At 42.9% G+C, this 143661-nt stretch overlaps 6 protein-coding genes and 1 pseudogene across 19 annotated transcripts in view; 4 read left to right on the top strand and 3 right to left on the bottom strand.

Annotated features, from left to right (window-relative positions):
- The first annotated feature begins 17833 nt into the window (after nucleotides 1-17833).
- On the top strand, nucleotides 17834-22011 carry Rfxap (regulatory factor X associated protein). Its single transcript, XM_057757387.1, has 3 exons — nucleotides 17834-18421; nucleotides 20288-20395; nucleotides 21136-22011. The coding sequence occupies exons 1-3, from the start codon at nucleotides 18023-18025 to the stop codon at nucleotides 21244-21246; spliced, it is 618 nt and encodes a 205-aa protein (XP_057613370.1). The 5' UTR covers nucleotides 17834-18022; the 3' UTR covers nucleotides 21247-22011.
- Nucleotides 22012-24564: 2553 nt separating this feature from the next.
- Smad9 (SMAD family member 9) lies at nucleotides 24565-64782 on the bottom strand. The gene is made up of 6 exons (XM_057757127.1): nucleotides 64653-64782; nucleotides 40129-40746; nucleotides 36827-37084; nucleotides 34516-34737; nucleotides 31447-31703; nucleotides 24565-28336 (listed from the first exon to the last, which is right to left on the bottom strand). The coding sequence occupies exons 2-6, from the start codon at nucleotides 40538-40540 to the stop codon at nucleotides 28193-28195; spliced, it is 1293 nt and encodes a 430-aa protein (XP_057613110.1). The 5' UTR covers nucleotides 40541-40746; nucleotides 64653-64782; the 3' UTR covers nucleotides 24565-28192.
- Nucleotides 64783-68073: 3291 nt separating this feature from the next.
- Alg5 (ALG5 dolichyl-phosphate beta-glucosyltransferase) lies at nucleotides 68074-86391 on the bottom strand. 3 transcript variants are annotated; one of them, XM_057757143.1, is made up of 10 exons: nucleotides 86167-86391; nucleotides 83368-83539; nucleotides 83014-83060; nucleotides 81909-81977; nucleotides 81240-81332; nucleotides 78979-79092; nucleotides 78534-78593; nucleotides 73855-74006; nucleotides 71969-72054; nucleotides 68074-70229 (listed from the first exon to the last, which is right to left on the bottom strand). In XM_057757143.1, exons 1-10 carry the CDS (start codon nucleotides 86230-86232, stop codon nucleotides 70114-70116), a joined length of 975 nt encoding a protein of 324 aa, XP_057613126.1. In that variant the 5' UTR covers nucleotides 86233-86391; the 3' UTR covers nucleotides 68074-70113. The 3 variants fall into 3 exon arrangements, with proteins under 3 accessions (XP_057613126.1, XP_057613123.1, XP_057613124.1); XM_057757140.1 differs by lacking the exon at nucleotides 86167-86391 and adding an exon at nucleotides 85130-86156; XM_057757141.1 differs by lacking the exon at nucleotides 86167-86391 and adding an exon at nucleotides 84652-84668.
- Nucleotides 86392-93712: 7321 nt separating this feature from the next.
- On the top strand, nucleotides 93713-103896 carry LOC130865761 (rho GTPase-activating protein 20-like). The gene is made up of 3 exons (XM_057756729.1): nucleotides 93713-93855; nucleotides 96242-96391; nucleotides 103800-103896. Exons 1-3 carry the CDS (start codon nucleotides 93713-93715, stop codon nucleotides 103804-103806), a joined length of 300 nt encoding a protein of 99 aa, XP_057612712.1. The 3' UTR covers nucleotides 103807-103896.
- A 645-nt stretch (nucleotides 103897-104541) lies between these two features.
- Nucleotides 104542-111392, top strand: LOC130865762 (rho GTPase-activating protein 20-like; annotated as a pseudogene).
- Nucleotides 111393-123651: 12259 nt separating this feature from the next.
- Nucleotides 123652-130837, top strand: Exosc8 (exosome component 8). The gene is made up of 11 exons (XM_057756790.1): nucleotides 123652-123669; nucleotides 124332-124368; nucleotides 124505-124568; nucleotides 125122-125195; nucleotides 126199-126244; nucleotides 127262-127367; nucleotides 127455-127500; nucleotides 128313-128409; nucleotides 129590-129710; nucleotides 130281-130387; nucleotides 130673-130837. Exons 1-11 carry the CDS (start codon nucleotides 123653-123655, stop codon nucleotides 130786-130788), a joined length of 831 nt encoding a protein of 276 aa, XP_057612773.1. The 5' UTR covers nucleotide 123652; the 3' UTR covers nucleotides 130789-130837.
- Nucleotides 130838-131079: 242 nt separating this feature from the next.
- The window catches only part of Supt20h (SPT20 homolog, SAGA complex component), a 34601-nt gene continuing 22019 nt past the window's right edge, over nucleotides 131080-143661 (bottom strand). For 4 of the 12 annotated variants that reach the window (XM_057756781.1, XM_057756778.1, XM_057756779.1 and 1 more), the window contains exons 20-26: nucleotides 142718-143024; nucleotides 141833-141990; nucleotides 138852-138907; nucleotides 136629-136772; nucleotides 133795-133900; nucleotides 131882-132000; nucleotides 131080-131245 (exon numbers count right to left, since the gene is read on the bottom strand). In XM_057756781.1, coding sequence (XP_057612764.1) covers nucleotides 131108-131245; nucleotides 131882-132000; nucleotides 133795-133900; nucleotides 136629-136772; nucleotides 138852-138907; nucleotides 141833-141990; nucleotides 142718-143024 — 1028 coding nt within the window. In that variant the 3' untranslated portion in view covers nucleotides 131080-131107. Of the gene's footprint in view, nucleotides 131246-131881; nucleotides 132001-133794; nucleotides 133901-136628; nucleotides 136773-138851; nucleotides 138908-141832; nucleotides 141991-142717 lie in introns of those variants that run through there. The other 8 variants (XM_057756786.1, XM_057756785.1, XM_057756784.1 and 5 more) reach the window with 4 other exon arrangements.

Here is a 143661-nt window from a genome sequence, read left to right on the forward strand (position 1 = left end):
ACGCTATTTTACATCATTCACAGTCAACATGTTCCAGGAAGGTGCTAAGTGCCAGAAATGGTTTTGAAAAATGTTGCTACTTTCCACAAAAACAAGAATTCTGAAATATAATGGGCTCTTTTACAACTCTGCAATAGCATGGGAATAGCTCTAGATTTTGAATGACACAGAGGACTATTTTGACAAAATACCTAGAAAACTTACTTAAAAGACATTATACCTCTTTATTATACAAAACATTTCCAAATTTGCTGTCTGTCTGTGATGACAAGAAGCTGTCAGGATATAAAGATGACTCAAAAAAGCAAATACTTTAATTATTTCCTTCAGAATAAAGCTGCTGTATTAATAATGAATGAGAGACTGTCACTTCTTTATTTTTATTTCATCATTTATTTATTTATTTATTTTTGGTTTTGTGAGACAGGGTTTCTCTGTGTTGCTTTAGAACCTGTCCTGGAACTAGCTCTTATAGACCAGGCTGTCCTCAAACTCACAGAGATATGCTTGCCTCTGCCTCTAGAGTGTTGGGAGTAAAGGTGTATGCCACCACTGCCTGGCTGAGATTGTCACCTCTTAAAGGAATTGTGCCAAGGGGAGAATATTTCATAAAATGTATATTTGGTATTAATTCCAGCATTATACAAACATGAAGTTGAAAATGATGTATGGCACCTGTGGTGACCCTTCTGTTCACAATTTTAGAATTGAAAAATAAAAATTTCAAATCTATTTTTAAGATTTTACTGGTGGAACTTCAGTAAGTTTGGGCCAATCTGTAAAAATCTATAAAATGTAGAGCATTTTGATGACTTAGCACAAAATAACTGATTGACTGACAGACATAAGAGACAATGGACATCTGCAAGTAATTCACTAAAAACATTTGCATAATGCATTTAAAGTGGAAATTAAAGATCAGAGTAACTTGTAATAGGCACAACCTAAAATTCACACAGACCAGGAAATAGCACATCCTTGACATGGAAATTAGAACCTTTGCACTGTATATAAGCATCTTTTCATTGGACACAGGCAACTTCATGTTGGGAAGATGTATCCTTGCACTGGGTACCATTTTCTTTTTATTAGGCATATGCATGCTTGAACTAAACATAGACATCTTCACTCCAGGCATATCCACCCATTCTTGCTTTAGACTTGAGCTTCCTTGGATTGGATGTAATTATTGTTGAAAGATGACCACCATGGGCAAAATAAAACTATGCAAAGAAACAAAATTTAGAACCAGAACTTAAAAACTAGAAATTTTAAACCAACATGGTTTTGATGGATTTGATTTGCTCAATCAAATAAGTAAAATATCATAATATTTCCTTATTCTTTTAAAATTTGAATTTATTTAGCATATAATTCAAGTTTATAATTTGGAATATATATGTCAATCATCATACAGAGCTATTTGACAGCAACTTACCAAATATTACACAAACAACTAAAGAAAATACAGATAAATTGGACTTCATTAAAAATACGAACATTAACATGCACTGTTAACAGCATGAAAAAGCAGCACAGAGAATGGTAGAGGACTCTGGCAAGTCAGACACAGTAAGGGGTTAATACAATTTAAAACTCCCTAGGATTTACAATACAACAGAAAACAGAGCTTCAGCTGAAATATATACAGAGTATTGAGATGAATGCAGCTCTAAAGATGTCAATAACTCATGAAATGATGTTTGATGTTACTACAAGTTGTGGAAACACCAAGCAAAAGTACACAGAGATGCTACTTCATGCAAACAAGGATGACGTAAGTTAAAAGATATGCACTGATAATGAAAGGTGCGCGTGAAGATGGAGGGAGCCAGAGCCCTCGTGCATTGCTGGTAGAAACAGAAAACTGTGAGGTCACAATGGACAAGAAAACGTGTGATCTTGAGCACCAGCCCTTGTTCCCTAAAACATTTCCCGTAACACTGAAGATGAAACAGCTTCGTATTAACGGAGCTCAGAGGGGGTTAAGTAGTAGTGAAAGGACGAATTTGTAAGGAACGAGTCACCAGCTGCAGGAAGGGTGATGTGTGTAGGTTTTCAGAGTGAAGGGTGTTTATACGTCTAATAGAGCTAAAAATAAATATGCAGATTTCTCCTTGCCACAAATGGGTGCAGTTTTGGTCTGTTCCTCGGAGACTCAAATGGGTTGCTAACTGATCTCACGGGTCTCTGCCCTAGCCCCATTGCATTTATTTGGTGAAAATTCATTCATTCATTCATTCATTCATTCATTCATTTCTTCCATTTGTACAGTACCCACAGTGCAGGAAATGCATGAGGGATGGAAGTGTGCAGGCAGGAGGACAGCTGTGGTGGAATACAGGCAGCAAGAACGGAAACGAATCAGAGGATCGAGAGGATCGAGAGGAGGCTAACCTGGCCCTTCTAACTGACCAGAGTCTCCTGCAAAAAGACCAGGAAAGCCTTCTCAGGGGCATGCAGGCATGTTCTACAGGTTTTAAGTGGAAAGAAGTAAGACTGGCACCAAGTCTCCTTGCACAGGTTCGTCCATGGACCTTGTTCAACAGTGGACTGCAAGTCTCCTGTGCAGCTGGAGCAGGAAGGAGCATGGTGGAAAAGCATCTAAGCTTTAACCTCTTATGCCATCCATGCTTTGTAACTGCAGGTTTTGTTATTAGCATCTATTAACATTTTTATAATTCCCTTTGAATCTATTTGTGATTAACACATTAACTAGGCGCGGAAATACACTTCAGGGTGATACCCCAGGATGCTCATCAAGCACTTCCAGCCTCCCTTCATCCAGGTTCCCCCCACTGTACTTCTTCAACCTCTAGTAATTGTTACTCCATGGTTTGGGTTACTTTTTATTTTTAAAACACACACACACACACATGCACAATCAGTGCTTTTCTTTCTATATCTGACATATTTAATCTAATGTCCTCTAGTTAGGTCCATTCATATGACAAGATTTTATTCTTCTTGTGGCTGAATAATATTCAACTGCACATATGCCCCACATTTTATCATTCACCATAACTGGGCACCTACATGGGTTCCAGATCTTAACTATTATAAACAACAAAATGGACACTCAAGTATCTCTTTGATATACCAATTTCATATCTTTAGCATAAGCCCAGAAATGGTATCTGCAGTGTATATACCATATATGATGTGGTACATCTAATCTTAGTTTGTGGAAGAGCCTCCATATGTTTTTTCTATAATAACTACTAATTTATATTCCTAGCAGCAGTGTATAGGAATTCCTTCTTCCTCACCATCACTTAACATTCACTCTAATTCCTGAGGGGTAGAATCTGATAACAATTGGCTAGCATATCTGCCTCTCCTGTAGAAAGAGTACAAGCCATCTGTCACAGTCAAGGAAAGTGCCAGCATTTGTAGATGTGGGGATGGTGCTTCATTTTCGTCTGAGCAATGATCCAGTATTTCCCTGGGAATAGCTCAATTTTCACATGAAACCCACCCACCACTAATAAAAATGGCAAACTGCAGCCTAAATAGCCTGTGGGAGTGCTCCGGACCCTCCCTGGGGAGGGCTTAGCGCTTGGCAGGCTTCTGGGGAGGTGGAGTCCAGATCAAGGCAACTCACAGGGGGACGGGCTTGAGATGAGCTTTCTGCTCCATTGGTGCTCCATTGGCACCCCAAGGATGAATGCCAGGTCCTGGGGTGCCGCCTCCAATCAAGCAGTACGTGTTCTCAACCACTGAGCCATCTCCCCAGCCCCATAATGACTTTCTACCGCGTGTACTACTCAGTGCTGAGGGGATGATCTCTTTTTTAAAAAACAATTGCTTGAACACTAATAAGATGTTCCCATTTTCTTTAGGATATAAACACTGTGTTTTCTTATTTGACCTGTTGTCTCTTTTTTCCATGCGTCTGAATGAAAGAGAAATTTCTATTTTTTTTTCCCAGCAAACAAAAATTGTTTTGTCTTTTTGAGGTGAAATGTAACTACATTTTCTTTCGAGAAAGTAAAAATTATATTAAAAAACTTAATTATCATTGTCCCTCTGTATCCATCCAAGGATCCCTAAGAAAATTAAAATCAGTAGTAGATAAAGACTGCTGCCAAAGTGGAACAATATTCCTACATAATTCCTATAGTTCAGTTATTTCTTCTTATGATATAGTGTAAGGGCTATCTCTATGATAGTTACTATTAAGTTCAGAAATAATGAGAAGAAAAAAAAAGAATGAAAGAAAAAAAGAAAAGAGAAAAGAAAAAAGGAAAAAAAAGAAAAAAAGAAATAATGAGAAGGTAAATGTCTGTATACATACAGACATGATATTTTTCAAAATTTCTATATGAGATTGGCCGGATCTGCAGATATGGAGCCCAGTAACACAGATGACTCTATGTGGAATATTCTTTGGAGGTTGGTATTTAGCATTGCATCTACTTTGAGCTCAATATTATGACACATGTTTGATATAAAAAGTAGTTCTAGGGTTTTGTTCAGCTTCTGACTTAGTACTAAAGAGAATTTGGAGCTGGTACTAAAAACGAGCACAGAAAACAAATTCTGAGGCAATGGAGCAAGTTGTGAAAGCATGGTAATAGCTTAGGAGACATAGCTGGGTCTCCCCCATGCCTCCCTTCCTTCCTCCTCCAGAAAAATCTGAGTCACCTTTTTAAGACTCAGTGAGTTAAAAATTTTGACACATTCAACTCCAGTTAATTCCACCTGTTTTGGAGAAACTTTTAAGTATTGAGAAAATATAACAGGGTGTTTTCCATAGAACACAAGACTGCCTCCAAGTCCTTCTAGTTTTCTCTCAGTCTGCATGTATATAAAAAGGCCAGAGACAAGACACACGAATGCACAGTTATAATCCCAAATCTTGTGGAGAACAGGAAGGGGCACAATCTGGGCTAAGTAGTTATGACATTATCTCTAAACCCAATCAAAACAGGACTAAGCAGCCCTGACAAATAGAAATACAACCAGGTCATTGTGGGACATCTCCAGGGTAGGAGAAGGCCTGGGAAGAAGAAACAGCAGGTTTCTGAACACTTGGAGACAGCACTCTCTGCATAAAGTAGGAAGTAATATGTTTTAGAATTTTTTTCTCTCAAAGGTCACTGATGTTGTCGCAACAAAACATAATAAGCAACAGTTAAAACTCCTGAATTAAGTATTCAGATATTCCTGGCTTAGGTAGTTATGACCTTAGTGAAACTATGATTCTAGAAACAGGAAGTCAGTTTCCTGTCATCAGACTGGAGAGATGGCTGAGTGGGTAAAGTACTTGCTTTGCAAGCATGAAAATCTAAGATTGGAACTCTAGAACCCACATATAAACCAAGAGTACTCAAAAGAATCTTTAAAGAAACTGAAGATCCCATCACAACATCAGAAGAAAGCTGGAATGGTCAGTGTGGATTGCTCGGCCATAAGAAAAAGCTGTCATCTCAGAAATGAATGGGTATTTTCCCTGTATGTATGAACATGGGTGCAAGTGCAGGGCTCTGGATTCCCTGGAACTGAAGGGCTCCCCCAGTGACACCCTTCCTCCAACAAGGCCACACTTGCTCCAATAAGGCCACACCTCCTAACAGTGCCACTCCCTATGGGCCAAGCACTCAAACACATGAGTTTATGGGGAACCTTCCTATTCAAGACACCATAGTAGGCTTTACTATATAAAAATTGCAAGTCATTTTACAAGTGCCTGTGCCATCTTGAAGGCCCACTGTTGATTAGTGGACATTTGAGTTGCTTCAGGTCCTCATCAGCACTACCGTCGACCTCCTTAAAACTGAAACCATCGTGATGGGCAATATCCCTCAGGTTTTTAATTTGCATTTTCTGGTGACAGGTGGTGTTAAGCACATGGGCCCAAGTCAATGCATATGTTGTACAAGGTGTCTGGTCGAATATTTTGATTACTTTTAATTGCATTGTTAAATCTTATTGCTCAGCTAACATTTCTTCATAAATTCTTTACAAATGTCCTCGGTTAAGTTCTGTGATAATATGTCTGTTGCTCACTGTTATACCCTTAATGCCTACGACAGAGCTGGGCATACTACATATACCAATATCTGTTCATAAATGAGTTCATGAATGAATTCCTAAGGACACCCAGTATCCTACAGATGAACATCAAAGTTAGACACAAGAATAGCAAGAACACACTTGGGGTTATCTCTGCTCTAGAATAAGGTGCTTTTCTTGACCAGAAGAATGTGCAACCAGCATTCACAGAACACCCGAGCAGACTTTCAGCCCCAAATTCATCTCTTTCATTTGCCTGTGTCCAAGCTGAGTATCAAGGGACTAACTTGCCTAGAGAAAGTTGTCTCAGGACTCTGTCCTGAGTTGGGCTGCCTCAGGAAAAGTGGTGCAGATTACTGGCTCTCAAACCTGGGTATTTATAGCAATTCCCTAGGGAACTCATTAAAACCTACATTGCACAGTCCCACTCCTGATGCCATTCATTAATTCTACAGCGACTTTGCAGCCTTGGCAGGTCCCCAGGTGATGTAGCTGCTGTTCCCAGGAATCACACTTCAGAAACCATTGCTGAACGTGAATGGATATCACGTAAAACAGAGAACAGCGGCTCTCAGCCTTCCTGATGCTGCCACCCTTTGATATACAGTTCATCATGTATGGTGACCCCAACCAAAGAGTATTTTCATTGCTACTTCATAGATATAATTTTGGTACTGTTTTGAATGGTAGTGTAAATACCTGAGATCAAGATCTTTGATGTGCAACCCTTGCAGGGTCCTGATCCACAGGTTGAGAACCACTGTTCTAGAATGTTCTCCATATGGCGTTCTGGTACAAAGCAGGTGTCATGGGAAAATAATTCATTTCAGTTTTTGACATAGACACAGATGAATAACTGCTAGGTACCAACCATAGACATAAACCTGAACATCATGCATAGATCTCTGAGCACCTAGGAACATTTAAGGCCTAAAAACAGCCTGCATCTAATTTTATCTGAAAAAATGGGACTAAATAAACACATCAACAGGCAAGCTATAAAATTATTCTAGGAATGTCACTCTGGTGGCACATGCCTGAAATCCATGCTGCTCGGAAGGTTGAAACAGAAAAATCACAAGCTGGCCTAGGCTGAGGACTGTCTCATTTTTTCTTTAAGGAGCTGGGGCTTTAGCTGTGTGTTGGAAGAAGCACGTACAAGCTATGGGTTAGATTCATACCTAAAATAATTAAGTGCAAGGCAAGATAATATTTCAAGAAGCAGCTATCTATAAGAAATAATACAAGCTTAGATCAAGATTTACTCGATGTTCTCAACAATCAGGAGCCCATCCTCCCTGAATACTGGAGCAGAGAACTCTGGGAAGGCCAGAAGCCTGTAGTCAGTCTGCAACAGAGTGAATTAAGAGGAAAAAAAAACAAAGAAAACTAAATGAAATTTATGAAAATCAAACTCAAGAAGGCTTCCCCAAATCTAAATGACCACTGGAAAGATAACACAAAGACCTGGCAAAGGCATACATTTCTAAAAGCGTCCATTCCAAAACGCTAAAACAACAGACACAATAGCTAAAACCTAAAAGCTATTCATTTAAATCCACAGTTTACCCTATGGGAAAGTAAGAGAATAAAAAATCTTCCAAATGAAAGAGAAGCTAAGGGTTCCCAAGGCAAAGCCCTGAACTACTGTAAGGTTCCAGGCCCTTGAGCAATGGGTGAGTTCCATCTGAGACTTCACAGCAATATCAGAGACACTAAACTCTTAAATTCACGAAAAGTATGAAAAAGGCCATGCCTAGAATTTGATTGGAAGTGTGTTAAGTTATCCAGAAACAGAAAGACAAATGAATGGAAAGAAAAAATGTATCAATGAAAAATTAAATTACATATCATTGAAAGAATAGAGGAGACAAATTCTTTCATCCTTTATTAAATTAGAAGAAGGTGGGAAAAGAGCATATGCCACAAAATGTATGTGGAGGTCTGACAATTTGTGGGAGTCCATGCTCTCCTTCCACAGGTTGGGTCCAGGCATCAGTTGGTAGCAGGTACCTTTACCAATTGATCCATCTTAGAGGCCTTCACACCTAACTTAATATTAATAACAATACAGGAAATGACGTTAAATACAAGTTATTGGGTGAAAAGTATTTCATTAACATTTATGAAAAAAATATGATGTATACTCCCCAAACCAAGATGCCAAATCAGTAAATTATATTATCTTGACACAATTAATTGAATTAACTGATCATTGGAAACATCAGTATTCTTATATCAATTAAGTATATGAACTAAATTTTACTTTAAAGTAAAAAATAAGAGTTCATTTAAAACACAAAGGATATTGACAATTTTTGCTAAAGGAACACTTAATCTAAAAGTTGGTGATGGTGATTAACCCAAACTAACATTAGACCTAACATTAACGTAACCCTAACCTAACACTAAATTAACCCTAATCTAACTGGAGCCCTAACCTAACCCTATCCTAACAAACCCCAAATCTAACCAAACCCTAGCCTAACACTAACCTATCCCTAACCTAAACCTAGCTGTAAACTTACCTAATCCTAAATAAACACTATCCCTAATCCCAACTTAAACCTTAACCTAACCCTATCCCTAACCATACTTTGGGTGGTATAGTATACTTTTATCACATTGCTCACTATTTAGAGAGTTTTCCTTTGTTCTTCACTTAGAGTGTCACAGAAAAGCAGCTTTAGGGGGACATTAAGAGTAAAAATAATAGCACCTCAAATCATAGAGCTATTGCACATGTAACAACAAAGTCACGTTTAAGTCAGTTCTATTCCATGCTACAGTTTTGCATTTACAGTTGTTTATATGACTTTCTTTGATTGAGTTAAAGAACAAATTTGTTTGGGCTAAAGCAGAAATATAAAATATGGTGTCTTACATCTATTTAGTGTACTATTGGATGAAATAAACATGATAAAAGAGAAAAAAGAAACAAAATGGTAAAATTCCTGAAGAATTGTTAAGAGATGAGTTGTAAATGGCATTATAAGAGGTAGGTGTGTGTTTAAAGGGTGGTGACGTCACTATCCCCTTACATTTGACAGACTACTCTGACTAAAAGCAACTTGTGGAGGAAAAGTTTTATTTAGCTTGCACCAAGTCACACTCCATGGCTGAGGGAAATCAGGTGCAGAAACCATGGAGTAATTGCTTACTGGCTCTCTCTCTAGCTGCCTCACAGGCTCACGCTGAGCTAGCTTTCTTAAACAACCCGAGCACCTCCTCAGGGGACCGTACTGCCCCCCGGTGAGCCAGTCACTCCTAAATCAATCAGTAATCGAGACAGTCCCTACAGGCCAATCTGATCCAGACAATTCTTCAGTGGAGGTTTTCCTCTCAGAGGACTCTACGGCTGTGTCAAGTTGACAGTGTTAACTAGGACAATGCCGAGACTTCTGCAGGGTTGACAGGAGATTAAAACAACAATAACCCTTAAGTTTAGAAAGCACAATAGTTCTTGGTCAGGAAAATCTGAGACAATTTATATCCATACATTTCATGGGGAAGCCACAGCTCTCCAAAGACAACTTTGGACAAAGTGAGAAAAAAAGATGTTTACTCACTAAAGAATAAGCAGATTGACAACGGGGTTCCCAATACCAAGAACAGAATCCAAATAAAGAGTGAAATCATACCTTCAGTGTTCTGAAAGACACTAACTGGTGATCTAAGATAGACACCTTTGTTCCCAACAAAGTACCAACATCTGTGGATAACATTTGTTAGGCACAAAATGAAACAAAGATGCTTCTTAGAGAATTAACAAAGGAAAAAGGCAATTCTCAAGGGAATCCTTCAAAAAGAGATGTGAACAGAGCTAACAGGGTGATAAACATGTGAAGCTTTAATTCACTTTCTATCTCTTCCAGCATGCTCGTGGGTATTTGAACTAAGACAAGATTTGTCACCCTTGGGAAGCCAGCTAGCTGTACACAACACATTCACATCTTCCACTTGTTTACTGACTCTTGTTTCCCTCACATTCTAGCCTGGCAGAATGTTCCCGGCAGCGTGAAAAGCTAATGTCACCAGCACTGCTCGAGTCTACAATTGTGCCACATCTGTGCTACTAGACAGAGTCGCACGCCCAGTGCCAAAGCCCACACCAGAGGAGACTGTAGGAGTGAGATTAAAGGAGACAGGAACAAATGGAGGGTCATTGCCATAACACTCAAATCATTCATGCAACTCAAATCCTACAGTGTTGTCTCAGTTACACAGGGTTCTGGGAAGTTTAGAGCAAGTCCGTTCTCATAGATGTCTCTTCTCTCTGTCTCCTTCTAAAGGGAGAGCCATTTCAGCAATAAGGAAAGCATTGCGATCTCCCAACATCAATGCCACCATTCTCATCTCAGATTTACCAAGTGGGTGGACTGTGTTGAGCTCTTTAAGTCCTTGGAGCAATACAGACTGGGCCACACCTTTCAGTAGCAATTCACAATTACAGTAGGGATGATGGCCTAGGGTATGGTGCCTTTGAAGACAGGAGAGTGGTAAGTGGCTAGAGAAGTGACTCAGAAGTTAAGAGCACTTACTTCTTGCAGAGGATCTGGATTTGGTTCCCAGGATGCCCTCCTCAACACACACTGAACAAATGTAATTTAAAAAATACTTAAAGGTGATAATTTTAAAATACCATTTCTAGGGAACATGCCTTTTCAAAATACCACGGAAACCCTGGAGTGTTTTTGAAAAATGTATCAATGTTAATGTCAGAACACAAGCAGAAGCATACTGATAATAAAGAGGCAGAATTAAACTAGATAACTTGATTTTCATAGGACTGAGGTTAAATCTTGGGAAACATACTCAAATGAAATTAAGAATACAAAGCCCTTAGACATAATAGGCACAAGAGAATGTTTTTAAAATCTAACTCATTAATAGGGGGTTTGGATGTTTTGCGTTTAGATGTTACAAGACCAGAAGTGGAGAATCAAGAAATTTCATAATTCTAGATTTGGACAGGAAAAAGAGCAGTACATTAAAACAGTGCTCTAGAAGGGCTCAAGTCCAGGAAACCATTAAATAGTGAGTTATTCAGGGCATTGTCTAGCCTCCCATCCTGAGCCCCTATAATCCATTCCTTTTTCCAAAACTGCTGCTCGTGCTAGGTGAAGAGTCCAAGAATAAAAATATAGAAATGTAGATTCCAGAAATAAGAATATATAAAGAAATACAAAATTATAAGCCTAGAAGAATGAGACCAGGCTGTCGGCAGCTTTCTTAGAAGCTTAAGGATTAACAATTAACAGTGGGTTACTTCGCTTTACAGTCCATCTGTCTACAAGACCGAAGCAGCCCTCTGCAAACTGAGGGTCAGCTCTGCAAACTGAGAATTAGCCCTAAGATGCTACCCAGCCCCATGATCAACAATGGACAAGAGCTGAGTTAACCTTTAAAGGGTGGGATGTACCTGACTTTTTTGTTATGCATTGCCCCTGCTGCGTGACACTAACAGCAACAAGGGAGGGCAGAGCTTCAGTAAACACCATCAGGGAGTTCCAGGGAAAAACAAAGACCTAAAATACAAACATTGGCCTAATTAAAAACTCTGTTAATGAAAATTGCAAAAAAGGGCAATTTGTATCTGAGTTTTACCTTGAGATTGTAAAAATTCTTTAATATGAGCTAATGCTTGTTTCTTTTTGCTATAAAAAGGAGTTCAGAAACTGGCCTTTGCCACAGCCTTACAAGCCCATCTCTGGCTGTGGTCTCAGCTAGCTGATAAGCTTTTTGTGTCCCATGGAAATTTATTTTTTACATTTTTAAAAATTTTTTCCTGGAATAAAGTTTGCTTCTGGTTTACTAGACTTTGGGGGTCTGTCCCCATCTTTGTGCGACCCCCACAGAACCAATATTAGGCATTTAAGCTACATCTCCAGTCCTTAATTCAATCATTTCTACAACTCAAATCTTGATGTGGTGGTTCCTTATTCAGAAACACACACATACATCATATATGTATACATACAGAAACACATGTGTATACATACACGTGTATATATACATGTATACACACTCACACACCCCAAACCCAATTCTCCTGTGTAGAGTTTTTTAATCTGAGAGGTATCCTGAAGGCAACACCACCTATCAGAGGCTCCATCTTGTGAAGATCCAAACTCATTTGAAGGACAAAAGCCTCAGCAGAGGGTTCCCCAGCTCTTCAGAGGCAACTGCCTAGGAGAATGTGTTCTCAAGCTCAACACACAGAAATGGACACCGCTGTGAGCCATATCTCAAGTGGTGACAGCTGAGCTTCCCAGTACCGTCCAAAAGGGACTGGTTTTATATGCATGAAAGCTGCAAAACTGATGGAATAAAGAAAGCAGCTAAGGCCATGGAGTGTGTGTGTGTCGGCACTGAAGCTCCTGCAAGGAGATGTAAAAGTGAACCTCAAGCTGCGGTGGAGACCTCAGCCTATTAGAGATGATAGGCTTATGGGTCAGCTACAGAGGGAAGTTGCAGGCCGGAGTCAAACTGAAATAAAGGGAGGCTACATAGACTTCAGGTGGCAGAACCGGGGAAGCAAGGGATGCTCTGCCTTGGAGGCCAATCACTTCATCACTAGCTTCAGATGCTGGACTCGGAACTGCGGGATTTGGTGTTCCACTGGCCGGATTTAGTCTGAGGTCCACAAATTTCTTGCTGCACCCCAGTCCTTCCATTTTGAAACAGAAGGTGTTTATTCTCTAACTATTTCATGTTGAAAGTATATAACTTGATTTTTATTTTACAGGTATCCACAGGTAAGATCCTGCCTTGTATCTCATATTAATCACAAGGACTTTGAAACTGTTGGAATTGCTAAAGACTATGAGGACTTTTGAAACTGGATTGTGTTCTACATTGTAAGAATGTGACACCTTGGGGAGAAGAGACAGAACATTGTGGTTTAAATGGATGTATTTGGATGTCAGGTTGACAATGGACAGAGTTGTGATGGTTAATCTGAAGTGTCAACTCAGTGATATCTCGAGTCAGCTGGGAGATGGCCTCTGGATGTGCCTATCAGAGATCACCTTGATTATGTTATATGTTAACTGGGGCGGGAAGTCCCCCCCCAATCACTGTGAGTGGCACCATTCCCTAGGCCAGTATCCTGGACTGTATGAAAAGGGAAAAGTAGCCTGATCACAAACATTTATTTCTTTTAAAATTTATTTTAAATTTTATTATTCAAAAATGTTACAGGGGCTAGAGAGATGGCTCAGCAGTTAAGAGCACTGATTACCCTTCCAGAGGACCCAAGTCTGATTCCCCACATCCATATAGTGGTTCACAATCATGTTACTCCAGTCTCGGGGACTCTGGCGCCCTCTTCTGACCTCTATGAACACCGGGCATGTGCAAGGTAACACTCATGCACATAAAATTAAAAAGCAAATCTTTAAAGTTAAATAAATAAAAAAGAATTTGGCTTACACTATGAACTTGTATGTTTTTTAAAAATGTAATAAATGAAAAAGAATCAAATTTTTAAAATTTAAAGACAATAAAAATATATCTTTCAAGAATAATTGACTAAGTCCTCCCTCTTTACATAGCTGTAATTATTTTAATATTTGCCTTTATTAATATACATATTTTCAAATGCATAAAAATGTTTTTAAAAACATGGCAATGAGTACCCATATGCCTTGATTCAACATTTGTAAATTCTGTATCATAACTGCTTGCATATGTGTGTGCATTCTTGTGTGTTCATGTGTGTGTGTGTGCATGTGTGTGCGTGTGCATGTGTGTGTGCTCATGTGTGTGTGCGTGTGAGCTGAAGCATCTCAGTCAAATGTAGTTATTACATAAACACATCCTCAAGTTGTCAATTATGAGTTTTATAAATTTAAGAACAATTTCTTCCATAACCAAATATGATTAATACACCTTTGAAAATTCAGGATAATTATCTAATACCATCTGTCATTTATTATTTCCACATATGGGATTTCTTTCTAATTGCTCCCACATCCTGTGGTTTTAATACTTTACTCCCGGTGTCTCTGTAAACAGGAAATGGGTTCTATAGAATTAATCGAATTCATGCTACCGTTTTTGGCACACATCATCATGTATAATGCCCCACTTTGTAAAATTTCACATTTCTCAGTTGGAGTCTGCATTCTCTCCTCCTGTTAAGGCTATATCGAGTGAGGAGGTGACAGCCCTCTCTCTCCATTGGAAAGGCACGCTTACTCTGTTTGCATTTAAGGAGACGGGGGTCAATCATACTACAGTAAAAGAAAATTTCATAGCTTTACAAGTGTAATGTTTTAAAAGTAACTTTGTTACCCTATTTAGGCTGCCATAAGAGAATACCACCTTATAGAGATGGTTTATAAGTAGGTAATAACCACGCGTTCCTCACAGTTCTAGAGGCTGGCAAGTCTCAGATTAAGCTCCCAGTAGATTATCTACTGGAAGCCTCTTCCCTTGCACATAAAGGGTTGCCTTCCTATTAGATCCACGAGAAAGAAGGAGCAAGGAATGTTTCTAGAATCTGTGTATGTGCATGTTATATGTGTGGGTGGCATATGTGTGTATGGTGTATGTGCATGCATGTGGCCCGAGGTCTCTCACTGAACCTGGAATTCATCAATTCAGCAAGGCTAGCTGACTAATTAAACTCCAGGAATCCATCTATCTCCGTAGCCCAAGCACTGAGGTGACAGACACACGTCAAACACAGCTTTTAACAGGAGTGCTGAGGATAGGAGCTCAGTCACACATGCAAGTATTGCAAGCCCTTCACCAACTGAGCCATTTCCTCGGGCCCTGGAATATCTTTTCTTAGGGCATTAGCCATGGCCATGAAAACTCCGCCCTTATTTCCTGATCATCACCTATAGGTCTAACTCATAACACTGTCACCTTGAAGAGGAGCACATTAAGAATGCTATGAACTGTAGGAGAAAATGTTTGTTCCCCAAGTACCTTCAGATTTTTCAGTTTCGCAGCATAATCTAATAGAAGGCTAGACTGAGCAAAACTGCCGCAGAAATATACTGCCCCCGTTTGGATGCTACAGTGAACAGTTGACACTAACTGGTTTTGAGCAAACGTGAGATATACTTGCCAGCATTCTCAACAGAAGCTAATTAAATCTAAAAAGTTAATTAATCTTGGAAAGAATACTGAGGGGAAATAAAAATTAATCAGTTTAATTAAATAGATCTGAGACCCAGCTAAGCTTGTCCCACGCACTTCTTTGAAAAAGAGTTCCATGCCACCAGCATCTCTTGACACACACACACAGACAAGAACGGTCTCCGTGTGTTACTGCCAATGTCATGGAGCACTCCAATGACAAACATGACTTTTAAACTAACTTTAAAAGTCTTGGTAGCTGAATATTAAATCACCAACACAAGAAGCAGACATCTTACTGAACTTCAAGTAGCTTGTATTTCAATTTATGTGTTATAGAGAACATGCGTTATAAAATTTCTGTTTTACAACTGTGTGTTTGTTTTTGGTGACTTATTCTTGTCATATTTAATTAAGCTATTCACAGTTTGCAGAGGTCTAACTAAATCTCCCCATAGCCTCTTACCTATATATCTCCCCACACTATTCCTTCACTGCTACTGATCCAGAAGTAGTCTTCGTGTGCTTTTAAGTTATAGAAATATGTATGAATCAATAAATTGTGGGATTTTTAGTAGGATATGTAACTTGAGATATTCTTTTTTGTTGCTCTTTGGGGGTTTATTTTCCTATTATTTGTTTTGAGGCAGGGGCACAGGATGGCCTTGAACTTACTCCTTTCTTGTCCCACTCCCACCAACCCAGCTCCAAGGTCCTCTTACCAGAACGGTGTCATAATTACCCCAAAATGTTACCATTCTTTACATTGTTTTTTCTCTACTGCAAAGTTCATGACTAGCACCTCTATAACAAAGCAAAGATTAACAAATTTAAAGAACGTAAGCTGTGCTTGACATATGGAACTGCAGAAATGAAGTTTCAAAGATCCAGGGAATAACATTTTCTTGAACAGTTTTTTTCACTTTTGTATCATCACAAATTTAAAAACCCTTAAGGCAAACCATTGTGAGTTTGGGACAGTCTATTTATATTTAAACCTTAGCTTAGAGGCAATTTAAGCCAACTTTATCAACATATTTTTTTCTCTATAATGCAAATTTACAATGAATGAACTTTATGGCCGTGGAAATGAAACTTTAAAAACAACAGGTTGAAACAAAATTGACAACTAAGATTGAGTTGGAAAAAATAAGATTTAAAATCGGAGATGAGAGAAGAAGCATTAGAAATGGCATCTCAGAACTACACGGGATTATTATAGAATATTATGAACAACTGCCAATAAACTGATAAGCTAGGAGATAACAAATGGACCAATTTCTAGACATATACATCTTCTGAAGATTGAATCATGAAAAACTGGAATATCTATAGAGCAATAAAAAGTGATGAGATTGGCCAGCAACAACAAAATAATTGAGTAATAGTTAATACCATGCAACAACAAAATAATTGAATAATAGTGAATACCATAGCCGGGCAGTGGTGGCGCACGCCTTTAATCCCAGCACTTGGGAGGCAGAGGCGGGTAGATCTCTGTGAGTTCGAGGCCAACCTGGTCTACAAGAGCTAGTTCCAGGACAGACTCCAAAGCTACAGAGAAACCCCGTCTTGAAAAACCAAAACAAAACAAAACAAAAAAATAGTGAAAACTGATTATTCTTAAAAATTGAACTTAAGCCGGGCGGTGGTGGCGCACGCCTTTAATCCCAGCACTCGGGAGGCAGAGGCAGGCGGATCTCTGTGAGTTCGAGACCAGCCTGGTCTACAAGAGCTAGTTCCAGGACAGGCTCCAAAGCCACAGAGAAACCCTGTCTCGAAAAACCAAAAAAAAAAAAAAAAAAAATTGAACTTAAGACTAGAATTACTCAGATATCAAATCCAGATGAAAATGTTGTGATGTATTCACCAGAGAAGACTGTTCAGACATGGGCTTAAGCCAATTAAAAAGTCTTTATTAGCCAGCTGGCAAATATGCTAGGTGTTTGGAATCCCGGTGCAGCACTGAGCCTTTCAGCAACAAAAGTGAGGATGTGGAGAGAAGGGACCCCTAGCACACGGCCGGTGTGCACCCCAATCTGGGCACCCATCATGGAAGTCAGCGTGGAGCTTGTTGGGGGGAAAGAAAACTAGAACTGTCACGTGATCCAGCGAGCCCACCACTGGAAATGTGTCAGCAAAGATAGGGGGGTCAGGACTGGATAGGAAAGCTGGCTGAACGTGAGCCTGGGAGCAAACTTTCCTCCACGTTCCGAATTTGTTTTCAGGACGGGGTTTGACTGGGATGCGTGAACCAAACCGCTTTCTCCTCCAGTTGTCCCCCAACTCCTCCTGGGGTGCCTCGGGAACCTTCTTGATTTACCCGAGGGCGTCCCACGAGAGAAGTTCTTTGAGCCCCTTAGCGATGGTGGCTTGGCAGAGAGTCTCCGGCGGCGCCCAGGTACCTGGAGTAGCCGCCTCAATCTCCAGCCCCAGAAGTGGAGGGTAGCCCCGGAGGCCAGCTGTCGGCAGCTGTGCAGGCGCCGTCGGTGCTTCTGGCGTGCGCTCAGCTCCGTCTGGAAGCCTAGCGCCCTCTAGCGGACGACCACGCGCAGGCGCAGTCGGTGCCCACCGGGCCACTTAACCCAGCCACCCGAGTACTACGGGTCTCGAGAGGACGCCCTGCGCAGGCGCGATCGGTGCTGTCTGGCAGCTGCTCAGCCCCGCCCACGGAGCCCAGAAGCGCCCGCTTGCTGACTCTCCCTGCGCAGGCGCAGTGGGTTGCCGGACGCTCCCGGTTCCGGACGTCTCGCCGGTGGCTGGGGAGACACGGTTGTGTTCTTCAAGTGCTGACGGGCCGCGGCGGCGGACCCGGGGCTCTGGCGGCATCACGGAGGCACAGGCTGTGTCCGAGGGTTCGGGGCCGGGCGCCGCCGGTCCCGGGACGGCCCCTCCGGTGACGGTACTAGTGATGCGGCAGGACGAGGCCGCGGCCGATGGCGCGCTAAGGCCGGGCCCGGCGGGGAGCGAGGCGGCGGTGGATGCCGAGGACGAGGCGGGGGACGACGACGCCGACCTGCTGGACACTTCGGATCCGACAGGCGGTGGCGAGAGTGCGGCCAGCCCCGAGGAGCTGGAGGACGAGGGTGCCGAGGGCGGCGGCGGCGGGGCGCGCAGGCGGGGCGCCAAGACCTGCACCTACGAGGGCTGCCGCGAGACCACCAGCCAGGTAGCCAAGCAGCGCAAGCCCTGGATGTGCAAGAAGCACCGCAACAAGATGTACAAGGACAAGTACAAGAAGAAGAAGAGCGATCAGGCCCAGGGCTCCGGCGGCGCCTCGGCGGCCAGCGCAGGCAATGTCAAGCTAGAGGTATGCGCCTCGGGTCCCGGGCCAGGGCAGGTGGGTGCAACTCCACTCTCTTCACAAATGCAGGGGCTCCCCCACCTGCTCCCAAGGGGGCTAGGCTCATCTTCCACTCCCGGGAGGTAAGGGAGCAGACAGCGAGAATCCCAGCTGATGATGGCACTTTGGAGGTGATCTGCCCCTCTTGTCATTAACCCATTCCTGTTCTCTACCGTGTGGCATCCTGCCTGCTTACTTACCTGTCCTTGGGTTGTCAGTAACTTCAGTGCCCCTATCCTTTTCTTAACCCCGCCCCCCCCCAAAATTTGGATTGTTAGTGGGGTGGTAGGTCACGAAACACTTTGGGGTTGCTTGATCTGACTCACATGGGAGAGTAAAAGCAAGTGTACACCTCAGTTGGGGTTCTGCTGCTAGCGCTACGGACTTGGGCCCATTATTCACCTCACTCAAGTTTTGGCTATTTTGTTTGTTGGCCTTAAAACAATGCCCAATTAGTGTTTCTTCAGATTTTATTTGGGGTAGGTGATTGGTGTGCATTTCAGCTCATACTCAGCAAAAGCCACCTAAATGTTTGAGCTGTTTAAAACAAACAAAAAGACAAAAGAATCCCTAAAAAGTAGGAACACCCCTTATCACAAACATTTCTTTTGAAAGGGGAATTCTACCACTTGTGGAAGCTGGGCCTAGATGAATCAAAAGTATTTCTACTACAAGTGTCTTTGATTTTGTGGTATTGACATCCTAAACCTACCGACAGCATGCACTTGACTGGGGTCAAGTCAGTCACTTCATTCTAGCATGCCGTGTATTGTGCACATAAACCAAACAGCCCTGTAAATAAGGGTGACTGGAGAGAGTTAGAGGAAGAAGTTGTCTTTGCTTTCTGTGATATTAGAATCCTCTTTTCTAGTTTTGAGATGTAAAGCATGTATGGAAGATTTTTATAACCGAAGTTTACTAAATATCTCATAATGAAGGGGGAAAGGGATATTTTAATAAGGAGCCAGCAGATAAAAGGGCAAGACCAAAACAAAAACAAAAAAAATCCCAAATAAAGATAACACTGCTAAATCCATGTTATGCCTGGTCTCATGGAAAGCATTTTGTTTAAGTACAGTGAGTTCTTTGCATGTGCAAGGCCCTAGATCCAACTCCTAGCCCATGTTCCCCACTCTTCATTGTCATAGTGTGGTTTTATCAGGGGCAGAGCGGTTCATGTAACTTCAGCAGCATTCTCTTATGTAAGGAAAAGCTAAGTATTTAGATTCTTTCATATTGGGCGTAAACACTGCTTGTTTTTTGTGGGATTTGAGGGCTCAGGTAAGGTTGCCGTTGCAGCTTGCCTGTTTACTCCGCACTGGTGACTTCACACCTGTGATTTCCAGCTCCTTTTAGCTTTACTCAGAAAGCTGTATTGTCTGCTTCTGTAAGCAGTATTCTACTGTCTCCTTCACACCTGAGGGGTGTGAATCAGGTGTGACTCCAGCATCTCTTTAGCAGTAGATTGCCTAATTCATTTATTTTATCCAAAAGCAGGCAGACTGTTTTGACTTAGATAGTTTTGTAGAGAGAATTTGGTTTCGCTTGGCATTCATTCTTCTGTTATATTGAAAACAACTGACAGGTAAGACCCTCTGCCCAAAATCTTCAATTTGAGACTTTACAGGAGACTACAGAACCCTGTCTGGAAAGCCTTCAGGGAGGGGTTTTTTTCTGAATTAATGGCCAGCACCCTGCCTGTGACTTACCAAGAGGCTTTCCTAAAGTTTCACAGAAACTGAACAAAAGGAAATCAAAGATGTGTTCATTATCACTGCAAGGCCTGCTGTTGTAGATTATAAAACCATGTTAAATGTTCTTCATTGACCCCAGGAAAGTGCAGACAACATACTCTCCATTGTCAAGCAAAGAACGGGATCTTTCGGGGACCGCCCTGCAAGGCCTACTCTGTTAGAACAAGTGTTAAATCAGAAAAGACTGGTAAGTGTTTTCTTGTAAAGTAGATGCTTGATCTCAGTGGAGCTGTTTTCCCTTTCTAAGACTGAAGTGGTTCACTGCCATCAGAAGGCATAGTGCTGTGCCTCTGGACACGCTGGCCATGCCCCCTTCCCCAGGACTGCAGTGGAAGGAACACCCTGAGCCCTGTTTGAGCAAGATGAAATTCTAAAACACTCTAAATATATGGAATAGTACTGTAATGAAATTGAGATATAATTACTAGAGTTTAATAAGGGTCTCTGATGTAAAACTGATAGGAATGATCAGAAGTCATTCAGGAAAGAAGCGATTGTTTGATCAATACTGGAATATTTGGATAGTAATTTTGAAGGAAAGAATTTAACTCATACTACATAAATTTTTTGGTGGACTATTAGAAATTTTTTTAAAAATTGAATTCGGATTTCATCTCAAAATTCCACAATGAGGTATTATAATATTGAAGAATCGTGAAGTAAAGATTTGAACTTGACAATATAAAAATGTAGACAAAGGCAGTGCTGAAAATTAAAACTGCAAAGTGACATAGGAAAAATAGAGGCAACAGATATGAAAGGCTGGTCAGTGTGTTTGCTATTATTATAACATCCCAGCACTTGAAAGACTCAGGCCAGGGGTGTTGCCTTGAGTTCAAAGCCAGCCTGGCTATGGTGTGAGACCTGATCTCAACCAACAAAGATATGATAATTCTATTAATAATCTCTTTTCCTCTTCTCTTTAAGTCATTACTAAGAAGTCCAGAAGTTGTCCAGTTTTTACAGAAACAGCAGCAGCTATTAAATCAACAAGTTTTGGAGCAAAGACAGCAGCAGTTTCCAGGAGCACCAGTGTGAGTGGCTCACAAACTCTGGTTTCTCTTACTATAATCGATGGATGGACTTTTATACTAAAGGTGATATCCTGATAGTCAGGCATTGGTGGTGCACACCTGCAATCCCTGTACTTGGGAGACTGAGCCAAGAGGATCCCAAGTTTGAGCCAGCCTGAGCTACATAGCAAGTTTCTTTCTTAAAAAAAAAACAGAGGTAGAGACAGGCTGTTAGTAAAAATATTTTCCTGTAAATGTGCGTGTGCATTTGGGGATAGATAAGTATTGCATTTTTGCATTTAATCCTTCTAGATCGCTATGAGTTTGAAAAAAATCACCTTTACAGTTTTTAATGTTTTTCTTCAGTTGTGCATACTGGAGCTAATGAGGCAGTTACTTTCTGTGGAAGTTATAGTTCAGAGTAATATCAATTCATCCGGCACCATGATTCTCTCCAGAAGCATGGAACGGAGTGTTTTGGGATGTCATAGAGACATTAAACATAGCTAGACTGGGGTGAGGGGCCAGGAATACTGAATGTTTTCAGGGTCTGTGATGTTCCCTTGCCAGTAATGTACCTCAGCTGCAGCGATAACCTGAGGTCAGAGTGCCAAGGTCAGGTTCTCGTAATAACCGTTCTGTTCAGACAGGCGCTGTGAGAGCTGAGCGTGCTCACACCTGTGAGGACAGTGGTTGTGTAAACTACAGAGCGCACCAAGCTGGCACTTGGCTGTTGGTGTCTCTCTCCGCCAAGGCAGACCATCTCTTGAATTTGTCAACAGTTTAGACATCTCAGCCCAGCAAGGCCAGGGCAGAATTGGTTTTCTTATATCCATACATTCTTACGTTCTTCATAAAGGAGATCCTGAAAAGAGGCACACTCCACATTTTGTCAGTGGTTTTCAGAACTACTTTAACTCTTATTCCTAAGTACTATTTATTAAAAGATTCATGAATTATTTTTTTCTTTTACTTGCTCCTAAGAAAACTTTAAAAAGGCAAAAATACCATGAGATGAAGACTCACATGTCAAGAGTATATCCAGGAGTAGGTTAATAAATGTGTCACAGGCTGAACTCTGCAGAAGTGTGTGGTTGGTTCCTAAGCTCTGAAATGTACATGATGCTAAGCTTACAGCTATTATAGTAAGTACTCAAGGGCTGGGGATGAGTTTAGCCTTAGAGCACTTGCCTAGCCTGTGCAAAGGCCCTCGGTTCAATTCCCTGCATCACCACCACAACAAACAAATAGAGGGAAAAGGATATTTTTCTCCATTTTGTGCTGTACTTGTGTACCTGAAAAAGACCATTTTACCAAAATCATTCATTAAAGTCCTGTTGTTGACCTTTGACTTGTTTCTTGTACTTATTTCTTTAGCTTCACACTGGCTATAGAGGAATTCTTTTACTGTCTGGTATTGTTCTTACAATAAATGGAGCTTTATTGTTTCTGTAGACTTGCAGGCCTTGCACTCAGCAAGCTCATGGGCCACACGTCCTAGGACAGCTGTGACTCTGCCCAGCACATTGTAGTGACTGTGTCATGTCGCAGTGCCGAAAGGGTGGATTTCCCTGACAGAACTTGTTAACTTTTGTAGCAAAATAGCTCAGCTTATACTTCAGTTATAAAAATGTGACATCAAAAGCCGGGCGGTGGTGGCACACGCCTTTAATCCCAGCACTTGGGAGGCAGAGGCAGGCAGATCTCTGTGAGTTCAAGACCAGCCTGGTCTACAAAAGCTAGTTCCAGGACAGGCTCCAAAACCACAGAGAAACCCTGTCTCGAAAAACCAAAAAAAAAAAAAAAAGTGACATCAGTAGAGAAAACAAATAGATCCATGTTTTAAAAATCTGGAGGTGGATTAAATACTTGTTAAGCCCTAGAGCAGATCATCAAGGGCTTCAGAGTCCTTCTCTAGGATGTTAGGAGTAAAGTAGATACCCATTCGTGAATTTAGATAGGAATTAGGATAGTTTCCAGTACAGCTTATTACCTGTCATATTGGAAATTTTTATCCCTTAAAAAATCCATAAGGATCTTGCTTTAGAGTAGATGCTCTGCAGCTTATCCACACTCCCCCATTCTATACACTCATGAGTTCTGACGTGACTGTAGCTTCTTCATCAACAGGCTTTTATTTACCTATTCCTTAGTTCAGGAAATAATGGCGTGCCAGCCTTAAGATAACCTCTGAGTGTTTTGAACATTTAGACTTATATATTTAGACTCCCACCTAGTTACCATAGTAACAAGCCCTAGCCTGCACAGTGAGGTCTATGGTCTAATCTCTGTTATACCATCTGATAACCTGACACATGTCACCACGGAGGCTATGTGACATAAGCTATCCATCCCTTGTGAGGTAAGTCTGATGCCAGCCTAAGCCAGCTAATGTACAAAACCACCCTGTATCGGGAGGCAGAGGCAGGCGGATCTCTGTGAGTTCGAGACCAGCCTGGTCTACAGAACTAGTTCCAGGACAGGCTCCAAAAAACCACAGAGAAACCCTGTCTCGAAAAACCAAAAAAAAAAAAAAAAAAAAAAAAAAAACCACCCTGTAGGCCTGTCGATGCTGAACAGTTACTGAGGGGTTGGGATTGAAGGCCAGAGTTTGGGGTGGTCAAGTCAATATCTATGCTAGTGAGTAATGGATACACTTAGTTGTTAGGGTTATTTTTCACTGAATAAAAAATTTTAAAATTGGTGAACTTCATCTGAGAAGACAGTGAAGACTACATAGTAAGCTCTTACCCTGCAGGAAGTAGATGTGATGGTGGATGGATGGAAGACGCTGGAGGTTTCAAGAAAAGGGAAATGTGCCCAGCCCCCATGATTTAAAAATAATGCAATTTCCTCCAGCATCTCCAGAATCAGCCCTGCCAGCACCTTGGCATTGGCACAGAGGGACTGATTTCAGACTTGTGACTTTCAGAACTCTGAAATAATACTGTGTTGTACTTTTTTTTTTAATCGGCATCAAGAAGGGAGTGCTTAACTCATTAGGCTCCATGAACAGCTTACTTAGAAATGCTAGGTTTGGGTTTTTTTTTGTTTGTTTCTGAGAGGATATTAGCTTGCATACCAAGCCACTAAAACCACAAGTGAAGATACTTTTAGCTGTAAGAGTGTGGATTACTGAGTTTAAAAGGCACCCCAGTGTTCTAAAACCAGACAGTATTGATTGTACATTGTGCAGCCTCTGCCCCTTACCAAGGCTTTCTGAACCCCATCCAGCTCACAGCAGTAAAACTTAGAACCAGTAGGACAACTTGGGCAGGGGAAACAAAGCAGCTCGCAAACACTTCAAATCATCCACAACTGTACAGGCTTCTCTTAGAAAACATTTTAATCAATTAGACATTTCACGGCATATGAAAAATAAATGATTTTGAGTGACAGTTTCCTTACACATCCAGGTGTTTGACGCATCACCTGCTAATGCTCTTACTATATACACGTTCCTTGACTAACATGCACAGTACCGAGTCGCTAAGGTAGGATGCTCAACTGACGATGTGTATTAGGTTCACGTTTTACTTCCAATACTTCATCATGCAAAGGTTTATTTAGTTGTGGCCTGGTGCTGAGCTGGGGAGGGGCTGTCAACCACCCCTAATTTCTGCAAAGTATCCTTAAAATTACACATAAAATGCTGATTACTTCAAGATTTAAAAAAAAAAAAGTGCCGCCAATGTTATTACAGCATGAAGTCTTAAAATCCCATTTTCCTAGTAGGATAGCATCTTAAGGAACCACGGATCACATACATAAAATCGTTATCTAAAGTTGGAAAGAAAAAAATGAGCCCAAGATGTATTTACAGCATTGTCTACCATGAACCACCAGATGTGTATAGCATTTTCAGGACAGAAAGCGAGGCTGCTGGACCAAAGGCATCTCTTGGTGGTCTGTTCTATACTCATTTGAATTAATCTTTAACATATGTAAGGGTTACCCACCCTTGTACAGTTCAGCTGCTGAATCCTAGCAGCTAAGAAGATGTGGAATGCATGGAATATTTTGCTTTACTAAATATATACATGAAATATCTGGAATACATTCAGAATTAAGCAGGAGCTTGACATCCAGTAGGCAATGTTTATAAAATGCTTCTGCTACTGTTCCTTCTGTTGTCATGGGGATAACTCGATCCTTAGAAGACAATGAAAAGAGGATTCTAAATGCTAGTGGGGTTGCCACTTTTGCTGGCTATGCAGCAAAACACCCAAATTGTTGCTAAAAAGGCAGCTGTTAACATTATCACCTGGCTGAAACAAACTAACCATGTCTTATTTTTGTTAAGGCTCACACAAATACTGACTGGAACAGGGTGAAGAGCATCCAGCCTCTTGTGGGCAGACCAGGCTGATGCAGTTCTCCATTGCATGACCCTGCCCAGGACAACTGGACCCAGGTTTGCAGAGGGTAGAGACCTGGCCTGCCCACTGTCCTCTTTATCCTGTAAGACAACACCGCGCAGCATATTTTTGCTTGACTGCGTGTCAAATGGTCAAAGGAGTCTGAAGTCAAGTATTACATTATGATATTTTAGATCCCTTAGCAGCCAAAGGAGGGGGGAAACCAATTAAAATGTGACTATGTTACGTAAGCAGAGGGCTAACATCTCTTTAATGCTAAATTCTCTGATGGTATATATGCACCTATGTCACGATTCCTTTCTCAAAGAAATCAGGCACACTTAGATATTTTGTCTGCTTTCTTAATACTGCAAGGAAATCAAGTGGTTTGTTTCATTTTTCAAATTTTGTTTTTAAGCTTCTACTTTTGTTTTGAGACACACTGTCCCGGAACTCATTGTGTAGTCCAGGCTGCATTGAATTCACAGAGATCCACCTGCCTCTGCCTCCCCAGTGTGCCTCCACCACATCTGGAAGCTTCTGCCTCTGAACAGTGCAGTAAAGCTACAGTATCGCCAGAGGATGTTTAACCACTGCGGAAGAGAGCAGAAGGACTGCTGGAAATCTGGGACAAACACTTTGTGGCCTTGCGTGGCTACTCAGAGATCTGCCATAGCAATGACTTCCAAGGAGGAAGCTGGGAGAACTATCAGAAATACAGGGACGCAAGGAGGTGGGGTGGCGAGGAATAAGAATGGCACTTACACAAAGATAAATTACATAATTGTTCTAAAAAGACATAAAATTCCAATAGAGTAATCATTAAGAACTTGATTACATTTTTTTTTTCCAAGCCCAAGAAAATTTGCATGTGTGGATTTTAAAAGTTCTGAGACCCCATGTCTGGGCAAATGACTCACTGCTAGATTTGTGGCTCCCTGGAGGTGGGCCTGCCTCTGATGTACATTTGATTCCGCAGCACCTGACATTGAACCTGATACACACAAATGCACGAGGCAGACTGAATGAATCAATGAGCTTGGGTCTTTCTACACTCTCAGTGGGCTCCCAGGCTTTAATGCGAGACATAAATGATATGTATATATCATACATATTTATGATATATATGATAGGTTTTATAGATACAGTTAGGCATTGTGAGTATAACTTGTCACATCCTATCTTAAATACAATTGGATGGGAGCAACAAATGCATGTGTACTGATGCTGGGTAGAACGGATTAAACGAAGGAAACTCAGATTACAGAAGCTCTGTCCTTCACAAGCACAAACGCCATCTTAAGGAATGTGCTTCCCAAAGGGCATGAAGTGAACTTACAAGCAATGCGGTGATCATCGAGAGGCACATGCCATGAAATAGGAAGGAAATTTCCCTTTATCATCCAAAGACGGAAATAGCAGACTTTAAGGATACATGCACAGTGCCATATGCACGTATATACACATTTCTAAAGATGCTCTATTATTCACTACCGCTGTCTCCTCAAAAATGTAGGCCAGATGAAGCATCCCCACTGCACTTGGGAAGTTATATCCAGGTGTTTCATAGCTGTAGGAGAGGCTGCCAGGTGTAACCAGCCAACACAGGTGCTAAGTTCTATATAAACATGACCCAGAGGTGCTTCTAGATTGCCCCAAGGCTTTGCTGTTGTTTTGATCATTGTAACTAATTGGTATTTGTCACCAGGAGGCAAGATGGGGCAAAGGGGTGCCCTACCTTGGAGGCTTCAGTCTGCGCACGTTGGACAGTGCAGGTGGCCACACGATGCTCCTCCCACCTTCTAGTCTACAGCTTTGTCTCTCAGAGTTTGCACGCAGTGTACACAGGCAGACACAGCCATCTGCAAGGGTGCCTTGCCGGAAGAACCGGAAGCTGGAGCCTGACCGGAAGCAGGAGCCCTCTGCACTCCTTGGGACCGAATTCTGTTCTAACACTCAGGGCCGTGGCTCATCTCAGACTGTTTCCCCTCATCAGCCTCTTTCGTTTTTTAAGCAGCAGTGACGCGACTCTAAGCTTCACAGTTTCTCCATTTCCAATCACAGTTTCAATCTGTTTAAACGTACCGCTGCCATCGGCACAGAAGCCGGCTTTGCCTATTCCAACTTCAGAGATAGAGTTTCTGAGGTTTAGCCCACGGATCACTGAGCGAGTTTGATTTTCTTTCTTGCCATTCACATTGAAAGTGAGCGCTTTTAAACTATGTGGATTTGATTGGGTTTTGCTCTAATGCTCCTAAACACTATTCTTTTTTCCCCCTCCTTTTCTTAATGTAAGCAGCTTTGTGTTTTCATTAGCGGGCCCGACATTCTGTACCATGACAAGCTGACTAAAGTGGCCAATACCCTTTACATGCTGTCTCCCCTCTCACCAGAGACATGGCTTCTCATTCTAGCACCGGCCTGGAAAACACTCTTCTTCAACCGTGCAGTACTAGCCCCGGGTTAACTAGTAGCACAAAAAAAAAAAAAAAAGTCATAAAAAAGTGAATAGTATACATTATATGTATTTACATCTGCATCCAAAAGCTTCTGTTGGCTGCAGGAACCGCGGCCTGCATCTATTCTGTGGAAATGTAGCTGACAACGTGACTGTTAAGACACTGAAGAAATGGGGTTATGTGGGGAGCCCATCTGAGTTAAAACCTTGTCCAGCCACTGCAGTGGTCCATGAAGATGAATCTCAATCCAGCAGGGGGTGCTTGTGACATCCTGACGATGATACTCGGCTCCCCAGCCCTGAAAAGCAAGAAAAGAGAGCAGAATGAATTGTGCCTCTTCGCCAGGGGTCACCTACTTAGAAGTGACCCTCAACTCCCACCTGGATTCTGTTAACAGCTCCTTTCAAATATTTTTAACTTTTATGGTTTTATTTTTGTGTACGAGTGTTTTGCTTGTTTGCATAGCTATGCACTACGTTTGTACGGTGCCTGTAAATGTTTACTTGTTTGCATAGCTATGCACTATGTGTGTGCAGTGTCTGCGCAAGTCAGAAGAGGGTGTCAGATCCCCTGGAACTGGAGTTGCAAATGGCTGTGAGCCACCATGTGGGTGCTGGGAACTGAACGCAGGTCCTCTACAAGAGTAACCAGTGCTCTTAACCCCTGGTCAACCTCTCCAGCCCCCGCAGTGGCTTCTAAGCAGCCTCTCTCACTGCAGCCCGGCACACCGTTTCTCCACTTAGCAGTCAGAATGGCCCTTTAAAGACAGACCGGAATCATCAGGCGATGAAAGGAGACAGAGACAGAGACCCACATTGGAGCACCGGACTGAAATCTCAAGGTCCAAATCAGGAGCAGAAGGAGAGAGAGCACGAGCAAGGAACTCAGGACCGCGAGGGGTGCACCCACACACTGAGACAATGGGGATGTTCTATCGAGAACTCACCAAGGCCAGCTGGCCTAGGTCTGAAAAAGCATGGGATAAAACCGGACTCCCTGAACATAGTGGACAATGAGGACTACTGAGAATTCAAGAACAATGGCAATGGGTTTTTGATCCTACTGCACGTACTGGCTTTGTGGGAGCCTAGGCAGTTTGGATGCTCACCTTACTAGACCTGGATGGAGGTGGGTGGTCCTTGGACTTCCCACAGGGCAGGGAACCCTGATTGCTCTTAGGGCTGACGAGGGAAGGGGACTTGATGGGGGGAGGGGGAGGGAAATGGGAGGCGGGGGTGGGGAGGAGGCAGAAATCTTTAATAAGTAAATAAATTAATTTTAAAAAATTAAAAAAAAAAAGACAGACCGGAACTGGGTGTGGTGCTTCATGCCAGTCACGCCAGCAGGAGAGGGAACGAAGTAGGAAGAGACAGAGCTCAAGGCCAGCTTGGGTAACACAGAATGACCACGTGCCCAAACAAACAAAATAACAAGCTTTCAGGAAATGCTCCAATTTCATTTGCACCCACATCCTCCCTGCACAAGGTTGCAGTCAGACGGTCCGGTTTCCCTCCCATACCCTGGCTTGTAGTGGTCAGGGGCTTCTGAGCTTGCTTTTTCTCCACCCCTACGGCTTTCCTACCCGGGAGCCAGGACCTCGTGGCCTCTGCCGGCACACACTACTCCCGCGATGCCTGCCCACCTGTAATCTCTCTATTTCCCTTTATCTGAGTCATTCCACTCGCGTGTGGCTTGCTGCCTGTCTTTTTCTCCCTGTACACTGGTCTCTCAAGGCAGAAGCCTATGAGTAACCAAGGCCCAGGCCTGGAAACGTCCCAAACGCCAGGGCAGCACCTGGCCCGCCCCTGGCAGCTGCCCAATAAAAAGTTGTTGATTGTCTGACGGAGAGCTATGGCCAGTAAAATCACAGCTGAAAAAAAACTTTAAAGATGTTCTGCTCGTTCACTTACAACGACTGACACCTGTGCTGAGTCATCTGTAAAATTTTAAACTAATCATTGCCACTTCTTTTTTGTTTAAGTCCTTGCAGGGCTAGCAGTGAATCTCAGTGCTAAAGTGATTGCCTAGCCTGTGCGAGGACCTGAGGGTTTTTTTTTGCCTCATCGCGGGGAGGAGGGAATAGAAAGGAGGTTGGGAAAAAGCATCTATATGTATGCTTGTAGTACAGTAATTACCTATGAGATACCCACAGCTCATCCTCATTAAAAATCATGGACTCAGGAAAAATAACTGTCCCATTCAAGGATGGTTCACTAACGGTGAGCTACTGCCCCCTGCTGGCTCCAATGCGACAGTGTACTGGAAATTTTCCTGCTTTGAAAGATGAAAAAAACTGGCTTTCCTCATAAAAGGTCCCTTTAAGACGTTTTTCCTGGTTTTCAAGACAGAGTGTCTCTGTGTAACAGCTCTTGCTGTTCTGGAACTCGCTTTGTAGGCCAAGCTGTCCTTGAACTCATAGAGAGATCCACCTTCCTCGGCCTCCCAAGTGCAGGGATTAAAGTTGTGTGCCACCACCACTCAGTTTAAGAATTGAAAACTGGGCTGGAGGGATGGCTCAGAGGTAAAGAGCACTGACTGCTCTTCCAGAGGTTCTGAGTTCAATTCCCAGTCAACCACATGGTGGCTCACAACCATCTGTGATGATCTGATGCCCTCTTCTGGCCTGCAGGTGTACATGCATGCAGAACACTGCACACATAATAAATAATAAAGAAAACATTTATTAAAAAAAAGAATGAAAAAAAAGAATTGAAAACTATATATGCTGATCCTTACTTTTAAAGTAATTACTAAAATTACCAATATGATAAAATATAATTTGGGTATAGAAAAATAAGACAACCATTGGTCATAGTAACTAAGTTTTTTTCCCCCTCAAGACAGGGTTTCTCTGTGTATTCTGGAACTTGTTTATGTAGAACAGGCTGTCTTCAAACTCACAGAGATCCACCTGCCTCTGCCTCCCAAGTGCTGGGATTAAAGGTGTGCACCACCACCACTGGCTGCTCTTGCTGAGGACCTGGGTTCAATTCCCAGTACCCACATGACAGCTCACACAACTACCTGTAACTCCAGTTTGGGGGGGGGGGGTCTGGCGCCCTCTTCTGGCCTTTTTGGGCCAAGAATGTTCATGAATCCCCCATCCCTAACTGAAGATAGTTGATGGCGTTTACGGAGGGTAATTTTCTTTAAGGCTGTGACCCCTGGATGGTGACCTCAGCTATACTATTTCCTTTGGGTGGCCCCACACCCAGGGATATATGAGTAGCTGAAGTTGGACTAGATAATTAAAAAAAAAAAAAGGAGGTCAAGAATCAAAATTTTTAGAAGGAAAAAACCAAAGTTGTTATCCACCTGAGCTGGCTGAGCAAGTGCCACGTCCAGTCAGGAGCATTTTGCGCTTCCTGCCCCCTTTCCTCTTTACAACCCCAGAGCCAGCATCCTCACCTTCACAAAGCTCATCCGAATCGTGCACATCTTGGTCAGCTCATACACAACCTCAAAGCCATGGTGCACTGACTGCGCAAGCAGCTGGGCGAAGAGCTGGTTGTTGAAGACCTTGAGGCTGCAGCCGCTGGGGATCTTGCAGACAGTGGCGGGGTGGAAGCCGTGCTGATAGTTGCAGTTCCGGCTCTGGACGAAGATGCTGCTGTCACTCACGCATTCCGCATACACCTCGCCCCCAACGTAGTACAGATGCACACCTGTGGACACAAACCCCACACTCCTTCTACTCCGTTCCCTTCTCAGAGACGCCTAGCACCTCAAGGGATGGGAGCCTCTGCAGTCAGGTAAGCTTTTACACCATCACTGGTCAGAGAGGAGAAGGTGTGTGCCCCAAATACCCACTTGTTTCGACTTTTCCTACAAAATCCCCTACAGAGTTCAACCCTGAGGGCTGCAGAGACAGCTCAGCTCTCAGCACCCAAATGTAGCTCATAGCCATCTGCAATGAACTGGTTCCAGAGGATCTGATGCCCTCTTCTGGCCTCTATGGGCACTGCATACACACGGTATGTATACATACATACATACATACATACATACATACATACATACATACTGGCAAAACACCCATACACATAAAATAAAAAAATTAATTTATTTTTATTTGATGTTCATGAAGGTTTTGCCTTCATATATGTCTCTGCAGGGCTGTCAAAGCCCTGAAACTGGAGTTGCAGACAAGTGTGAGCTCCGTGGGGGAGCTGGGAATTGAACCCTGATCCTCCAGAAGAGCAGTCAGTGCTCTTACTCACTGAGCCATCTCTCCAGCCCCAAGGAAAAAAGAAATTTAAGCCCAACCCACACGAATGGACATTCATAAAGATGAGTCTGTAGTCTCTCACTTATTACGGCTCCCACCCTTTCTGATCTCACTTCAGAAAAGCATCCGTGACCCTAGTCTAGACACAATAGAAACACATCATGCAAAACAAAATCCCACAAAGTCATCACACTCACAACTAAACAGAAGCCCAGCTAATATCATATAAATGCTACTGAAACCCACACACTGAACCTACTCCAGAACTTGAGTCTTACTAGCAGTTATAAATCTATTTCTTTGAAGCCCAGTGTGGCGGCACACAGCTTCAGCCCCAGCCCTGAGGAGGCAGAGGCATTTGAGTTTGAGACCTTCCTGGCCTAGGTAGTGTTCAGGCCAGCCAGGGCGGCACAGCGAGACCCTGACTCTGCACTAAAATATTTAGAGGCTTCAGAGTCGGGATTCCTTTCAGAGGCATGTCACTCAGCCCTGTAAAGAACATCATGTGCCCCTGAGAACAGGGACGCTCCTACCATACTTCCACACACAGTCGTGTGAAAACATAGCAACATGCAGCTTGTCTCAGTTTATATAACATTCCTGTAATTACATTTCAAAGCGACATCCTGGATAAACAGAGTGCGGCGCACACGCACAATGGAATTTTATTCAGCTATAAAGAAAGCATGAGATTATAAAATGATGGAACTGGCGATGATCAGAAATAGGCCAGATTTAAACAAAACCCACCACCGCCACCACCACTGCCGCCACAACCGCCACCGTCACGTCACCACCATCCACCTTCACCCCTAACCCCACCCAGTCAGTCTCCTCTTCTCTTTTCTCCTCTTACTTGCCCTCAGATTTCCTCTCTATTCCACGATGGGCATCACGCCTGACCCCCACAACACAGGCACTGGCGACCATGAGGAAGTGGATGGATGACTCTGATTGGCTGAACCGCCAGCAAAGCGGCGGTACTGCTTCCCTTGGCCACGCCCGTGCACGAAGGGGGTCGGTGTGACCGACAGTGACTGACAGTGATGGGGCGTTCAGGTGTTCAGCTGAGCTCAAAGCGGTCTATTCTGCGCTGTCCAGAGCTCCAGGCATCTTGATAATAAGCCAACTTTTAAACGCTCTGCAGAAGGGAAGGCGATGGAGGCCAGGGGAAAGCCAACTGCAAGTTTGGGGGGCGGGTGCGGGTGCTGTGTTAATGGGTAGAGATTCATTCCACCTGGCTGCAGAGGGCGAGGGCGAGGCAGCAGGGTTCTCTGAGCTTCGCTGTCGTCTTGGACTCTCCCTTTTGTGGTGGCACCTCCCTGTGTATTCCCTGCACTTTAGAGCACAGGGGCATGCTACCCACCTCTGCCTTTTGACAGCTCCTCTTCAGTGTGGCCGTGCTATCTCTCCGCCACAGCAGAAGAGGACTACAGAGACACACTTGCTCCTTGGCCCTACAGACCTGAAAGCTGCTGGGAACAGCCTGGGGGTGGGTACTACAGGCTTAGAGGGTATTTTAACCAAATGACCTTCAAGCGTATTATTCTCCCGGAATCTACCGCGTAGGAACGAACGATAAGATTTTTGTCCCCTGAGCCTGGTCTGTGTGTATTTAGGGGGTGCTTTTCGACCATGTTAAAGCCTTATCTTCAAACCCTGCACACGTTAGCAGAGGAGAGAATGGAAAGGTGGGTCCCTAGGGGAAGAAGCAGAGCCCAAGGTGGAACATGCGAGCCTGCTCTGAGTATCACATGAGGACAGAATCCGGAAGCAGGCTGGCCTCTGGCTAGAGAGGGCAGCATTTCCAGAAGGAGCACTAGCCACCGGTTTCATTTGACCCTTGAGTGTCAAGATCACCTCAGGGCAGATCTGTTCTCAGGGTTGAGCTAGCATAGAAGTCACTTGGTGGGATTGGGGGGCATTCAAACATGCTGTGCACTAAGCCACAGCCTAATGAGGGAGCAATGTGCATTTCACTACAGATTGATGCTGCCCTACGCTTCCTCCTGGGGAGCCAGGGCTGGGATCACAGGCCTGTGCCAGCTTTTGGCCCTTTGCTGTGTCGTGGCCTCGCAGCACTGACCCCATGCTACCCCTGAAGATGGTCTACTGACTTTAGAGGCGGAGACCCCCAAGAGAACAGGTCCCTCCCTATGCCTGGAGATCTTCCCATGGGCTACGGGGCCTATGCTGATGTGTAACCCAGCATTTAGAAGCAGTGATGGAGACGCTGTGTTGGCTCTCACCCTTTCCAATGTGCCTTCTGGTGTTTTCTATTGTTGAGTTTCTGTTCACATTTGAAAGAAGCCCAAGACAGAACCTATTCCTGTTATTGGAAGGGTCGGTGAAGCCGTCCACGAGCACGCTCCGGGAGGACGCCTGGAAAGTTTCTCCCACCCGGTTGTTTAGTTCATAGTAGGCAACCGAGCACCAGTGCTGAGGTTCCTCATAGCAAACTGGCCGGAAGTCTGAAAACAGAAACAAGAGAGAAGGCACGCCATCACTGTCACCTCTCGGCTCTCAAGGTCATGATTCCAAACAGGAAGCAGGAATGAACACTTTAAACCAGAAAGTTGGCTGTAGGACCAAGTCCGCCTTCCTTTGCAATCCGTCAAACACGTGTGTTTGGAAGCTGTTTGGCGCTAGCTCATTGAGTCTAAGGCCATGGTCCTTGTTAACTTCCCACAGCTAGGGCATCTGTAAATACTTTTGTTTAGAGATGTGATATAATGCAGGGCCAGGGAAAGGTAGCCATGGACAGACTGATGTACAATGCTGCCAGTCCCCGAGTAAACACTGCTAGGAGCTAGGTGGCATCCTGTTGTTACAGGACTGAACCGAACCCCTGTGTCAGAAGGTGTAAGTCCACAACAACACGATTAAAAAGAAACCGATAGTTTGAATATGATAACCAAATCGAAAGCGCTGAATGAATTCTAGTGAGGAAAAAAATCTAAATAGACTGGCTCATATTCTCCTCTATAAAAACATGGATATCTATTGACATATGATCTAAGGATATTTCACGGATAGCTGACTTCTCAAGGGTAGCCGGGTAGGGTCTGTCCACGGATGGAAGGGGGTCAAAGGGTAGCCGGGTAGAAGGCAGTCAGTGCAGGTGATCTTTTAGAGCACAGGTGTGTGTTAGGCAACTATGTATCTTATAATTTAATTATCCTGTCCTTTAACCACTAACTCTAATACTAAGTATCAAACACATGCAGGAAATTCTCTATGCAACAAGTAATGAATGAACAAGCATTTCAGGCTCTCCAAAGTTGGATGCAGAGGAGAGGAGCAACGTGATACAAGGTGATACATGTGAACTGGGTGTATAAGGATTTGTTAAGGGAAAACATGAAACACACTCTGACTTCTTATCTCACATCTTATATGTCCTTTGAGAGTAAGGATAATTTTTGTTACTCTTTTAATTCTTTCGCAGCAACCTAGGGCAAGGCTTTATTTACTTGTTCACTTAGCGAGAGTGAATAAATATACATTAAATAGGGTTTATGAGTAAAAGAGCAGGGCAGATTGTAACCATGGGTGCCAGCTGTTTGTGTGCCGCCTCTGCCCACTCCAGTTATTAGTAATCACACACATTAGAGGCTCCTATATATCTTCCCTTTACGTCTCCTCTTCAACTTCAATGCCTACTTCACAGAGGCGGCAGCACACACACCATGGAGACACACTAGAGTGTCTCTCCCTCTTGCATATGCTTTTCCAATACAGCACGAAGCTCCTAAAGCGCTATTTTCAGTAGCTGTCTTGGCTTCAGAGGAGAGAGAGTGTGTACTGGCTGGTGCTGGGGTCCTAGCTTTGCACACCGCTGAGGTCACGTGCATGGCATTGAAAGCAAAAGACGCCTGCCTTTAGATTGTTCAAAGAGGCGAGCAAACAATAGCCTAATTTGGTCCCACTGTGGTCTGCTCTCGGGCCAAATCTCATTGATGCCTTTAGTTAGTTATTACCGTGTATGCACAATGCATGTGTAGAAGTCACAGGACAACTCTGGGGAGTTCATTCTCTCCTTCTACCTTTACATAAGTTCTGGGGACATAACTCAGGCTGGCAGGCTTATGTAGCAGTGCCTTTACCTGCTAAGCTATCTCGCCAACCCTTTCTTTTAGTATCTACATTTTTAAATTTTTATTCGTCATATATCAATATGTTAATCTTACTTCTACAGTCAGCAAAGTGGCACAGGCTTGTAACTCCAGCATTGGGGAAGCTGGAGCAAGAGAATGGTGGGTTCGGGACCAGCCTAGGCTAAAAGCAGATCATGTTTCAAAACAAACAATAATCACACGTTCTGTAAATTTCCAGGGATGTTGTTAAATTCTATTAGTTTCTGAAAGAGGACTGGATCCCAAAATGTATGTATCTGCAGGTCTGCTCCAAAACGGGCGCTGGTCGTTCTGGAGGGTGGTGGGTTAGAAGGACCACGCCCACAGATGGCACTGTAAGCCTAAAGGCGCCACAGACAGGCTAGATGCGACAACCAATCACACTTACGAACATCCACGTGGATCCCCTTTCCCACAGACTGACCTGAGTGTTGAAATGGACTGTCTGACTCGGTAGGACTTCCTGGGGAGTGTGGGTAGCTGGCGGGGCATGGAGACTGCGGAAACACGTGACCTGGAGAGGAGGGAGGTGCAGGACAGAGGGGTTGCTGGAAAGAGTCCGGGTAAGTGGCGTTGTGCGGCATGAGAGGCTCGCTGTGCAGGGAGGCGCTTCGGAACTTGGCCAGGAGGCTGAGCTGGGGGTTGTACTCGCTGTGTCTTGGTACCAGTACCGGAGGCAGAACTAGGAACAAAGAGAAGGAAAGTGGGCACCCTGAGCTTGGCCCATCAGGATGAAGTGGGACAGCGAATGATTTTCCTTGGCCATTTGTGATGGTTTCCTCGGCCAGACCCCTCTCTACAGATTGGCTCATGGGCAACGCTTCACCGGAGGTCCCATCACTACCCAGGAGCCTGTGGGCTACGCTCAGTCACCAGCCCCTCCTTGCCACCTGCGTCTTGAGCAGACAGTCACAATCGGGGACCAAGATCTGGAGGCTCCCGTGCACGCCCACCTTGATAACAGCCTCATAGTAATTTTATGGAGATCCATGTATCTGCGTCTTTTTTCAACTCTGTCAATAAAATCCTCTTTAAAAGAGGCAAAGTTAGTTCCAAATGCTTGCAACCAAACCTTAGGTGAAGTCCAGAATATCTGCTATTAGAGACCACACTGAATTATTCAGATGATCAGCCTCAATTTCAGACTTGTTGCTGTTGATGAAATATTCTATGTCCTTACCACAATGATCTAAAAGCAAGTGATCAAAAGCTACGAAGTTAAATACAAAGGATAAGCGAAGAAACAAAGTAAAAGATCAAAGGAAACATGAAAAATCTGCCAGTTAAATTTGTTCAGGTTAGTGGGTCCCTTCTGGTCTCCCTCCATCTCCCCAGTACTGAGATGGAGCCCACAGGCCTCACACAGGCTAAGCAAGTGCCCTACCACTCAGCCACACTCAGCCCTCTTTTAACTTTAAGACAGGATCTTCATAAGTTACCCAGGTTGGCCTTCAACATAGTGAGTAAATTAGGCAGGCATTGTGCTTGCATCCTCTTGCCTCGGCCTCGGAGTAGATGGGCCTGTGCGAGCCTGGGTTCCAATCATTACAATGAACATGAGTGACAGCTGCTTACGGAGCCGGCCAGCAGCCTGCCTGCCTTTCTGAACTACTCAGCAAAGAGTAACTTTCCTGTTTCCTTTCCCCACTCAATGGGCGTTGCTTTCTCTTCTTGCTTTCCACCTCCCTCCTCCGGACAGCTGTCAAGACCGACAGGTTACCTGGCCTTGAGATTTCTTCCAGGTCCGCTCCTAAATTATTTTATTAATGAGACTAAGAACCCAAAAGAAGGAACCCCAGTTCTCCCAGTCACATGTGAGGACAAGATGGGATCCTGAAAATGCTGAGGGCAGAGACCATAGCAACCACTTGAGGTTCTAGCGGGCTGTCAAATTAGACAGTTGTTGGTTACCCTAAGATACAAGTGCCACTGTTGTACTCTTGGGGGTATCATGCCAGGCTGCTCATTGTCAGGGTCCATAGGTTTGCAGCCGGGTAAGATGACTTTTCTCCCTGAGAAGCTTGCATAGCGCCTTCAGACACTGAGAAGCAGCCCTCAGGGGGGAAGCTCTCAGGTCAGTTCCAGCTCGGTGCCTATAAAGAAAATCACCTCGTTCTATTAAAAAGGTGTTAGGAGCCAGGCGCATGCCTTTAATCCCAGCACTTGGGAGGCAGAGGCAGGCGGATCTCTGTGAGTTCAAGACCAGCCTGATCTACAAGAGCTAGTTCCAGGACAGGCTCCAAAACCACAGAGAAACCCTGTCTTGAAAAACCAAAAAAAAAGGTGTTAGGAATGGGTAAAAGAGCCCTGTAACAAATATTATTTAAAATTAATATTATAGGTGATTTTAAATTAATATATCTTGGCCCACCTTCTTAGAAATTTAAACCTAAAACCAAGGACGTAAAAAGCTATCTACATACACGAAATATACTCCCCTCTTTTCCTCCCCTCTCCACTTCTACCCTCTTCCATGACCCTCATGCTCCCAATTTACCCAGGAGATCTTGTCTTTTTCACCATCCTGTGTAGATTCATGTATGTCTCTCTTAGGGTCCTCTTTGTTGTCTAGGTTCTCTGGGGTTGTGGCCTGTAGGCTGGTTTTCCTTTGCTCTATACGACCCTTCTTTCTAATGGTTACATTTTAGAACCGTGACTCAGAAAGCACTTTTGAAAGATTTATTTTCTAATTATGCGCGTGCTGGGGAGGGTTTGGGCAGATGATCACAGAGGGAGTTAGATCCCCTAGATCTAGAGTCACACCCAACATGGGTGCTAGGAACCAGACTGGGATCCTTTGCAAGAGCAGTACATGCTCTTAATAGCGGAGCATCTCCCCAGTCCCAGAAAGAATTTCTGTTTTGTGGGGTGGGGGGAGGTGGACAGGCCGCTAAGGGGCTGCTGAGTGAAAGAGCATGATCTAGCATATATGAAGCCCTGGGTGCTATCCCAACAAAGCCATTGAAGAACAATGGCCCACCTTCCTCAAGCCCTTATTTCAGTACTGGAATCCTTCCGCAATCCCCCTTGGCTGTTTCAGACTGATGTGGGATGCCTTCCTCTGCGTACCAGAGATTAGCAAATGGAGCCCACACCCACACCCTACATCAACTCTAAAAGTTATTGGTTTCAGTCTGCTAGGGGTGGGAGGAGGGAGGATGTTTAATATGTCTTTTTGTTGTTGTTGTTTGTTTGTTTGTTTTTATAGTTAATCATTATTAAGGTGCTACTTAAGAAGTAAGACAGATAGCCAGATAGCCCACACCTTTAATCCCAGCACTTGGGAGGCAGAGGCAGTCTAATCTCTATGAGTGTGAGTTCAAGTTTGAGGAATAATAAGGAGGAGGAGGAGGAAAGAAGAAAGGAAGGAAAGAAGGAAGGGAGGGAGGGAGGGAGGAAAGAAAGGAAAGAAAGAAGAAAAAGAGGAAAGAAAGAAAGAAAGAAAGAAAGAAAGAAAGAAAGAAAGAAAGAAAGAAAGAAAGAAAGAACTAGGAAGGGCTTAGATCTCCTAAATCTGTCCAAATAAAACTGCATTTTTCGAAATCCTAGCAAGCTTACAAGTCTCTTAGTATAAGACTATCATAATTTTCTGACTGCATGATTTTGGAACATTTCTTCAGTGCCCTCCACCCCATACAGAGGTCATTTTGTGTGGATGCACCAATACCCAGGGAACCTGTGATGATCTCGACCTTCAAGCAAGCAGGAACTGGTGGAAGCACCCACCTGGCGTCTCCACTCGGCGGTAATGGTATGGGTTGATGCAGACCTCTTTCTGCTTGGAGCCAAAGGGGAACTCACAGCATTCCAGGGGCTTCAGCTCATGGTGGGACTGCAGGTCTGGCCAGCGCCACACGCGGCAATAGATGACATGGGGGAGCCCTTTGCGGTGGGACACCTGTAGTCGTCCGTCCAGGGACCTGGGGATGGTGACACACTTGCTTGGCTGGCCCGGGCAGCTCAGCGCCCTCTCCAGCTCGTCCATGGCTCCTTTCTTCTTCTTTAGCTTCTTCACCAAAGAGTCCACAGCCTTCTCGGCCCACTTCTCCTCTTCATCTCCCTGCTTCCAGCCCAGCAGCCTCTTGACTGCCGGGCTGGTGAAGGAGAAAAGGGAGCTGATGGGAGTGCTGGGGTGCATAGGAGGCAGACCTCAGGCTGCTGCGCACGGAAAGAGGTTGAGGCCTTTCAAGGCTGGCAGGGCCCCGGGAGGATCAGCATCAAGCACTTGTCCATAGATGGCATAGGAACAAGCTTGTCTTTTCTTCTGGAAGTGGTGGGGACAGATTAAAGTTAGAAAGTGGGCTGACTTCCTCCAAAATCCTTGGGTGGGTGGATGGTCCGATTCTGAAAGACAGGACAAGCATTCTTGAGCTATGTGAGTAATTTTCAGACTAGGTAAGGAAGGATAGAAAGGACAAATCACCCTCCCTCCCAGTTTTAACCTGGAAACTCCTTCGAGTCTTTGCTGACCCTAACCTCCTCTTCCTTCTCCCAGCCAGATCTTGGTCACAGCCTTCCAAATCTCTACTGTCATTTCTTTCTCTCCATTAATACAATCCACCCCAGCATGGCTGTCGCCCCAATATGACTTCTCTCCTTCACACTCTCTCCTACATCAATTTCTTTCTTTCCTAAATACAATCCCCATCAAATCACGTTCCTGGGTAAGAAATGGCTTGGCTCCTTCAGCTACCAAATGTAGGCTGTGCCTGGGTTCCCAGGGCTCCCAGCCCCTCCCTCTGCATGTGTGCTCTTTCTTTATGTCCAAGTTGCATAAATTATCCACCTGCATTGCAGGAAATGTGCAGAAGCAATTGCAAGCGAAAACGAAGACACTGAGGTCTCCAATAACCCCATTGCACAGATCTCACTGTATAGTATTTTGAAACAGCAATTCTCAGAGTGCATTCTCAGGAAGCACTGCAGCTTCCTGAGACCCCTTCCAGGTCTCCTTTCCAAATGCACAGCTCTGGAAACTAAATTCTTTTTACACACATCGGCCGACACAACAGATCTATCATGACAGGTGATATGGGGAGGTGGAAATGAGAACACAGGTACCATCCATTAAACCAGCATTCAAGAGATTTGAATAGATATACAATGCCCTCTTACCAATCTTTCAGACATGGCATTTAATTTTAAAATGCCTGCCTTGAGACTGGAGAGGTGGCTCAGCAGTTAAGAGCACTTGCTGCTCTTGCAAAAGACAGGAGTTTGATTCCGAGCTGCTCACAAGCACCTTTTCACTCCAAGTCCAAAGATCTGCTGCCCTCTTCTGGCTTCCTTGGGCACTACATATATGTGCACACTGGCATACACACAAGCAAAACACCCACATACACACAAACATCAAGTGAAAAAAGATTGTCTTCATAAAAGATGTATTTATAATAAATCAATAACTTTAAAATCAAATTTGTTTGTTCTCTCTCTGCGCGCGTGTGTGTGTGTGAGACAGAGACAGAGACAGAGAGAGAGGTGATACGCCTACAGAGATCAGAGAACCATTTTTGAGTCAAGTCTCTTCAATCACCATGTGGGATGCTCGACCTAGGTTGAACTCCCATCTTCAAACATTGCTGCAAATGCCTTTTCCCACTGCACCACTTTGCTGGCCTGCAAATCAGTAACTTTGTAAAATTGTTTTACTTTCCAAAATGGAAGAAAATGTAACAGATGTAACCTGTCCCCAACACACACACACACACAAAAAAAAAAAAATCTAAAGTTTATCCATAATTTTTAAGTGGAAAGGCACCATGGACCAAGAAGTTTGAGAACTGTCTGACCGTCACAGCCTCATACAAGTAACTGAACACCAAATGACACCAGCATCACTTTTGTTTCTCTGTCCTAAATCGACTCTCCTGATGCACCCACCAAAGGATACATTCCTTCATTCAAATTGCCTGAGCTACAACTGCATTTGCTCTTCTTAGAAATAGCCGGGGGAGGGGCACACTAATCCAAACCTTCTCCTTCCCTATTTTAGAAGCCCACTACCTCAGTCATGTGTAGTGAGGCTACTGATCACACCACTGTGGAACAAACTGCCTCATTTGAGTCTCCTAGAATCAGCATAGCTCGAAAATCTCCTACCCGTTTAACTCATTTTAAGTGCCATTTTCTCCTTTGCACCCCTGGGAGAAGGAGATGGAGCTTTCTGGGTCTCCTTACATTTTATCTTATCTTGCAGTGTAAGACCACTGCGTGCTAGGCTAGGGGCTGCGTTGCACCGTAAACCCTAAAACCCTTTGGAACAAAGGTTCTCTTTGATCCCCTGCTCCTGTGGTCAGGACTAGCCCCTCCAAAGAGCACTAAGACAGCCTGGTTAGGCGAAGCTGATGACACCCAGCACAAGGAACGCAGTGCTGCCACGCGCCACTCCTCATGAGGACCCTTTTAGGATGGTCCCGGGCAAACTGTGCTGAAGGGATAGGAAAGTCTCCGAAGCTGTTCTTTTTCACTTGGTAGTTTGACTTACTCTCCATTTTCTTTTGAAAGGTTGACTTTGTGGCTTAATTTATAAAGTGGAGCTAAGTCACCACGTAGGAGTTATGTTTACTCGATCTAGACGGGCCGCCTTGCAGCAGCGGTCAGAGTGGTCAGGGGCTTTAAGGAGGAGATGGAGCATGGCAGAGAAGAGCTGAAGATTCTGCTTAGTTTTATGCGGGATTTGTTATTAGTAAGTTATGGCATAAATCTTTAAGTTTGGTGGTAAAGAAAAGCCTTTCATAAATATGTTCAGCAGAATTCAACTAAAAAAAAAAACAAAGAAAAGAAAAATCTACTTCAAGGACAAATAACAGTTCTCGTCAGTGGAGATGGATTTCCTTTTTTTAAAAACTGTGGATTCCTACCTAATGAAATCAATTTATTGGAGCAAAGTAACTTGTATGAAACAAAAAGAAGAAAATAAACTATTGTAAGGCAGCAAACACAGAAAAGGCAAAGCCCTGTAGTGTGAAGGGTAAGATGATTAAAGCTTTTCATTCTTAGGTATGTGTCTAGGAGCTGGATACATCGACAGTATAAACTTCATATTTTTTATTACACTTTACAATCAAAAAGCTAGAAAAGACCATATGTTTCCCCCAGATTGTCTGAAGTTTCCCTGGAGTGACTCTTGGTGACTGTCATCCTTCATTGATGAACTACGGGTCTGAATCACCTTGATGCTTCAAGTCCGACCTCAGTGCACTTCAATAATAACAGAGGTCGCATAGGACCCCCCAGAAAGATTTTAAGGCTGGGAGGCAGCTTCTATCCCAATAAGCAGAGACCCTTGCATTATGGGAAACCATGAAGTAGTAAATAAAGAATCTCACACTGATAGACACCAAATTCATGACTGTGACCTCCTGATAGGGAAAAAGGAAAAACAGAAATTATCTGAAAGTTGAAATTTAAATCACAGGATACACAGAGGTTCAAACACTGTCTTCTCTGCTTGTCTGTATGTCCGATGTCTTGCTACCAGGAAACGTGTTAAAAATTAATCAAGTTAAGAATCTCTCAGATGCTGAGGTTCTTATCTATCTAATAGTTTGTGTTTGTCCAGGAGGAGCAGTATGGAGTCTGTGAAGTGACTCCGTTCCCTTTCCTAGAGCATAGGGAGAACTAAGGGACCCTTATTTGTCAGGAGCTGGCCATCTCAGGAGCATCCCCCGTGCAGTTCCCTCTGCCTGTGTCAGTTCAGCAGCACCAACCCGACTCCCTACAGATTTCCTCTGTTGGAGAAGCTAAATGTCACTGACCGTGGCCTCCAACCCACATGACCTTCTGATGGCACCAATGTCCAGCCTGCCATACAACTGAACAGAGCACTCCCCTGGGTCGTGAAGAAACTGCAACGGTCATTTGTACAGACAGACTATAACAGCAAATGGAAGCTAAGTAGTATTGCTTGTCATTACACTATCTTTACTGAGTCCAAAGAACACAGCAAACAAATGAAGCACCTTTTAGATTTGTTGCTGGAATAAGCGTTCTGACATCGATGAGAAGGAAGAAAGGCAATGCCACTGCCAAACCAAAGCCAGGACAGCTCCAGAAAGGCCTCAGTTCCCGCTCTCACTGTGTGGTTCTGGCTGCTCTGGAACTTGCTATGCAGACAAGGCTGGCGTTGACCTCAAAGAGATCCACCTACCTCTGCTTCCCAAGTGCTGGGATTAAAGGTGTGCACTACCATGCCTGGCTGGTTACTGACTTTTATTTGCACTAACCTGGCCACCTTGCAAGAGTCTGTCTTTTAACTCTGAAAAGATGAGGTCTCAAAATCCTGAGACAGATCTGCCAGACCACTACTCCAGATCATCCCAAAGGACCATGTAAGTGGAACCCTTGAGAAACCCTTCCTCAAGGACACAGTGCAGAGACTGTCACTCCAGGGCATCACTGTTCCCTTTCAAAAGACGTTTAAACACGCCAGTTTTGATTCTCTACTCGTGGCCAGAGCTGAGGAGGCGCTAAGAGCTGCTCTCGGAAAGAGTTTACTGCGCACATGTAGATCTCTGATCACAACTGCTGATCAAATCGTTTTCACAGAGCGTCTTACACAAGTTAACACAGCAATCAGCAGTGCTTTCAGGCTGGCTGCGGTGACACACAGGGGCGGACAGGACAAGAACAAAGCGGGTGTGACAAAGGCATAAGACAGCGTGCACAGGGAGCATTGTTGTGGGGACTCTTCATCACACGTGGATTCCTGCTGTGGGACCCATGCTTTTGCTACAGCAACGGATTTGCACCCCTAAGATTAGGGGATGAAGCAGCAAAGGGCATATCCCCCCTGAGAAGCTGAAACAGAGCGCAGGAGACCGGTATGCAAGTCTTGCCCCGAGCTGGACTGAAACAGAAGTCAAAGGAGAAAGGATCGGGCTGAAGGAAGGAAAAATGGAAGCCCTCCTGCCCCCGCAGTGGCTCAATGGCTCAGGGGACACACAACACAACAGGGGACTGGAAGCAGTGGAGGGAGGGGGAGCGGAGTGTGGGATGGAATGCATGAGAGAATAGTAAACAGACAGACAGACAGACAGACAGACAGACAGACAAATAAATAAGTAAAGGAAGAAGTAACAAGCCAGAGACAGCGAGGCTGTTGTCAACTCCCACTCAGACCCTCATTTGTCTCAACGGATCCTCTATTCTGAAAGCCTGCTGAATGCCCAGAAGACACGGCCCTTGGCCTTCTGGAGCTCAGACATTTGCTTGACTATCGAATGATATTGTCAAACCATGAAATACGGCGCAGAAAACACAGTGGTGTTGACAAAGGAGCCAGGGACCTGTGTGGACCTGCTGACAACACACTGACAGCCAACAGGCCAAAGGCATGAGCACTGAAGGCAAGAATGCCAAGGATGTGTCACAGTGGGCTGGGGGACTTTCTCAGAAAGCCGGAGAGTGGGTATGGGGGTTGCTGAGACATCCCAGGCTGGAGCGTGAAAGCAACTGCAGAAAACAGGCATACTCTAACCAGGAAAAGCTGCTAGATAGATGGCCTTAAAAAGCAAGGGAGATAAATAGACTTAAGTTTGAGTGGTCCCACTGGCTACCGATGTGCAGGTAGAGACGATGTGACAGAAGCAGAGAGTGACCAACAGAGATGCAGAGGAAGACTTGGGGGGCTCACAGGCCAGCAACAGCAGGAAGGCAGGATCCATGCACTGTGCCTTGTCTTTCTTCAAGAGAGGGGCTTTCATAGGACCTCACATAGACATGGAGGAATGACAAAAAAGAAAAAGAAAAGAAAAAAAAACGAGTTCTCTGCCTGGTCCCAAGTCTGGGCCCTGCATGAGTGGCTCCCTCCTCTTTATCGCACAAGGTAGGGGAAGGTTAGGGGGAGCTAGGGACTTGGGGGGTCTGGGAAGGTTAGGGAAGCTGGGGGCTGGGAGGACTGGGGGTAGGGGAGAACTGAGGGCTGGGGGAATTGGAGAACTGGGGAGTTGGGGGGATTGGAGAACTGGGAAGGCTGGTGGGAGCTTGGCATATAAAGAAACACCACATTCAGGCTGGCACTCAGCACTTAGTCTCGCATCCCTGCACTGACTATCAAATATAAATCAGCCACTCTTTCTCCTAAAACACGCAGGGCTCTCAGGTGGAAAAGAAAACCACAACACTCTAAAATATATTTTTGTGATGAGCCCGCCATTTGGCATCTGGACATGAAGCCCCCAAGAAGTCAGGAAGGGCAATAGGGCACCGTGTTCATAGAAGAGCTGGAAAGAGGAGCTAGGACATACAAGAGAATCCAACCACGTTCCTAGTCTTGGGAAAGAAAAGGAGGCTGGGGAGGAAGGGTGGAAAACCTTACATCCCTCATTTTCTATTAGCTGGAAAATCTCTCCCTGCTTGGAAAAAGGCCAGGGAGTGCTTTGCCCTTGGTTTCTCAAAGCACCAATTGAGCTCCCGAAGAAAATCCATCCTTGGACCTCTTCCTGAATAGACTTTTTATTAATCAATGTTGATTCTTGCCCCACCCCTCCCGTGCACTTCCTGAAGGGGCGTCTGATTAGTTGCTCTGGGAGCCCACAGATCTTAATCCAGCTCTTGTTAAGACCACAGAGAAGAGGGACAAGTCAGCAGAACAGGTAGAACGCCGACTTAGTTTGGGGATGGCCCTGGATTTGATCTCCAGCTTGGTTAGGAGGAGTGGGGAGTGGAGAGAGAGTTCAGTTAGCAAAGTGCTTGCCTAGCAAGCCAGAGACCCTACTTCAGACCAATCCCCAGCACCTGTACAAAAGTTGGAAGAATGGCATAAACCTGTGATCCCAATGCTGGGGGAGCAGAAACAGGAAGATCCTTGGAGCCCACTGCACAGACTAGCCATTCCGTGATGTTCAGGTTAACTGAGAAACCATGTCGCTTTTTTTTTTGTTTGTTTGCTTTGTTTATGTTTAATTTTTGTTTGTTCGTTTGTTTTTGTTTTTTGAGACAGGGTTTCTCTGTGTAACAGTCCTAGCTGTCCTGGCACTTGCTTTGTGGGCCAGGCTAACTTCCAACTCACAGAAATCTACCTGTCTCTGCCATGCAAGTGCTGGGATTAAAGGCATGTGCCATCACCGCCCAGGAGATACCTTGTCTCAAAGAGTAATCAAAGAAGACACCTGATGTCCACCTGAGCTTCCACAAACATACACACATATACATGCACACTTCGCCACACAGACACACATGCACACAGATACATAGGCGCGCACCCAAAAGAAAACCTGTAAGACTAGATCTCTCCAATCCTTAAACATATATTCTATTTTCTCAAAAGTGTGGCTTCATGCTTACTTCCTTCCCAAGGTAAGACGTGTGAAGGAGGCTATCGTGGGTAGCGAGCATCTTACACAGAGACAGTGCATGTCTCAAGAATGCTCACCTATCCATAACCTAATAAAACATGGCCCAGGCGGAGGCTCAGTGGTAAAGTGCTTGACTTGAAGGATCTGATCCCCAGAGAGCATATAAAATGTCAGCATGCTGGCGTCCTAGTCAGCCCAGCTGAATTAGTGAGCCGGGTTCAGTGAGAAGAGAAGGGAGCTGGAGAGTGAGTCAGCAGCTAAAAGCACTTGTTGCTCTTACAGAGGCTCCAGGTTCAGGTCCCAACACCTGCATAGAGGCTCACAGCCATCTGTAACTCCAGTTCTAGGGTATCTGATGCCCTCTTTTGGGCTCCATGGAAACTGGACACTCACAAGGGCACTTACATACATTAAGACAGAACATTCATACATATAAAATAAGGTGGACATGGTGTCCACATGCATATACACATGTGCACGCATGCACACACACATACACACACACACACACACGAAATATTTAGCGAAATAGCCCAAACTCAACAGAAGAATAACACAATGCCTTTAACTCATAGCAGAACCCAGACAGGGGCTCTTAATTCAAACCTGATTCAAAAGTACTTCTTGATTATAATATAGTGTGTTGATGAAAGTTTCACATGCAAGCGAATTTATAGCTTCACATTCCTGACAATGCAGGTCTTTGTCTCCCCCTGGTATATCCATAACTCTTAGCATGTTTAGGAAACATCCCACATTCTCAAGGGCAACAAGCAGTCAGGCCAAGTATTTCTACATGAATGATCGATGAATTGCAAATTCGAGGCCCTTAGAAATCTATTTTTACTTCATTGTTTATAAACTCGTGAATAACTATTGCCCTAGAAAAAAATCCTGGACCTTAGCAACCCCCAAAAGAATAAACCAGATCTTATGCAACAGAAGGTGTCTTGACTCCAAGCAAATCTAACCCATGAAAATCTGGGTTTACCACAAATATAAACTCGGGAAAGATTATTTATCTTACAAAGTGAGTCATAATGAGTGTAAAAGTATGATTCCATCTCCCCAAACCAGTTTCCCATTCAGCTTTTTGAGAGATAAAATATCCTTCCATCCAACAAATGCTTACCTATGTCTTTCTTTCCTTACTGCCACTTGAGTTGGCAATAGACTTCCTAGGTCTTTACTACCCTTTGAGTTGACAATAGACTTCATACTTTAACTGTCAAAGCTGTATTCAATTTTTTTGGTTCATATCAATGCAAGCCCATTAGAAAAACTAAGAGATCTCATTTTACTTTCAAAATATAATTTTAACCTTGAAAATACACAGCGTCCATCTTACCACCCGGATATTGTCCTTGGGTCCTTAAGGACCATTGTCAGCAGACTGCAGAACAAATCAAATTAGGGCTGAAGACACTTTATATTATAACCTCTTCGCCCATCAAAACACCACCACCCTTACAACTCCGAAAACTTTACAACTGTTCCAGCTTTTTGTAAGCAGGCAGTATTATTTTACTGCTGAAGTCAATGAGCCCCTTGTAAAAATTGTTGCCAGCATGGCTTCCAGAAACAAGACAAGCTGTATTACTCTAAATATCAGATGATGCCCGTGCAGAGTATCTTAGCTCAAATGTGAAAGCAGATCTCCGTCACTCTTTTAGTAGATACTAAGGCTGGTTTCATGGGCAACTCAACTTTTTCCTCACTGTAGGTCGGTCCAGACAGACTGCATTCTGTTCTGCAGTCTTGAATGTTTATGGGCAGCTGAGCTTCCCTCTAATGCAAATATGTACACTTTGCTTTCTCTTCCTACCACCCCACTTCCCTTCTCTCTGTGGTTCAGCCCAAACATGGAGGATGGTTCCTCAATACAGAGGACAGAGATGGAACAAAATAAAATAAAAAATTTTTTAAAATTCAGGACCTTTTTCTTTTCTTTTCTTTCTCCTTTATTTTTCGGTCAAAACAGAAGTCACGTAAACATACTGAAATTTTACTTAACTTCATTTCTTTCCCACTTTGGTCTTCTGAGAAAAATAAGTACCTCAAAGAATGAGCGGCTGTTTTGCCTGGCATGGTACCATCAAACGTGTTGCTGGAGCTGGAAGGATGGTTCAGCCGTTCAGAACACTTGCTTATCTTGCAGAGGGCAGTTTTATTTCCCAGCACCCACATGTCTGCTCACAACCATATGTAACTCCAGTTCCCTAGGATCTGATGCCCTCTTCTGGTCTCTATGGGCATTACATGCATATGTTACATATACATGCATGTAGGTACACACTAATACACATTTCTTGGGCAGCAAATATATACTATTATTTATTAAAATCCCATAAAATGATCTCTGAAGCCTTTTGAAGTAATTCATAGCACTTCATTCATTAACCCCACTGAGAACTAGGAATCATGTCTGCATTTTCTATACAGTAAAACTCCAAAGCTTTTAATATTACATTAAAATATAATCCAGACATCAGTCGTCCACTTATGGCCCTATTAAGTGGTTCCTTGGGGGGGGGGAGTCATGTTGTTGGGCTTAACTTTTATTGGTTGTTTGAAATATAGGTGGCAGTGAAGAGATTCTGAGATGACTAATCTTGATTCTCAACTTGAATGGACGGAGAAGTGCTCGGGCTATCAATAAAGCATGTGTCTAGGCATGTCTGTGAGGTGGATCCAGAGAGAACTGGCAAAGCAAGGGATGCTCACACGGAGTGGTGGCACCATTCCATGTTGGAGCATAGATGGGATTAAAGAAGAAAAAAAGAGGAGCTCTTTAGCTGAGGCTCTGTCTCTCTGCTTCCTGAGAGCCATGATGTGAGCAGCTGTGATGAACCAGCCCTTTCTGCCTCCATGGACCAGAACCTCAGCCATCATCAGGTCTTTCTGCCTCCATGGACCAGAACCTCAGCCATCATCAGGTCTTTCTGCCTCCATGGACCAGAACCTCAGCCATCAGCAGGTCTTTCTGCCTCCATGGACCAGAACCTCAGCCATCAGCAGCTACTAGCCAGTCCTTCTCTATGGTTCTGTCAGGTGTTATATCACATTGAAGAGAATTTGACTAACTCCAGATCTAGACTTCTGTGCCAGCTCAGTAATAATGGTTTTTCCTTACTGTTCTCAGTCTGTGAGTACCCACAGTCTATAACTGGCACCCAGAAGACAGCTTTCCTGACTCCCCAGACCAGAGCTGGGACGGGCACCTCCAGGCGCCAGTTTTCTCAAGTGGATCTCTTTGGAAACAGAGGTAACAATGTAGCTAAGAGGGCACCAACTGCCATCCTAAGGCTTCTGCCTGTTAAGTTCATCCTTGCCTGCTCTTCCCTTCACCCACCGCATTCCTGCCACGTAGACAACCTGTTCTTGACACTCTTGCCTTCCGTAAAGAATTCCAGAAATTAAAAAGCAAAACAATTGAAGCAATGAGAGTGTGCTCTGTACCTCCTCAAGACAGACTAGCACAGCAAGGGGGACGGGTGTAAAACAGGCAGGGGATGGTTCGGTTGAGGACGGTGATAGCAGCAGTGTGTGTGTGTGTGTGTGTGTGTGTGTGTGTGTGTGTGTGTGTGTACTAGATAATGAGGCTTGATTGTACCATTGACTTGAAAGATTAGGCTCGAAGGGTTTCATTCTTGCCGGGGACATCCAGGGCAAAGGAGGGCCACTACTTTCCAAAGTAAGTCATGGCTGACCTGTGACCCCTTAACAGGAAGACATCCATGAATCTAGGACATCTAGGAAGTTAGTCAGCATGCGGGAAGAAAAGTTTTCCCTACGTAGATCTGTCACCAAATTAAGTCTTGAGCTTTACACGTTAAGGAGTCCGAAGAACAGCCCAATCAGAAAACACACAAGTACTAGCATGACCTTTCGAGAAAAAAAAAATTTGAACGGAATTTTCAGTAAACACTTTCATCAGTTGCAGTTGAACTCAATAGCCAGGCAGTGAGTGAACCCTGCTGTTGCTCAAAAGAACAGACTCCAATTAGGAAAGGGCCGCGACTGCCCGTGGTGAGCTGCAATGCATTCATCTGCAGTTTTCATGCATGTGTTTCTCAGCGCAGAGAATTTCAAATGTAAATAATTTTGGCAGTCTGACACATGTCATTAATAATTCACATCTTTTATGAAAACTGCCACTGAACAACTGTAGTTTTTTTTCATAACAGCAAACACTGCTGCTGTGACATTAACAACTGTAGGTTTTTTTTTCATAACAGCAAACATTGCTGCTGTGACATTAAGCAATCTATTGCCACCCCACAAATTGAGCCATATGGTCCCATCTGTTTCTAGGTTCCATTACAACACAGCTACTTCAGGGCAATAAAGAAATTGCTGACCAGAGGATGCAAACGTGTCTCTTACTGCACAACTTTGCAAATCATCAATGCGTCGTCTACAGACCAGACAAGAATCTGACGGTGATGAGAATCCTCTCTGCACCTTATGGCCCTGGTGACGATTTCAGACAATGTGTGAAGTGTGCACACATTCTCTAAATTGCATTATTCCGGGATTGCCGGCACTAACCACTCTACTTAATCCTCAGAGAAATGTATAATCGTCCCATGCGATCACCTCGGCCAGAGACTCTGAGTCCCTTGTGCACAGAACTTTGCTTCAGGTTTGGTCTTCCTCTCAACAACTAAATGTCAGTGAGTGTCTGCGAAACCCACTGCAAGGGACACCCGTCCCAAGCCAGCTCAGATATCACAAGCCTTTGTGGCATTCCCAGATGCTGTGTACCCTGCACACATTTCGGTGTCAAGCTTTTTATGGGCGGTGATTATCTTACCCATCAGTAGCATTCAACCCATGCACATAATCACTGACATAATGACAACACCAACTGTTGATGTCAAGACACAACAGATGCTCAAAAATACTAACGGCTGGTTCTGGCATATTCTTTACACAGGAGCTCCTTGTTTGGACACCTTTGTTGCCAGCTGCTATGAAAACCCAGCTCCTCTCACCACACGTGTCTCCGTTCCTAAGGAGGGAAGACAACAGTTTGTTGTTGTTGTTTGGGGTTTTGTTTTGCTTCTGAGGGGAGAGTTGGCAGCTGAAGACATCTTAGTTGTCACAACTAGGGAAGGAAGATGTCACTGGGATCTATCTCCTGGCTAGAAGCCAAGGATCCTATTAAATGTTCTACGATGCAGAGGACAGCCCCTAAACAGGAATGATCTGGATCTAACAGTCAACAGAGTCGAGCTGAGGAAGCCCTCATAGAGACTTATTCTTCAACAGCAGTTGGTTCAACCTTACTCTTTTTTTTTTAATTTATTTATTTATTATGTATACAATATTCTGTCTGTGTGTATGTCTGCAGGCCAGAAGAGGGCACCAGACCTCATTGCAAATGGTTGTGTGCCACCATGTGGTTGCTGGGAATTGAACTCAGGACCTTTGGAAGAGTAGGCAATGCTCTTAACCTCTGAGCCATCTCTCCAGCCCCCCCACCTTACTCTTATTACTGCCCCCCCCCAACCTATTCTTTCCAAAATCTATCACTGCTAATGGTCCTACTTAATTATGTCTGATATTTATTTTTGGCTGTCTTTGGGTTTGGGGGTGTTTTCAATTGGACTTTCAGAAAAACTACCCAATATATCAATACTTCACAAGAAGAAATGAAACCAGGTTTTAGAAATTCTTGCTGCTGCCGGGAAGAGAGACAGTTTGTGAATTCAAGGCCAGACTGGTCTACAAAGAGCGTTCCAGGACAGTCAGGGCTACATGGTGAGACCTTGTCTAGAAAAAATGAAAAACAAAACAAAGCAAAAGTGGAGAAAGCATTTAAACATTTATTTCCCTTCCCTTCTTCCCCTCCCCCTTCCTTCCTTTTTTTTTTTTTTTTTTTTTGAATCAGAGTCTTTTTGTTGACTAGGCTGGCTTTGAACTCATATATTTAAATGACCCTTCAGCCTCTCAGGTAACTGGAACTTGGCAGGTTCCCTCCACCCATCACCCCTAGCTTTAAATACACATTTCTTCAAGAAGGATACAAGGTGACAAATGAGCCCAAGATACATCAGCATCACTGGGAAGACACAATCAAAACACAGAAAGGGGTGGCTTCTCCCTGTCAGAACTGCCACCACCAACAAAATGGAAAGTACCTCAGTGAGCTGGGGCTTGGAGGCTTCAGCCCTGTGGGTGGGAATGGAAAACAACTTGGTTATCACAGACAAGCTTAGCCGTTGTTCACGGAGTTACCATATGACAACCGATCCTAGGTGTGCACCCTAAGTCAAAAGCAAGCACTTGGAGTTCAGGGCAGTTGGATTCACATGGCTGAGAGGTGGAAACCAATGAATGTTGATCAAGAGACGAACGGGTAAACAGAGGTGGTGCACATCCCGGAGGTATCCATTTTGCATTCACAAGCAGAGAAGAGGCAGGCTGTGCAATGTGGAGGAACCTTGGAAACACTGCTTAGCGATGTGAAGCAGACACAAAGGATGCTAAGGAGTCAACCCGTGTGGAATATCTACAGATTCATCAAGGCAGTACACAGAAGGGAGGTGACCTGAGGGGGATGGAAGGGGAATGGGAACCACTGCTCAAATGAGGGGGATGGAAGGGGAATGGGAACCACAGCTCAAAGGACATCGAAGTTTAGTTTGAGAAGAAACGTTCTGAAGATGGGCAGTGGCTACGAGTTCACTGTATGAGTATGCTTAAAGCCACCAAGTTTAAACTCAAAAATGGTTAAATGGTAAACATATAAATTTTTTTATCGTGAAAAAAAAAAAGAGTCTATTCCAAGTGTCAAACGATATGCTCTGTTACCCTTCGAGGGCTTTTCTCTCCCCTTCTCTGCCAGAATTAGAAATGGTTTTTAATCAATATTAATTCTCGCAAAATAACGTGTCATGGTTTCGTAGAAAACTGAATAGCCAATGACGTAAAATGCTGAGGAATCTTCTAGATAACCGGTCCTGTGGGCTAATCCCTCTCAAAGCTGCTCTCTGAAGGACAGCCCAGCTCGGGAGCCCAGCTCGGGAGCCCTGGCTCTCTGCCTGCCCTTCAGAGTCTTTCCTCCACTAAATGCAGATTCATGTAAACATATCAATTTCCTCTGAGGGCGGTGGTTTGGGGTTTAGAGCAAAGTACCGTTTTAAAAATAACATTTGCTTCAACACCGAGGGAAGGAGGAATTGTGCACCGAACCCCAGAGAGAGTCTTTTTTTTAATGAGACCTGCTTTCTATCTCAGAACCGAGTGGCAGCAACTTTATATGGCCTCAGTCAATAATGCTCAGCCTTTTCTTCTCCGTATCAGTTTGCCTTATGATGCAAACTCTAAAATTTCAACCAGGGTTGGAAAGATGACTCTGGCAAAGGACTTAGGCTGGGTTCCCAGCATCCACCTGTCAGCTCAAACCGTCCATAACTCCTGTTCCAGGGGCGCCAGTGCCCTCTTCTTGTCTCCATAGGAACTGCATGCATGTGGTACACAGACATACATGTAAGCAAACCATCATACCCATAAAAAAAATCTTTTAGAAACATTTTCCAGTTAAAATAATATACTAAAAACATCCCTAAGACAACTCTATGTATTCAGGCAGGGGACAGAAATATACATTTCTTCTTGAAGTAACAGTTTGATGTTTATGGTTGCCAATAATATTTCAGAACCTCCAAAACATCATGGGAAGATCCACACAGTCTGAACTTGATTCTTTCTTAAAACTGACTCTATGATCTCTCCTGAAATAGGACAACAGAGCTGACCACCGGAATATAATTATGGGTTCAACCCAATTTACATTACACTACAATATTAAGTACAAGAATATTTGAAGCCCATGAAAAGTTGGCTCAGGAAGACAAACTGGTATTTTAAGTCAAAGGAAACCATGCCTATAAAGGTCTTGATTAAAAAATTCGCAAGTTGAAAAAAAAAAAAGAATATTTGAAGCTCATTTAAAAACACACTTTAGCCGGGAGATGGTGGCTCACGCCTTTAATTCAGCACTCGGGAGGCAGAGGCATGGGGAACTTTGTGAGTTCAAGACCAGCCTGGTCTACAAGAGCTAGTTCCAGGACAGGCTCCAAAGCTATAGAGAAACCCTGTCCTGAAAAAAACAAAATAAATAAATAAATTTTTATTTGTTTTTACTTATATAGGTATTGCGATTATTTTAATGCTTAGTTTAATGAAGTTGTCCGGTGACCTCTAAGCCTGCTGAGCAGTAGACTGAGAGAGGAAGCGGAGATTCCCTTGCAGGGGCCGGGTACGAAGTGTGCAGCTGCTGGAAATTGGCCACCCTTTGCCAGGTGCTGAGCTGGAACACGTGTGGAGCCAGTAAGTCCCGGTCACTCATGTGCAAACCACACTGTCTTCCTTTCCCCGACCCCACATTCAGGAGGGCACCAAATCCCGATGTCCCGTGCAACTGTTCCTGCATCCTCCTAATGTTTGGACCCCCTCAGCGGATTCCATTCTCATCCACAGCAGCGCTGCCTGAAGACCACGTGACCCTTTGCTGCGCCTTGGCAACACAACGGGATCATCATTGTTTCTTTAGGTTGGGATTGAAAGGGCTACGTTTGCACTGATTGCCCCCCGCCCCAGATTTTTACTCTGAACTATCTACTTTACGTATTTTCTAACAAACACAGTGAAGCTGAGCATGCACTGATGTTTTTTAGCTTCAAAAGCTCTTCTGGCCTCCTGGCATCCTCTGCTCCTCCTTCCGGAAGCTGACTTCCTGGAAACCCTCCCCAGTGGCCTTCAGGTGGTGGCAGTGGAGGCGGAGGCGGCGGCAGCAGCAGCAGCAGCAGCAGCAGCAGCAGCAGAGAGCTTCCCTCCTACCCACTGGGTTCCCACAGCATCTTCACCCCTGTCTTTGTTAAAGGCTGGGAGTCTCCTCAAAGTCATCACTATGCCACCTGGCATGCGGGGTGCAAAAATCCAAGTTCAGTTTTATCAATGACACGAACCATTGCTTCATTAAATCTCATGTAATCAGTTCAGCGTCCACCCTAAAACTTGTGGCTTTGCTAGTTTCATACAATAAATTTCTTTAAAAGGCGAACTTACATAACACATACAACTACTTTTGGGCATTTGCATTTAACACTTTATCTGCTTCAAGAGGTATTATACAGAATACTAACTTGAAAGTGAATCCTTGTAAAGGCTTAAATGGCTATAAATAGGATTTTTAATGTCTTTAAACAGATGTGTATGTGTGTGTGTTGAGTTTCCTGGCTGCCTGAAGGGCAATGGAATCATTAATAATTCACATGAGATAGTATGTGCCTAGAATCCTAGCGCTTGGGAGTCCGAAACAGGAAGATGGCGATTTCAAGACCAGCCTGGCATTGGAGTGACGTGTTGACTCAAACAAACAATTCACTAATAAACCATGTGATGGATGCTATCCTGGGAAGCTCAGAAGTGGTGGTACACCACTGTCAGAACACCTGATCTGCTAGTGTCCGTATGGCCATCAGAAACGTGACATCACCTCAAACGGTCTTCCCTGTCCCCCTAGGTAGCCTTCCTAGTCCAACCCCTTGAATGTTCTCTTTTTGCCCACAGGTTAAATTTAAATGGTTCTTCTTTGTCTAAGGATTAGCCCTGAATCCCTGTACCCTTCTCCCCACTACAGCCCACACCCCCCAAGCGACTAGGGAAGATGAGGAAGGGAGATGAAGGCAGAATCTAAACTTGGGAAATCCAGGATGACCTGTGCCTCTACTAGGGCTGAGGGGCTCAAGATGAGATGTAGTTCCTAAACTCTACAAGCTTTTAGTCGTCCCAAGGAGGCCGACTAGGAGGCATCGATGGGCACAGACGAAAGGACTTTATCCAGCTCGCAGCAGAGACGCCTGGCCAGACGCCTGGAGTGGTATGTTTCAAACCTCCCTGCAGGATATTCAAACTCACACTTGAGAGAGTAGAGGTCACGGCAACAAACCATAGTGACCTCCAGAAAAAAGCAGTGAACCACACCATCCCCCTGCCTCAGAGTCCTGACATTCTTACAGGAATTTCTACAAAAATCTCTCTTCTTGTCAGACCTTCTAGTTTACTCGTATTTATATTCTCGAACCTCGAGGGGCTGAGAACTCATATACACAGCGATGAAGTTCTACCTAGGAACAACAGAAAGAAACCCAAACAGACCGCAACTGGACAGGGCATTAATGAACCTCACTGTCTGGGATTATAACAATTTTCGTTTATTTCTACTTTACGTGTACGAATGTTGGCCTGCTTGTATATCTGTGCACCACATGCATGCAGTGCCCACAGAATCCAGAAGAGGGCATCAGATCCCCTGAAACTGGAGTTACTGATGAGTTTTGAGCTGCCAAGTGGCTGCTGGGAATTGAAGCCAGGTCCTTGGTAAAGAGCAGCCAGAGCTCTTAACCACTGAGCCTTCTCTTCAGCCCTGTTACTATCCTTAATGTTTTTCTTTATTCTTGTAATTTCACACATAGAGACAAAGGAATAAGATCGCATATGCCCTCCACTTCTCCTCCAACATGCCTCATAACTCTGGATCTTTTTAACATAACCCACTAAACGCTGCTAGTGCTGCCCACAAGTTCATGGGTGTGGGGTTATTCACTGGAGCATGGGAATCCAGGAGTGGCCACATTCCCTAAAATGAACGATTCTCCTTCCCTTAGGAACTGTCCACTGCCTGTAGCTCTTTAGTAAGGGCTGGGGCTCTGAGATCATCTACTCTATCCTCACTGGGATTTCAGTGGGCTTGACCTTGTGCACCGCAGACACCGTGAGCTCCTGAGTCCAACATTTCTAGAAAACCAGACTTCTACAGCACTCTGCCCATCCTGAGATCTTAGATTCTCTCCATGATGGTCCCTGAGTCTTGGTGTGGTAAGGTAGGGGGTTAAATATGGATGTACTGCTCAGATCTGAGCTCTCAGTCCCTTATTCTCAGCACTTTGATAATTCCTACATCTCGACATTGACTGCTGCCCACTGCATAGATAGATAGATAGATAGATAGATAGATAGATAGATAGATAGATAGATGGTAGATAGATGATAGATAGATAGATAGATAGATGATTTGACTGATAGATAGACAGACAGACAGACAGATGATTGATTGATTGATTGATTGATTATTGATTGACAGAAATAAGGCCTCTCTGACGAGGTCCTAGCTCAGGCCTGGTCTCCACTCTGGGTCCACAGCTTCCCTGGAGTACTATCCTGGCATCTGTCTTTCTGCTCTCCTTCGCTCCTTGTGAACTTTTCTGTAGAGTCCAGAATTTTATTTATTATGTTGTTTCTTCTTTTGTGGAATGTCCCCATCCCCTGCCTGGTTGGGCGCGAGGCGGTGTCTCATAAGCAATTTGGATTCAGTAGTTATAGGGTAAATGAAGTTGAAAAGTATCAACACTACCCCCACCCCACACACTGGCATGCGGAAGCACACTACCCCCCAACCCCACACGCTGGCATGCGGAAGCTGCATCTACAAAATCCTCACATTTAAAAATCAACACAAAAAAATCTGTTTTTTTTTTTCAAAAACCAGACCCTTTATACAGAATATTTTACCAGTGGCTTAGATATAATCACAATAAAAAGCAACGAGACGGCCACGTCTCTGAACATTCAGGCGCCAGCTGTTCACAAACACAGCCAGCACCTGGTGGCCAATTTGAGCAAACACGCGATGAGTCAATAGGCCATAGGGAAGCATTCACGTCCTTAGAGCTTTCTATATATATGAGCAACGCCTGAGCCAATTCACACTCCTGAGAATGAAGCTCAGCTGCCACTAGACAACAGAGAAAGGTGACAAAAACATGTCAGGAGACAGGCTCGTGGGACCTAAAATCTTGCACACGTGGCACATTCTCTCGTGGTTCTTTTTCACGGCTGCCGGTTTGGGCTCCGCACTGTCTTCCCTGCCATTGCCACTCATCACTCCTGGTGATCCCCCTTACAAATACGTTCTGTGACACCCACTAGTCACTGGTGGTCCCCTTTACAAATATGTTCTGTGACATCCAACAGGCCAGATAGTTATTGAGGTATTTCCTCAGCCAATCTAAGACCCTGCTGTGACCCAGGGACCTTGTATCTGCTAATGCCATGCCAAACACCTAACAATCTACTTCCAGAGGCTCGCCTCCCTACCCTTTTAAGCCTCACACTGCCCCGACTGTACGAACGTCCTAGCTTTAAAATTCCCTGCCCTTTCCCTGCTCCCCCTAAATGCCAACTCTTTCCTCTCTGAGTCTCAGCAAACAAAAAGATGAACTCATTAATGTATAATGAAGTGTGTATGTATAACGAGAGAGGCCAAATATCCTAGCACAAAGCAGAAAATAGGTAGACTCCGAATCCTCGCCTGGGTCGTCATTGTTTTCTGAAGGATGGCGCTGCCCAGGCAGACATTAGCTTCCGCAGTGAAAGAAACAAGGCTTCAGTGGAACATGCATCATACATAAGCATGTCGTAAGAAAGTTCTGCACATCTGCTCCTCACTCTCCATTGCACATGAAACACATATGCAACTCAGCCCAGAACAGGCTTGGGCGGGGGGATTTAAGGCAAAACCACTAGGCCATGTAGAGGGAGATAGTCTATAGATGAAAGCTGGGTTTGAAGGCAAAAGATCCCCTCTGTCTAGAAAGCCCTTTCTGAATCAGTTAGTTTAAGCTCTTGTTCTGCTAGTGTTCCTAAGGCCGCCATCTCCAAACCCCCTGTGAACAGTCAGTCACCTGAACTTACGGTCTTGTAAGTGATCAGATGCTAACCACATTTCAGCCTTATCTGGTGGCACACACTTGAAAGGCTGAGGCAGGAGGATCACTGTAAATGTGAGGCCAGCCTGGGACACATGACAAAACACTACAAAAAAAAACAAACAACAAAAAAAAAAAAAACCCACATCCCTGCATGGAAAGGAGAAAGGGATGAGACAAAAACAGATGAGAGACAGAGAAGAGAAGAAAGCAAGGCAGAGAGAGTGAGGCAGAGAGGGAAACAGACAAAAAGAAAAAATACAGTGAATTTGATGGAGGGGGAGGAGAGAGAGAGAGAGAGAGAGAGAGAGAGAGAGAGAGAGAGAAATTTTCACATTTAATATTTTTATTGGCAACTCAAAATGATTAGAAGAACAACAGAGCTATGTAAATCGCCTTGGCATTTATCTCATGGGTTACACTGGTTCTCTTTAAACTAAATATGGGCTTCAGAAGAAGGGCAGAGAAGCACACGGCTTTCCCTGTCATGACCTCTGAAGGCTGCAGCTCTCGTCCTGGGCACATTTACAATCCCTCTCCCAATATCCAGGACCTCTGATTTACAGCAAACTGAATTTAAATTTTAAAATACACACTCTCTTGGATTCTTGAAGTTGACTGGTTAATTAGGGCTTTCCAACTAAAAATGTACAATTAAATGTGTCTTTCAGGCCTAACAGATTCTAGTTCTCCCACTGCCGTGCAGTAACTGGGTTTGCTGATCAGAACTTGGTGGATATTAAAGGCCCTTTAGCATCCAGCTCTAACAAGGCCAAAGCTCCAATCAAATACACACTAAGACATCAGCAATTTTGATGTGGCTTTGGAGGGAGGGGCCATTAGTGGATTGTGTTGGCAATTTTTCATTAAAATCATATTAGAGTTTTATTATAGTGGTTATATTGTATTAAAACCTGGATTTTTTTAAAAAAAATACTGAATATGAGACAGAAAATTGTTAATGCAGTAAGAGTTATTATGGAGTTTTTCTGACTACAACGCTTAGATACGGCATTCCTGGGGGGCGGGAGAATACATGGGGGGCACCTCAGCTACGGCATTCTTGGGGGGAAGCACATGGAGGGGGGCACTGGGGGTGGGTTGAGCTCAGAACGCTTTCCCATCTGGGCTGACGCTCACCACTTCAACACCGACTTCTCGAAAGATCGACCTAGTTTATGGGTGAAGTGCTTTTATAGATTTTATTTCAGAAGGGACCACGGGTTCAATCAAGAGAGTTTTTCATTTAATTACTATTTATTGACTGAAGGCTGAGCCGAGCACTGCAGTCAGCAGTAGAGGAACAAGAAGGGAACGTGAGATATGGTCTCCTCCGGTAAGGATCGCCTGAGGGGGGGAAACAATAGTAAGCAAAGCAGGAGGTGCAAAGGGCTCCTAGAAAGACACGCCCACCACCGCGGAGAGCCGAGAAAAGCCCCTGGAGGTAGCACAAGAGCAGAGTCCACAGAGGGGAAGGCATCCTGGGCCTGAGCCTAAGCTCAAGACAGGGGCAGATGAGAGGGAAGCCTAGGGATGCACGCAGAGCCTTGACTCACTCTTGAATCTGCAGGGAGACAGGAATTCTGGAAAAGGACACCCCCTGTGAGTCAGACAAGGGGTCCCGGGGCTCAGCTGCTACCAGGGTGAAGAGGCATCAAGATGAACACGGTTTTCACAGCCCCGATGACATCTAATGCTGGCAATTATCTTTAAATCCTAACGATCTCAGCTGGCACAGACCTACTTTAGAGGAACATTTGCCTTTAAGGGCTAGTTGGTTGCCAGGGTGTATTTGTTCATTTTAACTCCATCCCTCTTCTTACACAGACATTCGCCAGGTTCACATAGTACACACTGCCTGCTCACACCGCCAAAATGCGGGATGTACGCGTGTGCCACCCTTGACTCAGGACGGCGTTCCAATTCACTAGCAACAGCCACAAAGGGAATACAAACCCACCAGTGCAGAAGTACAATTTGAGGAAATTCACGCTTTCAACCTACAACCAGCTCATTGCTTTACTCTGCCTACGTCCCTGCTCCTGAGTCCCTAAAAGTGCTCACAGAAATAAACAGGAGTCTGCTCTAAGCTTGTGTTGAAAATGTTAGGACTTAACGTCATATGTTTTGAAAAATAAAAACCAAGAACACTTATAACCCTGACCTTCCCACCGCCGGGGCATACCTCTGGATAAGTATGATTTAGAGCGTATTAAAGCAGCCCATGATGAAACTGTTTTCTGGTAGTAGAGGGAAGGTCAGATACCATCAGCTGCCGTCTCTCTCCAACTGGGCAAAGTACAATGTGCTCTCATTCACCGGAATTCAATTATCTGTGAAACTGATAGCAAATTGTTTTATTTATGTGAAAAAATAATTTCTTGGGTTTTTTTGTTTGTTTGTTTTTCCACTCTCCCTCCAATTTGACCACAGGATCAGAAAGGATACACAGATTTACCACTCATTCAGGGCTTCGATATCTGTAAAGTTTCCTATAAACCAGAATGGAAATGCTTTTCTTCCTACATCTTAGGTTATCAGAGACGCGGTAGCTGATACTGGTGGTTTGCTCATTAACTATGAAATATGTAAAATAGGAGGAAAATATTTGATAAAGAAAACACCAAGTGTCTCCTGCTTAAAAGGCCTGGCAAGTGCTTAAGGGGTTAACCTTAATTTGTCATTAATTTTTTTAGAACCCACTACTGGTCAGTGAGCTCGCTGGGTCTAGACTTTGCAGGCATTCTCTTAAGCATAGCTCAAACCTGGGGGGGGCACCCTGACAAAGCCAGCCGCTCAAGCTTAAAAGTGGGGGCTGGCAGTGTCAGGACAGATCCAGCAAAGGCCGGCTTGCAGGAAGCTGCCTTTCCATGAAGGAGCCTTACCACTAGAAGCTATTTGCAGAAATATTATTTGACGCTTCGGTAATCTTATCATATTTTAAATGTTCCTTGTTTATAAACTACCACACCGGTTTCTTATCTGTGATGTCCTTGGATTACCAACCACAGACTTGAAAGTGAGCCAACATCGTGTGCCCCAGACTTCCTACAAGCAGAGCATTGGATCCTGGTCAGTTGCTGTTGAGTGTTTGGGCTGTATTTTTACTTCCCTTTTAAATATAGATGAACAGTTTCTAAATGCAAGCCTCCTAGGGCATTCCCTCTCATTGACAGGCATGCTAGGACATGTCACGACCACAAATATTCCCGAGGAACTGCCTAGGAAGGGGCATCATTAAAGGGCCAAAGACCTTACCGCTATCCTCTTCTCTCCCTGCTAGCTAAATTTTTACAGGAAACCAGCAAGCCACCACACCGTCATTGTAAACTGCGTCCACTAAAAGTAATTCCTAGTGTTCAGTGCCGTGCATTCAACCGAATTACATACAATTTGCTTCCAAAATGAGAGCCACATCATTTGTAGATTATTTCTCAGGATTACCAGTTCTAGCCAAGAAATACCCCAATGGAGGACCTCAAAACTATCATTTTCAATTGCCACGGTCGGAGGGAGAGAGGGAAGAGAAGGAGTAAGAAGACGTGTGGCGATTAGCCACCCATAAGAAGGCTCCCCACGCTCCTCCTCCCCATCGCAAGACCGGCGTCAGTCAGTCGCCTGCATCAGTCCCCACCTCGCCCCCTCCCGTCTGCGCAGCGCTGGCACCCAATGGTAGGCCCAGGAGAAGACAAACACAACCCAAGCGCTAGCTACAGACACTTAACATTCCTAACTTTTTTCTCTCTCTCACTGTGTGTGCATCAAAGGTAAGCAGAGAAGAAAAAAAATTACAGGAGTATGAAATAAGCCTTCGTGACCAAGGGCGCCCTGGAGTTTTAAAATCTCCCCCAGACTACCTTACATACACTCACACTCGCCCCTCTACTGTCCCCACCCCCCAGTAAAGGGCTACTTTCCCGAGCTGGGTTCCAGGGCTCCTGTCTCTGGGTGCAGGACAGTGTGCATCCTTCTGCACCCGGCCCACGCGCATCCCGCATCCCTGCCCACGCCCCGGGCCACGCGTCTCCCGGGATGAGTCCTAGGTGCCCAGACTGCCGCGGAGCCTTCGCACACTACACACGCCACCCGTGCTCCACGGAGAGCCAAGCCCCACGCCCGAGGACCTTAGGGACCTCCCGAGTGCCCACGCTTGCTGCATGGCAGCGCTTACCTGTCCGTGCGGTGCCACGCGTGCCCCCGCGCACCCGGGCTGCGCGGTAGCTGCAGGGCCCGGCCGGGCGGCGGCGGGACCGAGACAGCGGCTCCAGAGGCGTCAGTCAGGCTGGAGCCTCCTCCTCGGCCGCCCGCGTGAGTGCGCCGCGCTGGAAGGGCGCCAGGCGGCCGTGCGCGCAGCCCCAGCCAGGAGGGGGCCGTGCGCCCTGGCCACGCCGCGCTCCCCGCCCCCCCGAGCTGCGCACCCGCCCGCCCTGCGCATCGCGATTGCAGAGGGCTTTCAGGGCCAGCGGGGTCCCCAGGTCATCCCCGGAAGTGTCCTCCCCACCTGGAACCCAGGCAGCGCAGCGGAGGGAGGGGGCCGTCCCTCTGAGAGGCAGACAGGACCACCAACCTTGCTTGCCAGCCGGGCTGAGTCCTAGTCCCTAGAGGCCACATTTACTGGCTAGCTGTTCCTTATCTCTGTATCCGAGGCATGACTTGCCTGGCACCGGCCCAAGAAAATCTGACTGAGCTGAGTGGCGAGTGGAGTTTCAAACCAGTCCTATAATGGTGTGGGCTGTGATTTCTTACCCAGTGTATAATACATACTATCTAATCTTCTCGAGATAGACATCACGGGCACAAGGAACCTTCCTGTCCAGCGGCCTGGCTGTCCCCTAGGTCGACTGCCTCTAAAATGTCACTTGGGAAGCAGCACCTGTGTGCTGAAGGCTTTTGGTTCCCCCACCAAACCGTGCAGGTTTTCAAAGAGACAGCATGGCATAGGCCCACCTGCACACATCCTTCAAGAGGCCAAGTCACCTTGGAAATGTAAGGGAAAGTTCTCAGTTGAATTTCTTTTCCTAATCCTAAAACCACCACTTTCTGGAACATGCTGCTTTTGCAACACCATCCAAGGGTAGCCGAAGAGGGCTTTGCTTAAAATATATGGCGGAAGTTTCAATAATGCTGTGACTTCAGACTGAAAGCTGGCCCATATGCCCTGCTGTAGGTGTTAGGTTTGAGATTGCTCTGAGAAAGAAGAAACCTCAGAAGTAATACTGACCAGTGGTGGGGACCAATGAAAGTCATGGGCTGGATGAGGGACGTGTTTTGTGCGCACTTTGAGGCAAGTACTTCGATTCTCTGAATTGATAACTTGTAGCCCAGCACCACCTAACCCAGAAATGATATTAAAGAAAGAACTGATCGGATCAGTTTCCCTCTTCCATGGGAGCACAGAGTGTTGATGGGCTGGCTCATGCTTCTGCCATGGAGGCTGTGAATTCACAGAATTCTCAGGTGGTAGGAGTGGGCCAGACCTCTGAATATATGTACTCTGCCTTTTCTGGACATTACTCGTTTTTTTTTTTTTTTTTTGTTTTTTTGTTCTTTTGTTTTTTCGAGACAGGGTTTCTCTGTGGTTTTGCAGCCTGTCCTGGAACTAGTTCTTGTAGACCAGGCTGGTCTCGAACTCACAGAGATTCGCCTGCCTCTGCCTCCCGAGTGCTGGGATTAAAGGCGTGCGCCACCACACCCGGCTACTCTTTTTTTTTTTTTTTTTTTAAAAAAAAAAAAGGTTTTATTTATTATGTATACAGTATTCTGTCTGAATGTATGCCTGCAGGCCAGAAGAGGGCACCAGATCTCATTACAGATGGTTGCTGGGAATTGAACTCAGGAGCTTTGGAAGAACTTAACCACTGAGCCATCTCTCCAGTCCCCTGGACATTACTCTTTAAAAAGTTAGGGAAACAAAACAGAAAAACCTGGTGAGGTTCAAGAAAGAGCGAGGGGCTGGAGAGATGGCTCAGAGGTTAAGAGTGCTGGCTGCTCTTCCAGAGGTCCTGAGTTCAATTCCCAGCAACCACATGGTGGCTCACAACCATCTGGCGCCCGGGCATACATCGAGGCAGAATGTTGTATACATAATAAATAAATAAATCTTAAAAAAAAAAAAAGAAAGAAAGAGCGAATACCAGCTGGGGAAGAACACTCATGTTGGCTGATTCTTTGAACTGCCTAGTTATGAGAACTCTCATCTCTGATCCATCTTCCTCTGACATTTTTTGGATCATTTTAATAGAAACATAATTCTCTTCCACCAAAGCATTCTGGTATGGAAACATACATGAGACCAGAATGTCAGCAGTTGAGATTTGGTGGTAATTCCCTTACGATTTTGATTAGGGATCTAAAAACCACAGCTAAAATCTCCCTTTTCTGGAAGAGTATACCTATTGGGCAGACTGAGCTCCCTGGGCTGTCCGCTCCTCTGCCTGCAAGCTGGGCCCTGAAACAGCCCCCAGGTTATATATGAAAGGCCGGGCCTCCAGCGTGTGGCACTGTTGGGAAGCAGAGTGGCAGTTACAGGGGTTATTGGCAACGTAAAACCGAAGAGGATATAGGTGCCCTGGCTCCCTTTCAGATGGTCGTGAAGCGGGCAGCCTTCTTTTGTCACATGCTCTGACCACAGAACCAAACAAGCAGGGCCAACCCCTCAGAAACCACCAGCCCAAGTAAGCCTTAGCACTGCTCCAGTTGTCATAGTGACAGAAAGCTGGCTTACAGTCAGCATGGTCATCTGCAGAGGCCCAGTCTCGGCTCTATATATCTTCACACCTTGCATCTGGCCCAGCTTTGGAGTGGTTCTGCTCACAGCTGTGTCACTGTGCCCTGCCCACCCCTCCCACTTCTCTGCATGACTTTTATGCATGGTGACCGAAAACTTAAGAGCAGTGACATCAGGGAGGAAAGATTTCTTTCCCCTCCTGGTCTGAGAAGGGACAGTCTGTGGTAGCAGAAAAGCACTGTGCTGGAAGCAGCTTGGGGTGTTGAGGCTGAAGCCAGAGGCGACTGGTTTCACTGCCTTGGCAGGAAGACGAATGGCCTGGAATGCCCAGCTTTCTATGGTCCATCTGACGGCTATATCCCATTTCCCAAAAGTTTCAGTCTCCTGTGTTAGGTACTTCTCTGCTGTGAAGATAAAGCACAGACACAAACCAAACTGGGGATGAAAGGGTTTATTTCATCTCACAGGTTACAGGTCATCACGAAAGGCATTCAGGGAAGAAACCTGGAAGCAGGAACTGAGGCAGGCGCCATGGAGCAGGGGGAGCTTACTGATTACTGGCCCACTCCTTACTTCCCTGAGCACCTGGTACAGAGACTATGTGGACACAAAGGGTACCATCTGATAGAAGTGCCTATCATTCAACATCAGCACACAAGCACAGGTGTCACAGTCGGGCCAGGACCTGGGGAGGCGCCTGTGACAGGGATGGAAACTCCAGCCACCTTGAGAAGTGGGCATGAACACCTATATCCCAGACTACTGTCTCCACCCTGTGTCTTTGTACTGCCCCATAGGGGCTGGTCTGGTGACAAATGTCAGCTTCCAGACGTGGTGATAGAGGTCACAAAGACAGCCCAGGATGCCTACTGTGTGCAGAACCTACTGGGGTTTTGAGCATAGAAACCTTAACTGTTAAACTGGCTGCATTTGTAAGAAAAAGAATGCGGCATGAGAGGTCACTGCTGATAAACAGGAAGGGACTGAGCCGAAGAAAGGCAGATGGTCTTGATTCAGCAATAAGGGTCGATGAGGGCTCACCATGACAGTTCCCTGACACAGAACTTGGTGAGTGCTGCGCAGGCACCTCTACATCCCCGCTCATATCTCACATGGTGAGATTATCATTTCTGTCTTACAGCTGAAGATCCGGGGACACAAAGTGACTGACACACAATCAAACTCCTGTCAGCCTGAATAGAGAGCCAAGGCACAAGCCTCTGCCTCTCATGGTCCTTCTGGAGTTCACGGGGAACTGTAGCGTGTGGACAAAACATGAAGACACCAGATGTTCCCGTATCAGGCAGGGGAGGCACATGTGTCCTCACTCGCTCACGTGCGACATGAGGAGATCGTACACTCATGTCCCTTCTACAGGGAGGGGGCAGCCTCAGGCTGCTGTCCTGTGAGAACTGGGGTATGTTTACAAAAGATAACATCTAGAACTTTTTGAAAGATGGCTCAGCCAGGAAAAGTCCTTGCTGTACAGAATTGATGCCTGAGTTTCATTCATTGAACCCACTGGAGAGTTTTTCTCTGACTGCTGGATGTGCTGGATGTGAGCTCTCAAAGCCTCCACATCATATACAACGAGCCCCAGACCCAACGGCCAGAGAGAAGGCTGAGGGTGCCAAGTGTGAACCCAACTGCGGCTGTGACCAGACACCCCTTCCAGGGCAATGCCAGAGAAAGCTACGTACAGAATAAAACTTCTTGTTCTTCATCTTTGTAGGGTAGGGTAGGCTCACACAGACAATCTCAGGTGCCTTCACCTTTCCACCTTGCTTGAGACAGGGTTATTCCAGCCTGTTAGGTTAGCAGGTTCTGGGTATCAACTTGCCATTTTCTCATAGTGCCTCTGATTATATTCTACATTTTTAGCTTGGATGTTTCTGTATTTATAGAGGTAAATATGGAGCTACACAACACACACACACACACACACACAGCTCTCATTATCCTCTTTAAGGGTACACCCCCAGTACCCTAACTTGTTCTAAGTGCCACTTCCTAAATGTTCCATTCTTTCAGTCAGTCAGTCAGATGCTGGAGCCCAAACCACAAATACATGTGTGTTCTACATGTATTTCAAATAGAAACTATCACAACTTTTATTATGCTTAGTTTCTCTATGATGTCAGAAATGATTTAATTTTGTTTTGTTTTTTTTGTTGTTGTTGTTGGAGATTCCTTTTTTTAAAAAATTGCATTGGCCTCTTCAGTATCTTAATTCTGGAATTAAGTAAATATATTTATCATTATTTTAAAACATTTTTGATAAAAGACTTCCAGGGGTTGAGATACAGTTTAGTTTTGCCTGGATTGCCCAAGAATGTTTGAAGCCAGCAATAAAAAATGAAGGATGAAAAGCAAACAGAATTTCCACACAAATCCCAGAGGGGAAGGTTATGGGGGTGAGAGACGGCACAGCACAATACAGGCAAAGTTAGAGAAACAAATGGAACAAGGAAGTAGCTACTTTCAACACAGAGACTTATTCACATGATTGTGGCCATTTCCTAGTATTCCTAGTATTAAATAAAGCCACTGAGACACAGGTAATCCTGTATTTGAACTTATAGCCAACTTCATCGTTAAGTGACTGTTACAGAGTATGTTTTAATAGTGATTGTAAAAACTGGACAGGCACCTTGAAGACATTTCTTGTCTTCCGTTTTAAAGTGTCCATCTCAGAACTTTAATGACAGGAATCAAAATAAAGACTACGAAATAAAAGAAAATCTAACTTATGACACAAATACGTAAAAATTTATTTGTCCCCAAAGACATCTCATGGTTTGCAGATAGTGAGGATGGGTCCATCACAGCTTCATTGAAAAATCCTGATTTCAAGTGAAATTGCATGACACCGTAGGTAAAAGTGCAGTCCAGTCCCAGCAGCAAACTAACTCATCTTCCTCGTTCGCTCGAGCTTCCAGGCGCCCAGCAGATACCGCAGTCGGATGAAGAGCAAATCTCTGCCCATTTGGAGCCAGCTCCAAAACGGAACCAACTTAGAACCTGCAATTAAGAATCAATTAAACTGCAAGAAACGTGCAGCAGTTCAAAGTTGTATCCTAAAAGTGGCTGGGGCTGGGAGGTGGAGAACCGTTTTTTACATGTGTGAATCCCTTGGCACGTGTGTACACACACAACCATGCGCACACACACACACACGCACGCGCACACACGGAGGGGGGATGTTAGTGACCTTTGAGAGCACCTAGCATCTTAATTTTATTTAAATCCTTTTTTAAGTTATAAAGCTGAAGTGACTCTCCTCCCAAAACAAAGCTACGTCTTTAAGTGCAGGGAAACTCGGGTGACTCTCAAGTGTGAATGTTTCAGACGCCAAGAGAAGGGTTTGTGCATGGAGAGAGTACTAGGGACTGGGTGGTAGCTCATGAAAAGTAATAATTTCACAGAACGCTATAAACACACACACACAAGCCCTACAAATGAGACTCCCCCCCCCCCCCCCCCCCCGGAGAGAAGCTCAGCTAAGGCAAGTCTTGGACTCAGTAGTAATCCAACCTGGCTCTGAACCTGTGACCTATCCTTGCCTCATCCACCTGAGGCCTGGACCACAGGTGTGCACCCCCACACCAGCAATGCCTAGACTCAACAGCGACAATGACGCCTGTGTCCAGACGGCAGCTGCCTACCGCTCTGCCTCCGGCTACAAGGGAGTAGCAGTCTAACTGGAGGTCTGGTCCCTAAGGACACTGCTGTGGTACCTGCCAGTCAGTGAGCATCTACCAGGAGGAAGGCTCAGTGCTCATCACTTCTAATAAGCTCCACCCCCAAAGCAGACCCTCCTTCCACCCTGAGCACCAACAGCTTTCTTCTGGAAACATGGCCACTAACATTCTGGAGACATTCTCTATTGTTAACTGGGGACAAACCAGGAAGAGCTCTAACACCACAACTACCTCTGAGATGCAGATGAGCCAACAGCGCGCACCTGAAAATGATTTTAACCCCCAGCCTTCAAACTGCCCACAAGGTTGTCCTCTTTGACTCTAGAATAATGGTGTGAATTTTTCTAAGTTTCTATAAACACACTGTAGTTTGTAGAAGCTAGAGACACACGAACTCAGGCATGACACATGCTTCTGCATCAGGACTCCCAGAGGGGGGTTGGAGGCCAAGTGCACAGGAGCGGAGACTGCAGAGGACTTCAGCTGGTCACACCACTGCCCCATGCAGTGAAGAGTTTGGGTTTGTCCCCAGGTAAATGCAGGAGACAGTGAGAGCTCACCCTGCACACAGCCTGTTGGGAAGGAGCCTGACACACGTTTATAAAGATTTCACGAGGTTGAATTTAAGAGGCCTTTACAATGGGGATTATGTGTAGCTACATCTAACCCTGTGGAGGCTGGGATGAGGACAGCCTGAGTCTGTGAGTTCACGATAAGCCTAGGCAATGCAACGAAACCACATTTAAAACAAGGACACGGGTTCTGAATGGCTATGGCACTTATGGTCTCTCCTTAGCACTGCACAGGGGTTTGTAGTGCCCAGCTAGTAACACCTGAGCACCAGGACCTCGTCTACTGGGGACCTGGGCCAGGAGGAAGCCCACCAAAGACTCAAAAGAGTCTGGAAAAACAGCAGAAAGACATTTGATGGAACACAGAGAGCTCTGTGGAGAGGTGGGAGGCCCTGGTGAAGGACAGGGGTCGATGGGTGCCAGCAGACTCTCTCAGACAACGGCACTGCCCAGCTAAGGACCAGCTGTAAAGAAACAGTCCACTCACCCTCAATTTCAGTCCAGTTGACGGCGACTTCCGCTATTGGAATTTTAAGAAATTGTGCTATGTATAGCAGTTCTACATCAAATGCCCTGAAACAGAAAATATATTGTTTATTTTAGAAAGGACAAGTGGGGGCATCAATCAGATGTCTAGCAGGGCAGATGTGAAACTTCTACGTAAAACTGAAGGCCAGGCCCACAGAGGGTCAAATAAGTGGACACCGAGTAGATCGAAAGCTTCAAGGAGAACAAGATATGTAACATTTAAATGGGAAATGCTGAACCTCGGCCACAGCTCAGAAACCCTCAGATGAAGTCTGCCTTGTGTGCTCAGCAGACACACTTTAACGCTAGGAGTTTGCAAGAAGGACGCTTTCTCTCTCGGCCTTCCCCAGCTAGCATACAGAACTGCCAGGCTCCTGAAAGGGCCACTCTGGTCACTTGGAGCCGCTTCTCCATGTTCTCCTCTCAGCCCTGGCTGTCCCTTCCCTGTGCTGTCTTTGACAGAGTGGGTCCTGGCAGCTACTGAAGCCTCCCTAGTCTGGAAGGCTGTAGTGACAGGCACACCCAGAGTTACTCGGTCCCAATGCATGATTGCAGCCATGTCTAGCTTGGGTCCTTCCTTTGACACAGAAGCACATCTTCAGACGCACTATTTTCATCAAGAAAGCAAAACTGCAGTCAGGGCAGGGGCTGGGAATGCTGGGTAAGCCTCTGAGAACCGAGAATGATTAGCACGGGATGCTGACCACGGAGCAAACACAGACACCTGGACCCGAAGACCACCTACTTTACAATCCACCCATTTTAATGGAGGAATTAAAGACTTTAAACACACACACATACACACAATAATTTAAATTTTGACTCCAGTTTAAGAGAATTTTGGGGAGTTTATCTGAAACCTACTTCTAGGGAGGATGACCGATCTTCAGAAACAGATCCACAAATGTGGCAGAGACATCGAACACGGGCATATCTTAGATAATCATGGCTACCCATCAGGAACACGTTACAGAGAACCTGCAATTAACGCTCAGCAAGGATGCTTTCAGCAGTATCCCCAGGCAGAGGAGTCAGGAAGGATTCCTTCCCTTCTAGAACTTTCTTCCTCGCTGGAGATGGAGATGGAGCCCAGGACCTCATGCATGCAAGCACTCTTACAACTAAGTGACATTCGCAGCCCCTCAAGAGCCTGTACTTGGAGCAGAGAGATCAGACTGAAGCAATGACCCTGGGGAGTGAGAACAGGTGTGATGGCTGGGACAGACAGGACACAGGTGGGGCAGCTTTGCAATTTCTCCAAATGTCACGGGAAGCCACTGCAGGATTCAGAGCAGAGATGTGAGCGGGACTACAAAGATCCCTTGGGCTGCGAGGTGGTGGAGGTAGAGAGAAGCTAACAGGCTGTGGCCACAGCTGGACACCTGCAGGGGCTGAATCAATGTCAGGGCTAGTTCAGGAGACAAGAATGACAAGTATGTAAGGTAGGAGGGACAAGATGGGGGAGATGAAGGCAGCAAACATAGGGCACTCTTTCAATAAAAGGCTGTGGACGGAGGAAACAGGGCTGCACAGTCAGGGTCAATGGATGGGGTTTGAAGGCAGATGAGACAAGGAAAGGATGAACACACGAGAGAAAAGAAATGGAAAAGGCTAGGTTTGAAGATAGCAGGAGAGAGCTCAGCAAAGAGCCAGGCTGAGGAGAGAGACCTGTCAACTGGAAAGGAGCACGAGGGGCAGAGAGAGGCTTAAGGGTGGATTCTAGCCACATGGCTGACACTGCTGGTGTTAGGTAAACATATAACACACACGTCAATCTGGTTCCATCTGGATGTTTTGGATGCCAGATAGGAAGGCAAGCATGAGACATTCCAGTCAAAAACCTACCATCGTTCGATGTGCAGAGATGAGAAGGTCCGGGCTGCTGCTTCTCGGGTCAGTAATTTGAACCCACACTGCGTGTCCCTGATTCCTTTGACACAAAGGAACCACACCAGGAAATGGAATCCATACATAAGCAGAGTACGGAAGTAAGAGCGCTAAAACAAGGGCAAAAGAGAAATCATTTTTCAATTCTGGGAGACAAAGAAAACCAAATATGGGCACTGGGGGTGAGGGTAGGGGGGCCTCCAGTCTGGACAGCAAGGGTTGGAGGCATTGTGAGCAGAGTGCTGCTTCAAGAGCAGAGCATCATGGGAGAAGTTACTGTTTCCTGGGGCCTGGGTAGGAGCAGTTCAGGACCCGAGGGGCCAGCTCTGCATTGACCTATCTGCTTTTGTTCTTAACCATCAGTCTAAGAACAAATACAAAAGAAAGGTGTCCTCTGAGCAGAGCTGAGCCCTGCTTCCGAGGCTGAGAGCAAGCTGGTCTCGAGTAAATTACAGCGGAATGGCGTCCACTTTACAGAGTTAGCAGGAGAGTAAAATAGAATTATGTCAAAGCTGTGAGCCATGTGCTTGGCCGGAGAGTAACAGGAACTCAGTAACGGTTTCATACGGAAGGCTGACAGCTTTCCTCTCGAGCACAGCCCCACTGTGACTGGGCAGGAAGGGATATCAAAGCCCCCGCCTATAAAAACTGTAAAGTCCTCCTCCTCCTCGGTCACCAATCATGTTCTGATGCAGTGGCTCTTACCTCTCTGAGCAGGTGGGGGTGGGGAAATCTCATCTTAACACACTTTGGGAAGCTCACATCTGCCTGCTTAGTGTCTTCCACATAAAATACTCCCAATAAATACTGGAAGACTGACTAATGTCCTCAAAGGGCAATTATACTAAGGAAAGTGACAAACAGAAACCGAAAGATAGGAAAATGAAAATTCAAGGTGGAAATCATCACACAAGCAAACTTCTGCTTGAACAGTTTTCAATGTGATTTGCGTGAGCATGGAAAAAACATTCCCATGTTTTGCTTGGTGGTAACAGAGCTTTGTCATATTTTAGAATGTAGCTGTTTATTAAAAAGCAGAAGGTGAGGTATTCACAAGAAAAGTTTTGTTTTTTGAGACAGCCTTTCTCTATGTAGCTCTGCTGTCCTGGAACTCTCTCCGTAGTCCAAGCTGGCTTCAAACTCTGAGATCGACCTGCCTCTGCCTCCTGAGTGTGGGATTAAAAGTGTGTGCCACTGACGGCCAGCCTAATTTATCTGATTTCTAACACACGTGAAAGCGTAATAGGGCCAGAGAGATGACTCAGCAGGCAAGAGCACTGGCTGCTCTTGTGGAAGACCAGGGCCTCTGATGCCCTCTTCTGGTCTCCAAAGTTACTTCACATGTATGGCTCATATACACGTAAACAAAACATACATACATATAAAATAAAAAATAAGGAAAAAAGCAAAATAATCTAGATAAACCACAAAGAAAATCTTGCTTTAATTTTTGAAACTTAACTTAAAAATTAGAAGACACCTAAAATATGAGACAGACTTCAGTAGATGAAGTTAACAAAGAAATAGAGTTTAAGCTGGGCAGTGGTGGCACACGCCTTTAATCCCAGCACCCAGGAGGCAGAAGCAGGAGGATCTCTTTGAGTTTGAGGCCAGCTTGGTCTACAGAGCGAGTTCCAGGACAGCTAGGGCTGTTACACAGAGGGAAAAAGGGGGTGGGGGAGAAAGAAACAGAGTCTAATTTCTGAAATAGATATTTAGTATTAGGAAAGATACTGTCTCAGAATTAATAACAGTATCTCCAAGGTCTATAAAGTGCAGGAAGACAGGAAAAATATAAAGCTTAGTGGTAATTTCTTTAAAAAACTAAAGACATCAAACAAATGCCAAAGGATTCCACTCCCGAGTGCTTCTAAATGATAAACTCCAAAGGCACCCACAAAAAACCTAAAGCATTCTATCTGAGCTATGCCTGCCTTCTGGAGGAGCAACAACAGATGGAATGATACTGAGGACGCAGTAAAACGCAGAAAAGCAGCATCCAGATACTGTTTGTAAGCCACTTAGCCTGCTATTTGGCGTCTTAATTCTTTGATGATTTTTTTCCACTGTGCTCGGACTGGTCCCCATGGATTATGTTATGTGGTGTAGGAGGAGAAATAGAAGGCCATGATGTCACTCCTCAACTAGATGCCTCCTGGAAACCGCTTTTCCTAAGGCAGGAGTAGCTAATGATCTGGACAGCAGTCCCACTAGGTGGCAGTCACGAGCAGCAATGCAGCAGGCGGCCTCTCCTTGCCAGAGAGTGGATAAGCATAAAGGACCAGAAGCCCTGAATCAACCACTAGGTTGAGAGGTGAAGAAATGGATACAAAATAAGTCACAATAAATATGTAGACCTGGGAGAGTCCTAATCAGCCTCCAGAGTGCTGGGGGCCCCACTGTGCCAGGCTTCACGGATGGAAGTTCTAAGTCAAGAGAATTTACATCCTTAAAATTAAAACCAAAGGTCTGAAGATACAACTCAGTGGTGAAGCACTGGCCTAGAGCACACAAGGCCCTGGCTTTGAGCCTAGTACTGCAGGAAACAAAGTGTTAACCCAAAACACACGCCCAGCAACATGCAGAGGTTGTCTCTCTCCTCCTTGATGATTCCAGTGACTCCCGATTCTTCATTTCTCACTCTTTAGTTCCTTCACCAAACTGATTAGACCTGGCCTATAGTGCTTCATATTAAAAATAAAAAAGATTTACTTTAATTTTATGTGTATAAGTGCTTTGTCTGCAAGTACGTCTGTACCACACACACACATACAGTTCCAGAAAAATGTGCTGGATCTCCTGAAACAGGAGCTGTAGATGGTTGTCAGCCACCAGGTGGGAGCTGGGAGCTGAATCCAGTGCTCGTAACCACTGAGCCAACTCTAGCCCCAAGCTTCGTAGTTTTAAAAGGGAAAATTTACTCAGATTTCTTTAAATTAATGTCAACCTGTTTTCATCTGCAAAGCAACTTTTGCTGTGTTCGCGGAGATAATTCTGCTGTGTTCTCAGCATCATGCTCAGGCCACACAAAGCAAACTCCACACACTCATGATAGTCTGCAGTCAGTCTGCTGGCTGGAATCAGTGTCCTCCTGAGACACAGTCACATCTCCTTTGCTGAACTCAGGACCTCACTACCTCAGCAAGGTGCTACCCCTCCTGGACACATACTTTTTCCTTTCTTTCTCCCAAGTATAAAGATGTCAATCAAGTTCAACTTGCCTCTCTCTCAGCTTTCTGTAATAAATGTCTAGGATAGTGATATTCTCCATGCTTAACAGATTAACATTTTCAAACACTAATGAGAACTGCATGGGACATAAAATATAAAATAGATATTAAAAATCGATTATTTTGGAGCCGGAGAGATGGCTCAGTGGTTAAGAGCACTGGCTGTTTTTGTAGCAGTCTTGGGTTGGGTTCCCAGCACCACACTGTGGCTCACAGACATCTGTAACTCCAGCTTTAGGAATCCAGTGCCCTCCTTTGTCAGAGCCAGGCATGCATGCAGTACACAGACACACAACACACAGGCAGAATGGTCATATACATAAAATAAAAATGTAAGTATCTTATAAAAGTTTATTTCTGGAAAAAACGAGGGTCAAGGGAAACTCATGTTTGAGTCTCCTTCCAGCTTCTGGAGCTGTCTCTCTGCTTCCCAGAGAATTCTGCTGCCTTGCCGGTAAACATCTGCAACCCTGCTGCCTGTGTCTTGATAGAGTTTAAACTCTCCTCCTACCAAATTACAGAATCATGGAGGGGAGATATTTAATTTTATTTTAATAGTTCCAGAATTAATGTGCACAAAAGTAACCTTGACCTGCTGAAAAGGCAGGCCAGGGTCTCATCCTGAGGCTGACTCAGAGTGATAGATTGGCCTCTTACGTGCTATAAGTCCCTCCCCAGGTAATGGACCACACACTGGCACTGGCTCTTTACTCATGGTGGATGAACCCCCGCAAACACGACGGCTACTGGACTTGACACCCAGGATCTCCATTTTTAAAAACCCTGACTGTGACTTCTAACACACACACACACACACACACACACACACACACACACCCCTTCTCATTGAAATTCTTAGCCTTTGAGTTGCTCTAGCTTTTTAGGTGTGATCTACAAAAGAGCAGCCTCCACCTGCGGTCTCTGGTGACATGTAAAAGGAACCGGCATGAGTCTGACAATCGTCAGTTAAATGATTTCTTTACTGACATGAAACAAGAAATATTTAAACTCTGAACAAAACTCAAAACATACTTGAAATAGAAATTACTTGGAGCTAGGAAAATTTCAGAGTTTGTATGATTTTTCATACTTTAGAATATTCTGTATACCTTCACACACATACACTCATACACAATTTAAAAAAGAAACTTTTGTTTAGAAAAGTCTGCCTTGTCTGAATGATGCCTTCTGTATCTTAGACACAATCCTAAGAGTGCTTATATCCTGAGGTAGAGCCTCGCCCATCCTGTGTACTTATGCTAATCTTGCATGAATTCCAGTGAGGTTGAAGGGAAACGAATTTTTGAGAGAAAACACAGGAACACATCTCTTATCAGATGTGCTTGTGTGTAAAATGGGGTTAAAGGTTAACAAGCTACTATCTGTGGCAGCTTGGGAAAGTCTCACCTGAGCAATTGATTCTTTCTCCAAATGAGCTCGAGACCCACAGGCGATGGCCATTTGATCCTGAGGTAAAAGCAACACCATGATTTTCTTTAATATTTAAGAATCACATATGAATGCACTCATCTTCAATGCAAATGTCTCACCTTTAGGAACACTTTGAAAAAACACTAATATTTGTAAAGTCTATTGAGGGGTGAAGCATATGCACAGCCTGGAGACAGCTAGTCATACTGATTAGGATTCTGTGTGATGTGCTGGCGCACACCTTTAATCCCAGCACTTGGGAGGCAGATAGAGGTGGATCTCTGTGAGTTCAAGGCTAGCCTGGTCTACATAGTGAGAACCTGTCTCTAAACAAAAAGAAAGTTGAACTTTAGGTAAATTCTGACTTCGCTTTTCAGCCCTGTGTGTCTGACCTTCCTGTGCGGTGAATTCTTATACTCACAGGCCACGGCCGGAGATCACTCAGCCCCTTTTCTAGTTTTTCAACATCTGGAAATTTTGTGGCTCCATCAGCATCCGCCATGAGGATCTTCTCTCCTCGAGAACTGAACACACCCTGAATTCACAAATTCCAGGAGAAAGAAAGTTGCTTAGAACTAAGTTCAAACTCCATGGCATCTCAGCTCATTCTGAGCGGAGTATTAGGTATAATACGGCAGAAGGAGGTTAAAGTTCATAGCTATGCAGCCAGAATGGCCCACATGTATCTCCTGCCCATTCACTGTTGCAAACGTTTCCCACTCCTCCCCTGGAACCGTCAGTCTAAACGCAGTCAACTTGGAGGAGGGAAGGAGTCCTCAGCACTGGCACAGAAAGCAGGACACACCTCCTACATCTATGTGCCATGTTAGGGGGTCAGTGTCACATGACTTGAGGCAACTCGTGTACAAGTAAAGGACTGTCCCCAAACAGAAATAACACACATGCTCTGAGTGCATCTGTGATCCCCACTCAGGAGGAGGAAGCAGGAGGATTTCCAGTCTGAAGCCTCATATTCTTGAGAAGGGCACGGTGAAAGTGACTTTCCTTTATTATGGTGCCATAAGTATTTTAAATTAGTGGCTGAACAGGGCAAAGGTGGTGTCATTAACTTTTTACTGTTTGTTGGGGCAACTGACACTTGGTAAATCAGGTTGTCCATTGGTACAAACCGTGACTAGCCGTGCATATATCTACAAGGAAATTAATTTCTGCGGTGTGCCGGAGTGATGCAGCACTTGGTCGGCACTCATGCTGATGCGGACAGAACTCTCATCACTGTCCCTGTGCTAGGGCTGGCCCCTCCTCAGCATGCCGCCATCTCCCTCAGACTCACCTCCACTGACTGTGGGCATCTGCCGTGTACCCCCCCTTCTCTTGTCAGCACCACTATGTGAATAATCTAACCCTAGACAAAGCGACACTGGAGGGGGACGGATGACTTTTCTCAAGTCTGACTCTGGGTTAAGTCTAAAGACTGTGAGGAGGCCAAGAGGGGACATTGTGGGGTGACTGTGATTAATTTACATAATCTCCATGTATGAAAGCGTCTAATGAAACATTATTGTCCTCAACACGTGCTACTGATCTTTATGTGTGTGAGTGCTTTTCCTGCAGGCACTGTATATGTGCAGTACACAGACAGTACGTGCAGAGGCCAGAAGGGGATACTGGATCCCAGGAATTAGAGTCACAGGTGTCTGTAAACCACTGTGTGAGGACCTGGGACCAAACCCGAGTCTTCTGCAACAACAGTCAGTGCTCTTAACTGCTGAGCCATTTCCCTAAGTTTAATGTTTATTTTAAATAACCAAATAAATAAATAAACAAACAAGTAAATGAATGAAATGAATCAATGTCCAGGAGACAGAATGCCCTACGAGTCATTTTGTGTTCATGAGGAGAAGGAAGGGAAAGGTGAGAGCCAGGGCCTCTGCTGACAACCGGGAGCTATGAGAGTCTGGCCTGCTTGCCCAAGGCTTCTTTTTGGGGAAAATATAAACCACTAGTCTCCTCAGAGTGTTATCTGGGTTTGCTTTCACATGTACTGGGTTCTGGTCCTTTCTACAGTTTAAATTGTTTTCTTTTTTTTTTTTTTTAATATTTATTATGTATAAAATATTCTGTCTGTGTGCATGCCTGCAGGCCAGAAGAGAGCACCAGACCTCATTACAGATGGTTGTGAGCCACCATGTGGTTGCTGGGAATTGAACTCAGGACCTTTAGGAAGAGCAGGCAATGCTCTTAACCTCTGAGCCATCTCTCCAGCCCCAGTTTAAATTGTTTTCTACCCAATAGGCCTTAACAAGAAACACCCTGCTCTGGCTTGGGCCTTGAATCTCCTCACAGGAGCCTCTGCTCTTCACTCCACTGTGTGGATGACTGTCTCTCCTGCTGCACAGCGCTCCACATCAGCTGACCCAGGAGTCACCTGACTTCATGCTACCAGGCTCTGCTGTGCCTTCACAAGGGAAAGTGCAACACACAAGTGTGTGCTGTCCTTGTGTGAGCAGGGACACTCTGGCCTCTGCAAAGACTACAGGACACTCTACACAAACATGAACGTTTTCTGTATCACCTAGTACATTACAGACAGCATATGAAAGCCAGACTTCATCAAATCAATATAATTATTAAAGTTCTTGATATCTTCACTTCAACTGCTGCTATTTGATACGTGGTATCATATGCTGAAAAGGAGGTTCTCCATAGGTGAATTATTACCATCCGCACAGCACCACCTTTCCCACGGTTCTGAACCAGCGTTATCACTCGCACTTTGTCACTTCCGTATTTCTGGCAGTATTTTAAAGCGACCTGTTGATGATATAGAAGTCAGAATACAGTTAGCTTGGAGAAGTGACGTCAGGATGTGAGTTACCCTGATGTGATCAGAACATGTCAAATGCAAGTACTGAAATCCCACATTGTGCCCCACAAACAGAAACACTTCCACCTGTCAGTCAGGGTACACATAATTAATAAAACACAAAGAGGAGCAATAACTCAGATCCCACAAGTCACACAGACACCATCACTGCAGCTCATACTTCCTTGGCATTTCCGTGGGGGATTGTCTTGAGTGTTAACTGAGAGTGGTACGTGCAGCCCACTGTGGCACCAAACACCGTGTGACTGAACAAAGTTAGCAAGCAAGCAGGCAGTGTGGGTGCACTTGCTTCTCTCTGCCCCCGACTGTGGATGGATGTCATGTGACCAGCTGTCTCCAGCTCCTGCCTCTGTGACTTCCCTGCAGTGATGAACCCTTAGGTGAACATGGGACAGGAAGTAACGAGCACAGCTCTGGGTTCCCCAGCAAGCTGAAATAGGCCGCATGTCCTAAACAGCTCCAAGTTTCCCACTGACCAGCCATTCTAAAGCACACACACTTACCTGTGATGTCTGGTCTTGACTGCCATCATCAACTACTATCACCTCATAAGTGAACATAGGGTCCTGCTTCTGCACAAAGCAAAAATAACAAATCATACTTTGGCAAAACTATGATAGAGATTAATAAAGTTATAACAGTATTTTAAATGTTTTCACATTTGTGTGTGTATGCATACGTGTGGGGGGGATGACCCTGGTGCATATACAGAGGTCAGAGGACAACTTATATGGGTTCACTCTCTTCTACCATGTGAGACACAGGTAGCAAACTCAGATGGTCAGACTTGGCTGCGGGGTCTTTACCTTATGAGCCACCTTGGCAGCCTGTAAACTGCAATTTAAAAACGTTTTTTCTTTCAAATTTATTTTGGATGTTGTATGCGTGCACACTCACGCACGTGGGCATGCACATGCATGGAGGTCAGAGGACAACTTGCAGTGGGTCCTCTCCTCCCACTGTGGCTTCTCAGGAACTGAACACAGGTCATCAGGCTGGCACAGCAAGAGCCTTTACACACTAAGATGCCTTCCCAGTCCTAACGAAGTTGTCATCTAAGCAACAGCTGTGCTTCTGAATATAAAATGTGCAAGCATTTAAAAAAGATATCTTTTAGGGTGGGGGATACAGACCCTGCAGCATGCCTGCCTAAGATATTTGAGCATCTGCATTCTGCAAACATATTGAGATGTTAGGAAGCCCAGTATTGGCGACTGTTTCTGAGGAAAGTTTGTACTACAATATTGTAATTTTGTGTGGTTAGTTATCATTTAAAAATTTAAGGCTGTAATCTCATATCACATAATCAATATGCACTCATTTGAGAAGCAAACTTCTACAGACTGTGTTATAAGGGCCCCAATGGATCTCTGTACGTGAGTACTGCACACGCACGGACGTCACAGACGTGAGCCTGGCCACATTCACTGGTACATAATCTACATCACCCACCGAGCAAGAGACAATTAGGAGGGGGAGTGGACATCGGAGAAATGGCAGCTCCCTGGTTTGTCTCCTTGAGGTAGCATGCTGCACGCTGGGCCTGCCTCCCACAGTGCACCTGCTTCAGTTCTAACCGGAGACGTGACATCGAAAGAGAAGTGATACCTGTCTCTTTTCTAGGTAGTTCAGGGCTTCATCCATCATCACGGGCACTAAAGGGAAAAAATATTTTTTACATTGCTTTTGAAAATGAGTTAGCAAACCCAGCATACTTTATTCACATAGGGAAGTCATGCCTGTCATCTACCAAAACCCTCAGGGATGTCACTCAGTCTATCCTCACCCAGAATGTTCCTTGTTCTCACCACAGGACTTCTCTAGAGGGCTTCAGTCCTGCCACCTCACTTCCCCTCTTCCCAGTCACAGCTGCCAACCGTGCTCTCCTCTCTGACGCAAACACTGCAGGATTTCTTTTCTCCCCAAAGGACCCATCAGGGAATGAACTCAAGTAGAACTTACACCGTTTCTCTTCGTTGTAGGAAGGCACAACAACAGACAGCTGTTTGGTAGGTGAGTCCCAGATGCTGGGTAAAGTTTCCTTCTGGCCTTTGGCATTAAGGAAGAATTTCTCTTCTTCATGTTGGTGATGTGGTGGCATTGTTGTAGCCGTTATAAATGCAATGACAGATACCTATAGGGAGATGTGAAAAGTGGGTTACATTGATCTCTTTTAGTGTTTGCTTTGCTAAAACATCACTATTCGCACAATTTAAAATTTTTATTACTTGCCGGGCGGTGGTGGCGCACGCCTTTAATCCCAGCACTCGGGAGGCAGAGGCAGGCGGATCTCTGGGAGTTTGAGGCCAGCCTGGTCTACAAGAGCAAGTTCCAGGACAGGCTCCAAAACCACAGAGAAACCCTGTCTCGAAAAACCAAAAAAAAAAAAAAAAAAAAAAAAAAAAAAAAAAAAAAAAAAATTTATTACTTACATTTATTTATTTGTTTATTTATTTATTTACGTTTGTTGCTGTTTGGGAGAATATGTAGTCTCAGGTTTGACTCTGGAGATGATTATGCTGTTACATGGCAGCCAGGCCTTAATTAGCCCCTTATGAACTGACAACTGTCCTTGACCCCATTAGTAATGTGCTAAATGTTTTAGGAGGCCTTGATCCACCTCTCATCCCCCAGGGCCTCTTCTACGCCAGATCCAAAAGTCAATACAGGAAGTCCAGCCCACTCTTACAAATGGACAGCACGGTGGGTACCATATCCTGCCTGGAGCATGTATGTGGCAGACAAATCCATCCGGCAGCTGACCACGGAAGGACCAAACTGAGTCAGCCTATTGGGCCCCACAGCAGGGACTATAGTGCTTAAGAATGCATTCTGATATTTATTCTAAATTCCAACTGAGAACAGCATCTTTTGGAGTAACACATAAGACTTGCAGGCTCCTGGGGCTCAAACAGTTAAGAGCACTGGCTGCGCCTGCAGAGGACCCAGTTCAGTTCCTAGCACCCATGTGGTGACTCACAACTAATTGTAAGTACAGCTCCAGGGACCCAATGTCTCCGGATTCTGCATTCATATGCATGTACACACACACATGCACACTTACAAAAACATAAAAAATACAATCCTTTAAAAAATGAAAGGAGTCTGGCTGTCCACTCTGTTGTCTAGGCTGTGAGGTTTTCAAGAAAGCAATCAATGCTCCTAAGAAAACGATTAACCCAGATCTGGGGTGGGAAGGTTTATGTTAACACAGCAAAGCAGACAAAAAGCAAATTCGATTTGTACTCAGGAGGGCTTCAGGGAAAGGGGCAGGTGGGCCACTTGAAGTGCTTGCTTCTCAGGCCTGGAAGAAGGACGGCAGCATCAAGAGTAATCCCTGCAGTAGCTAGAAACATGCACAAACACCGGAGTCTGTAAAAATACAAGAATAAAAGCTGGCCATCGTTTTAAGACACCAGAGAAAGATCTCAGCGTCTTAAAGACTTAAGCCTCCAGATGCAAAAAGTGTTTCAGGTGACTGGGAACCTGAAGACTTTTCATAAAAACAAACAAAACCCCCACGGACCCGTCTGGAAAAATAGACTCACACGTGCATTTAATTAAATCCTCAAATCCCACAGGAAATTTGGAGGGCAGACAAAATTAAAGGTGCTTGGGGAGGTAGCCTGTTAAACCCACACTGGCAAACTCAGAGAACTGGAATGGACAGGCTATTGGGAACCACAGAAAGACTAGTTAGGTTTTAAAAGACAGTTCAAATTACCTGACTGCAGCCATGGTTTTTAAAAGGGATCCAGACAGAAATAAATGCAGATGATTTAGAGCTGAAATGTTATTTGGATTTGTTCTTAAATCGTTTTTAAAAACTGGGAGACGGTGGAGAGAAGGAATGACTGCGGGCAGATAGATGGAGGATGAGTTTGAAGATCCAGCGTCCTGCACCCCAAGCCCAACACGCAGCACGACGCTGTACAGTAAAGGGCCCCTCTACTACTTCAAGCCAGGCGCATCTAATAGTGCACACAACCTCACCGTGCACACACTCATCTAGATCAGTGACACTGACACAAGGCAAGGTAGCCTCAACTCAGAACTGTGCCGACAAAACCCAGGTTTGTTCCAAGTCTTTAAAGAAGGCGTTTTAGCAAGAAAGGGCTCCTGGCTCACCCAGACACACAGCGACAAAGTCACCAGGCCACACCATTTCTAGACTATGAATGTGCGTGCATGGCAAGGCGACAGAGGCCTTCCTGGCCAACTGTCTAGCCACCTGGTCTCAATACCAAGGGAGCTTTCCAAAATCTCCGTTTACTGAATGAGTGGCAGTCTCTGGAAACTGTGGCAGAGTTGTTGGCGAATCTGCCCTTTCCTACTTACATACCGGCAAGGGTCTGCATCGTTTCTAGAAGAATGGCTAAGAAAATGCTAAGGTACTTGATTCTGGGACAAAACGACCCCTAGCCGAAAACAAGACGAGGTCTGGGCCTGTTTCTCGCTCACCCACCGACCCTAGTCTGCGGGGTCCACTGCTCTCTTCCTGGCTGCAGCACATGGCACACCAGAAAGCTCCGAACTGCAGCGTCTGGAGGCTCAAGATGAAGGCTGAGGGATGATAGGCTGGATAGGCGGGGGTCCGGGAGCAGGGACCAGGAGAAGCTGGGTGGAGACGGGTCACTTAGACAAGGTCCAAAGGGGCAAAAATGGGTCAAGGATTTCAGGGGATCTGGATGCAAGAGACCCGAAAACGAGTGGGAAGTGCGGAGGGGAAGCCCGGAGCCCGGAACTCCACCACGGTCTCACCAAAATGAGCACGGCGGCCGCAAGCGCCACGCCGAGCCCCGCCAGCTGCAGCAGCAGCGCAGACATCCCGCAGCTCCACAATTGCGGAAGCGCCGAGCGACGCCGCGCCCCGTCCAGCCCCGCCCCACAGGAGAGGCCTTGCTGGCCCAAGGCCGCCGCCCGCAGCGCCACCACACGGCCGCGTCCCGCCACTGCAGGAACCCGGCGACACCCGCAGCGCCCTCGCGCGGCTCCACCGAGGATTACAGGCCGGTCCCGGAGTGCAATGCACTGGTCTTGTGCGAACTGACGGCGCTGCCAGCCTCACACCCGTGCCCTGCAGCGCAGTCATCTAAGGGTGCCTAACGCCCCGGACTGTTTAGAGTTTCCCCGGTTAATTTCTCGCGTGTGTGTGTGTGTGTGTGTGTGTGTGCACGTGCGCACAGGCCCGACGTGGGACCCCGGGGATGGCGTCAACGGCGGTTGTGACCGTACCGACCCCGCCTCCCCATCAGGCCTGGTCCTAAGCAGGCGCTCGTGGGACGCCCGGGCTCCCCGGAGCTGCTGTTCACGCCCGGTGCCCAGGAGCACAGCAGCCCTCACGGAAGGAGCAGCTTCTCCACCCGGGACTCCTCCCAGTCGCCTGCGCCGGATACGCCTACAGAGGGAAGGGCGCAGGCGCGGCGGGCTGCGCAGGCGCAGCGCGCGGGCGCGACGATGGCGGCCGGGTTCAAGTGAGTGGCGGCGCGCATAGGAGGCGCGGGTGTGGCGCGTGGCGGCGGCGGGGACCCGAGTGCTCGTGGGGCCGCGGGAGGGCTCTGCCCACGGGAGGCGCTGAGCGACAGCGCAGCCAGGATGCCCCGACCTCTTATCCGAGCGCCACGCCGCTCCCCACGGGAAACCGGAGTTTCATTGTTGATATGACGTGGATGGTAGTAAAATGCTGATAACAGAATATTTTAGCCGTTGTCATTATATGCTATTGATCCAATAAAAATCAAAATCAACTTAATTTCTTTATTTTCCAACATTCATTACCTCCCAAGCATGTGGCAACTTAATTTTCAAATATAAATAATGAGAGAAGATTCATTAACCACTATTCACATTTAAAGTCTTCATTTCGCAACGGCAACTCATTGTTTTTTACAAAATCAAGACAAATAAGATATCTTTTAGTAAATTAGTCATTAGCAAGAGGGGGACCTCACTTTTTTCATCACCAAGAAAACAATTCCCTATACTATATTTCATCCAAGTCTTATAAAACAACAATTTAATCTTTCTGTGATCAATGAAATTACCGAATTTAAGTTACAGGAATTTCCAGATATGATTAATTTAAAAGTTAATGTAAACACATCATTTTTTTTTTTTTAAATTTGATGTCCCTTATAACCAGAGGAAGGAAATGAAGGACAAAACAACACATGTTGTTTGGATTTCCAGTATGAAGACTTGTCACATGTCAAGGAGAGAAGAGGTGGGGAGGCAGTTGACTTTAGTGTGAGAGAGAGGTAGGCAGCAGATCAGAATCGGCAAACTCAGGATCAAAGAGACAGGCAGAAAACAAAATAACAGTTCCTTCCTGAGTTTGAACTCAGCCGGCAGAGAAGACCAAATGTAGCTCATGGCGACTCCATGGTAGCCTGGAGGGGCTGTGTTAGGGGCAGGATTTATGGGAAGCAAAAGTACAGTATCACAGTGTTCAGAGATGAATCTCAGGATATTCGGTCTGAAATAGTTCACAGAGGGATAGCAGGAGCAACTCTTTGAAGGAGTATGGTGTCTCACTGTCGGGCTTCATTATACTCCTAATGAGTTTTATGTTAAGAGGGAATGGCATGCCTTTCTCCATTGAAAGAGCCCATCTCCAAAACCTTGTGTACACCTAGACAATCTGCACATGTATAAGCGGGAATCTACTTTTCAGTGACAGTCTTCATAAATGCGGGAATTAGCTACAACAAAATCTGAGAAAACAGGCCTTTATCAGTCTAATAAAAATTAGATTTTCTTAGCCAGTTAGTCATGAATTCCATTGCAAGCTGGTGTGACTGTGGTGTTCACACATTGTCAGGTGGACTAATACGGACCATGTTACTTCATCTGCTTTTACATCAGCACTTTTGTGATCTTGATCAAATGGTGTAACCTCTCTGCTTCTCATTCCATAGCTCTATAGAGAAGATATTGATGACTCTTACCTCTCGGACACAGAAAATGACGATATAATGTAGACTTGTCGGAAAAAAAATTCTGTTTTGAAGATTTATTTTAAATTATTTTGAGATCTCAGTGCAGCAGCTTCTCTTAGTGGATACATATAGCCAGCATCCCCTCCTAATGAAGCATCTCTTTACAACATATGAAGAGCATCATAGAAAATCACAACTATGCACAGCGAGGACAGAGACCAGCATTTCATGGGGGACTGAGTCCCAGTAGACACATTACAGCTTCTGCATCTATGGTTGAAGAGGGGTTGGAAAGACTCAAAGAGTCAGAATACAATGAAGCCTACTCTGAAGGTTTCTTCTACAAAGTGTTGTATAAAGGAACCCAGAAACATCGGTGGCAATATCATGTTGGCATGGAAGGGGGAAAGTTTCACCTGGTTTCACCCCAAGAAAAAAAATCACAGGTAACTAAGGGCTTCTGGGAGAGTAATTAGAATTTCCCAGGGATGAGGTTCATTTTGACCATCTAATTTTATATGTTATGCTTCGAAACCCCATACATACAAACAACAAAACCAGACTCAGCATGTTGTGTGTTTGTGGGTCATTTGCTCTGATGTGACACTACCAGGTTCCCATGAGCAGAGGACAAATAGTTGAAACGAGGCCATTTGTCCTTTCAAAAAAGTGAGCAACAGAAAATAGTCCTGTGTGTCTGATTACGTTAGGACACAAGAGTTTGGGGAGGCACATTGCTAATGATTCATTCAATCTATCTATCTATCTATCTATCTATCTATCTATCTATCTATCTATCTATCTATCCATCCATCCATCCATCCATCCATCCATCCATCCATCCATCTGCCTATGATTATGAAAACCTATATTGAAACAAGCAATTGTGGTTTAACAATAGTTCAAAAATATTTTTTTAAAAGCCAAAATGTTGAAGAAAATAAAATGCCTGTGTCACTTTTTCTTTTTCTTTTTCTTTTTTTTTTTTTTTTTTTTTTTTGGTTTTTCAAGACAGGGTTTCTCTAGCTTTGGAGCCTGTCCTGGAACTCCCTTTGTAGCCCAGGCTGGCCTTGAACTCCCAGAGATCCGCCTGCCTCTGCCTCCCGAGTGCTGGGATTAAAGGCGTGCGCCACCACCGCCCGGCCTGTGTCACTTTTTCAGTTATGGCATGAGCCCTAGAATGTTGACTATGAATGTGGTCTGTCACCCTGACTACTACAGAGTCCTCAGACTTCAGTGGTTGGTCTACCAACTGCTGTGGCCATCTTTGGTGCTTAGTGCCAACAAAGGAAAAGATAACTTCACATTCATTAAAAGTTTCTCCATTCCAGGGTCCACTGTAAAGGTATTGTTAATAAGTGGTTATGATTCTTATGTTAGACTAATGGTATCATGAAATAATCTATACCTATACATCTATATCTATCCATCCATCTATCATCTATCTATCTATCTATCATCTATCTATCTATCTATCTATCTATCTATCTATCTATCTATCTATCTATAAATATACCTCTTTGTTTGTCTATCTGTCTAGTTGACAGACTAAAGGTATCATGAAGTATTCTCTATCTATCTATCTATCTATCTATCTATCTATCTATCTGTATCTTTCAATCTATCATCTACCGATCTATCTATCTATATTTATTTGTATGTATAAATATATCCATCTATCTATGGTTGTAAAAATCTGGTGCTCCTTATAAACCCTTGTGGACCAACAGTTTCTCAAAAATAATATTTCAAGCCAAAACATGGAAGGAAATGCATGTGACACTTTGTCAGTTATGGCATGAGCCTTAGAATGTTGACATCAGAATGGTCTGTCTCCCTGACTACTACAGAGTCCTCAGACTTCAGTGGTTGGTCTACCAACTGCTGTGGCCATCTTTGGTGCTTGGTGCCAAGGAAGGAAAAATAATTTCACGGTCATTGAGAGGTTCTCCATTCCAGGATCCACTGTAAAGGTGTTTTCAATAATTAGTTTAATCTTAATACAGATTAATGATATCATGAAGTGTTCTATATCTATCCATCTCTATCTATCTATCTATCTATCTATCTATCTATCTATCTATCTATCTATCTATCTATTTGTATCTATCAGTCTATCCATCTATCATTCTGTCTATCTATCTAGTTGAAAGACTATTGTATCATGTAGTATTATCTATCTATCTATCTATCTATCTATCTATATCAATCTATTCATCTATCTTGCATATCTATCAATCTATATCTCTATGTATAAATCTATCCATCTATCTGTGGTTTTGAAAATCTGGTGCTCCTTATAAACACTTGTGGACCAACAGTTTCTCAAAAATAATATTTCAAGCCAAATCATGGAAGGAAATGCGTGTGACACTTTGTCAGTTATGGCATGAGCCTTAGAATGTTGACATCAAAGTGGTCTGTCTCCCTGACTACTGCAGAGTCCTCAGACTGCTGTGGCCATCTTTGGTGCTTGGTGCCAAGGAAGGAAAGATAATTTCACGGTCATTGAGAGGTTCTCCATTCCAGGCTCCATTGTGAAGGTATTATTTTAATAAGTAGTTTTGTTTATCATGATAGACTAATGGTAACAGCAAGTGTCTGTCTTGATTACTGCAGATCATTTGAGATAATTCTTGACTCAGTAGTGGCTTTATGAAAAGCTATCCATGTTAGCAATATTTAGTACCAATCCTCTAAACAAATACAATTATGTCAGGGGAAGTATGGTCTTGGATACACAGGAGAATACTGTGTGTTAATCTACAAAATTACCTGCCCAAGATATGAGATGATGATTATTTTCTGCTCCTTCTAATTGTTTTACCTACTATAACCACAATGATTTCTTGGAAACCTGTCAGATTTCAACCCAAAATATAAGAACTGTCTGGTTTTCAGCATATTGTTATAGTTTCCAACATATATTGTGTTCTTTAGAATCCATTTCCTAATATTTTACCAATGATTCAGATTAGAGAGGAATGATTCTCAAAAATACTTTTTTACTTTAATTTTTATCATGAAATTGAGTTGGAACTATTTTTAACATGTATGAGGACATATGCTTGATATGTGAGAGGAAACGGTAGACTGTTGCCCCTTTTGACTCTTTGATCACAGGGATCTTAATGCTAAATAGAAGTTGTGGTGTTTCAGTGCATATTCCTTGAAATCTATAACATATGTTTTGGACAGAGTAATATTCACTTAAAGATGTATATTTTGAGTATTCAAACAGTATGGGCATGGCACAGGAAAGAAACCACTGAGGTAGCTGCATTATAATTACAGGGAAAATTTTATTGTGGATAAGAGAGAATGTTAATGTTCAGAGGCATTTGGAAGAGTTTATAGCAGAAATAAAAAGAAACATATTTGATATTGCCAAAACTGTCTGTAAAAGAAGGTAGAATTGTGGAGATACCTGGGCAGAGAAAAATTACCCTGTATTATAAATAGAGCAAGGCGAGTTCTAGAACATCTGGGAGTTTGTATAGTGCAGAAGGAGAGGGGGTTGTTGTGGGGAGACAGGAAAGTGGGGGCTGTGAGATATATAACAAGCACTTTTGAATAGAGACACAGGGAACTGGAGGGCAACATGGGTGTTGATATCCTGATAGGAGCAAAAGGTCAATGGAGAGCCACATGTCGCTTTGCCAGAGGCGAGGGAAATGACTCCTTTTGCTGTTCAAGGACCATTTCTCAATTTTTTTTTTTGCTTTGGTTTGTTTTAGTTTTCTTTTTTTATTCTAATCATCATAAATCATTCTGTAGTCCATCTTGTGCAGGACCACAAATCTGGAATTTCTCAATATATGTGCTCCCTGAGACCTAATTATTTTAAATCATTAGGAAAACCTGCTTTTATTTATTTATTTTTTTAACATCTTTTCACTTTCGGGTACAAAGGAATGGGTTTGATTATGGCATTTTAATACATAGATTACTTTCTGATTTTTTTTATATCACATTCCAACATATCAATCCTTTTAAATCAAATTACACAACAGAAAATCTTTATAAACAACTTTAAAGTTTGGTAGGGCTTTGCTATCTTAATTAGTACTGTATAGTTACACATATCACTGAAAACACAGAGTTTGCAAAAGGTACAATCTACTACTGTCATCAAAGTTCAATCATTTTAAACACATGGGCATTCTAGTTTGATATGCTATTTCTATGATTATTATGTGTCCACGCTATACTACACATTTAACTATCAGGTTTACAGACTCTCTCTCAGGTTGTTTCAGTCACAATCCTTTGTGGCTCGAGGCTTTATTTCTAAGCATGTGTTTCTCCTCCATAGTCTTCAAAGCTTCCCGACTTTCCTGTGTATGAAAATGTCTGACTGTCTCACTAACTTACATTCGTTTATAAAGTCTCCTGTGACTCTTGCGTGTATGACACTGTAAGATTCACAGTGTTGGTGAAGTCTGGATGCTGCCTTTATCACGTGGAGCCTGGTTAGATGAGAAAAAGAATTAAGAATTGAGAATCTTTGAGGATAAATCTGCATGTCACAAGGTTTTACACAAGTATTCCCCTATTATTGCACACATATGATTGCAGTTAGGGTTAGCAATGATATCCATGTTGATATCCAATGGCCAATTTTCTAGGAATCATTTACTTAGGCCTTCACTAGTGTTTGACATTGATCGCTCCCCTCTCTGAATCCCACTAGAGTGTGAATATTTCTTCTCTCCAATAGGACACCTTGTGATGTGTCTCCTACTTTTATTTTAAATCACGACTGATGTTCATAGATCCCAATACTGTTTTTAAAATGTGGATATTCTTTATTAGTCAAATTTTAGAAGTGATTTCGAATGAGATGGAATTACATCACTCACCCTTTTCCTCACTCTAGGCCGATGGTTCTCACCTGTGGGTGGTGACCTTCTGGTGGTCCCTTATCAGATATTCTGCATGTCTCATGCTTCCATTAGATTCATAGTAGTAGCAAAACTACAGTTACGAAGTAGCAAGAAAATAATTTTATAGTTGGGGTTCCCCACAACATGAGGAACTGTACTAAAGGGTTGCAGTGTTAGAAAAGTTGAGGACCTCTTCCCAAGACCCTACCAGTACACTGTTCAAACTTTTCCCGTGACTCTCAAGTAGACACCTTCTGAAAAAGAGCCCACTCCTGCACTATGTTCCCAATCCTCCTTTTCCTAAGCAACCTCTTCTTTTCTGTTATATTTTAAAGCTGTTCAAAGCTCAACAGAGTTCAGGTGGGGAGTTGAGCCTGTACTTTAATCTCTTTTATCCTGTGAAATTGAGCATGAGATAACAACCACCGAATACCTGTTCTTTTAGTTGGAGACCTGCACCAGGAGAAGCCTTTTTCCCCCTAAATGGAAACCCTTGAGGAGAAAGCCACGGGAGAGAAACATCGAACTTTGCTATGCCAAGGTCCCGTGGAACTGAGAAGAGACTGGAGAAGGAAGAAACAACACCTCTCCTTGTTCAGTGACGTGCTGGTTGTGTCTAACGACCTGTGAGTGTGTGCATCGTGCCTTCCTTACTATGAGACGCTACACTTTATTAGGCCTTACTGTATAAAACTATAATAGTATTTTTATTTCTTTTATTGTTTGAAATTATAAGTACTTCATTAACATTTCCTCCTGAAATGTCCTCCTATATTCCCCTTCTTGCCATCTTTCAAAATTATGGCTTCTTTTTTATTAATGTTTGCTACATATATATGTTTGTTAAGAAACATGTATATACACATATGATATATATTCTATGTATACTAACTAAATGTAACCTATTCAGTCTGTATGTATACACACACGTGTGTGTGTGTTTTCAGGGCTGTCTATATGCTCTCTGTAGATAGAGAATATTTATTTTACTGTCAAAACTCTTTGTTGGCCTATAAATCTTTGAGTAGGGTTGAGGTTTAATGGACTTTCCCCTAAAATGTTTCTCATTCGATTTCAACAAATGTTTAAGTCATATTTTAAAACCATGAATTATTTAACGTGCTGTTTTGCTGTTTGATCCTGTGGAAGGAATAGCAACAAAACTGAAAAGGAGGCAGATACAGAAGCACATGAGGGTAATGACGACTGCAGGAGAGAGCTCTGCTTTGCAATACAGACACAACCCACCGGGTTCATTTTCCTCTCAGAGTTCCCAGCCCGTAGACTGATGGTTAGTTAGTGTCTGACTGCAGCAAGGGTGAAAGGATTGAATGGCCTTACTGTCTGTCTGTCCATCAAGCTGTCCTGTCAGATCCCCTTCAGTCCACAGTTAGAAATTCTCACATTTATTTTAACAAGATAGTAGTAAAGTCATTTGAAATACAAAAGGAAATACTGATAATTTGCTACATGAGCGTAGTTTGTGAAAGTAAGTGAAATTTACCATGTTTTTGAGAATAAATGAAAATAAAATGGTTGACTTTCTTAAAGATCAAAAGATTTGTTCTCTGCTGTTGTGTTACGACGGCAAGTAAAGTAATTTTGAGATTGTCATATATTTTATGGAATGAGGATTGTGAAGTTTATAGGAGATGATTTTTATTATTACATTTTCTTGGCAGATTATACCTTAAAATATTATAATTAGTGGTTTCCTGTTTAAGCATTTCATATATATAGATATATTATCAAATTGCATATAAATACATATGGGATTAGCTGTCTTAAGGGCAAAAAGCAAAAGAGAATACAGATGTTTCATATATTTGAGACATAGGTAAGTATATGTATGTGTGTGTGTGTATTCTGAAGCAAATGTTACATGATATGCTTGTATTATCAGTACATCATGTTACACTAAATGGGGTGGCCTAAATTTCTTCGTGGGATCATGTTAGTCTCATATATTTTAGATTCTAGATAAATTTCCATGTAGGATTTTTGAATCAGAGGTTATACTTTGATATACTGTTTTCTGAGTCTGAGAACAGGGAGTCTTTATTGTGTAGCCATCTCCAGCTCACAAGTCTCCAGTAGAGAGAGTTCCATGTCCAGGTTCACACAACAAATGCTCCGGGTAAAACCGAGTCCATCATTAAAAATATATAAAAAAGCACGGTAGTGGGAAAAAAAGAGTTGCTAAGAGATAGAAAAAACACAAGAGAGAAAGTGATTGAAAATAATCAGAACATATTGTACACACATGTGAAATTATCAAAGAACAAACTCCATACAAAAAAATAAAGTCACTCAATGCTCCCAATATGATTGTTTCTCAAAACAGTTTTGATTTTATGAGAAAGCTTGATAGGAAGACATATTTCTAGTCCTTTGACGAGGTTATATGAAAACCAAATCCTCTTTGTGCTTAGTTGTATGAGATGCACCTCGTGGGTTTAATAAAGGGGCATTTTACTGAGCTCAGGTTCTCCTGAGCAGTTGCTGACATGACTTGCTAGTACAAGGGAAAGGGCAATAGAATTTGAATTTTGCTAAGTCAGGCAATATTTCTCTATTATTTATTATGAAAAGGTCATTAGATGGAGTCATTTAAGTAAAATATAAAACATTATCAAACTTCTTGGTAGTGAAGTTATGGAAGAAAAGAAGCAGAAAAGTTTGGCACTTAACTAAAAAGATGGTAGAATATTGTAACACGCGGCCTTCTAAAAATGCCATGTCTTTAACACGGTATGGTCATTCTGAACACTCATCAATCATAAATAAAGACCATTCTGTGACTGACTATTCTTGGCCATGAAAAAGTGTGAATCCTGTAACTTCCTTCAGCACAGATGTTGTGAAGGCACATCTACATGACATGCGCTGTGCCGGGGTGACAGAAATGGATGAGTCCTCCTCTGCTCTGGAGCAGGAAGAACTAGGTCTGAGCACAAGTGATTCCAACTACAATGAAAAGCAAACTAACCCAGTGACGTGACTCTCTTTCAGGCGTAAGAGAAAGTTCAATACCAAACATGTCATCCCACTCACTTACCTGTGGATAAGTGACTATGTGGACATAGTCGGGAGAGACAGAAGCTCTGCTTGCAAGTCCATTCTCCTGTCCTGGCCCGTGGGAAATTTTGTGGCCATCTTTCGGTAAGACCTATAGCTTGGAGATATGTTGACAAGAGGCCGGCTGTGGAAATTGTCAGTTAACTTAATCCTGTTTTATTCACAAGGAAAAAAACCCAAATCAATTAACCGGAATGTTTACAAATTGTGAAATCATTTTAGCCTGATTGCATACCAACTCAGGCTTTTCCCTCCCATGATGACCCTGGTTTTCTGTACTTTCCACCACACACACTTCTTCATGTAAGTAGATTCTTTAGATTCTCATCTGTGGTGTTCATGAGGACTCCACAAGATCCTTTGGGTAGAAATGAGATGCATTCTGTCCTTTGAAGGATGTGGACAGGACAAGGCCTTACTCCATCTCCACATTCTCCTTCCCCAAACCATCTGATATTGTCTGGGTTCTGAAAGTACCTGGAGAGAAATTGATCTCTCTCCAGGAATATTGTATAGTATAATCAAATTTGACAAATACCTACTATACTCCCAAGTGAATTTCTTTAAAAATATTATCTTTAATTGTACAGATAAACATAATTACTCATTGAAACTCAGTTCTTGAAGGTTTGTACAGTGGGATATATATCTTTGGTGTCTATAATCAACTCATGAGGACCAGTGTCACTAGACCATCAGAGTCAGGGTTAATTTCGGAGTTCATATAAATGTCAGATTCACACTCTTGTCTTTCATGAGAGGATGTAATTATGGCATACCGGGTATACCTTGAGTGGTATCTTGGAATCACAGGATTGTGTAGCAAACACCTGCTCTGGGCAGCATACATTTTTCTTTTGAGTCCACATGAAAAACTCATCATATGCAACCCTCAATTAGGACTCTCCTCTTTCCTCTGTCCAAACATCTAACCTCATCACAGAATTGTCTCAACTAACATAAGCACTTGCAAGTTTTATAAACTTCCTAGGACCCGTGAGTTTGCTCTTACCCAGGGAAAGAATTTCCTCGGGAATCTTTGAGGAAAAAGATCATCTTTGTGGCTTTCTCTGAACACTTTCTTTTCCCTTGCTAATGTCCCTGAAGAGTGTATATAGTTATTGTGTAGTATTTCTCCCACATTGATATTGAGAAGAAGTACTGTATTTTGGGATGTATGAAGAGTCTCATGACGGCATTTCCATTAAACTTTTCTTTTCATGAAGGAGTAAAAACAGGAAGTCTTATTTATACTAGTTCACATTTAATGAAATATATATCAGTTGTTTCCAATCATGCATAGCACTGAGTGCCTCCAATGTCACTTTCTGTAATGGTGAGAATAGATGTGTTGTCTATGTCCATGTGTAGGCTGGGGATCATAGGCACAGTCACCCTTCTGATGAAACTGATTGCAGCAGATTAAAACGTGGGTGAGCATTAATGGTAGAAACATGGAATGTGCCAGTCTTTGTGTAAAAATCAGTCCACAGTTCCACAGGAAATTAGAGAGCCTTTCCGTGTGACTGTGCAGCCCCAAACGTGAATGTAGCACCATGGCAAAGGGAGAAGTAAAGTCTGTGCACGAATATGGCATGGACCATTATTTTCATAAAGTGGAAAAAAATCACATATTTTATGTATAAAATAACAATATGTGGCACAGGTTTGTAAGAAAGGGGAAATAAAAATAGTGAACTTCACAACCAGCCTCACACTGTAGTGAACTTCCTATCATGTGAGGTTTCCAGTGAAAGAACGGGTCAATCAGAGAGCCCTGCTCCTGTGGAGAATGCCACCCACCCCTGTGCCCTCACTCATGAAAACTGACACATAATATCTCTTATGGGTATAGTCTTCAAAATCTTAGCATAAATGTTTCAAGAGTCTAAATGTTTTCCATGTTTTACATTACAGTTCTATGGAACAGAAAGACCGGTGGTATTGTTTTCTCCAAAGGTATATTATTAGCGTTCATACTTTATTCCTTAGTGGCATTCCATGTTCCATTTTAAGTATATATGCCTGCCTGTCTGCCTGCCTGCCTGCCTGCCTATCTGCACTTATCTGTCTATATTTGTGCACATATGTACATATATGTATATATGCATATCTATTTGTGTATATTTATGTATGGATATCTATATAAAGATATATAGATATATGCTATATATCAGTATATTTATATACTATATGCTATATTTCTATATTTGTATCTATCTATCTATCTAATCCATCTATCTATGTATCTATATCTATACATCTTCCCTCACCCTCTATGTGTGGTAAACTGTACTCTCCAGACTTACTTTAAATGGATAGATTTATCTATATATCTATATATATAAACATATATATAGAGACGTTCTCTTGTTGATTTTCACCCATGTCTATTAATATAATGTTTTCTTTGTTGCATAAAAGTAATTTCTAGCCTGTAACATAAATCATGATATATATCAATATAAATACATATTCCTACATATAGATATATTTATAAAATCTGATAGACTGACTTCAAATGTGCTGTTGATTAGATGGTCCCTGACTACTGCTTTAATTTCTCCTATTAATACACAGAGTTGGTTTCACTTTGAGGAATTTCTGGTTGCCATTCTCTTCACTTTCTCCTCTTTATTCTATGTATTGGGGGAAACAGTACTCTACAAACTTATTTTAAATTTCCCTCAACACAGATTTCTCTACCATGAACACTCAATCCATCTGCTGCTTCCCACTGTGAAGTGAAGCAGGTTCCTGCCCTTCTCTTGCAGACAAAATATTTTGAGGACTGGCTATGCTTCTAAAATCATAACTTAGGGCAGCAAGCTATTACCTAAACATGTCTTTGTTTCTGAAATACTTTTGAATATTTCCTAATCTGTATGCATATTTCTGAACCTATAGCTTTACATTATTGATATTAATAAAATAAGCTACTAGAAAATTCATTACTGTATTGTATGTTTTTATTGCATTTGAACAGATCCATTAATGAAGCCACAAAGGGCTACAGGAAGCATTTTAAACTCCCGATATTCACTGAAGATATTCCAAACTGTGCCAGTGTATGTGAATATAAAACAAAAGATGAAACTGCAAGTTCATTACCAGAGGGTGACATGCAGTTTGTAGAGCAATGGAAACTGGGAACATAGGAAGAGAGTGAAGGGGGGAGAGAGTTTGAGAATTTAGACAACATTTTTGTAAGGGGTATATGTGTATGCCATGCCTATATGTCTTTCGTATGTGATATGTAGAAATCAGCATGAAACAAGATTGATCCATATTTTAGCTACAGTTCCCCCCAAAAGAAATAATTTTTGCTTAAATGACTGAGTAACCAGCACCTAAGTACTTAAAGTTAAAATAAACATGTTACTGACCGTCTTCTAGGGTTATGATATAGAAAGGGAAAAAAACAAGATATTTATTCTACGTTAGAAATGTCATTATGGCTTGCAGATTATAAGTGATGGCTAGACAATAACAATGAATGACATGTTTTCAAGTTATTTTATAGCATTTTCTCTGCATTTTTATAGCCTTTATATATAACAACAACAGACTTGGAGACAGTCAGTGACATCATCCAGAAGTTACTCCCTATGATAGGAATGCCTGTGAGTTACTGTCAAGCTACTTTGAGTTTTGTTTTCTAGATCCACATATGTGCATATAAATATTTACATAAAAGCGTGATCAAGATAAATTTACAGATCACATTTTAAAATAATATTTTGGAACTGAGGCCTCAAAGATGCAATCATACATTTTAGAGGGTCATTTTTCTTGGATGTTTTCTTGGCCATTTAAGGTTCATGTGAAATGAAATTCACAGCCCAGTGTCTTGAGCTATCTCTTTAGTCTCACTATAGAATTAAAAAATTAAAAAACAATGGACAAAATTTAGTCCTACACAAACACACACCAGATTCAAAGACTGCCAATCTTAGAGGGAATGCAGCTTTTCTCCCTTTTCCTTTCTAATTCTTTTCCTTTACTAATTGTTACGTAGTTCCTTCTCTCTTCAATTCCTTGCTTTTCATTTCTTTCTGTGTAGTTCGTTGTAGGTGTATGTGTTTGGGTGTGTTCTTTTTTCTCTTTTTTGTAATCTTTATGCATATTGTCTGTCTGTTTCGGTCTCTGTTCTTTTTCTCTGTACACATATCTGTGTATATCTTTGTATTTTTGTGCTTAAATATACATGTGTATCTCTGTGTAGTTACATCTCTTTGTGCGAATGTGTCTCTGTATGTACGTATGTATGTCCCGCTCTATCGCCGTCTGTGAGTTTGTATTCTTTCTCTCTCTGTCTCTCTCTTTGTCCAGGTCCCTCTCTTTCACTTTGTGTGTGTATGGGGTGTGGTAGTGCTGTGTTTGTCTGTGTGAATGTGTATAACTGCCAGTTTTAATGATTAAGGCTACTCTAGGACAATGTCATTGTTTTCAATCAGGAATCAACAATAAAGTACAATCAGTTGAAGTATATTTTCACTTTACCCACTCCTCTAGGATGCTAAATATTTCAAAGAATATTCTATTTAGATGGTTGATTCAAGGATCCATTGCACCATACGCAGTAATTAGATTGTGGGACTTGTTTTCAGTACCTGGCCTGTTTTCTAGGTTAGACACATGTCCTTCTTCTCCATAGACAGGACATCTCTGAATGAAAGTGAAAGTTGTTTTTACTCAGAGGCATCCCTCAAACCTCTGTGATTTTTGTCTATTTTGCCCACTGTTGCTGAAGTTACCACATCTTTCAAGTGATACTTTGCTCAAGAAATCACTTGAGGCACTGAGGGTGTATGGCTCTCTGGATACTAGGCTGTGTGGGCATTTAAAGTCAAACTTCAATATTCCACACTCAGTGTGGACAAACAGATATAGCAGATCTAGAAATGGCATTTTTGTTGGGAAGTGTTGATGGGTGAATGCAATTTCTTATCCCATGGTTATTCAGATCCTACTGTCGATCAAAAGTTGTAGGTTCCTTCAGACAGGCTGTGCAAGTACGAGGGTTGTCTGCTGAGATCGACCCAGATGACTCCAACCTGTAGTCAGAGGACACATCATTAGTACTGCCCCTAATGGTTTTCCTGCTAGAGATCTGGGAATGCTAGCAAAAGGTATTCTCCAGAGTCCACTTTGAATGGCTATGTGTGATGGTTGGATCTTTTTGCCTCCCAGAGTGTTCAAGGTTACCAACTGTGGTTCTGTCGTGGCTATGAGAAAGCCCCAGGCCTACTCCAAGGTAAGCAATAGGGCAATTGAAATAGGGACTAAGTTCAATGTTCTCACCCTGAGCTCTTAATGTTTTCATCATTCAGTCTTAAATGCACATTAAAATAAATAACTTAAACATTATTTCATTCTTTGATTCATAATTACCAACTACTTAATATAACCATACATTGATACCATCTCTTTTGGCAATCGTTTATGAACTGGTGGGAAAAACGTCTGGAATTTTCGTACACACTTCTACCTGAGAAACAGAATTTCCCTAAAAAGACAAAGAAACCAAGACTTTGGGTATCTTGTTTCTAAAGAAAAATAATTAAAATTCATTTATTGAAAATTAAAGACAATCCTAGGGACTAGAGAGTTGTCTGAGTGATTAACAACACTAGTTACCTTGTTGTTTTTTCAAAGGTCTGGATTCAGTTTACAACACTCACAGGCATAACATGGTGCACAGATATACACGGGAGCAAAACACAATTACATACATAAATAAGTCTAAAATAAAATTTAAAAATTTTTATATAAGGAATGTTTGGTTTGCTCCTAACTATATAGCTTCTGTTTTGGAAAGAATGTGAGAGATCTAGCCATTTCTCTGACCCCGTGTAAATACAGGCAGCTCACATCTCTAGGACCTGTATTTCCCCACTGAATGGGAGGTACGGTGTTCAGACTCTTGGAGCCTACCTGACGGCATCACCTGTGATTCCTTATGTTGCATTTTTCTGGAATTTTTCACAAGAATATTGACACATAGGTAATAGTAATAGAAGATTTATCAGAAGCATTAGGATAAGAATTAAAATTGTGAGATTACCAAGTCTGCTCACGAGCGGGCTTTTCAATAGGTACTGAACAGGTGATGTTCTAAGACATGAAGTGACCCTCAGACAAGTAACAGTGAGAATATTTATTGGAGACTAGAAAACACTGCCTTGTTGTTCAAACCTTTCTCGTGTACCCTGAGAATAATCTGTGTGCACATTCTTAATTATTCAAAATAAACTGAAATTACACTACTATTTCATTTATAATATTTACTTTCAGGGTTTTAGGACATTGGGCAGTATCAGGGGCATAATTCACCTCCACACTGGATACTTTGTTTCTTTATAGCACAGGGTATTAATATTGAGTCAGGTAGGTAAGGGATTCCTGGTCCACAATGTCACAATCAAATAAATGCTGGGAATACAGGCATGTGTCAAAAATGTCTGGTCCTTCTGCTTTTTATTTTTATCTGTCTGTCTGTCTGTCTGTCTGTTTGCTTTATGATTCTAGCCAAAGCATTTTTAAAATTTTTAAAAATCTTTTCTCATTTTACATACCTCTCTCAGTTCCCACTCCCTCCCCTTCTTCCACTAACTCCACCTTCTTCCTTCCCCCATGTACTCCTCAGGGAGGGTTAGGTTTTCATTTGAAATCAACAAAGTCTGAAACATCACTTTTTTGAGGCAGGAACAAGGCCCTCCCCTCTATATCTAGGCTGAGCAAGGTATCTCTCCAAAAGAGAAGAAAAATGTAAACTATGGGAGTACAAATAGCAAAAGTCATCCACTCTGCTGCTTCCGAAAACCATGTCGTCATACTGTGAGTGGAAATGGATTCTTCATATATGTGACAGATATCACAAAAGAGAAAAATATTGAACAGAGCAGTGCTTGACACTATTAAGAAAATTACTTAAAGATTACCTGTCCCCAAACCATAGAAACATCTTTCCTTTCCATGCTGAAGTAAGATTCCAATGATGCAAAAATCTTGATATCAAGGCAGAAACCAGCAGTGCTTAAACCTGTTAAAGGGGAACACAGCAGAAGTCACCCCTATACAGTGTACTGATGGGCCTGTGTTCTTCAAAGTCACCCCTATACAGTGTACTGATGGGCCTGTGTTCTTCAAAGTCACCCCTATACAGTGTACTGATGGGCCTGTGTTCTTCAAACAAAGTCACCCCTATACAGTGTACTGATGGGCCTGTGTTCTTCGAACAAAGTCACCCCTATACAGTGTACTGATGGGCCTGTGTTCTTCAAACAAAGTGACAAGTTCAGAGTTTCCTTCTCTGTTTTTAGAGATCTCAGCTTACACATCCTTCCCTGATCAGCGTATCCCAGGAAGGCCACTGACGCCCAGTCACTTTGACCAGAGCACAGTATAACAGTGTGTGGTGAAGCACATTGGCAGGTGTTGTCTCATTCGTTGCTATTAGTTACAGCTCATCCTTGTTTTCCTCTCATAGAGCATGAGCATCCCTATGACATTATAATGAGGAACAGCCTAAATACCTTTAATCGAAGGGAATCGAGAAATTTTACAGCTTTTCCTGCCCTGCCTGGGCTGTATGTGGAACAACCAGATATACAGGGACGATTCATCCTAAAGCCCAGAGAAGCAGCAAGAAGTCAGAAGCAGAGCGGTGAGTCCATTACCTTCCTTCATGTGTCCTTTCTCAGTTCCAGTTTCTATACTGCAAAAAAAAAATCAATACAGTGTGTCATTTCTTGGTTCGAAAGGGGGTACTGTCTAGAACATAAACAAAAGTTACTATATGTATATATGCATAAACACACATGCAAATGAACACACACACTCACACATCCTACTACATCTGTATAAATTTACTTGTAATTTTGGTCTGAGTATTTGGTATTGGATATCCAACCTATATGGTATGCTGAGGAAGACTGCTAATTTTGTATTTTGTTATGTGAGCCCTTGTTTACATTGAATGCATTTGTTGTAACTAACCTATTTAAGATTTCATTGTGGTCCAATATTATAATAAAAGCAATCTTAGAAGAGAAAAAGGAACTTTGATTTCAGCTTTGAATTAACACTATAGGGGCAAGGACCCCGGGGTCTGGCTGACAAAGGTAGTCATGCACACTTTCCTATGAGGGCATATGCTAATGACAAAAGAAATTTGACAGTGGGTCTTCCAAAAGTTCAACAAGAAAGCTAAGAATGGGGAGAGACACACTATGACATTTGAGAATAATGGAACACTGTTAGATCTGAACACCGGGAGTGTTACTATGAATAAGGATGTGACCACGGAAGCATCTGACTGTACGTAACACTGGTGCTTGTTCCACTGGGCATCAAGAATCTCATGGTGTAATGTGGGGTCAGACAGCGTTGAGTTGTGAGATTCCCACCAGAGGACACCCAGTTCAAGTCTCTAAGATTAACAACAGCGTAGACTATAGGGAAGAAGAACATACACAGTGACAGAATGGGTAGCCAGTTTTAGAATGTGGGGCATTCTATATTACAAATGATTATTACTTTGATTGTATGCATTACACAGGACCATTATACATTTGGAAATCAGTAACAAAGGCTGCATAAATTAAAGTAACCCATATAATGATATCATCTCCTCTTTAGATACAGAGGAGCCAAGAGCTAAGGAAAGACGGCCTTTCATATCTCGGTTGTTCCACAGGGGCTCTGTGCTTCACCAGGACCAATTGTGCACAGCCCTGCCAGTTGCTAAGACAGGAAAACTCTTTGGAAATGATCTGACTGCCATTTGTGAGGATGGCAATCTGCCCACAGCAATTCTGGTAGGTCTCACATGGTCCTTCTCTGGCTGTCCTCAGGACAAAATTCTGCTTCTCCAAAATACCAAATACTTCTCCAAAATACTTCAAGTCTTTCCTCAAGTGGAGAAACAAGTGTGCATCAAATCATTGGCTTAAGATTAGGAAGGTAAGAGGGTGCTATTCACCAGGAACTGTGTATTGGATAAGTTGCAGAAATCACTTTTCCGTTGTGGAAAATCTGATATAAGTAAATAAATAATGCCTTAACATTAAGGTGGGTTGGGTACCACAGATGATAGAAGCACCAAATCCAGTTCGAGTCCTCTCTGCCCATGCCAGGTCGTGTGCTGCACCTGTGCACACCATTGGCCTGGTTCTCAAGAAGAAGGAATTCATGCTCCATGCTGCAGATAGAGTGGCAGGTGCTTCTCTTTCTTCCTCTCAGGACATCCTATCCTTTATTAGTGAAAAGGGGCCAATCACTGAAGGGATCTTCAGAACATCAGGTGATATAAGGGCATTCCGAGCCCTAAAAGAAAGACTGGATTCTGGGACAGAAGTGAACTTGAACAACGAAAGTGTCCCTGTGGTGGCATCTATCTTAAAGGTAGGGAGAGTCCTGGCGTCTGCTGCACTCAGGATTCCTCTGAATCTGTGAGTAGTTGCCTTCATTGTGTTTAGTCTTGAAGAACGGTAGACACAAATGATAGAAATCTGGTGGGCAAAAGGTCGCTCTGATGTTCACAACATCAGGATCCAGCATAAACCAGTTACAATGGACAGTAATATAGCTAAACATCTTTAATTTGATGCCTCCATTTTCCTCATGGGACACTTGTTTCAAAATAATAATAGTGTATTTAGTGTCATTTTATAGAAGCCCATGAGAGTCACCTTGTTGCAGGCCTAGTCAGGTATGTTTGATTTCTGAAACTTGCATTGATGCATGCAAAAATGAATGATAGAATGAACAAGATAAAACCAAAATTATGTAATTTTTTGAAAGAGAAATATTACAATAGTAAAACAATTCATACGCATGCTTATTAACAGATCCAAAATATTATATGTATATATATTTTACATATATATATACATATATATATTTATATATATAAAAACATTAATCATCCCTGTTCTACAGTATTTCTATGACCCTCATGGTCTGGCTACACAGTGAATATCAACAGTTCAGAAATGGCTTAAAGCAGGCAAAATAACACAGTTTAGGTATATAAAGTAGTCAGGTATTGCCTCTGTGAGGTATACAACTGAAATAGATTTGATGATACAGGAACACATATATTAAAACTCTAAATTTTCCTTTATACTACCATTTTACATCCTAAATAATTAGCCCACCCTGCTACTAAATATGCTATCAGCAGCACGCAGGAATTGCCAATGAGCCGTGTATGCGCAGTAGCTCAACAGCAATTTCCCATGGTGCACTTCGGTTCAGGAATCCTCAGAGGATAAGCATGCTCTGAAAAGGGTGCATGTTCAGTGTCATCAGGCAGAGATGATGCTGTCTCCTCCCAGGCTGTCTGCACCAGCCACAGCGTTTTCTGTTTCTAAGCACGGAGACCCGCTTGTAAGAACACATTGAACAATGCCAACTGTCATGGTGGGCTTTGTGTATCTATTATGTACTAATGATAAAAGAGAGGGTAACTGGTACAGTTTCCTCACTAACCTATCTCAATTACTTCAGTCCACACATGGTACACGGGACAGTTCTAAAAATACTTGATAGTTTTAGATAACTGATAACGGAATAATTCTTAATGTGTAATAATAAAATGTAGCTTGGTACATTTCTTGAAAGTTAAGTCCATATGACCAGTACAACCAGCAGTGACCGGAAACCGTCAAGGTGGTTTGAAATCTTAATTTTTCAATGACTAACATCAAGGCACCATTCAGTTTTAGCTAACAAGAAATTATGCAGGTTGTTGCATTGCCGTCTAACCTGAGATTTCCGTTTTCCTCTCCTGAGTGCAGAGATTGCAGGAGCATGGCACTATGCTTTCCATGTATTCTCAAGTGTCACATGCCCAGTTTGTGACATTCTCTTGACAGTCACTATACAAAGACGCATATTCCATTTACACAACCACTTACAGGATGTTATTAGAAGCATTTTCTCTCGGGACACACAGCACATGAAAGGAAGTCTATGCTCACTCAACCCTTGCTCATGAGCACATGGGTCCCTGCAATTAGATCACGTTTTCAGAGCCATTAGGATTAGAAGCATAAAGCCCTTCATTGTGAAGAAATGAACATAATGTGTATTTTGTCATTTAAAAATAGGATTTGAGATGAGATACTGATTTCTTTAGTGTGTGCTAGTTTTCTCTACTTAAAATTTGCTCAAAACTCAGAGGGTCTACATGTCAGACAAGTCTCCAACTAGGGCAGACTGGGAACTATGAACAAAGTTGAAACTAAATGGACTTTTACAGTTGAAAGTATTTTGAGTAATTTCTGTGATTTTTTTATTTTCCACATATTTCCTCTTTGTCTGTAAGGAATTTCTTCAAAATATACCAGGCAGTGTGCTGACGTCTGGACTTTATGATGAATGGCTCGGTGTCCCTGACCAAGAGTGTGAAGAGAAGAAAGTAGCTGCAGCACAGAGGTAATGGTTCACTGATGGCTGGAACAACATTAACACAGTGAAGTCATGTTTGCTTAGACACATTAGATTTCACAGCACAGAATCGTGGCCCATATTTAAAAAAACTCATCATTATGTGTATATATATTGTATATTTATTAATTAAATTTCTCTATTTATTTCTGACTTTGGGGAGATATTCCAAGCAATATTTATAGGACACATTCCACTTTTCATTTGATTCTCAGAAAATCATGAATAAGATACAGATTATTATTCCCTTTCTTCATATTTATAATTTTATGAGTACAATTTATTGTTTTAAAATAATTTGTCTTCGTGTTCAGTCTTTTAGAGCAAATACCCCAACCGAATGTCTTCCTTTTGAAAACACTTTTCGGGATATTGTACAAAATTGAGCAAAACTCTGAACTCAATCATATGACATCATCAAATTTAGCTGTTTGCATCGCCCTGAGTATTCTATGCCTGCCTGGTTCCAGCAACTCGGAACTTCCAGATGTCTCCAGAAAGGTAACAAGACAAACATTTTTTGCCTATGGAAAACAAGTCTTCACAATGAGACAAGAATACAGAAATATCCTGGGAGTCTGGGTTTTGTTCATTTGTTCATTTTTGTTTTGATGTTGTTTTGTTTTTTAAATAAATGCACCCTTGATTTTCATTCTTCTGTGGGAAGAATCGTTTGTGTATATTGAGTCAGGAGAATTTAAATGGGTATTAATACCTCAGTCCTTTGTCAATTGTGATTTAGAATATTGTTAGACTAATCCACTAAGTGCTAGTGTTCTGAAATGATAAAAAAATATGGTGCTGGGTTCAGAAATCAAGGCTAAATCCTTGATGCCATCATTGAGGGGTGTGGGAATTTCTCTTTGTTTTCAAGGTGGTTTCCCAAGTAAACAAAGGTAATATGGATTGCTTTTCTCAGATACAGTTGTTCTAATATCTGGTTAGTGTGATTAAATATATCCTCAGCCTTTTGTTGCTAATTTTGGTTGGATTAGAGAAATTCTTGAGTACACTTTTCTATTGTAGGCATCTTTCAAATACTATAATAAAATAGCAAGATTTATTCAATATAAAGATCAAATGGTTATTTTGACTCTCAGTATTTGAGTTTTTGATTCACTATTGATTGGTCTTTGACCTGTAATAAATACATTAAAGAAAGGCCTCATTGATGTTGGTTACTTTTACTCTTCGCTCTTTTACTTTTTGTTCTTTGAGCTTTGAGGGACTTGCCACCTGGCTTCCAAATAAATCCACATTAAGTCCTATTCTTTTTTATGAGTGCCATGCCTTAGTTTTGCTTGTTTCTAGTCAACTTTCCTTAACTTAAATTATCCATTCCTCCTTTAGCCTCTGGGCTTTAAACTTTGTCATATATACCTTTTTTTGCTTCTTACTCCCTGGCTTGCTGTGTAGCTGGGTAGCTGGTACTTAGAGTTCTCTTTCCTTACTTGTTCCTAGATATTGCTCCTCTCGTATTTCTCTTTCTACTTATTTTCCCTGACTGCCATTCTCCCAACCCTTCTCCTTCCTCGCTGTTGGACGTTCAGCTCTTTAGTAGATCAATCACGTGTTTTAAACAGGGGAAGTAACACAGCCTCACAGTTTAAAAATGCAATATAAAGGAATGTAACACATCTTTACATTACTAAACAAATATTCCATAATCTAAACAAATGTAACTCATCATAAAATAATAATCTACAACATCTGACTCAACATCTTTTCCTCATATTGTATAGCATCAATGAATGGAAAAGAAAGTTAGGATCCAAACAACTTCTCATTTCAGTCCCACAATTATTCAATATCAGCCAAATAGGCCTTCCTCCAAATACCTCCCAATGTAATAAACCTGCATGTCAAGCTGTTAGTATTGCATCCGCACTGAACAAACAAGAGACCCATGAAATCTGCCCTTCATTTTTAGACACCCAATCGAACGTTCAACACATGATGCCCTCATTCAAGGATAGTCTTCCTCCTTAACTGTGCCTTTCTGGAAGCATCCTTACAAACATGCTCAGCCACGTCTGTCACAAGTGGAAGGATTTTAGACAATTTAACAATGTATACTACCCATCACAGTGGGAACACTGGAAATCATCCCCATATGGTATTGCACTGTGACGGTCACATTTTAACATCTGGTCATGAAATATTTTCATTTTTCTAACAGAAAACTCCCCTCTATTTTATGGAAGGTGACTTTTTCTCAGAATTTTGAGGTACAAACTTTTAGCCTCAAGGCTAAAATGAGATTTACAACCATGCAAAAGGTCAGAGATCTCTGTGTTTGCCTCCTTTTGTCACAGATTTCTCTGGTCAGTTTCCTAACTGAGAATTATCCAAAAATATTTGGAGAAGGCATTCCAGTTCATCACGAGAGTCCATCGGTTTGCTCTCATGGGGAGAAAACTGACAAAATTGTGATGGAAGAAAGCGAGCGTGAAGAAGACCCCCGCCCCAGGGCAGCACGTGCCCCACAGGCAATGACGTAGAGCCCAGAAGTCCAACTGCTCCTCGTCACAATGAGGAATTAGAGGTAAGTATAGATGTTCTATTATCGCAACTTAAAAGTTAGACACGTTTATACCTGAAAACACCATTTACAACAAGCAGTGATTGGGAGTTTACTAAAACCATTGTAGAGAAAAACATTACCTGTACATTATAGGCATTTTTCTGTTGGTAGGAACTGCCTATAAATTTTCATTCCTTCTTCACAGCAGTTCTGAATTTATGTAAGAGGTAAACCCTAGAAGGGGTCAGTGTACTATTATTAAGAGTATGTGAAGAAAGGTCACTTACCTTGCTATCTTGACTTCTGAACTGATTTTTCCAATACTTAGAATAGCCACTCAATTTTGCCATCAGGGTATCTCTGTGTAATGGCCCTGGCTATCTTGAAACTTGCTTTGTAGACTGGGCTGGCCATAAACTCACAGAGATATTCTTGACTCTGACTCCTGAGTACTGGAATTAAAGGTGTATACCACTATGCCTGTCTCTTTTGTAAGTTTTAAGATAACATATTACACCCATGGGAGAAGTAGACACTGTGGTCTCTAATTGAATCCTCATAGTTGTTCAAGGGGGAAAAACTAAAGCTTGTCAGAGAAATGTAGTCAGGCAGGGTATGTGAGGATTTGCAGATTTGGCTGTTAAATTAGAGTTGCCCATGGCTTATCAGTCAAGAAATAACACAGGAAGACTCAGAGATTGTATACCATATCACTGCTTGATTCTAACACCCATATATGCATAGATTTCAAGACAAATACCAGAATTTACTGATTAGACCTAGGAGTATGAGCAATATAAAACTAAAAATCATGTTCGTTGTGATGTAGTCTCATTATAAATGTTATAATATTGGTTGTTTTCTGTGTATTATGGTGATACAGAAAGTATGACTGCTATTAAATGAATAGGACATGCAAGGGTTAACGAGTTTAATTATAAAATACAGTGATTTCTCTTCTTTTTAGATTCTGTGGAACATATGAAAACAAGCTTTATAAATCTTGTTACATTGAGCTCCGATGTCAGCAAAGACAAAGTGTGTTTAACCCCACCGATTCCAACTGAGGAGTACCCCATTCAAAGTTTTCACACACCCCAGCACCAAGTGAGGAAAACCTCATTAGAAGTACTTGTACCCTATTTCCACCACCAAATGAGGAACACCTGTAATTGGAGGATTCCTATCCCGCCTGCCTGTTTCCAAATTCCTGGCAGCCACTTAGCAAATTTACCTCACAGAGGCTTCTCTTAATTATAAATGCTTGGCCGATAGCTCAGGCTTGTTACTAACTAACCTTTCTATTTGCATTAACTCATTTCTATTGATATATGTATTGCTATAAGGCTCATGGCTTTACTTGTCTTCTAGCATGACTTGCACCCTGGACCACTGGCTAGCATCTCTCTCAGTCTGGCTTTCTCACCTAAATTTCTTCCCAGCTACTGGCCTTTTAGCTTTTTATTAACCAATGAGAGTAATGCATATTCATACTTTAGGAAAGAATTGTTCCACAGCATTCCCCTTGTTTGTTTAATTAAAAATGAAGGTTTTAACCTTAATATAATACTATATACCACAAAACAGTTAATAAGTAAAAATTATCGTAACAATATCCATTCCATTGGCATCTTACAAAATTAGAGAAAATATTTAATTATCTATCTTGGTGAGTCCAAAGTTTTGTATCTAATTTACTTTTTATTATAACTAAGGAAATGTCCAATTATAACTATTTAGTCTTCAACTCCACCAAAGAACCCAGAGGGTGAAATGTTACCCAATGAGAGGGACATCAGACTGCCTGGACAGTCACCCAAATTTCCACTGTAATGCTGGGGCATCCAAATCTGCCCTAAAAGCCTAGCATATCTGACAGACTTTCCTGTGAAGCAGGAAATTTTGAAGGACAGTCCAACCTAATCTTGTCAAAGTTCATCAGTCGCCTTTCTTGTACCCTGCTAGTTCAGTTTGGAAAGTAACCATCAGCAATTGAGGCAAGGGTAGTTTCTTTTTCACATGGTCAGCTTTTGCCATAAGAAACAAACTCCGTATGGAGTTTCTTCAGTGCCCATCATTTTCTCTATATTAATTGGTGCCAGAAGAAGACTATTTCTTAGTATTGAGAGAAATTTTGAAAACTTGTTAAATGTCATATGCCGTATTCTGTATGTCTTTGATGTTTGAAGACTGCCTGTCTATCTGAAATATATCTATGTCCTTGAAAACCTGCCTGACAGGATGATAAATTTGTTATTATAGATGATTATTAATCCATATTTCTTAGTTATATATTAGTTTTTCAATGAAATTCATAAACATAATAACATAAACCAGATTATAAATACACATACAGTATAACAAAATTTGTATCAATAAACCAAAGTCCATACTAATGTAAATATGTGAGATTGATAGTAGCGTTTCGGATTGAAGGAGATTCTAAAATCTACCTTTTATCCTATCATTTCTCTTTTCCCTTGTTTTTATTTTGAGAAAAGGATTCCTCAATCTAATCTCCTTTGTTTAACTTTATTACTGACAATTCTCCATAACAAGTTGTATCGAACCCCTTTAAATATAACAAACATTCATAATTTATTTTTGGGAATGTGGGAGTATGTCTCTAGAATACTTTTTGCTAGTTGGGGTGCTGGAAATTCTGGGGGATCCATAGAAATCTTAGTATTATTGTCAAGTCCTTAGTATTATTGTCAAACCTAAAAAAAGGATATTAGATTCAAGGTTCTTGTTTTGAAATGAAAAAGGGTGATATAGATATGAACCTATCTTGAAAAGAAAAAAGGGAGGATCTAGGTATGATAAGAATAAGTGGATTATTGAATCTACTCTAAAAGAAAAAGATATGATAAGATAAAAAGGTAGATTATTGAATTTACTTTTAAAAAAACAATTATTACTTTTAAATGTTTTACATTGGTTTGGACTTTTGTATATTGTATACAAATTTGTATATTGATACAAATTTGAGATTAATTTTGTTAAAACATACTGCAAATACATTTCTAATCTTGTTCTCAACGCATTGTAGCTATTCATCTCATTTGACAATGTGATGCAAATTTCTAGTCCTTGAAAACTGTTATTACTAACTGTTTAGGATAAGAAGGAAATACTGGTTAGTAGTTAATCACCTAATATAATCAAACTTGTAGTCACATTAGGTATGTTTTCAAGGTCAAAAAAGATTGATTTTATATAGCTCATTTATATAATTCTAGAGAATATGGCATTTAAGGATGATTTAATAACCTATGAGCTTCTTTTTATGACAATGAGACATGTCTGCTCCTGGCAGCATCAATCTACTTCAGGGAAGATAATGGGCATCAAAGAAATTACACATGGAATTTACATTCTTTATGGCAAAAATTAAACCCCTGGGCAAGAAAATGGCTTTGTCTTGACTGCTGATATTATGCACATTATGCTGTTCAAATCAGACAAGTAGGACACTAAAGAAAGTTACTGCCAAATATTGTCAAGTCAAGGAAGAACAGTCCTTCAAAATGTCCTGCTTCACAGAAAGATATGTTAGATATGCTAGGCCTGTAGGCCATGGAGAGAGATGGTCCAGTGTTGCAGAGGAACTTTGGGTGACTGTCCAGGCAGCTAGCTGTTTCTGTCATTACTCACAGTTTTTGAAAGTTGTTTGCTTCAGAAATCTTTAATAAATAAATAAATTTAAATTAAAAACAAAACAAAACAAAGTTGTTTGCTTATACTCCCTGCTTACTCAGTCAATATTATTTCCTTCTTGGGTCTCTGAAGGCATTGAAGACTTGATAGTTATAGTTTTCCTTTTTACCTGATGCAGGTCTCAAGTTATGATAGAAGATAAATCAGGTATACGATTTTTGGACTCACCAAAATAGAATAGATATGGAGTAATTTCTCTAAATTTGTCAAATGCATGTGGACTAGCCATTGTTGATATATTTATTGCCTGTATATATTGTATACAGTTATTATACTTATCATATATAGTTTTTCTTATATTAGTTATTGCCTTCTGTTAATTTTAGACAAAAAGAGGTAATGTAGTAACATTTCATTTGTATTTTAATAAAGCTTGCCTGAAGATCAGAGAGTAAAACAATCCCACTGATCAGCCTTATAGACCAGGAAGTGGTAGAGTAGAGCTAGGTGGGGGAAAACTAAACTGAATGCTGAGAGAAAAAGGGGTGGAATTGAGGAGAAGCCATGGAGCCATCGCCAGAGACAGACACGCTGAAACGTTGCCAGTGGCCATGAGCCTTATGGTAAAATATAAAATAATAAAGATGGGTTAATTCTAGATGTAAGAGCTAACTAACAATATGCTTAAGTAATTGACCAAGCAGTGATTTAAATAATATAGTTTCTGTATGATTATTTTGGGTCCAAACTGCCTGGCGGCTGGGAAACAAACAAAAGACCTCTTGGCAACTGTTCTTTTCTATCTTATTATATTTTGTTATTATTCCTTTGATGCCTATTTGTTTTCTAATGACAGATATAAAGGGGGAGATCCAGATGGGAGGGGAAGGGATGAACTGAAGGAGCAGAGGTAGGGAAAATAGTATGTAAAAAAAAAATCCGTTTTCAATAAAAGAAAATATAGAACACTCATTAGATTCTCAATGGAGCATCCTAAGAAAAACATGTTCAATTTGTAGGAAAATGGAGAAAGTGACCTTAAAACATTTTTAAAATGCTAGGCATCAATGTCTTGGCAATATAATATCTAGAAGAATTAAATAAAACAAAGGAAAGTATTTTATTTCATTGGGTTTTTTATTTATTTTTTCCATTCAAAAATTTACACTTCCTCCCCTCCTCCCATTCCCCTCCTGCTCCCCCACTCCCCCTCCTCCCTCCCCCTCCCTCCTTAAGAGAGGGCGGGGAACCCTGCCCTTTGGGAAGTCTATTAGCCGCTCTAATCACCAGGCCATCACGGGACTGTATGAATTTTGAACCCGGATTCCAGGTGAGACCCTCCAGACCCAGTCCTCCCGTCCCACATCAGTCAGCCACCACACCTATTAGCTCTGGGACCGAGTGAATCCTAACCCAGAATCCCAGCTTGTAATTCTCAGAGACATCCTCTTAAATGCCCAGCTGCCTATCAGCCGCCTCTCTCACCGACTGGCTCTGGGACCAAATGTTTGATCTTGAACTCCAGAGCGGCTCCAAGATTGAAAATCAGTCGTTATTCAGCTAGGCCACTCGCTACCAGTCATTTCGATCCTCATGTGTTTGGCTCCTCGTGTGTTTGTCATCCTTACGCGTTTCTTGTCCGATTGCCGCATCTGTCCATTTGAAAAGCTTTTCCGACCTTCAGTTCCCTCGACCCCACTGACGTTGTAGGCTGGCCAAGGAAGACACTAGGACTCTATTGCCCCCCACCCCCAAATCTGACCACCCTCTTCTGCAACTGCACCAAAGCTAACATCAGCCATTACCTAGTTCACTGCTTGAATGTTTAATACACTGCAGTGAATCGGTTACCTCACATCTTATATGGATGTGACATTTTAATAAATTAATATTTGAGTAAAATATTAGTTCTATTCATTAGAGTTTATTGAAAATTTAATCAGAACAGTTTTCTATCCCTTCAGTGAGATTTTTTTTATACAGTATTATACAGTCCGAGGTCAAAGGAATGCCAGTAGAAATTTTTAATGAAACGGACCTAGGTACATCAACAATGTATTTTTAGAATTCCTTCCTTCACTGCTATCTGCTATCATCGTATTATTATCTCTGTCTTGTGTGCACACATGACATGGTGCACATGTGCTCAGAGGAGAGCTTTTGGGTGTCGCTCCTTTCCTTCCACACTGCCGAGGGAGTGTTGGTGTTTCTGCCTGCATGTTCCCTACTTCACAGCAGCTGGCCCTGAGCTTCCTGACTGTCCTGTCTCTGTCTCCAGCTCACAGTAGGAGTGCTGGGGTCACAGATGTGTGTCCATACTTTTGGCCTGCTTTCTTTCTTTCCTTTCTTTCTTCTTCCCTCTCTCCTTTTTTTCTTTCTTTCTTTCTTTCTTTCTTTCTTTCTTTCTTTCTTTCTTTCTTTTTTTTTTTTTTTTTTTTTGAGGTACAGAGTAACCCTGACTGTCCTGGAACTCATTCTGTAAACCAGTTGGCCTCAAACTCAGAGATCCACTTGTCTCTGCCTCCAGAGTGCTCAGATGAAAGGTATGTACCACCACCATCTGGCAACATACATGTGTTTCAGGGACCAACTTCAGGTAATCAGGCTTGTGCGGTGAGTGCTTTACCAGCTGCGTCATTGTGCAAGCCCAAAAGTTAGCCATTTTTGTTGCAGGATTGATTTCATTCTGTCCGTCATGATCAGATGGTGCATGAATTCTTGGCTTCAGGATGCAACTGATCCTTTATCCAACCAACCAGAGAGTCTGAGCCTCAGTCACACTGTTTATAAAAAGAGGTTGTTAATACTGCCTATCGTGGGTCCAGTGTTTCCACTGCTTCTTAATGGATGGCATCTTTTTCACTTGGGGACAAGACTGAAAGACCTTTGTAAGTATCAAGAGTACCCTTTCTCTTGTCTACTCAGTTATCCTGGCTTTTTAAACTGAAAGCTTATTTTTCTTTTTCTTGTTTTTTTTTTGGTTTTTCGAGACAGGGTTTCTCTGTGGTTTTGGAGCCTATCCTGGAACTAGCTCTTGTAGACCAGGCTGGTCTTGAACTCACAGAGATCCGCCTGCCTCTGCCTCCCGAGTGCTGGGATTAAAGGCGTGCGCCACCACCGCCCGGCTGAAAGCTTATTTTTCAAAGTCTGTAAGACTGAAACAAAATAGACATTGATTTTGATGATACGGAGTTGTAGTTTGGTGGTGGGTTGCTTGTGTGGTGCTGTAGGAAGTATTACAGCTTTTATTAGCCCACCTACTGGGGCGTGGCCTCTCTTACTATTTCCCGGGAAGCCGAGCGTGCATGCGTGAGTGCGTGCATGCGTGCGTGCGTGCGTGCGCGTGTGTGTGTGTGTGTGTGTGTGTGTGTGCGTGTGCGTGCATGCACCCCTTCGCTATTCTCACTCCCGTTCTCCTTGCTCCGTGCCTAGTTGGCTGCTCCTTTGGGTGGCATGATTCAACAGGTCAAGCGGAGATATTTTATACTATTTGAGACTGTTGTGAAAGGTATTATTTCCTCGATTTCTTTCTTAGACAGTTTGTCATTTGTATATGGAAGGGTGGCTGATTTTTGTGAGTTTATTTTGTACCTAGCAATTTTGCTGAAAGTGTTTATCAGCTGTAGGAGTTCCCCAATGGAAATTTTAGGGTCACTGATATATACTATGGTATCATCTACTAATAGAGATATTTTTACTTCTTCCTTTCTGATTTAAAATGGCTGCATCACTTGCTTCTTAGGTCCATTTGCTTGGAATGTCTTTTTCCCAACCCTTTACCCTGAAGTGATGTTTATCCCTGATTGTTAAGATGTGTTTCTCGGATGCAGCAGAAGGATGGAGCCTGAATTTGCATTCATTCTGTTAGTTTGTGTCCTTTGTTTGGGGAATTGAGTCTGTTGAGGTTGAGAGATATCAATGACCAATGATTACTGTTATTTTGTTGTTGCTGTGGTGGTGATGGTTGTTATGGTGATGTGTGTGGGTGTATGCATGCATGTGTACACACACACATCTATATATATATGAATGATGTATGTGTGCTTCCTCTCTTTTGACTTTGTTGGGTTGTAATTTTTTCTCAGTGTTTTCTTGGATGAAGTTAACATCTTATTTATATTTTTTAAGGGATTTATTTGGTTCTTCTCTAAGTACCTCTATCATATACACAAGAGATGTTTTAAGGTCTTTTTTAGTATTACTTTTTAAATTAATTTACTAATTTATTTTACATATCGACCACATTTCCCCCTTACCTCTTGTCCTTCCCTTCCTTCTACCCACCAAACTCTCTGCCCCACCCCAATCCATTCCTCCTTTGTTTCTGTACAGAAAGGGGCCGGCCTTCCCTGGGTAACAGCAAAACATGGCAGATCAAGTTGAGGTAGGACTAAGCACCTCCCCTTGTTTTAAGGCTGGGCAAAGCAATTCAGCATCTTCTCCACAAATAATACTGGCATAACTGGATGTCGTCATGCGGAAGAATACCAATAGATTCCTATTTATTGCCCTGCACAAAACTCAAGTCCAAGTCCAGAGAACTCTACAAAATTCCAGATACACTGACGCTGATAGAAGAGAAAGTAGGAACTAACTTGAACACATTGGCACAGGAAACAACTTCCTGAATAGAACTCCAGTAGCACAGACACTAAGGTCTAATATTTGTGTGCCCATCATGTTGGAATATTCACGATCTGTTGTGGTAATGTGGTAATGTCCCTGGGATCATGTAGAGGCCTTGGTCATTATTGACTGTGGATTTTGTGCTGGTGTCTAGGCCTCTGGGCTTGGGAAGATTGGAATTTGAGGTGCTGATATCTGATCTTGTCTTTGTATGGTGGGTGTTTTGTTCCTTGGTTTCTGTTTCTTTCTAGATCTTAGAGCAGTGTGGTAGCTGTGTGTTTCCTATCAGGAAATCTTTTGGGTACCTGAAAGGCATTCAGGTGGGGGGTTCCCAGGTAAAATGTGTTTCTGGGTATTGGGATCTGAGATTTAGGGGTGGGAATGGGCTGGGGCTTCACAAAAGGAAGGAAAGCAGGGTGTTCCACCAGGATCTGCTTAGTTAGGCCCCTGACAGTGGGGGCAGAGAGTGAGCAGAGGCCACAGCAAAAGGTCTGCTGCAGAGCTGGGAATGGGACGGGGTGATCAGATTCGGAGGAGTGGAGAGAGAGGTGCAGACCTGGAGTGGCCTGTGTGTTCACAAGGATGCCTTCTGGAGTTGGGGCAGAGCAGTCCCAAAGCAACCACTGGGGGAAGGGAGATTAGGAGGCGAAGATCTGTGGGATCCTCCAAGGATGCAGAGGGGAAGGCTGCTGCAGGTGAGCTCTGCTGCAGAGCTGGACATGAGCCTAGGGCATTAGACATGGAGGAACAGAGGGAGAGGTGAGGACTGCAATTAGCCTTCCCGTTTCCCTGGCAGGTGATCTGTTCAGAGCTGGGAGGAGATTCGGGTTGTGTTTGCAGGGGCAGAAGGTGGGGTGAAGATCTGCTGTTTGCCTGCCTGCTTCCCTGGCCTAAGTGGCTCCTAGGCTTCCAGGGAGTGGCTGCTGAAGGTGGGGGCTGGGATAAGGCGACCATGGGAGCGGTTAGGAAGGGAAGATCTGTGGGATCTACTACAGATGGGGCAAGGGGCGGCCGCAGGTGTTCTGTTGCAGAGTTGGGGCTGAGACTTGGGCATTGGGTTTGTAGGGGTGGGAGGAGAGGTGAAGATCTGCTCATTGCCTCTCTGACTCCCTGGCTGGACTTGTAATAGCTATTTCAAACTAGGATAACCCTGAGCTCCTTCTTTTGGGCACCATGTCATCATTATCTGATTTTGATATCAGTTTCTTATTAAAGCCTGTCTATAGCGGAGAGCTCCTCTCTTGCCCATCCAGCACCCACCTGCATTCCTCCTAATGGCAAATTCCAGCTTCAGACCGAGTCCATGGGCCTCCAGTAGCCAGCTATTACATTCTCTTAGCTACTTCCTTGTCAACTTGTTGCTCGTAAGCACATAAAGTTACTCGCTGTGCTTTTCTGCTGCCTTTTCCTCGGAGAGTAGACTTCCTGGCATGTAACAACTAAGGCAGCTGTCCCTCTCTGTCCTGTCAACTCCTAGATAATCAAGAGCCTCATGCTGCAGTTTGCCACCACTTCCGTTTCACCTCCATAGCGTCTGAGTCTGGCATGAAATGTGCAGTGGTGCACACAGCCCACTGGTTAGGGAACACGCGCTTTGCTTTATCATCCGCTGCTTCCCATTCCAACCTCGGCTCACGTATACGCTTATTTCCCGTAGCATGGACTGCTTAGTCTCAATGGGACTGGGTCAGCATCCTACTCACCCTGCCTCTGCATCCACCACACGCCGCAGCTTCAATGATTTAAATCGAAGCCACCTTATCCGAAAACATAATGCTTGAAAACAGACATAATTTGTATTGGCTGTGGTGTAGCAGTGGCTTCAAAGAGGGCACGTGTGGGAAGGGCAGGAATTTCAGGGTCATTCATTTGTACAGAAGATTAAAAACATTGCTTTAATAATGGGAACAATGGTCCAATACACCATAATTGGAAGAAGCGACTGATGGGGATAATGGTTCAGCAATGAATTCCTCTTTTATTGGTAGAAAACAACATGAACAGACATTTGCAGTTTATCCAGGAAAGGAGGGGTTTATATCGTCACCATTAGAGACAATAGTCTGAGAGATTATAGTGCAACTTGACATGTACTTAATTTACTCTGCCACACAAGCAAACTGTATTCGAACCTTTGTCTGCCCAACACAGTTCTTAGGCTCCTACTAATGAGTATCATCTTTGTACAAATTTGCCAGTTGTGAACCCCATTTCATCCTGTTCTTTATCCATCAGAATGAGAGTGGAGAACAGATCAAACATAGACAGAGTCAGAATTGTTATACAAGTATGGCAGACACCCACAGGACACCCAAACTGAATGTCTCCACTGGGAAACCCTCTTGAGACCACCCAGATTCTAGCTTTCCGTCTCGGTCCTGGGGATGATCCTTTCAGGCAACGCAGGAAGAGGGCAGCCAGTGTGGAGCATGAGGTGGCTCCTCACTCAGGTTCTGCTTCAACAGCAGCAGCAACAGCAACAGCAATGTTCACTGTACCTAGCTTCATTTGCTGGACACAGTGTACACGCTAACTGTACTGTGTGTGCTGGACTCCAGTGTACTCGCTAACTGTAACTCTGTCTGCTGGACTCCAGTGTACTCGCTAACTGTAACTGTGTCTGCTGGATTCCAGTGTACACGCTAACTGTAACTGTGTCTGCTGGACTCCAGTGTAAACGCTAACTGTAACTATGTGTGCTGGACTCCAGTGTACACGCTAACTGTAACTGTGTCTGCTGGACTCCAGTGTACACGCTAACTGTAACTGTGTCTGCTGGACTCCAGTGTACACGCTAACTGCAACTGTGTGTGCTGGACTCCAGTGTACACGCTAACTGTAACTGTGTGCTGGACTCCAGTGTACACGCTAACTGCAACTGTGTGTGCTGGACTCCAGTGTACACGCTAACTGTAACTGTGTCTGCTGGACTCCAGTGTACATGCTAACTGCAACTGTGTGTGCTGGACTCCAGTGTACATGCTAACTGTAACTGTGTGCTGGACTCCAGTGTACACGCTAACTGCAACTGTGTGTGCTGGACTCCAGTGTACACGCTAACTGTAACTGTGTGCTGGACTCCAGTGTACACGCTAACTGTAACTATGTGTGCTGGACTCCAGTGTACACGCTAACTGCAACTGTGTGTGCTGGACTCCAGTGTACATGCTAACTGTAACTGCATGTGCAGGACTACAGAGTACACGCTAACTAACTGTAAAGAAGATGTTACAAAATCCGAAAGCGGTATACAAAGAGCTCTATTTTTTAGAAGGAAACTAAATACCTCAAAACCAATAAAAGAAGAGGATTGTCGTAATCACTTCTGGCTGTTGGAATAATATATGCTTTCTTTGGGTTTATTCTTCTACACACCCATTGGAAACAGACATATATGTATATATATATGATTTAAAAATAGAAATCTAGTATAGATAATAAACACTACAAGAAGTAGAAAATTCAACCCCATTGGGTTAAATAATATAGGAAATGTACTGTTCCAACGTCAACAAATTTTAGAAGCAGAGTGTTAGAGAGCAGTAACAAGTATAGCACAAGTATTTTACTGTAGATCCGGGTTCTCTATTTTGAGCTACTTTGTCCCTTCAGTGTGGTTTTGCTTTTCTTCTTGGATATAACTGTGTAAATATGGAGACTGTATCATCTCCAAACTTCACATCTCAAACCTAGTCAGAGATCACAAAGGGTAGAGAAAGCAAATCTTTTTCTCAAGCCTTTTTACAGTCACATTTCTCATTGCTGTAACAATGCCCGAGAAAAAGCAGGGTAAGGAAGAAGTAGATTTATTTTGGTTTACAATTTGAGGACAGACCTCCATCATGGTGGTAAGGCATTGCAGCAGGAGTGGGAGGCAGACCACACCCACTGCGTCTGCCCCCAGGAATCATAGAGGGAGCAGAAAGCTGGGCCAGCCAATTACCTCAGATCACACACAGCTGACTCACTTCATCCAGTGAGGCTTTTCCTAAGAAAAGTGCCCAAATGGTGCCACTAACTGGGGACTAACAATGACCATAAAGATGCAGAAACCTGCAACCAGGCAGCCACCACAGGACTTCTCTAGAGGGCTTCAGTCCTGCCACCTCACTTCCCCTCTTCAGTCACAGCTGCCAACCGTGCCCTCCTCTCTGAGGGCACACACTGCAGGATTTCTTTTCTCCCCAAAGGACCCATCAGGGAAAGAAGTCAAGTAGGAATTACAATTTCTCTTCCTTGTAGGAAGGCATGAGAACAGACAGCTGTTTGGTAGGTGAGTCCCAGGTGCTGGGTAAAGTTTCCTTCTGGCCTCTGGCATTGAGGAAGAATTTCTCTTCTTCATGTTGGTGACATGTTGGCATTTCTGTAGGAGTTATAAACGCAGTGAAAGGGACCTACAGGCAGTCGTGGAAACCGGGTTACATTGATCTCTTTTTATATTTGCTCTGCAAAAACATTATCTTTTGCACCGTGATAGCCAGCATTTAGCTGGCCCCTGTGAGCTGCAGCAAAAGCTAAACTATCCTGCAGGTCACTTGCCGAACAGCCAAGCCTCTCCTGAGAGAGGCCTTGGTTGGTCCAAGGCCTTCACCCGAAGGGCCACCCTAGGGGGCCGCACCCGACGACACCCGCAGCGCCCTCGTGCGGCTCCACAGAGGATTACAGGCCGGTCCCGGAGTGCAACGCACTGGTCTTGTGCGAACTGACAGCGCTGCCAGCCTCACACCCGTGCCCTGCAGTGCAGTCATCTAAGGGTGCCTAACGCCCCGGACTGTTTAGAGTCTCCCCTGTTAATTCCGCGCGCTGGGGAGCGGGACGTGGGTCCCCAGGATGGCGTCAACGGCGGTTGTGACCGTACCGACCCGGCCTCCCCATCAGGCCTGGTCCTAAGCAGGCGCTCGTGGGACGCCCGGGCTCCCCGGAGCTGCTGTTCACGCCCGGTGCCCAGGAGCACAGCAGCCTTCACGGAAGGAGCAGCTTCTCCACCCGGGACTCCTCCCAGGCGCCTGCGCCGGAGACACCTGCAGAGGGAAGGGCGCAGGCGCGGCGGGCTGCGCAGGCGCGGTGCGGGCGGGAAGATGGCGGCTGGGTTCAAGTGAGTGGCGGCGCGCACAGGAGGCGCGGGTGTGGCGCGTGGCGGCGGCGGGGACCCGAGTGCTCGTGGGGCCGCGGGAGGGCTCTGCCCACGGGAGGCGCTGAGCGACAGCGCAACCAGGATGCCCCGACCTCTTATCCGAGCGCCAGGCCGCTCCCCACGGGAAACCGGAGTGCCGCCTTCGGAGGGACCTGAGACCTTTGGGGCTCTGATGGAGCCCCAGGCTGCCCACGCGTGTAAACCGCTAGCTCGTGTGTCTGCGAGGGCGTGCACTCACAGCTGCTATGACTTCTGTCTGCGTGTAGTTGATGAGGCCACAGGAACGTCCCGTAACTGCAAAAACCACAGTCCTTGGTAGTCGCTAATGCAGATTACCGCGTGACATCAGGTGCAGAGTCCCCTTCTTCCGAACTAGAGTTGTGTTGCTGACACCCAAGTGAATCCTCTTCAAAGTGTGTCCGGGGCCTTGGACTCCGGTCCCCTTGACCGGGGCACAGTAAAGGGGACCGATGAAGACGGGTTGCTATTGTTAGGCCTTTTTATTACTATGGTTAACACCTGAGCGTGTGGAGATTGACGCCCCAGCGTCACACCCTTAAGTGCTGGCTTTAGACTCTAGGATGCACACTGACAGACTTTAACACATTTTTACCATGTTTCAGAACTGTGGAACCCCTGGAGTATTACAGGAGATTTCTGGTAAGTAGAGGCGATTTCGTATGTATAAGTATACTTCAAGGCATAGTTTTTCAGTTCCTTTAAATTATTGGGGCTTAATGTGTTCTCCTCTGCATAAGTGGAAAAATATGTAATCTATTTCCTTATACACATTTAGAAAGAAAACTGCCGTCCTGATGGAAGAGAACTTGGGGAATTCAGAACCACAACTGTCAACATAGGTGAAGATATACTTCATTTCAGTTGCTATGACACCCGGCCCCCTTATGCTGTGTGCCACTTTTCCCCCAGCCAATTATACTATCTATGCCTGAGGTATTTGGTGATGTTAAAAGCTTATTATTATATCAGCTTTGTCGTTGATCTAAGCCTGATTAGCTCAAATTGAGGGACAGAGGAAAAGAGATTAAGTAGTGATACCATTTTCAAATCACTGATCTGAACCTGTCAAAAGTTCCAGAGGCAACTGCAGAGGTCGAGCCAGATAACCATACAGACTAAAGCATCTGAATGACTTTGTAGTCAAATAAAATGCATTTATCGCCGGGCGGTGGTGGCGCACGCCTTTAATCCCAGCACTCGGGAGGCAGAGGCAGGCGGATCTCTGTTGTGAGTTCGAGACCAGCCTGGTCTACAAGAGCTAGTTCCAGGACAGGCTCCAAAACCACAGAGAAACCCTGTCTCGAAAAACCAAAAAAAAAAAAAAAATGCATTTATCCATTCTCCTTTGCTTTTTTAGAAGGTTGTTTATACTTGCCGTGTTTCCCTTTGCAGGCTCCATCAGCACGGCGGACGGCTCTGCTCTCGTGAAACTGGGGAACACCACAGTCGTCTGTGGAGTGAAAGCAGTAGGTTCGCTGGTGTCTGGTCACGGCCCAATTCCAAATTAGCTTCAGACTCACAAGGTCGTAGTTCATTAGGGCTCGGAATTTAGATCTACCCCGACCTGGGTGTACCCCTTTCCAAGGCAAATAACTGAATCTCAGCACCTCGTACTTTAAAGTTTTGGTAAGATTGTTTTGAAATTAGCTCGTTACTGTGCTAGCTTTTAGCTGTCCATAGTCTTTGTTAGTCTTAAAGGAGCAGTATCTGTCTGCCGGCGCCTGCTCTTGGGAGCACCTTCTTAGGAGCTTTGCTGATTTACTGGTCTCCACCTCCTGCTCAGCCCATGAAGTTCAGTAGCTTCCCCTGGTTTGTCAGGCTCATAACAGTCTGATGACAAAGCCTGTCCTTTCTGACATCACACTCAGCGACTTTCCCCTTTTAGAGGTCTGTGGTCACGCTGAAGTGATAGCTATCAGAACATGTACTCCTTGCCAGCTTTATACTTGGAACTTAATGGTGCTGTCTCATTTGGGCCTTGGAAATAGCCCCTGCGAGTAGGCAGGTACTGTTCACCTATCCTCATACAAGCAGAGAAACGTCTAAGGTCAAATAACTTGCCCCAAGCCTCTGAGCCTAGGAAGTGTGTGTCTACAGCTGAGCTGGGCTAGTTACTGTTAGTTGTCATACTTGTGACTCCAGCTAATTACTACTAAGTCTAGCCATGTTGTATCATTTGGGATTAAATTCAGATTCTCGGCTCCTGAACAAGTGCACAGATGGGGCAGAGCCCATGGATCCTCATCATGAGGATGAGCAGCAGTCTGTTCACGCTGCCCTTCTTTGACTTCCCTGTGAGCCATTGCGAAGGGCAGTGCCAGTGTCCTTGATCCCCCAAGCACTCTAGATGCTCGTGGTTGGGTTATTGGCCTGGGAGGTCTTCGGTACAGGGTCTGTAACTAACTCCTAGACTGTCTTCATGGTTTTGAATGGCTCCTTTCATTAGAATACATTTATTTGCTTTTGTAGGAGTTTGCGGCACCACCACTAGATGCTCCTGATAGAGGATATGTTGGTGAGTTAAATGCGCTTGTAATTTTAACAAACACACGAGTAAGCTTAAAGTGAACTCCTGTAGTGGAGTTCTGATAATTGAGGTAGTGGTCAGAAATAATGTCCCCTCATCCCAAAGCTTTCTGCTTGTTCGATAACAGAGGTAAGGTACATCTCAGAACTTCGCCAACTCATGTGGGTTGTCTCAGTTTATACACTGAGTTGTCCAACGGTGAGTTGTAGGTAAAGACCATCAGTGTGGACTGAAATCTGTCTGCACTCAGCTTAGACTCAGCAATATTTTTGTCTTGGATTATCTTTTCTTTAAGGTAGCAACCAACATTCAAAACTTTTAATAGTTGGGTGTGAGCAGAGAACTGTTTTGCTACACACAGGTATTTGGGAGAAGAAACCAGAAAAATTGTAAAGAATTATGATTGAAGCATAATAAGCTTTTGAAGCAGTGTGGGAAAACTTTAGACAAGTATAAATTTCCTTTTCTCTGAGCTTGGCAATCTGGGAAAAAGTCATTTTAACACTGCTGTGCTTTCCACCCGAAGAGTCTATTACCCATGGCCATGGCCTGTGCTATGGTTAGTCCCTGTACTAGGGACTTATCAGGGACCTCTGAGCGCCAGCCTCTGTGTCCCTTCAGAACTCGGACTTACAGCAAGCACAGGATTAGATCTGAGGGTGAAATGAACTCTCTACTCCGTACTTGTCTGCACCAGTTTCATTACTCTTCTCCTGCTCTTCTATTCTGGAAAGTTCCCAGTTTATATACCCAGGCAAAGCAAAGGCAAATCTCTGAGCTTGAACCTCCCTTTCTCTCTGAAAGTCCCACTGTGATCTATATGAAAGACTCCTTTCCTGGCTGCATGCTCAGCGCCTTGCGAACTGAGTTGATCTTCATTGCACTCGTTCTGGTGGGTCAGCCTTCTGCTCTATCAGCTGAAATCTCACTGCATGATTCCTATGGACCACAGCAGAACCTCAGCTGTCGGGGAAGTTTAGTTCCTAGCTGCAGTGTTTCTTTCAGTTCCTAATGTGGACCTACCACCACTGTGTTCGTCGAGGTTTCGGACTGGACCTCCTGGAGAAGAAGCCCAAGTAGCCAGCCAGTTCATTGCAGATGTCATTGAAAAGTAAGAGTTCTATGAAGAATTTTTACCACCATGCATTATTAAATGTTTTGCCTTTATATTTATTGTGTTCTTTATCATTAAATCAAGCTCACAGATAATTAAGAAAGAGGACTTATGCGTCTCTCCAGGCAAGGTAAGAACAGACTGAACTCTTATGAATTCTGAAGTGGCTGTGTGCATGTGCTTTAATATGGTAGTGGGGATGAATGAATCAACAACCTTAAACCCTGAGATTCTAGAGTTTAGAAGGGATTTTGTAAAAGGTCATTATTCCATAATTGTCTAAATAAACATAAATCCTTTCCAACTGGGTATTAAGTTTGATGAGCTAGGGTCACACTGTGTACCTTGGCTGATTTTTACCTCCTGGTCCTTTTCCCTAATCTCCCAAATGCTGGGATTACAGGTTTCTGCCATTGTGTCCAAGTAACAAGTAATAAATAACCTGTCTGGGAGCTAACTTTCAAGCTAAGGTTAACTCACACACACTTTTCCTCTTTAAAAAAAAAGGCTTTTATTATCCCTTAGATCAGGTTTTGCTTGTGTTGATATTTACAGTGAACCCATGTGGAATCTTCTAATAGTGCCTTCCTTTACTAATTTATAGTGCTAACTAGCACGTAAAACCTACATTGTACATCGAGAGCACAGATTACAGCTGGGCCTTTCACTTACTAAGTAGCAGCAAGAATAAACCTTCCTCTTTGCACCTATAGCTCTACTTAGGGAAAAGGACAAGTTTATCACTTGTTGGTTTGCTTGTCAAAAGTCTAGCTTGCCCATCCTGACCACTTTGACTTCGTACTTTATAAATGATAGGGGAAAAAAAATTTAGGCTTTCAAATCTTACTTGCTTATCTAATCAACGGTTCTGTAATTCTTAAGCCTAAGGCAACAGCACTATTCAATTATCAGGTCTAACTTACTTTGTGTGAACTGTTTTAGCTTGCTTGGGTCCTATACTGTGACCTTATTTGCCTAGACTACGATGGAAATATTTTGGATGCCTGCACGTTTGCTTTGTTAGCAGCTCTAAAGAATGGTAAGCAGCCTAAATGAAACATTTTCCTGATAATCCGGTCAGAATCCAGCTGGTCAAAACCTTTGGCAAGGTTTTCTTGAGATGTAATCGTCATTCACGTTTGTGTTGTGAGACAGTATCCCATAACCCAGGCTGGCCTTGAACTTATCCTTCTCCCTCAGCATCTCAGAGGCTGAGAATATTTTGAGCATGAACTACCTTGCCCAGCTTGTGCTCCTAAGTTAGTTAAATTTACAGGGTCTTCTGAAAGTGGACATCCTAGTTTTATATCCTGTAGTGTTTTAGAACTGCTTTGACTGTTTCCACCTGTAGTCATTAGGGCAGCCGTCCTTCCTAGAATCTGCTGACTTGGATAAGGGATTCTCACTGTAATCCAGGTAGCTCATACAGGCAGACATAAATATCACCTGATAGTGATGTTTCCTAGTAAGGGTCTGGGTAGTTTGGTAATGTCTTAGAATATCACTTGTGCATATTTCAGGTCATTCTACATGACCAGCAATCAACAATAAAAGCCAGGCATGGCTGTCTGTGTCTGTAACCTCAGCACACAGGTGAGGAAGACGACAATTTGAAGCCAGTTCAGACTGCAAAACGATCCTCTATCTAAAACATCCAACTTAGAGTGGAAGATACAGTTAATAGTAGTACTAGTATAGTCCTAGTTGAACATTAGTCCAGCCTGCTTGCTTCCTTTGTAATAAAACGATACCGAAGAGCAGCACTTGCTACTTTAGGAGGGTAGATGACTAAATGAGTATTATAGATACTTTGAGCTGGGCAGTGGTGTATGCCTTTAATCTCAGCATTTGGGAGGAAAGGCAAGAGGATCTGGGCCAGCCTGGGCCACAGAGCGAGTTCTAGGAAAGATAGGACTACATTTTTTGGGGAAAATAAAAACAAAAAAAAGCTTGGCTGGAACATAAGGTGTTCTGAAAAGCAGTTTTTATCCACCATAGTTACCTCAAGTGTTATGAGAGACTTAAAATAAAATTATACTGGTAACAAGTGAGTAGCACATAACTCTTAATTCGAGTGAATTCCAAGCTAAATGGGCTACACTACATGAGATCCCGTCAAATCAGTAGTTGTTCTGGATAAGCTAAATGGGGGAAAGGTTAAGAAAGGGTTAAAATGAAGCTATGTACCATATTCATTTTGTTTACTTGCCTTTTTCTAGTACAGTTGCCTGAAGTAACTATAAATGAAGAAACTGCTTTAGCAGAAGTTAATTTAAAGAAGAAAAGTTATTTGAATGTTAGAACAACCCCAGTTGCAACTTCCTTTGCTGTGTTTGATGAGTAAGTTAACCAAATGTACCATTCTGGCTTCTAAGCTAATAGCCTGTTATCTTGTTATTTAGCTGTCTTTACAAGAAATGTCCTCCAGTTGATCACCAACCCTAATTTGCTGTGGAGATCTGAGCCCTGCCCTGCAGTTCCTTTAGTCAGAGCTTCCATCTGCTTGGCATCCTGATGTACAGGATAATTCTATGCTCACCAATTGCCCCTATGTTTCTTTATACCCTTTTTCCTTTATGGTGACAGGGATTGTATGGGGCTGGTTCATACCAGGCAAGTACTCCATTGCTAAGCTATGCTCCAAGCTCCTACTCTATAAACTTCTGAAACTGTCTCCAGTATTTGCTGGAGAATCTAAGAAATTCCTAAAGCTGAAGAGCAAGGAGTTCCTATGTACTGAGCTGCAGGGTGCTGCCACTCTGGCTTCCTTCAGTCCTGGATTAACTCTTCCATAGGCTGAAATCAAAGCAGGTCTTTTAATACTGTTTGAAATTAGTCTTTTCCTAGAAATGATACCCTACCCCCCTCCATGCACATTGTTTTAATACCTTTTTGTTGTTGTTAATGTAGCACTTTGCTGATAGTTGATCCTACTGGAGAGGAAGAACACCTGTCAACAGGAACCTTAACAATAGTAATGGATGAGGAAGGCAAACTGTGTTGTCTTCACAAGCCAGGTATGTCCTTTCCACTGCAGTGGGGAATAGCTGGGGTGTCAAGTGGAGTGTGGGATGTTTGGCTGCTTAGCTGACAGAAGTTTATGATGGTCTTTGCTGTTTCAGTGTTTGTGCCATCCTAAACTTAGGACATATCTGTCTTCTAGAGCCTTTCTAAAACTAACCTGCAGGTCTTGAGACCATACCACTTGATTTAGATGTTGTTTGATTTCAAAACAAACACTTGACATGATCTTCAACTTTCACAAAATAATGGAAACACTGAAAACTGGCCTAATTTTTCAGGTGGTAGTGGACTTACTGGAGCTAAACTTCAGGACTGCATGAGTCGAGCAGTTACGAGACACAAAGAAGTGAACAAGCTACTAGATGAAGTCATTCAGAGTATGAAACACAAATGAAGCCACCACAATTGCAAAACAGATGTAAAAATTTTATTTATTACACTGTGCACAGGCTTTTTATACTAAATAAATACCAAACTACATTCTTTTGGAAGATATTTCTAGTAGTTCTTAGATTATTTCTGTAGATGGTATATACAAGAAAACACTTAACCATGTAAGAACCACAGAGTTGTGCTTTTGTATAAACTATGCACCATCTATCAATGTAAAATACTGACATCTTAGGAGGAAAATGAAGCAAAAATACAATTCATTCAATGGTCTTGTGTTTGTAAAAAGTAAGAAAGAAAAGGCAAAAGGAAAAAAAAATTGCTCAGAATTTTGGAGTGGTTGGCATGCCTCGCTTCACTTTACTCTTGGACTGGCCACCTGCATGCCGGTGACGATGTAGCTGGGCTGTCTGTGCGGCTGCTGCTGCCATAGCCATCTGCTGTTGCAAGAATCGCAACTGCTGCAAAACGGAGGGGGAGAAAAGAGATCACATTATGCTAAATGCACAGGTGTGGCCAGTTGCTTCTCAGGAGTGATGAAAACAAGCCTCAGAGTGGAAGCATGGGGGAACAAAGTTCTCCAAACTAGGACAGTGCAAGAACCTGCTGAGGGCTTTAAATACGATTCTTAAAAAATGATACAATTATCTGTTACTTAGCCCTGGCAGTCCATACTGCAGTAATGCAGCAACTTCAGTTACCATTTTGTTGTATAATGATAATTCACAGCAAAATAAACTATCAAGAGTTGATCATAGTGTGCTGACACCCTTTCCTAAAATAATTTGCAACTTTTCTAAAGCGCAAGGAATGACTCCCACAGCATAGAATCATAAAAGTTAATAATTGGCACTTAAAACTATTTCAAAATACGATGCACATTAAAGGGGTGTGTGAAATGTGCCACCAAGACCTTAAAAAGGATTTAAAGTATGCATTGTTATAATTTACACTTAGTGCTCCAAGCTGACTGGCATGTCAGATTTCTAAAAATAAAACTAAGTTACTGACCAATTGCTTTAGCAGGAAAGCCCCACTGCAAAGCAGTATTTTGGAACTTAAGGGTTTTAATTAATCAAATGAAGCTGCTAGATTACTTGAATCTGCTGCTGCTGCTGCTGCTGTTGCTGTTGCTGCAAGGCAGAGGAGAGCTGGAGTCTCTGCTGAGGAAGGCTTTGCTCAGGTCTGTTCTCGGCAGAGCCAAGCTGAGACAACACTACAGGAGAAGGGGAAAGCAGGCCAGTTAAAAAGTTTGAAGGCAACCAGGGTTAGAAAACACAGCATAGAAAATGAGAAAAAATAGAAATTACCTTAAGTAACAAATCATACCTATTTCAGAATAAATTTTGTCTCCTGCTAATTAAGGGTATCACTGATTCCAGAACATTCTGGCTATACAGAGGGAAGAAAGTACATAGACTAAAGTACTGCATCCCCCCCCCCCTTTTTTTTTTAAGTCTCATCCCAGGCTGGCCTCAGAACTCACAATGTAGAAACAGCTAACCCTGAATTCCTGATTCTCTTTTCTCCACTGAAGAACGCTTTGGTTATAGGTTTATGCATGGTACCCAGTGTTCTAAAGCTGAAACACTCTAGCACCTCAACTACATTCTGTCTCCGTAGCATCCTCGTTGCATCCCAATGGAACTTGATACTGGCTGGACCTTTGTCCGAAAGCCACCTTTATATGATGTACGTTCTTTTAAAATACAACATCCAGTGAGCTCACAGAGATGACTGACAGCTGATTGGGCCGTCCCTATCATTCCACATTCTCAAAGAGAGGTGAAAAGGCTGACCAGGCTTAAGTGAGTACAGTTTGCCTATAATTCTTTTCACAAATTTACTATGGCTATTTTAGAAAAATGACTTGTGTGGTAAAGGTTACAAATCTGCATTTGGAAATTCACAAATTCTAAATTACAGCTCTTTGTAAGAAATAGTTTCAAAACACAAGTGTGAATTACTCCTACTAAGGTACATCTAAACTTGAAAACTAGAAGTTACAGAAATCAAAAGCAAGCACACGGGGAATTTACTGAATCCTCAAATTCCATTATAGCTTTGCTAATTATTTTTATCAAAATTCTATCTCTTGGCTTATTCAAATGTGAAGTCAGAATTCAATACAGTATTACCTTTTGTTTACCATTTCCTACTTTCATTCATTCCCTACTTTCAAGTGGGAGCATTCAAGTTAGTTTCATATTTATAAACAAGGAGCTTACATAAGTTTTGCTAATTATAAAGATTTAACTCATACAATACAAACTGAGAAAAATTATGCAATGTAGGACAATGTGGTCCCAGGTAATTAAGAAAACAGAATTAACCACTGAAAACTGCTTTGACGGCTTTCTATGAACTCAGATGGACATGTAAAAGTTTGCCAGCTGGGGCTGGAGAGATGGCTCAGTGGTTAAGAGCATTGCCTGCTCTTCTAAAGGTCCTGAGTTCAATTCCCAGCAACCACATGGTGGCTCACAACCATCTGTAATGAGGTCTGGCGCCCTCTTCTGGCCTGCAGGCATACAAGCAGACAGAATATTGTATAATAAATAAATAAATAAATAAATATTTTTTTTTTAAAAAAAGTTTGCCAGCTAACCACTGTAAAGAGAACATATAAGTATGTGAGTCAAAGCTTTCATAATCAGCTGTCAAAGTAATTTTTTTTTAATTTATTTATTATGTATACAATAGTCTGTCTGCGTGTATGCCTGCGACCAGAAGAGGGCATCAGACCTCATTACAGATGGTTGTGAGCCACCATGTGGTTGCTGGGAATTGAACTCAGGACCTTTGGAAGAGTAGGCAATGCTCTTAACCACTGAGCCATCTCTCCAGCCCCTGTCAAAGTAATTTTTAATGAAAAATTCTTGGTCAGTTGTTTGTTAATCTTGTAGTTCACAGATTAAATACCTCAGCCTTTTTCTGATTACTGCTTTCAAGGAAGAAAAGGGAAATAATTTACACAGTGAGGTCCGAAGGAAGTCAGGATGATACCCACCAGCTGCCTGTGACTGTGGAAAACCTCCTACTCCAGTAAGATTAATAATAGCAGCTTGCTGAGCAGTTAAGGCCTGTTCTTGAGCAGTTAAAACTTGTTCAGATCCCTGAATTTAAAAAAAAAAAAATAGTATGTTACTTGTGCAAAAATGGCAAAACAAATTGATGTTCTTTGATGTATGAGGAAGAATAAACAGCTTAGGTTTCATATAAATTATGAACATATGAAGTAGCAAGCTTGGAATGAACAAAAAACAAATGCTAAATTAAAACCTCACATCACTTCCAGAACAGTTCTATTATAAAACAAAAGAAAAATCCAAAAATGCACAAAAGCAATACATTGGATACAATTTCTTTCCTAAAATGACCACAAAGACTATATATATATATCTCACAAATAGAGATATTTACTAGCAAGCTAGAATAATAACTAAAAACCATGAATAAAAATTAACTATCAACTACTAAAGCATTAAGCAAAAAAAAGAAAGAGTAGAAAAGGTATACAATCAGTATTAATAAAAGAAAGCAAAAAATTGAGATATAGAGGGTCTCTTACTAATTAGAGAGGTCAATTAGGCCATACTGATTCTAAATGTCTACACCTAAAGATAAAGCTTCAAAACCAGCTGTGGTGTTTCAAGCTTGAATCCAGTACTTAGAAGGAGGACAGAGGAAAATTACTGTTAAAATCAAATGAGAGTATTTTGTAGAATTAAAATAGAAATATAATGTATCAAAACTCGTGGAAAGCAGCCTAAGCAGAGCTGAGGAGGAAATGAACGGATAGAATTACCCAACTCAATAATTGAGAAAGCACTGTGCCTGTCAGGCTCCTGCTGCAATCCCAGTGCTTGGAACTAATGCAAGAGTTTGGTGCTACCCTGGGCTACAGAGTAAGGGCCTGTTGCAAAACAAACAATATTCACATACACTAAATATAATAGGTTTCATCACAATAAAGGATAAAGGCCACTATTTGGGATCTTAGGTGAAATAACTAAATAAATTAAGATTATAAGAGTTAAAATAATTTGGGCTGCAGAGATGGTTCAGTCATTAAGAGCACTAGGTGATCTGGAGAATCAAGGTTTGATTTTCAGCACCCAGTCACCCAGTGACTCACAATCATTTGTAACTTCAGTTCCAAGGGAACTGATAACCTCTTCTGGCCTCCTCAGGTACCATGCATAGCAATGGGACACAGTGCCCATGGTGCATAGACATGCAAGCAAAACACCCATACATATAAAAATAATAAAATTTTAACAAGATTGTCATCTTTGTCTTTTCATCCCTATCAAGATCATATAAAGTCAGAGAGAGAAAGTTTCTGATAAATTGTAAGAAAGGCAAGTAAAACTGCTGAACTCTTAAGAGGAAAATAAAAGTTTCATCAGTTGAATTTGTCAATCATATATCTCTTCACGACAGTAGAACACTGTAGTGTCTCAGGGAAGTAAGAGAAGCACTGTAAGACCCAACAAGCTCTTGACACATATGTGGAGACAGCAAGAGATGCAAAAGGACACATGGACCATGATTCCATCTCCCTACATGAGGCACTCAGGATGGTTAAGATCAAAAACACAGCACAATGGTGGTGTTTAGACTGAAGACGTTATCAGTTGCTTATACAGTTTCAATTTTGCAAGATTAAAGATACTTTGTGCAACAGTGTAAATGTACTCAATACTACTTAAATGTAAATGGCAAACAGCTGCACTGTTCACGCCTCTTCTCCCAGCACTTGGTGCTGGGGCAGAATGAATGGTGAATTCCCAGCCAGGCTCAAAAATAGCAACAACAAAAGCTCCAACACTATATTTCAGCAAAGGCACTTTTTCCCAAGGATGATCACAGAGCCCAACAGTGGAAGGACAGAACCTACCAGTCCTTTGGACTCATGTGCACCACTACCCATACATGGACATAAAGAAAATAAAATTTGTTAAAAGTGAAAGGATGAAAGGATGGATGGATAGATGGATGGAAGGAAGGAAAACTAGACATCTTATCAGTGAAGCAGAACCTTTTATGTACTAATAATATAGAAAGTTATCAGTTTGTCCCCTCTGATAGGCCTGCCAGAGGATGAGTTTCATCCACTGAAGACCTGAAGAAGTGAAGTTCAAGAGGGCTGATAGGGTAGTTTTCAGATCAGCTGAGACCCTTAAGGTGGGACCCAGGAATAAGTATATTTAGGTTCCTAAATGATTCTACAGAACAGCCAAAGTCCATGAACAATTGTCCTTTCTCTTCAGACTTCAATTTATTTAATTACATTCTAACTGGCAGTGTCTGCTTTTGATTTTGTTCCCACTGTCCAACTTCTGGCCAACACAGACAGATCCACTGCAACGGTAATAAATTTCTACAAAGGGGCTGGAGAGATGGCTCAGCAGTTAAGAGTACTGGCTGCTCTTCCAGAGGATCTGAGTTCAATTCCCAACAACTACATGGTGGCTCACAACCATCTGTAATGAGATCTGGCGCCCTCTTCTGGCCTGCAGGCAAACATGCAGACAGAATACTGTACACATAATAAATAAATCTTAACAATTATACAAACAGAAGATGATGGGTTAGTCAGTGGGGTCACCTGCCACTACCATTAACTGTTTGGCTGTGTGACACTACTTGTCAAGATGGAGACCTCCATTTAGAGCAGCTATCATTAGAAAAACTTGCAGCTACTGGTATTAATAAAGAGAAACAACACAGGAACTATTTCTTCCAACAAACTAAAACAGTGGAAATGTATGAAAAACTTGTCCTAAATTAGTTTCACAGTGAAAATGCAAATACAGAAAGATGCTAAAAATCCCATACCTGCTCCTCTGGCTGCTGGGGACTTGAAGCTGAAGGCTGTTGTACAAACTGAGGAAGCTGTTGCTGCTGCTGCTGAGGCTGTTGTACAAACTGAGGAAGCTGTTGCTGCTGCTGAGTGTTAAATATGGGTGAACCACCAGGAAGCTATTCAGAATTTAAACAAGAATTAGCTACTTCCATTGTTCCCATGTAAAATATTTAAATTCCCTTACAAATATGCATAGATAATTAGCTAGGGGCCAAGCACTCTCCTAGGCTCTGAGGAAACAGATGAAGACAGCAAGAGAAGGACTGGAGATGGAGCTCAGCAACTGCTGGGCCAACTTTTAAACTTCCACATACACCACACAGAAGCAAACAAGCTACCTGCGCTTCATCAGGCTACACCCAGGAATTATTTTTAAGTCCTACTGCTTTCTTCCCCCGTATTATTTTCAAATATAAATTTCCTGCTTCTAGTTAATAGCTATCCAAATTTACAGTTTTTAAATATTTATCACTTCTTATGCTATCCTCACAAAAAAAATCACATATGCTAAGAAACTGAACAAAGTAACTGGGCATCGTGGCACACTGGAGCACCTATATTCATTCCTAACATCTGGCAGGCTGAGAAGGGAGAGTTCAAAGCCAACCTGAACTTCACAATCTGTCCTCAAAAACCAAAGTTATGACTCATAAATTTGTGTATGACAACCCATCTCCCAAATTTGTTCTAGTCTTTTAGCAATACCCCTAAAAATAACCATTTTAATAGACCAGGGTAAGGAATTCAAGGGCTGATTAAGAAAGTGCCTTTGCTGTAGAGACCTTTATCTTGCTCTTATTCTGAACCCAAATTAAATTTAAAAAGCAATCCTTTGGTTAAGAAAACCAAACCCACTAAATCTGACATAGTCCAGGCTCAGTATTTCTTTTTTACTAGTAGACAGAGTGGCTTTGTTCTCATCCTTTTTATCTGTCATGAAAGACTTCTCAAGACACATGCTAACATGAAGCAGTATGCTCTAGCTGTGCCCACATTACCAGTGCACAGCTCTGCCACTGGCCTGCACATACTGACAGTGTATTTATACCACACAAACAGTTTTAGTTCAATCCAGACTTCCCTATCAGTTATATATGAGGTTGGCTCATATATAATATGTCCAGTATTGCCATTTCTCAATAATCCACAGTTCTGTATTATCATCAGATCTTTATCTTCAAGTTTGCCTTTAAGTTCTCTGTAGACAACTATTTCCAAATTACTAGTTTAATATGTGACTGTTAAAGAACCGTGGGGAAAAGAGTAAAGCAAGTTGAGGGTAACAGCAGAAAAACACAAAAGGTTCAAACATCTAATAGTATGTAGCGTCTACATTTTAAACAGTCACGTGCACAATGAAAGGAGAGGGGACACTCTGCGGAGGAAAAAAGGGGACCAGTGTGGAAGGAGCAGGGAATGAAGATAGGTGAATATAAGTAAGGAAAAGGACATACTATAATGAAAGCCATTATTTTATATGCTAACTAAAAGAATTACACATAAAGAAGGGGAAGTAGAACAAGAGAGGGTAATGGGATAAGTAACTTGAAGCACACAGAGGGACCAGGAAGTAAAGGAGCTAGCATGGGACTCAGAGTGCTCTAGTCTTTAGTCCTCGTCTCCTCTCTCATGTATTGCTAGGTATTCAACCTGAGGTCTTGCCCATGTGAAGCAGGTGGTCCGAGCACTTAGGCTCCATTTTCTATCTCTTTAGAACACAGTGATATTGTAATGGAAAAAAGGTAAGGCGGCCACATCATTCGGTATATATTAGACCCAACGAACATTTATAGAATGACTAGTAGTTATCTACCGCTGTATTAAGAAAGTATAATCTTCCTTGAGGGAAATAATGCATACCACAGTTTTGAAACCTCCAAGCACAAAAACTCAAGGTGAGCTAACAGCACATACATGTCTGCAAGTGCTCGTAGCCACTACTGCAGGCTGGAGCTTTTCCAGGACCACCTCATTGGGGTAACAAGCTCTTGATCAGACAGGGACTAAAGCCAATGAACGCTGCATCTATAGAACACCTAGTATTTTTATTTGCACTTAACTACATAAAGGTAGCAATACACATACCCCTAGAAGATTCCAGATAGACTTCAAAGTTTCATATGCTAACATGTATATAGTTGTTTAAAAAAAACAAAATATAAAAATTTAAGTCAAAAGCACTGTTTTATGTTTACCTGGAGTAGATTTAAAGGCCTGAGACTTGAAGTATTCTTTAAACCAAACGGGATACCTGTGAAATAAAAGTAATGGTTATAATAGAACTGAAAGCATTACAAATGAAAATTTAGACTTCAACATATGAAAATACATTACTGTCCTTTATCCAAATGATTAATTTACACATAATTTAAAAACCCTTCAAGAACAAAAGAACTGTTTTATTATTTATCACTATTGACATTTTCTTCAAAGGTGCGGGGTACTAGATATAAACTATATTCTACATTTCAGACTTCTTCACTTCTCATACTGTTGAAGAAAGTCATCTATAATTACCTACACATCGTGAAAGGAACAAAACTACTGCCACTGTGCAAGCACATTTTTTTTTGTTTGTTTTGTTTTGTTTTTCGAGACAGGGTTTCTCTGTAGCTTTGGTGTCCGTCCCGGAACTAGCTCTTGTAGACCAGGCTGTCATTGCTGGGTGGTGGTGGCGCACACCTTTAATCCCAGCACTTGGGAGGCAGAGGTAGGTGGATCTCTGTGAGTTTGAGGCCAGTCTGGTCTATAAGAGCTAGTTCTAGGATAGGCTCTAAAACTACAGCAAAACCCTGTCTCAAAACAAAAACAAAAACCAAAAAAACAAATACCAATCACCAAAATGTTAAAAGAACACTAACTTTTGTAAAGACAAAAAACAAAGTTATGATATAATGGCTTATTCCAAATTTAAGGAAAGGCAAAACAAAGTACTAGCAAGATGACTCACGGGTAGTGGTACTTGTCACCAAGCCCTGGTGACCTGAGTTCAACCCCAGGACTCACATGGTGAAGGACAGAACAGATGACTGCAAGCTGTCCTGATCTCACACATACAGATATAAAACAACATTCTTGGCAGACTGTATAGCTACAGTCTGCTGACCCTGGTCTCTAAGTATGTGCAAATTAGACAGTGCATACATTTTAACCCAGCCCTCAGGAGGAAGAGGTGGAGAATCTCTCTGAGTTCAAGGCCAGTCTGATCTACATAGTAAGTTCCAAAACAGCCAAAACAAGTACATAGTGAGACCCTGTCTCAAATGGTGTGCCCCACAAAACATAAAAATATGTGCAAATTTTGTTCACATCAATCTGAATACAGATTAAAAATTATCTACTCTAGATACAGAGTAGGGAGGAAGACATAGGAAGTTCTTAAAAAATTAACAAAAATATATGTAGTCCTCTATCAGATGTTATTTATAGAAAAAGGTATAGAAAATTGGTATGTGATGCCATCAAAGCCTTGTACAAGAACCTGAAGAAGTCTCAGATGTGTGCCCTTCAGGAAACAGTCCCCGAGGAGAAATGGCTTGTGCTACCCCTGCTGTGCAAACATGTATCAGTGCCTGGCATCCACTTAGTGTCTCACTGTGGCACAGCATACAAAGGAACATGACTCCTGCATGCAGCTTCCCAGCTTATCAAAGGCACTGGTAGACTTCCTCTTTCTCCTAAGGACCAAGTAAAGTCAGAATGCAAATGACACTGAGTCTGGGGAAAGAATTAAATGGCTTCTCTAAGGACAGCAGTGGAGCAATGTAAACCTAGTACCCTAGAAGCTCCTTACACATAAATCTAAATATCTAAAATTCTGGATGTGACTTTAATATCCATGGCTCCTTCTCATCAAAATAAGCACAACGAGAATTAGAAAATAACAACATATTTACATTATACTTTCTAGGTTTTTTCCATAACCGAGAAAGCTTTTGGTTGGTTTATTTCTGAGCTGCCTACCCATTCATTAAAGGGCATCATAACCAGCACACTTGTTCCCAATGCTTTGGGCCACAAGGTAATAACTACTACTACTATAAAGGATGGCAACGAGAATGTTCCTAATGACACAGGTACAATGTAAATACTGTTTGACATGTATTTATTCTCCTATGAGAAAAATTATTATTACTATCACCATTTTATTTCTGGGGAAAATAATATAAAAAAGCAACTTCCCAAAATTACACAAGTAAAAATTTAGGTTTTTAGCTACCATGCTAAAAGCAATAGAACATATATTTTTATTGTCATTACTATTGACAAGAATAAGGTCACTTATTTATTTATTATTATTATTATTTACACAAAGCCGAAGACATGTGTACAAACTTATAGATTTAACAAATTTCTTCCCAGAAGCTGTTTGCTAGGTGTATCAGAACTAAAAAAGGTCTTTTAAGTATCTGAGAAATAAAACCATGAATAACATTTAGTGTTTTTAGTAATGTATGTCCTTAAAATAACAGCTTTTAAGTCTGGGTATGGAGACACAAACCAGTCATCCCAGCTCCGGGAGGTGGGAACAGGAAGATCAGCACATACCAAGCAGGAAGTCAGTTTTTGAGACCCTGTTGTTGTGAAATATTATTTTAAAATGTGTTGCATTTGTTCATGCTGTGGAATATTTGTTTAATGATGCAAATATGTTTTGCATTCTTTCATGTTACATTTGTTTAACTCCCTGAAGCTGTGTTACCTTGCCTGTCTACAACCCCTGATTGGTCTAATAAAGAGTTGAATGGCTAATAGCAAGGCAGAAAAAAGGATAGGCAGGGCTGGCAGACAGAAAGAATAAATAGGAGGAGAAAATCTAGGAGGAGAGGGCAGAGAGGCAAAGGAAGAGGACATCAGCTACACAGCAAGCCATGGAGTAAAAAGTAAAGAAAGGTATACAGAAATAGAGAAAGCTAAAAGCCCAGAAACAAGAGATAGATAGGATAATTTAATAAAGGATGACTAGAAATAAGCCAAGCTAAGGCTGAGCATTTGTAAGAAAGAATAAGACTTTGTGTGTATTTATTTGGGAGCTAAGTGGCGGGCCTAAAGACCAAAGAGTAAAAACATCAAGAACACCCTATCTTTAAAAAAAAAAGAATCACTACATACAAATAAACACACACACACACACACACAAGATAAACGAGAGACTTTCACATGTACTTATTCTAACCTGTCTGAGAAGTTGCGGGCAATGCACTGGGCAGTGCATTTGTTAGGAGACATCCTGAGGGAAGAAGGCCGCTGCCCAGGCTTTTTCCTGCAGGAGTCATGGTGCCAGTGTCACAGCCCAGCACGGAGTTTGAGGCACTCTTCAGAGCCTGGGCTCCACTGCAGGGTAAGGAGCAGAGCATTACACACTAGGAACGCAAATACAGTCTCGCAGTTCTTCAGATTAAAAAACTATAAAACAAATTCTGTCTTAAAAATTAACTTCACCAGGCACTGGTGGCACTCGCCTTTAATCCCAGCACTCAAGAGGCAAGTGGATCTCTGTGAGTTCTACAGAGCTACTACCAGGACACCTAAGACTATTACACAAAAAAACCCTGTCTCAAAAAACCAAAACAATAAAAAAAATTAATTCCTAGGGCAAGTGACGTGGCTCAGCAGGCACCTGCCACCGAGCCTGAAGGTGAAGATGGTGGTGGAAAACCAACCAAAACCTGCAAGTCATCCTCTGACCTCTACATGTGCACTGTGGAATATACACCCCCAAGAAATATAATAAAATTTTTTTTCAAAAAATTCAATTTCTAGGCTAAGTTTCATTTTAGTGTTAAAGTGTGACAAGCCTGGCTTACGTAATGAGCACATCCTTAGACATTTCAGAGTGAGGAGTAAAGCCCTGCCCTAGTGATTCAAAGATAATAACAACAGACAAATGACAAAACCTGGGCAACTGTGAGATACACCTGTGTGTAGGTAATAGTTTGTTACTAAATTATACCATTCACATGAAGCAGCTCCTAACTATATCAAAATACCATCTTTCAGTGTAATGTAAAATTTGTTCTTAATCTCACAAATAAAACAGTCTTTAACATTGTCAACTTACCCAGCAGAGCTCACTACACTGATGGAGTTAAGCCCAGCAGAGTCAGCCATGACCGGGGAGACCGTGCTTCCTGTTGTTATAGATGTTACCATGGTAGAAAGAGGAATGGTTGTCACAGGCATTGCCTGGCTCAGAGCCCTTTGCTGCTGAGCAAACTGAGTGAACAAAGTGGGCTGAGGGGTGAAGCCTGAATCTTGGGGAGATGGGGTGGCTGAAGGGGTACTAGGAGTTGAGTTCTGAGCATCAGGAGGGTGTGGGGCCGATGAAGGGGTTGGTGTAGGAGTAGATGGCTTAGGAGTTCCAGATCCTGCTCATTGAGAAAAATAAAAATTGCTAGTTTGTTATAAATGGCCGGTCCTTTTTAAAATAAGGTTAATGGAATTTTACTTAGCACTGATAAATTTGTTCCAATTTTTTTTTTTTAAAGCAGTGAACTGCAAGTGTTAACTCTCTACAAGATCCATGAGTGTTGCTACACTCAATTACAATTAAGGATGCAGTATATCATCTAACACCCCACTCCAGATGCTATCACATAAACAGTGGAAGGACACTTACACTCTACCACAACACCCACTGAAAGTTAGTCTCCTACATGCTGTCTTTTGTCTACAAGATTGAAAAGTTAATTTTTGTTATTTATGATTTCAATAGTTCAAGACTTCCTTAATACTGCTTACTTAGTTTAACTGAGATAAACTGAACATTTTTAGTAAGCTACACAAGGTTATCAGTTATATTTGGCACCAAGATATACATGTTTAATTCCCAATATACCAAGTTTACCCTGACAAATTTACAAAGAGTAAAGCAAGTACTGTGTAGATAATACTGCATCTTTAACAGTAACTGTGTACTTCTGTTTAAATGTAGAATGTATAGAAAAATCTGTCGTGAATGAAGTATGCACAGTTTATCAACTTTAAAAAAATAAAAACAAAAAA

This window comes from Chionomys nivalis, chromosome 24 (genome assembly GCF_950005125.1).
Source record: "Chionomys nivalis chromosome 24, mChiNiv1.1, whole genome shotgun sequence".
Lineage (NCBI taxonomy): Eukaryota > Metazoa > Chordata > Mammalia > Rodentia > Cricetidae > Chionomys > Chionomys nivalis.

What these genes read in the sequence shown, in the direction of transcription:
- Exosc8 (XM_057756790.1), top strand. An exon ending in TCCTTTGCTGTGTTTGATGA is followed by an intron (nt 129,711 to 130,280) that starts GTAAGTTAACCA and finishes TTGTTAATGTAG; the next exon opens with CACTTTGCTGATAGTTGATC. An exon ending in GTGTTGTCTTCACAAGCCAG is followed by an intron (nt 130,388 to 130,672) that starts GTATGTCCTTTC and finishes CTAATTTTTCAG; the next exon opens with GTGGTAGTGGACTTACTGGA.
- Smad9 (XM_057757127.1), bottom strand. Translation starts at nt 40,540, where the DNA reads ATGCACCCCAGCACTCCCATCAGCTCCCTTTTCTCCTTCACCAGCCCG. An exon ending in CAGTCCATTTCAACACTCAG is followed by an intron (nt 34,738 to 36,826) that starts GTCAGTCTGTGG and finishes TTCTGTTTTCAG; the next exon opens with ACTTCCGGCCAGTTTGCTAT. An exon ending in TTCGGATGAGCTTTGTGAAG is followed by an intron (nt 28,337 to 31,446) that starts GTGAGGATGCTG and finishes CTTGCTTTTCAG; the next exon opens with GGCTGGGGAGCCGAGTATCA.
- LOC130865761 (XM_057756729.1), top strand. Translation starts at nt 93,713, where the DNA reads ATGGAAACCCTTGAGGAGAAAGCCACGGGAGAGAAACATCGAACTTTG. An exon ending in CTGGTTGTGTCTAACGACCT is followed by an intron (nt 93,856 to 96,241) that starts GTGAGTGTGTGC and finishes ACTCTCTTTCAG; the next exon opens with GCGTAAGAGAAAGTTCAATA.
- Alg5 (XM_057757143.1), bottom strand. Translation starts at nt 86,232, where the DNA reads ATGTCTGCGCTGCTGCTGCAGCTGGCGGGGCTCGGCGTGGCGCTTGCG. An exon ending in AGAAAGAATCAATTGCTCAG is followed by an intron (nt 74,007 to 78,533) that starts GTGAGACTTTCC and finishes CCCTTGTTTTAG; the next exon opens with CGCTCTTACTTCCGTACTCT. An exon ending in CAACTGGACTGAAATTGAGG is followed by an intron (nt 70,230 to 71,968) that starts GTGAGTGGACTG and finishes TCTTAATTGCAG; the next exon opens with GTTCTAAGTTGGTTCCGTTT.
- Rfxap (XM_057757387.1), top strand. Translation starts at nt 18,023, where the DNA reads ATGCGGCAGGACGAGGCCGCGGCCGATGGCGCGCTAAGGCCGGGCCCG. An exon ending in CAGGCAATGTCAAGCTAGAG is followed by an intron (nt 18,422 to 20,287) that starts GTATGCGCCTCG and finishes CATTGACCCCAG; the next exon opens with GAAAGTGCAGACAACATACT. An exon ending in TGTTAAATCAGAAAAGACTG is followed by an intron (nt 20,396 to 21,135) that starts GTAAGTGTTTTC and finishes CTTCTCTTTAAG; the next exon opens with TCATTACTAAGAAGTCCAGA.